At 40.9% G+C, this 130,526-nt stretch overlaps 3 protein-coding genes across 11 annotated transcripts; all 3 read left to right on the plus strand.

Annotated features, from left to right (window-relative positions):
• The first annotated feature begins 884 nt into the window (after positions 1-884).
• On the plus strand, positions 885-74,006 carry LOC146304636 (histone deacetylase 4-like). 9 transcript variants are annotated; one of them, XM_084713345.1, is made up of 28 exons: positions 885-1,401; positions 6,148-6,309; positions 6,437-6,525; positions 23,701-23,769; positions 36,065-36,399; positions 41,558-41,708; positions 44,130-44,253; positions 46,908-47,026; positions 54,974-55,102; positions 55,207-55,316; positions 56,672-56,806; positions 56,901-57,093; positions 59,355-59,578; positions 61,999-62,217; positions 62,853-63,048; positions 64,493-64,626; positions 64,729-64,831; positions 64,928-64,974; positions 65,337-65,444; positions 65,948-66,003; positions 66,302-66,389; positions 66,484-66,603; positions 67,623-67,720; positions 68,265-68,383; positions 68,562-68,695; positions 70,796-70,880; positions 70,975-71,119; positions 72,427-74,006. In XM_084713345.1, exons 3-28 carry the CDS (start codon positions 6,504-6,506, stop codon positions 72,467-72,469), a joined length of 3,306 nt encoding a protein of 1,101 aa, XP_084569471.1. In that variant the 5' UTR covers positions 885-1,401; positions 6,148-6,309; positions 6,437-6,503; the 3' UTR covers positions 72,470-74,006. The 9 variants fall into 9 exon arrangements, with proteins under 9 accessions (XP_084569471.1, XP_084569470.1, XP_084569469.1 ...); XM_084713344.1 differs by having other exon boundaries at positions 885-1,613; positions 6,148-6,525; XM_084713343.1 differs by having other exon boundaries at positions 6,148-6,525.
• Positions 74,007-80,049: 6,043 nt separating this feature from the next.
• On the plus strand, positions 80,050-89,092 carry LOC146304637 (ribose-phosphate pyrophosphokinase 2). Its single transcript, XM_084713445.1, has 7 exons — positions 80,050-80,348; positions 83,875-84,058; positions 85,821-85,919; positions 86,775-86,899; positions 87,041-87,214; positions 87,566-87,725; positions 87,889-89,092. Exons 1-7 carry the CDS (start codon positions 80,227-80,229, stop codon positions 87,979-87,981), a joined length of 957 nt encoding a protein of 318 aa, XP_084569571.1. The 5' UTR covers positions 80,050-80,226; the 3' UTR covers positions 87,982-89,092.
• A 1,355-nt stretch (positions 89,093-90,447) lies between these two features.
• On the plus strand, positions 90,448-93,121 carry LOC146304638 (thymosin beta-12). Its single transcript, XM_084713605.1, has 3 exons — positions 90,448-90,605; positions 91,738-91,847; positions 92,192-93,121. The coding sequence occupies exons 2-3, from the start codon at positions 91,748-91,750 to the stop codon at positions 92,221-92,223; spliced, it is 132 nt and encodes a 43-aa protein (XP_084569731.1). The 5' UTR covers positions 90,448-90,605; positions 91,738-91,747; the 3' UTR covers positions 92,224-93,121.
• The last annotated feature ends 37,405 nt before the right edge of the window (positions 93,122-130,526 follow it).

Below are 130,526 nucleotides of genomic sequence, written 5' to 3' on the forward strand. Positions count from 1 at the left end.
CTGAATAATAGAAGTAAAGTTAGTAATATTGGTATAGATTTCAGGCAATGCATTTATTTCCAGCATTGTTAATTACAACAAAAGTGCTGTAGTAATACAATATAAAATGTGCTTTCAGTTTCTTTTAACACTGACTTGAATTGATCCTCAATTTATAGATCAATATTAGTGTTTTTCAAGCTAAAGCAACCAAAAAATACAGCAGATCTACAACAAAATCAAATACCCCATGATGAAATGGCTCCAAAAATCAATTTAAAGATACATGGATCAGCTTTAAATCTATTGGACCGTGACATAAAGTCTCATAAACTCACCATAGAGTGGCACAGAAACACTATAAGAGACTGTAACAGCATTCTGGGCTGTAACAATGATGCCATGGTCAATAAAAATGCCATAGAGCAGGAAAATGTTATTAAAGACTCATTATTTTGTACCACAGACATACTGACTCCTACACTATATAACAGTTTCAGTAAATATAAAAGATCATGAAGTAGTGTAAAGTTATTAAAAAAAGCAATGACCATATGAGCCACACCCAGGAACTGCATGTTGGCATATTACAGTGGTATTTCTTATTCAGTGGTGGAAAGTACATTTGCTCAAGTGTTGTGCTTGAGTACAATTTTGAGACACATTTACTTGAATATTTTCATTTTCTGCCACTTTATACTTCTATCACCTATATTATTTTCATTATTGATTAATCTGCCAATTGTGGCCGATTATTTGATTTGATTATGGAAAATCAAATCATTGTTAAATCACTAAAATAATTTTAAAATTAATAGTTTGTGTGATTATTGATTTTTCTTGTACCTAACAATGTATCTATTATAGGAGATCACTATTCTGAAATAAAGCCAGAAAATAAAATTAATAATTGTGCTACATAAATGTGTTCCAAATATTTTTCTGAAATGAGCCATTCTGTGTGATAGTAAGAAAACATACTTTTACTTTTGGTACTTTGATTTATTTAGCATGACTTTTACTTGCAACACAGTATTTTTGCTTTGAGTAGTTCTTCCACCTCTGGCAGCCTGTAATACAGGACACGCCCAGAGACTTTTTTCCCTATTAATGACACAGCCGTAATGAAAACCTTTCATGCAAACCGGTAGATACAGTATATACACATCCAGTATCACGCTGCACACTGGTAGATAATCACATTTTCATCAGGCTGAGCCCGCCCCTGGTAAAAGTAGGGGCGCTCCATGTGACGCTGGGGCTGTAACAAAAATCCAGTATGGCGGAATCTGTCAGGAGATGAATTTCTTCGTCCCCCCCGTGCGCTGAGGAAAAAAAAAACCCCAGAGTGTAACATGGGAGAGGAATAAAAGCCCTGTGGGACACATGTTGGGACTGCTGTCTTCCTGGTGGCCCGTGTAGGTGAGCTGTTGGTGTGTTTGCGCGCTGTCGGGATGAATGTGTAGCCGAGCTGCGCCGCTTTGATGTTGATATTCAGGCAGCAGGGATGCGATGCACAGACAGGATTCATCAAAACAATGTCCGGCTGAAGTTTCAGCTCTGCTCCGCGTCGGATAAGGCTTCCCGGTCGGTTTTTCACGGCTGCCCGTGAGCACGACTCGCATCTACTTCTGGTAGGAGTGATTTCACCTCTTGGAAGCGTTTAGGTGAAGATTTCCACACGGTTTGTTTCACTGTAGCGGGCGGGAAGTGTGTAGGCAATAAGGGGGGGAATGGACAGGCGATGTTTATTATGCCGATTGTTGCTGAGCTATTTTTAGTGCACGGCCGAGCCTTAGGCTTTAATGCTCAATACATACTACCAACACGCCTCTATGGCCGTATACCAGTGTTATTGGCGAGAAAAATGCGTAAAATGAAGGCACAGGCCTGCGTAAGTGTGTGTTTGAGTGTGTGTGAATGGTTCGGGATGGGCGGTGGTAATTCTCTGCATGCGTCAATCTTTTTTTTTTGTGAATGGGGGCGTACGGTTTGTTGGAGCTGTTAAAGCAACATCAAAGCAGCGCATCACGGCTGCTTTAAAGTGTCATGAACGCTTCAATTTCCAGCTCCCATAATTCCACGGTAATAACATGGTGGAGAGAGTGCTGTTACATTGCTAAAATATTACTCAGTTACAAGTAAAAGCACTGGTGCTAGAAAAATACTGAAGTAAAAGTACAAGTATTCAGAAGTAGTCAGAGTATTAGTTACTTTTTAACAGCTGATGTTTAATGTGTTAGTACATATTGTGGATTTCTTCAAATCTTTAGTCTGACACAGTCATGTCTCCAAATTTTTTGCATTTTATAGTTGAAAGTGCTCACAACTGATTAATCATTAATAATGCATCATTTATATTTATATGCTTTTTTCTCATTTTCTTTTTTTTTTTTTTGTCATTTTAAGTTTGTTTCTTTTTTCTACAAATGGTTCTAATCTCGAGGTGCAGTTGGAAATCGACCCATAAAAGTACAGGTACCCAAAAGTTACTTAATTACAGTAACTTGAGTATTTGTAATTAGTCAGTTCCACCCCTGGTAATTACCAAGTAATATATATTTAAAATTTCTTAGAAATTACCCCCATATTTTATGGTTAAGTGTGTGATAATTATCAAATACCATTTTGGTGTAGTTGGTGGTAATTACTAAGCAGTACATTTGAAATTTCTCTGAATTTACCTGCAAGGTACCCGAAAATTTCATGGTAAGTGTCATTTTCATGCAAGAAGGTGATAATTGCCATTTGACATATTCGAACGTTTGTTGAAATTAACTGCAAATTTACCCCAAATTACCACCAACTACATGAAGATGGTACTTGTTAATTATCACATGATTAGCCATGACATTTGGGATAATTTAATTTGTGGGTAATTTCTAAGAAATTTCAAATATATTTCTTGGTAATTACCACCTGTTTACAATGAAATAACATGAGCTGGAAACTGAAGCGTTATCGTGGTTTTTAGCAGCAGATATTAGTCAGAAATCATGAATTGTGTCATTATATATGTGAGATGAAGTGGAATGAGTGTACCCAACTTTTTGTGACAGGTGTTTACAGTAGCTAGTGTCTTGATTAATACCAGTTTAAGGGATAAATGATGCTTTTAATAACAGAGAAGGCCGATGTACATATGATGAAGGATCAGATGCTGAGCTTTGCAGGGAAAGACGGCTATGAGCTGAAGATGAGCACAAGTTGCAGAAATGAAGATTATTCTGATCTCATAACTGTGTATTGCATACTAAAAGAGCGTAAATATGCTATTTATTATGTCCCCAGTAGGAGCAGTTTATGTTTATGGTTTATGAATTGTTCCAACATTTCAGTGATTGAATGATGGCAGAAGTTCCAGCTATGTTTAATATTGTATAAACTCTTTCAGTTATTTCCAAAGCATTTGCAACTAAAATGCAGTTGCAGTTATTAAATGCATTAAAATATCTGATTTATCGATCAGTTCTTGCACCAAATTACTTTAGTTAATATGTTAAGTTAAAGGTACAGTGAGTGGGGTCTGTCTGAGGTGTTTGTAATTGCATTTTTGGTTTCCCACACCACATTATTTTTTAGGAAAATGTTGCATATCATGTCTTTAAAAGTTTTAGTGTTTGCTCATTTTATCTGGTAAATAATGTTGGCCCATCATTTTACAAAAGTGTCCCTTGGGCAAAGCAAGTTGAGTATCCCTGCAGTAAACTTTCACTGGTATTTTTAATAATTATAAATGACTGTAAATAAAAGCTGCACAAGTAGAACAACTTGAATTAAGAAAAGTGATCAAATATGCTTAAAATGCTACCTTCAAAACTAAAAAAAAAGATTTATACACCCATACTGATATAGACCAGTATAGCCTATAGGCAAGTGTTGGGCCGATAATATCAGTCATGCTTTTTGGCTTGTTTTTGGTGCAATTTTCCACCATAACTCTGGTTTTAACCCATTTTCCAGGTCTGTGTTTGTATTATTTCTTCACTTTGGGCTTTAGGGCTTGTCTCCCCAGATCTGTCACCCTGCATCAAGCTAGCTCTTTTTAGGGACAATGGCCTAGGACACACACACACACACACACACACACACACACACACACACACACACACACACACACACACACACACACACTCATGAATACCCCTCCCGAGACAGATGAGATGCCCTGGGAGAATGGTGTTGCATGAAGCCCCCCTGGAGTGTCAGCTACTCCCCGTGACACACACGTTTGCCTCCCCGCCCCTCCTCGCTCTGCTTTTCCATCACAAAGCGTAAAGCGTGCGTGCGCTGTGCAGTGACCGACTTTTTTGGGGGCAATTTGTCCTGCGGCTGCACTGTCTGGCCCTCTTGTCTTGAGACCCACCCCCCTTAGTGCGTGTGCACACACACACACACACACACACACACACACACACACACACACGCATCCATCCTGCTTCAGAGGACCTCAGAGACCTCTCTGCCAGCACACACACACAAGGGCGTGAACATGCACTCTACCCCCCATGCCCCTGCTGCCGCTGCCCCCCCACCCACCTTGCCCTGGGGCAGTTTTACCCCTTCTATTTGTGGCAGTAAAGTCGACTTGATGCTTTGGGCTCAAGCCGTGATCACATCTGACACTCCAGCTCTAGGCTTGAGGAATGCAAGCTACTCGCCGAAAACAAAGAAAAGAACAATCATTTATTTCCAGAAATAGCAAAATACACCAATCAGCTGCTTCCAAAACAAAGAAAAGACTATTATCCCCAAAAACAAATAAAAGAATCAAGGATTTCTGCTCTGCAAAAATCACATGTTCATGAGACTAACAGAACTATTCCACCCATTTCTACAGTGAAAGTCATACATCATACTTTTTCCATATTTTTTCTTAATCTTGGAGCGCCCAAGTCAAAAAGAAACTATGTCCGGGACAAGCAATTTATTGCCCGATTGGTTTACAGCTTTTTGCAGTGTAAGCACAAGGTTGAACTCTAGCTTGTGTTGAGTTTTTGATGGTGGTCTTGGATCTGCATGGCAACAGCATTTTACTTAAAATGATAGATGTCAAGGAGCAGGATTTCCTGATTGACTGATTAAAAAACAGGAAACAAATCTCTTAAAGGTATAGGTCATAGTTTTACTAAGGTGCTTTTCGAAAGTCAGTGTATTACCCACAATACCCATCCCCAAATTGGAGAAGCAGAGAGGCACACAGAAGCTCAGCTGACTATCATACTGCTCCATATAAGATAACCAGAACTATCCCTTTAAAATTGTTGATAAAAATAAATACTTATTACATTTTAAATGATGGCATTACTTTTATTTAGACTGATTAAGAGCTGACACAGTTAGTTGATTAATTGATCAGTCTGCTGACAGAATAATTGACATGAATGATTTTTTTTAAAGGACTGTCTGTGTTTAATGAAAGTAACAAAACAAAACCTATGAAGATGTTTTCTAATGTGCTGGTAACTTGTGATGGGTATTCTTCCTTAATTTCTCATATATCATATACCAAATGATTATCCTGGATTTATGATTGTCCTGATAAACCTTAGTCCATGGCCTAGACTATTTAAAATTTAATTAGAATTGCTTTGATGGACATAAAACTGTCAGTTCTTTTAACAATTACAGTAGTGATGACCAAGTCATATCAGTTCTATAATGTAAGTGGAATCCAAGACCTCAGTCAACAGTTGTCACTGAAAGATCAATACTTTAAGTTACTGGAAAAAGAGCTGTGTGTGTGTGTGAGTGTGTGTGTGTGAGAGAGACATCCTGATATCAGTTCTCTTTTTTCACAAATTTTAAAATGAGTGTGAAGTACACGTGAGGCCACATGAGGGATTGTTGTGGCAGTAAAAACTGAGTTGGCAGCCCACCATGACTGAATGAATGTACCTGATCGTGGAAATATTGAGTTTTAGAATGAAAGTGACTAAGAAACTGGGTTTAATGCAGATCAGACGTGACTGATACCAAATCCACTTAATAACATCAGTGTCTGGGCCAATACCGAGACAGAATACATCTTGTTTATATGCTGCTATGACACATTGATGTGTGGATCCCAAACCACTGTGAATAAAAAAATCAAATTAAAACTGGTGTTATTATTTTTTAAAAAAGAAAAATAGTGACACAGCCTTTTTTTTTTATCCTCTCTGATAGGTTGGTACCGGTGCTAGACAACGAACTGCCGCTCTGATTGGAGTAGCCGAATCACAAGCCTCATGGGGATTGGCTGCTGCCGCTGGATGCCTGCTTCCTGTTTCCAGCCTTGAGGGATTCTTGAGGGACCGTTCTGAGTGTCGGATCAGCCTGAACACACACGTACTCACGCTCACACACACACACACACACACTCCCAGACATCCACTGTTTTGGCAGGATAACAGCCTCCTGATTGCGGCCCTGTAAATCACATCTGCACTTGTGCAAACACACGTCTGTTCTGCAGTGCACACGCCAAGTGAGGTGCTCACCTGCCGCACTGTGTGGACACCCACCTGACTGACCTGTCAGCGATGACATCACACAGCCACCAAGGTAAGATCCACATCATTACTACTATATCCTTTGTTTCCTTGTCTGTCAGGATGGAATTTAAGAGGTTTTGCGTACTTTTGTTCTGCTAATAACACATATAGGACAAAATTACAATTAGAGGTGCAGCAGTTAGTTGATTAATCAATAAGTTGTAATTTATTACATTAATCGCCAGCTGCTTTGATCAAATGTGAATATTTTATGACCGCAAACTGAATGACTTGGATATTTTATGGACTGAACAACTAATTGATTATGTAGGAAGGGTCCAGCTGCCTACGATAACCCTTTCTACAAATGCCATGATCTGGATGACTGAAAATCTTCACAGACAACTAATTGATTAATCCAGAAAATGTTTGACAGATTAATCATTAGTTGCAGCCCTATGTACAATATCATAATGTTGATACACAGTTCTTGATACACAGTTTGAAGGGTTTTCTGAAAAGTCTTTAAAGGCACAGTTACTGTTTTTTGTGAATTCATTTTTATATTATTATACACATTATATTATTATTATTATTGGTTCTTGTGACATCCCTATTTCATGCAGCTCTTCATTCATGCTTTTGGAAATTAATTCTGTTTTTAGAAGCCTAATGCATCAGTTGGATAGCTGAAGTCCGATTTAAGGGTAGTTGTAAAATTGTAGTAATTTGTGATTTAAGTGCACAAATACCGGCGTAGGAAACTGAGGTGAGATTAAGTTGTAGAAAAATCATGTTTAACTCACTTGTGAGGGCTTGTGAGGAGTTTTAAAACTGACAGGAACACAGACAGAAGGTGAAATTCTGCAGAAACGCCAGTCCATCACTGCCGCTGAAATGCAACAGAAGTAATGACAATCCAGTCATGTTAAGGGAAGTCTCTGTGCTGCGCCATCTGCCATATTGATATATGTGAACATTTTGAACACAGACAGATCACGGCTCACTAAAATCCAATAAAACATTTTAATCTGGTCTTATGACTGTTAATTGGTATGATTCAATATGAATGAGCTCCAAAGGGCGAGGGAAAAAGTCCATAACCCAGCCTCATTAAGAGAGTCTGCTTTCCTCTTTGACACCTAATCAGCCTCAGCTTAGAAGCTTTGGTTTGTGTTTTAGTGAGATGATGAATTATTCGGTAAGCAGCTGGCAGATGAAAAGGTTAGCGTCCTGCCCCGGCCGGCGTGGTACCTGACAGCGCCGACCATGTTTACTTTGTACACCTGGGAGTGTGTGCACTATAAATACCACAGCTGAGGTAACCACAGGGCCCCAAGAGATGTGAATGAGCTGCAGCCTCAGCCGGTGCCCTCAGCCCTCCAACATCTCGATCACTGACACGTGTGAGCTCACGATAGAGGGCAGAGCGGCGATCTGGTGCTCTGCTGCACATCTGTCTGCTATTTTGGTCGCATACATCCTTTCCAGAGAAGACACTTCTCGCCGCAGCGTCAGTTCACTTTCCCCGCCGTCCCCAAGTAGGGCCAAGCGCATTATATTGTTAGATCAACCTTAGATTAGTGCGGCTCAACGGTTAGCATTACACAGCCGATTCTAATTCCTCCACACGTTCGCTTGTCTCCTCTACAAACAGGACTGACGAGATGAATGTCCTGCTAATCCAAAGAAATGATTTTGAGAGCGATTAAAGTACAAAGTGATGTTTAATGGTAAGAAATGTGTTCACCACCTTGAATTAAATAAGAATATGCACTCAAGTTTAATGAAATATTCAAGGAATCTGCCTCTGAGCATGTTTTAACTATTGTATTTGAATTTCTATGATCAAGTCAAGAAAAGAACAAAATCATTCTTTGTTTTGTATCTTTTGTGTATCATGCATTTTACTATATGATTAGTACATTTCGAATTTGAGACTGTAGATGATCACATTAAATTAGCTGTGGCTTAATGCTTAATTATATATATATATATATATATATATATATATATATATATATATCAGGACTTCTCTTATGGTTTAGAAGTCAGAGGTTTTTAGAAAAAAGTAAAGAATTAAGAATTTAACCAGTTATGTCCAGTCCAGTCTGTCTTAGACACTCATATCCCTTTAAAGATCAGTTTTGCAGCCGCTGTACGTTCTCAGACACATTTGGACAGAGAGAGTGAGGGGAGGTGTATTACATGACTGCTAGATACCACTAAATTTTACACATTGGTCCTTTAAAGGGTTACTTCACTGATTTAATTTTGCACTTCCTCAAAGGGCACTCGCAAGAGATAGATTTGAAAAGAACTGTTAAAATTGATATGCTGACTTTAAGTCCAGAGTATGGATCACTCTCTAAAAACACTGGATCCTACATTTCCCATAATGCAACTCAACGATAGCATCTTTCATTAGAGTCGATGAGTAAACAGACCTTCTCGTGTAAATTGGCAAAAAGCCCCTTTAAAAATGAAAATATAGCAGTCACACAGACCCGTACAGCCTTTTTCTGGATCAATAATTGTTTTTATTCTCTCAATTTCATTCGAAACGATACCTCTATCATTATTTTATGATAATACAATTCTTTTGGAAGAAGACAAACAGTGATATTGAATCAATGCCCAGCTGTGAACGCAGCCAAGGCAGGAAACTTCACTCTTTGCTGGCCACAGGCTCCGGCAGCTGATAGAGCAGACAAACTAACCAGCTCCTGTGAAAATATAATAAGGCTTTGCCGTTTTTAATTTCCCACCATGCCCTCCTCTACGTCTCATCTTCACAGTTCGCTTCCCACGAGAGGGGCCAAACGGGGCCGCCCGAGATCTGCCCGGCGTCACCTGCGTTAACTCACCTCTCACCAAAAAAAAAAAAATAGCTGCGATGTGTTGCGCGAGTCCAGGAGAGACGATTCATACCTGCAGCTGCTGTTTCTCACTGTCTTGTTTTCCTCTGAAAAGCCTTCAGAGGAGACAGTCTCGGTCCTCAGAGTGCTGCCAAGTGTGGGCGTCAATTTGAGGTGTTGCTTCTCTCGTTTGAATGACAGCTTGGAGACACACTTGTTGGATGTCGGTGCACGGAGAGAGACAGAAACAAGCAGCCGGGAGACATTTAAAGACATGAAATATGAAAAATTGGCCTTGTGGCGCTTGTTGGACGACGGCGGTGATGTTTAGAGAAGTGCAGGGGAAGAAGTTAGCTCCGTTTGAAGAGATGCATCGGTTCGATCTGTCTGTTATAATTGTTCTTTTGAGAAATAGATGCAAGGAAATTGATCCTGTGGCTTCTGGTTGCATCAGGGTAGTCTGCTGCTGCTACTGTTAAATTGAATTTGTTTGATATCGAGTGTAATTAAACAACATTGGCTTTGTTCTCGGGGTGAACAATGAGACTTTCAGATCCATGGCTTTGTTGTGCTCTTGTGTTTGCAGTGTGATCCGAAGCTGCCAACTTTTTTCCCGAGCTTGCTTTGCACTTATTTGCAATCATGTACCAGTCCTCTAAGTAAAGCCATGAATGTGTGTGTGTGCGTGTATGCATGTTCACCCTCATGCAGCGAGTGTTTGTGAGTGTGCGTGCCTGTCTGCTTGTGTGCCATTTTTGTAATCTGTAAATGAGCTTACTAGCACGCACGTTTTTGATCCAGGACTTACTCATTTTCTTTATTACAGCAGCAGGGGGATTTTAGATTAAATATCATTTACCATAAACCTCTTCCTAGAAAAGTGAAATGTAAAACGCTTTGTCGGGTTTATGTTTCCCAGAACAAAAGGGGGTCAGGCTGATAAGGCCCTCACATCAGTCTTTTTTTTTTTTTTTTTTTTGCAGGCATATCAGCAAACATGTTGGAGTGTTTGCACAGGAGTGATTACTCTGTGTACTGAGAGCTTTAGCACATTAGCCAGCGACATTTGTTTTGCACTCGTACTTAGCGATGAGCTAACATGTTGACCGTGTTTGGTTGAATGGGGCGGTTTCTGTAAATGTCACGCTCAGGATGAATTGCACGTGTAGCTAAATATGGAACACAGTATGTTCAATAAAAACACGCACGGAGATTCAAAACAGAAGCATGATGAGTAACTAGCGCCACCTGCTTGCCAAAGTTATCAGTCAGAAGCATAAATGACCAACTTACAGCAAAATAATTTACAGTTTTGCCAGCTAATGATTGTCTTTGATTTGTAATTCATTGCGCTTCTAAATGTTTATTTTGCTGTACATTGGCTTTTACTCAGAAATGTCTGAAGTCTTCTTTCCCATGATTCTCTGGGGCCCCTCTGTGGTTGTGGTCACTTGCCAAGCACCCTTATCAGTTCCTGGTGACAATCTGGGCTGCCCTCTCTCCACTTAAAGAGGGCGACGACACGAACCACATGTGTCTGTGTGTTTAGAAAAGAAGGACAATAAGAAACACAAGCGGAAACCAACATTTAAAGCAGAGTATGTCATTTAATTAAAGGGACAGTCTGGATTTTTTGAAGTGGGGCTGTATGAGGTACGTCCGTTCTATCCACTGAATGATTCCAGTGAATCCGAACTAAACTTTTAAAACAAAAAAAGGCGCAAAATAGGAGTCTGTTACCTTTGGAAAGAGCAATTTGTTGGTTTCATGCCAGAAAAGGCTGTTTGACTGCAAGGTAAAGCTGTGAAAATGTTTAAATGTAGCGTACAATTAAACAGATATTGATTTTTTTAGGTGGCTAAATATGTTTTGCAGCTGACCCTGTCCACAGCATGACATTACTGGTGCTTCTCTAAACTGCGAGCGTGCCGATTGCCATCCACTGCAGTTAATACATGGAAAATAAATAAGTACCGCATACAAAAAAAACCTAATTATCCCTTTAACATTAGATGAGACCTTATTTCCTTATTGACAAGCATGTATAGGCTACACTAACCACCACAAACCACACTCTTGCACTGATTGATGGAAGAATAAAGTCAGCGTTAATAGCTCAATATTTCCAGGGAAAGAAAAAGGGTAAATCCAGAAGATAGTGTATAAATCATTTAGTACATAAATCATTTTATTATTAGTGTTGTTATCTCACCATCTTTCTTGGGAGGATTGCTCCATATTCATAATTCATGTCAGCGACAGTACCGCCTTCATAAAGCGGAAACCTGCCCGACCTCAGTTGCTTCATTGTGCGCGTGATGCAGGCAGGATGAGTTGGGAGCGAAAATGAAAACATAAGTTTAAAAAGAGTAGCCGGCCTCCTCAGGTGTTACAGTGTCTTATTAAAGAGGGAAGGTGATGCCAACGATTTGTTTTCGTCTTAGTCAGAAGTGCACCAGCTTTCCAGGAAACTCTGCAGTGCTTACCACTGGAGCAAGAGCTGGGTCTGCACATGAGTCATACACACACACACACATACACACACACACAGAGGCCAGTAAGTGGTTGGTAAGTAACTGCCAGGTACAGTAAGTGATTATTTGTGAATGAGAGGTTTGAATTTTGCATTGTTCTATGCAGAAATTAGAAATTAACACATTCCAGGAATAAAAACGTGTCTACAGCAGGATATAAACTGCATTCAGATTCGATTTTTACTGCTTTATTTCACAGGGTCTGTGTGGGCGTGAGCGCCTTTTATGGCTCTGAACCGGTGAACTTGACACAGTGCTCCTTTCCTCGAAGGCTCAGCGGTATCTAGGTTACAAGCGCAACAGTTTCTAAGTTTATACAGCCTTGAAACACAACAAAAAACGGTCAGGAAAATCAAATAAAGTAAAATAAACACTAATGAGTAGGGTCAGGAGGAGATTGCATCGTTTGGGCTGGTACCCAAGATTAGATAATGTCTTCTCAGGCCTCAGGCACTGGCAGATTTGTTGCTTTGCTTATACAGTGTTATGTCTTGTACAAAATAGTTGTAAGTTGTGTTTACATTAGTCAACAGTATGAGGTGACAGTAAATGTTGCATGGCCACATGTTTTTAAGAGTTTATTTCCTGGCAGCGTTGACCAATATATTATAATATTTCCATTGTGCATTGTCACAAAATAAGGTACGCTGTGCATAATCACGTCGTCCAATAAATAAAATAAATGTAGATAATGTCAAGAAAGGAAACTTTCTCCATTAAACAGAAAAATACAACCGCACGCCCTCTGAATTCAAGTTTCTCTCTTTTACCGCACTAAGATGAGCTTAATTTCCTTGTTAAGTCATCGTAAAACACACTTCATTCAGAGGGTGTGTACTGTGTAGTTGTGTAAGTGTCAGTGTCCCTAAGCAGTGGCTCTTGCTGTTTCTTCTGAGGCAAGCCATTATATTGGCGAAATAAAATGTTTTATGTCTCATATTCGACCAATCGCCTGACAGTATTTCAGGGTTGTACCTTTCCTGGTGGTTAAAGCACAAACAAAGTTTAAAAAAAAGGGAAAAAATGGTTTAAACTGAATTACTGCGCTGTTATAATCAAAATTAATTCTTCAGTTAAACACAGAAAACTGGGTGCAAAGAGGCTAAGCATTAGCTCTAACTTAATATAAGCATCCTGGTGGGTTTTTTTTTTGGGTGTTTTTTTTTTTTGTTCTGAAAGGGATATTTCAGATTGTTTGAAGTGGGATTGTATGTCATACTTATCCATGGTCAGTGTGTTACCAACAGTAGATGATGGTCCAAGTTTGAAGAAGCAGAGAGGAGTTACAGCATGGAAACTTAGCAATGTACTGCTCTTAACAGTGTCAAAAGATCAGTTAAAATGTATGCTATATTTAGAATATTCCCACCACTTTTCCTTGCTATCAGTCATCCTTTCCTGATGAGAAACTGGCATTAAATAAGCCAAATATTGCTCTCTCAGTCACTAGTCTACCTCTGCCTCAATCTGTTAGTCTTTTTGTGATGTTGTGTGACTTTGGTGCATCTGAGCTAACCTGCTAAAACACCAAAGTCACAAAATTACACAAACGAACCACTAGATGCAGCGACAGACCCGTAAGGCCGGAGATATGTGTTTTGCGTTCATGCATGTGTAGCGTAAATTTCTGAGGACCTGTCCACAGCTTCTTCTGGCACCAGTTCTCCGGTTGCTTCTCTAAACTGGGGTGTGTCTTGTCTGTCCATGTCTAACTTGTCTCTTAGCTCTAACTTTAACTGTTTAACATACAGACATGAGAGTGCTGTTGATTTTGTTTCATTTAACTCTCATTAAGAAATCAAATATAAATTAGAATATTATCAAAAGTTTCATACCCCTTTTTTTCCCTAAGTGAAATGGCTACAGATTGTATTTGTGTGTGTAATTGTCAGTGTGCTTTCACTATCGGCTCAGTGGGGAGTTTTGGCAGGAGTGGCGAGGGACTGCTGCTGACGTAAACAGTACTACAGACAAGGTAGTGACACACACATGTTATGTCCCCTGGTGTGGGGTTTTTCCCTCGCTGGTTTGGGACAACTGACACAAGGGACACAGAACCCTGTAACGTACTGTACATTACAAGCACGTCCGTATGCACAGATACAGTTTTTTTTTACTGACGTCACCTTAAAGAAATAGGACCCTTGGGTGTAAAACGCTTGCACCCTGATGATTGTGACCTGTTGTAGTGAAGTCTCTGCTCCTGCTTTGTTGTCCACGTTTGTCCTCACGATCCGATCTGAAGTGATAAAAAAACAAAAAACATCCTGGAGGCCGTGTCGTCTAGCCCTCTCAAGGTAATTGTTGTCGTGGCCAAAAACTAATCTTGTAGGTTTATTAGGGCGGCCTCTAATAAAACTCAGGCTCCTGCACCGTCCCCCTGCTGCTGCTGCTGCTGCTGACAGTCCTGTATTTTGCATCATTGCACATGGCAGGGACAGAAAGATTCAACTCAGAATTTTGGCATTTTACATTCATTTTTCCTCTAACTTTTGGAAATATTAGCCATAGAGATGTCTGTGTTCTTTTGGATATTATGGTACTAAATGGCGCTTGGCTTTGTGGGGCTCTAAACGCCAAGAAAATAAATTTGAAAAACTAGCAACGTCTGTTTTAAAAAATCATGACCCAGTTGATATCATGCACAGACCTTTATGTCTACCAAACTGCACCTGCCAACCGGTTCACTGCTCAGAAGGAAGCGTACATTTATTCACAGATGAGAGGCTCATTCTTGTGACAGGGCAGGATGTTAACTAGAGCCAGACAGATATATTGGTTGATCTGATGTTCGCCGAGAACGGCTATATCGGTCTGTATCAGTATTAGTGTCTTGTCACAGTATCAGTATTAGTCTTGTCAGATGTCGGTTGTCAGAAATGTTTTACTTTTCTAAACCACATTTTATGCATATTGAAAAAGTTTTCTTAATCAACCTCTTTTAATTTGTGTTTCTTTATAATTAAGGGAAGAATCCGTGATATATTTAATGTAGTTTATCACAGAATGCTCACAATATGTCATCAGAATTTAAAGAAACATGCAAAGTTGAAGTATTTCATTTATCTGACAACAGCACTACAGCTGTGGCGTCCCTGTTTGAAATTTCTATTCTGAGATGAATCGACTGTTTTAATTTGTCCTTAAATGGAGTTTAAATTAATACAGAATGTTCGCTGATTGAGTAAGAAATCATTAATAATCTTTTTAGAAGGAGTAGATGTTTGCAGACATCTCTACAACTCACACCAAAACAAGCACTTCGCACAGGCCGGAGGAAAAATATGCGCCTTTGATTTTGGGATGAACTGTGCCTTTAATGTTTTTTCCCCTCGTGATGTTGGATTGTTAGTTTTGACGACGTATATCTCCTCAGAATAATGCTACAGCCCATTTTTGTGTCATCTGAAGCATCTTTGGGTCTCACCCCAGCCTTCGATAAACACTGCAGTACAGTACGCACACAGATGTCTGGATGGCTATAAGTCTATATTATGGATTTGCTTTTTATTACACCTGCCAGATACTATTAACAGGGCAGCGGTGGCACAGAGATTTAAGGAACAGACTCTAGACTGGAAGATCACTGGTTTGTACTGACTGGTAAATGGAAAAAGTGAATGAGAGGCACTTTCCTTTCCCCTGGTAGGAGAAAGTGAGGAAACTTATGTGCCCTTGAGCAAGACACATAAATCCTAACTGCTCCAGTAGAGCTGCCACAGTAAGTCTCGGACATACTGCTGAGGAGAACAGTGAAAAAGGGAAGCTTCCTTATCAATTCATGTTCTGAAAAGTTTGAAAATAAAGTGAAATGAAAGTGAAAGCTTATCTCTGCAGTGGTCGCCTATAGAGATTTGAATATAAGGCCAAAGTGTATAGGTGGTTAATGCATTAAATTTACATGTCTCTCATCCTGTGCTCCAGTCTGGACCCATTCACTGACCCCGTTTCATCCTCTTATCCACATGCACGCAATCACACAACACACTGCTTAAATCCAGGGGTGAAGGGGTTAAAAGTTTTCGCTGCAATAAAGAGGGCCCGGCTTATCCCTGAGTCTATTTTTAGAAGCACACACACAAGATATGCGCACGTGCATGCATGGCGAACAAACAATCATTATTTTTGGTCTCCCGTGTTGATTCTCCTCTTCACGTCTGAGCGGTTTGTTGCCGTGTGTCGGGCGGCTAAAAATGGAGCACGGGACGAGCGCATGCATGACACAACCGCCGCCTCTTTTGTGCGCCGGTCAGTGTGATATGAGCATGAGCCTCATCCAGGGTAATTTCAAGCCTTTCACTGTCACGTTTGTCTGCCGTCCACTTGTGCTGACATGTTGTTTCTACCCTACAAAAACCAAATTACGAAATTGTGGCAGATTGCAAAATGCACTTGAGCGGCGTGTTCCCACAATGCTGCACCCGCCCTCCCTCGCTGAACCCGGTGAACAGAGATGAGGTCCCTGCCAGCCAGACAGTTCGTCAGTTCTGTCCTCCCATGTGCCACCGACTTGGCTGAACATGACTAACAGTTCATCCCAGAAAAAAACCCAAGGGGGTGTCTTGTGCAACGGCTGACCCCCTACATGCACAAGCTCCGCTTTGTCCTTGTGCAAATGGGGCGCAGCGCCCGTCTCGTCCCCCCCCAACCCCCTCCAAAAACAAACACCTAATCATGGCCTTTGCATAGGGTGGATGGTCTGGTGTATTAAAAAAGCTCTGTTTTTAATTGGTATTAGGACAGAAGGAGCAGAGAGGGAACATGAGCTAATGAAAGGAACGGGACACATCTTTTGTCCCCGTGTCTTTTGTCTCGTCCCAGCTGAGAAACGGGATACACTGTGTTCTGCCAACGAGCTGTCAGCGGCAATTACGGTTTACACTGCCGCCTCAGAGCCCTATCCTTGTGCCTTTTGACATTGTGCTCCGCAGTGCTTGACAGCGTGGATATCTGGCCTGGGCATCAAGGAAATGCTCCCGTTACGCAAGCGGATTAGAGTCTGATCGTAGCCCGGGCTCGAAACATACGAACACTCGAAAAAGTCAAACTACACCAAATGTTAAACGGTGCACCTGTTACTCTGTATGCATAGTAGCTGCAGAGCAACTGTCATCACACATATTGTGGGTGTTTGTTGTTGTAAGGCATGAGGCCCAGCCAGCCAGGCTTTACAGTTGCATCACAAATCTCCTAGCAACCATGTGTGGCACCATCATGGACGTCCTTTAAGAATCGAGTCTAGATACATGAAAACCACTTTGCATAAAGAGAAACCGTGTGTATGGAAACTGGCGTGTGCACATCTGTTCAGTAATTCATGCATCTATCCATTTTCTATTTCTAATTATTGCTGCACTGGGTCACTGCAGTCAGTCCCAGAATGCACTGGGCAGAAGTCGGGGAAACACCTGTCATAGCTTGACTCATGTGATGAGAAATGAAACTTTCTACCTTTGATGCTTAAGAGCTTCTATATATTGTGTAGTGTTGTGACATCGTTTAATTACGTTGTATGGCCACTACCAACATGAATTATATTGAGCACCAGAAATATTTTTAAATTCACACAGAAAAATTGTTTTCATTGGAGATTTACTGCAGAAAACAGTCAGAAATCTGATTGTCACAGTTGTATTTCAGTTTAGGTGTTTGGTTTTTGACTTTTGATAATCTATTAATCATTTTGAGTCTTTTTTTTGTAGAAAAAATGTCCAAATTCCCAGATTTCAGCTACTCAAATTTGAATATTTTCTGGCTTCTTTACTCCTCTGTGATGGAGAACTGAATATCTTTGGTTTCAGACAAAGGAGGAGAGGATGGCTGGACTTTGCAAACATTTTTATGGATGAGACAACCAAAGGATTAATCGAGAAAACGATTGACAGATTAATCAGTGATGAAAATAATCTGTAGTTGCAGCCCTTATGTTGCTCTATAAAGTCTGATAAAACAACCCAAAGTTGTTGTCAGCTCCTCAGCAAGTTTCATCCACCTCCACTTTGCTTTGGCCGTTCTCTTTTGTTCAAGCCGCAGCATATACCAATACATTTACGGCTTTTTGAATAGTAGTTCGAAACTAGCACTCTGTAAATTATAAATGAGCTAATAAATCACATACAAATGCTTCACCAACAGTCACGGTCATATTAAATGTATAAATCTGAACTGCAGATTTAACACAGGAATTGCAACACTTTGAGTGTGAGGCTTACTGGCTCGATATTACTTTTTCATGCCCAATACTGCAGCCTTGAGTATCTGCCGATACATCTTTTCCTCTCTTAAACAACTAAGCAGTTAATAATACATTTGTATGGATGCACTTTGCTTAACCCAACCATCTAAACAACATCACGCTCAAACTGTGAAACAAATGTTCAGACATAACTTGACTCAGTTATGAAATGAAATGAAACTGCTACTTCTTTTTATTTAAACTTTCGCACATGGAACTTTTACCAGCATTTTTTATCGGTCAGCACCAACGAAAAACATTCAAAATGAAATTTAAATAATTTTCATAATTTGTGACACATCTCTCTTTATGGTATGTAGCTTGAAGTTTTTTTTTGTACCCCCAAAAAATAAGGACAATGAGACAGAATAATAGTGATGATGAATAGTGAATAATAATAATGTGTTTTCACTTGCCCAGTCAGGCAAGTGGGCCAGAAATCTACTTGTCCAAAGTCAATTTTATTACAAATAATAATGTATGTTGTTATGTAGGTCATATGGAGGCATCAGAAATAAATTACAACTGTTTAATTAACAGTTAAAACTCATTTTAGTAGCTTTAAGCCTTAAATGTAAATATTTGATCTAACAGGAAAAGTTAATCATTTACTAGACATGTACCAATCAACTTTTTTTTTTTTAGTTCTGATCCAATTCCTATATTTGACTTTGGATATCTACCGATACCAATATGATACCAGTACCAGTACTCTTTTTTACTTGATGTTTGTGATTATTATGATAATCATCATCAGTATTAGTGATAATAGATGGCCCTCTTTTGCATAATTTCTCATTAGGCATTGCTGGGAGTTTATATTTGCTATTTTATGATCCAAAATGCAAATGTTACTGTTTTTCATACGTTTTTTTTTAGGTTTTTAGAATGGGTCACAAGTCTGATATCTGATGAATGCCTTATGTCAAAATCAGGCCCTGATAGCAATATTGAATTGATGATAATTTAGGTTAATGGATCATATCAGATTATATATTTTTCTCCTGATGTCTGATCCGGTATCAGATAGGCACATCCCTTCTCCTGGGCATGCTGATTTTTGTAACCTAGTCACTGCATTTCTAGCTCCAGCATCTCTGCAGTTATAGTATTTGGTCTCTATAATGGTCTACTGACCTCATGACTTTCATATGTTCAGGACATGAAATGGACAATTACCAATTTCCAACTAATTTGCGATTTTATGTCAAATGATGGCATTCACCGGGAAGCACAAAGAAGCACTTAGACACCGCGCCAAATTGCATTACCGCTGTGTTTTTCCGACTCTACCGGCATGAAATGAGGGTCAGATGGTTGTTTCCGACTGTTCGCGGGACGCAAACTGGTGGCGGCTCACACAGGGGTCACCCATTCTCTTTTATCAGTCGGCATGACGTCAGCCGGTGCCCTCGGGAAGCAAATTTGCGACCCAGAGGAAAAGGCTCTTCAAGGAGAGGCGTGTTTGATTAATCGTATTGTTCCTGTCTGGTTCACCTTGCTCACTGGAGTCACCCTGGACGAAGCAGCCAGAACGGAAGTGCACTGAATGTAATGAGGCTGGAGCATCCTTCCTCTCTTTCTCCTCTCTGTCACTGTCTGTCTTTGTAAACGCCACAGAGACACAGACAGACATCTCATTTCTCCCACATAACAAAGGCCTCTGTCAACATACAGCACGCAGGCCGGGGTCAAGCTCGCCTGTCTCTCCACGCTGTCACAAAACTGCATTTATGCTGCGCAGCGGACAGAGCTCTCCGCCATTCGGTTAGCTCATTACTCCTGCATCCCCCCTCATTTACAGTACAGATCATAACATGCGTGTTTTCAGCGAGCAGTAGCTGCATTAGCTTGAGTCGACTGACTCTCCGCCTGAGGCTAGCCGAGGCTATTTATAGCTCCCCGTCTCCCGATGCTTGCCCAGTGGGACCAAGAAGAGAGGAGAGAAGGAAAGAAAGAAAGAAAGAAAGAGAAGGAGGGAGGGAGGAAAGAGGGGGCTGCTGGGTAACTAGGCTACATTCAAGATTGATGGACCCTGTTGCCAAGGTATAGGGCACTTCTCCTCAGCAAGTGTGTGCTGGTTGTGTGTATGTGGTTTGTTGCCTCACTACATACACACCTGTGCTCCCTCCACGTGCATCTCAGGTATCAAGTGCGCGGTTTGGACTGAAAGCTTACACGCTTTGTCTAACTAACCGCAGACAAAGACATCCGTCCCCCTAATTCCCCACACTTAAGTTGGAGATGTAAAGCTGCTACCGGCAATTTGTGCAAAAAGCGGCGTAGAATTACTCAGAGCCACAGGTGTCATCACACGCAGATGCGCCTCATTTCCATTGCAAAATCCGCCGACGTGTGTGTGTGTGTGTGTCATTTGAATAGACTCGTCAAGAGATATCAACTACCACTGAGGTGGTTCTGTTTGTTTTGGAGGCGGCGTGACCACCTGTCTGCTCTCACAGTATTTCCTCAGCTTTTACATGAAATCTGACACGTCATGTGTTGTGAGAGCACAGATTTGACCCAGAGTCTCGCAAAAGTTTGAGATTATAGAGCACCTGTTCTGAGACTTTCTCCTCTTCATCGTCAGTTTTAATTTTGACAACTTTTTAATTTCGTTTAGTCACTTAATGCAGTGTTCCCCAACCCTGGTCCTCAGGGCCCACTGCCCTGCATGTTTTAGATGTTTCCCTGCTCCAACACACCTGATTCAAATGATCAGGTTGTTGTCAGGCTTCTGCAGAGGCTTGATGACGAGCTGATCATTTGAATCAGGTGTGTTGGAGCAGGGAAACATCTAAAACATGCAGGGCAGTGGGCCCTGAGGACCAGGGTTGGGGAACACTGACTTAATGAACATTGTGGTTAGTTGTTATGGTCAAAATTTTATCAGTGGAACCGGTCTTTTTTTCAGTTTAGTGGAATTTTAGTCGGTTAGTTTAGTCATAATTTTCTCATGACACTGTGATGGATTTTACTGAATGATATTCCTCCTGGCTGTAAAAAAAATCTGATGAGACACAAGCAGACCTTAACCTGTGTGTTTAGTCATCTAGGTTGAGTGAGTGTGATGACACATGCTTTCATATCATATGAAATGCATGCTGACAGTCATAACTGATGCATCATTATTGGTATTCAGACACTGATCATATTTATTACCTCACAAAACTGACTTTTTATATATTATTATTATTTTCTAGGCCTAATTAATTAATCTGAGAATTTAAGAAAAAGTACTGTGTGTTACGCACAGAAGGAATAGAAGCTGTTTGTTCTCTTCACATGGAACTAAAATTAATACTGAATTAGTTTAAATGTTTGCCAAAGAAATCATAAGTTATCTTTTAGAAGGAGTAAATGTTTACTGTAAGCTTGGCTCTGGTAAATTTAACAATATGTTTACAGAGCAAGGCACGTGGAACCCTTTCAGTTTTAAGGTAAAGATTTTATTTGATATTTCAATAGAAACTTTTATGACTGTGCCATTGTTTGACTATTGAGTCATGAACAGCAGATCACTGGTTTTATGCTTGAATAACTGTCATTTACATTTTCAAATTCTAGCTAGATTTGAGGTAAAACAGAGTGTTTCAGACAGAGGGTGAATAAAGGCTTTGCAAAAATGGGCAGCATAAAAAAATAATGTGTTTTATGGACATTAAAGCCTGTGAATCTATTCTATTAAAGCCCCCAAATAAACATATGAATGCAAAAATGAATATAATATGTCTCTGATCTATATAGAGTGGAGAGAACTGTGAGAATCTCCATTTCTGCCTTTTGATTTCAAGTATTTAAATTTAAACCTCATTTTGATTTAATATTGGAATTGTGACACCCCTAGCAACATTATATTACATTATATTTTCTCCTCTCCTCTCCCTTTTCTCCCTCTTCTGATACCATGGCAAAAAGAAGAAAGTTCTACACACACAAAATATGACTTTTTTGTTTTTGGTAAAAGAAAAAGTCACTGAACAGTCTGGTTTTTGTGCTGCAAGCCATGGTCAGGCAGGACACGAATAACTGAACTGAACTGAACTCAGGCCTTAAATGAGACCATTTTTTTAATAAATTATGTTAGTATTGTATTGTTTTTAAACACTTGGTATTGAAAAAGTATTGATACTTCTGTATTTTGACATCCTCAAAAGGATGTCAACAAATACGTATCGTCAAAATCTTTTTTGATAAAATTAATACCAATCATAATACATTGAGCAGCTGTATCTGGCGGCCGCTGGTGAGAGGATTCAGGTAAATAAACTTGCGTGTGTGTGTTGAGATCCGTTTGAACAGGACCAAACGTGATGTTCGAGGTCCACACCCAAGTCCTCACAGGGATTGGTGCATCAGGGGTGCAGCCATTCATGCAAGGTGGTGCGAGACGAATACACACACATAATCAGCGCGCAATGCATCCTCCATCTTCATGGCTAATTAAGTGTGTGTGTGTATGTGCCAGTCTGGTCCAGAGAGAATTCCAGAAATAGATCATGCACAGTGAGACACTCGCCTGTTTTCCTCTCTTTTATTCCTCCAAAGGGATTTTACATGGCTTTTCATCTCCCATCCAAAGGAATAATTGCATGTTTGCGCGCCTCAGATGTCTTTAAGCCTTGTGCTCAGAATATATACGGATCAGGTGCTTATGATTACTAAAAATACACACACACACATATATATACAGAACGTGTGTGTCAGTAGTCACAGATTTGTGTGCAGTGGTGATGCATGTCAATTCCATCCTCTTCTCTCGCCTCCCTTTTTTGCACCGTTTCGTTGTTTTTCCTCCATCGCCTCATCCTCCTCGCCTCCCTCTCCTCTCCTCCTTACCTCTGTCTTCCCCCCTCTCCCCCCGATGCGTCCTCCTCCTCCTCCTCTCCCTCCTCCACCACCCCCTCTCTGTCGCTCTGCTTTTTATAGCCATGTCTTCCCAGGGCTCGGCAGCTACAAAAGCCTTTTCATGTTGCCACTATAATTACAGCCTACACACTTGCGCGCACACACACACACCCACGGACACGCATGCATACACACACAAACGCAGGAGAGCAGCGGCAGCACTGTGTCTTTGTGTCTGCATGTGTGTGCGTTGTGTGTGCGTGCTCCGCATGTGCTGTTATACACAAAAGGGTGAGCTATTTTTACCTCTCTGCCTCCCTCCCTCCTCCCCTCCATCCCCCCACCCTCCTCCTCCTCCTCCCCCCCTTCATCCCTCTCTGCTGCTGCTGCCAGCCACATTTGCTATGCTGAGCACAGGCAGTATCAGTCGAGCCCCAACATCCCTCCTCTCACACACAAGCACACACACGAGCCGATGAAGGCTGCTCCCTCGGCATCCCTCACATTTTTATTTTAGAGCACCTCTGCAGCCCAGCGTCTCCGCACATTCACAGCTCGCGCGCTTTCGCCAGTCATGGACCAGGCGGTCGCTCAGGTGGCGGCGGCGGTGGCACCGTGGTGTGCGCTCGCAGCTTTGCAGATGACCTGAAAGCCTGTCCGCTCGCTGTGGACCGCGGGTCTTAACTGCTTGATTAGCAGGTTTTGGTGCTAGAAGCTCGTCTCAATGTTGCGGACCATATTTGAAGCGGAGTGTGCTCTCTCTCCCACAGAGGGGATCCTGGGAAAGGAGCAGCCGCTGGAGGTTCTGAAGACATCGGCGCTCAACCACATCCCAACAGGTTGGACACTCTCTGTGTGTGTTTGTTTGTGTGTGTGCTTCTGTGTGTGTGTGCACCTACGTGATTTCACTGTTAACCACATTCTGTGTGACTTTGCATGCAAAGGTGTTGACAGGATGTGTCCGACTGTTGTCCTCACTTTAAACATATCTGTTCCCACGGTGATGACTCTGTGGTTTGTCTCATTGACAGTTTGCTTTTCTGTAAGTGTTAAAGAGAGTCCACGCTTACTCTGCTGTGCATTACACTGATGCAGTTACCTCACAGTGCCATTTTGTTGAATGGAAACACGGCTGATCTCTGTTTGTGAGCTTATGTGAAATTGTTGTCAGATATCTCAAGAGGAACCAAAAATACACAACAAGACAAGCAATTGGTGCAAGTTCCTGACACAGTTTGGTTGTCCCAAAACAAATCAGAGCCACTTTTTTTTTTGACAGAAAATATTATTAAAAATAGGCTGTCCTTTGCGGGGACGCAGTCACAACCCCACTAAGTGTTGTGCTGTATGTAGTGAAAATGAGAAAGGCGGGAGCAGAGATGAAGCAGTATAGAGGCAAGAGCGCAGAAATGAAAGGGGCACAGATGGAGATGAGGTAATCTGAAGGAGAAATGAGTCTGAGGTAATATATGCATAATGCATTATCTAATTCCATAATGAGAATGCTTAAAACTGTTCTGTGCATTTCATTTCTCACCGCAGAGCGCAATTTGGATTTTCCCCTTTAAAAGATAATGGAAATAGTAGCAGTGTGATTCATAATTTACTCCCTTCTGTTTCTGTGATTTCAGCGAGCAGCGGTAGGCAGGCAGGTAGGTCGAGCACAGCCAGCCTGTTGCTTTTTGGAAAGAACAAATAAATAACAACTTCCTCTTTCCTCTGACCCAAAGTATCTTTCTCTCTCTGAAGCCTCACATGTGCTCTCATGTTGTTGTTGGGGTTATTTTCTCCGCGTGCCTACGGCGAGCCTGATGAAATATTGAAATTCACCGGAGTGACTTCATCACATATTCTGGAAATATGTTGTCTTGGATACGGAGCTGCTGGGGCCTCCACGTCGGTAGCGTGTGTGACCCGAACTGTTTGGATCGGCTTCTAAGAGGATGAGGAGAGAGCACCTGTCTAAGAGCATTTATACTGCACTTTAGCAGCGGAGTATTTTCCTCATAGAAAATGCGATTGTTGCATTGTTAAAGTCCTGAATACTCTGTCATCTGATCTTTATGTAGTCAGTTCCTGGTTGATGTATTTAAGCTCACAACATGCAGCACTTTTTTTTTTTTTCTTGGGATGCAAAGCAGTGGCCGCTGCACCTCCAGGAGCTTCATGACTCAAAGTAAACACCTGAGCTGGGCTGGTTGTTTTACTGACTCTGCTGAGTTTTTGTTCAGATTCATTTCTCCTCATCGAGGAGGAAGAAGCTTTAATAGTCAATCAACAGTAAATTAAATATTGTACTCATGTATCTGATCCACCAACCAGCACCTATTTTAGTGAGAAACTGTAATTATTTGAAACTCCCATGGTCTTCTCCCACTAAAATAGTGCAGCTAACAAACAGAGGCTGATAACAAGTTGAGGCAGTTGAGGTTTGTATAGAAATATAGTTTGTCTTTATTGATTGTATTGATGCCGAATTGACAAGAAGACTGTCAACATGTGATGCATTTTATCTTGTGATTCTAGTGTTTTATGTTTTTGTGGACATGTAAGGTATTGTTAGTATGTTATATTTCTTAAAGGGAGTTTGGTGTAATATTTCACTGAAGAAGATGCATTCGGGGAGCTTTAGTTAGAGCTTTAGTTAAATGATATTTTCTAGAGTTTTGCCACTGCTACTGAGACACTACTTAAGTTCTCAAGTATGATGAGATTGTCTGATGTTGACTGCAGTTAGTTATTGGTTTAATTGATGTCTAATAATGTATGTTTTATTGATTACTGAGGATCGCTGATCAGGTTAATTATCAGCTAATTGTACTAGTACTGTTCTTACGCTGTTGGTTTTGGACTTGGTGCTCTACATTTTGCCCGCAATGCCCCAATAGATTTATATTTATCAAAAAAGTCCATTCTGCGAAAAAATGCCTTACGTCAATTCTAGTTTCTCAGAGGCTCCTTTCTCTGTTATAAATGTAATAATTTTGGGTTTGGGCTGCTGGTCAGCCAAAACCTGTTTTGAAGGTGTCACCTTGGGATGGGCATTTGTCACTATTTTCTGACATTTGAAAATAATGAACAGGAAAAAAATCTAGGCTACTGCAAATTAAATGATCAGTTAATCTGCTGATAATGTATTCATGATTTATTAATTAATTGAGGGCTGTCCGCTTATCTGCCAGGCCAATTATCCGATCCGATATTCAGCAAAAAAAGCTTTAGGTCTGATCCGGCCGTCTCTCTGTGTCTGTAGGTATTTCAGTACAAATTTCAGTACTTTACTTTATTTTCTTTTAATTGAACTCATGCTTCAAGGCAGTGCACCAAAGTTTTGGGTTTTGAGTTAGTGAGTCAGTGTTATTCTAAATTTTGGCACCAGAGTGTTAATTTTTACTGCAATTGTAAATCAGTGACAGATATCAGTTATCAGTTTCCTTGACTGCAGATAATCAGTTGGTATTGGCCTTGGAAAACTGTATCAGTCAATTCTTATTGTTTGGTCTATGAAATGTCTTTCTGGAGTGCAAAAGCTTTGCAGTGAGTCTGTAAAATGTTAGACAGTTGTGAAAAAGGTTTTCAATACATTATATTTACAGTCGCATCAGACAAAGAAAATCAAATCCTTAAGAGTGACAAGCTAGAGCACAGGATGTTTGGAATAGCACTCAAACTAATGATTATTTTCATTAGCAACTAATCCGCTGTTCTTTTTCTCAATTGCTCAAATAGTTTTCTGGTCCATAAAATGAAAGAAAATGGTGAAAAAAGTTGATCAGTGTTTGCTCACAAATTAAGATATTCAATTTGCTGTCATAGAAGAGTAAAGAAATAATAAAATATCAGAGAATTAGGACATTTTTCTTAATAAATTAACCAATTATCAGTTGGTGATTAATTTAAAAGATGACAGTAATCGACTGCTGCAAGTCTAGGTTGGAACTTTGATCAAAAAATTAAGCAACACATTGATAAATTATGAAAATGTCCATTAGTTTAAACCTTAAATTGTTTGTGTTACATAGATGGACAAAGCTTTTATCTTTTTTTTCATCTTAGACTCTGGATTTATATACAGAATGTCTTCACTGAGGCGAGCGCGTTCCTGCACGTACTTCACTTCAACCTTCACACGTCGTCCCCCTCTACCTTTCACATATTATGTCTCTGCCTTGCGTTCACCCATCTCCTTCCTCTTCAGCTGCGGCGTCGCAGACCGTTGCATGATGTCACTGAGACCGCGACAAGTCGGAGCTCGCTTTTTGGCAGAACGAGACTCGCTGCACCTCGACACGTCCCTCCCGTCACGCCCTCCCTGTTCTTCTCCCTACCCCGTCAGAGTTCTGTCTTGTTTTGCAAGAGGTCGCGGCGCTGTGCTGGTGTGTCAGCTCCTGCTGCGGTTTTTATAACCAGGAAAAGCTCCCATCATCTCCAGGAGTTTAACCGTGCACAGAGGCTAATTCAGAGCAGAAAGTAATGTAGGCTGATGCTCACCCAACCCACCCTCAGAGACCAATCAGTGAGCGGGCCGCAGCTTTTCTCCCCCTATCAACAGATGTGCTACTTGTTGCCTCTCATCTCACCCTGCTGCTAAATTCACTGTGAAACCCTGTGCAGAATATCTCCTCTTCTTTGTCATCTCTTTGCATGGTTAAAAAAAAAGATCATTTTACTGAGGCTGCTCTCAGCAGCTCTGCTCGGCTCAGTATGACATCTATTAAGCCTAACGAGTGTTGAGCTCAGGCAGTCAGACCGTGGGATATACACTCGGCGAACCGAGTCTCAAATCAGAGACGCCAGCCCTCTGCATTGTCTGGTATAAATAGATCTGCAATTGGAGCCAGAAGAGTTGTGGAGTGCGCCCGAGGGGTTGTAAACAGATTGTGATTTGTTGCGGGGAGAAGGACGGAAGAAAGGTGGGAGGGAGCAGCTGAGCAGAGAAGGACGCAGAGCAGGGCCGGAGGATAGGGCGAGAAGAAGGAGGACGGAGGTCAGCGGGGCGAGGAACCTGCTGAAAGGGAAGGTGGTGGAGGAGAGAAGGGTCAGAGATGAAGCTGAAAGGAGAAAAAAAAAGCCTCCAAAGAGTGAAACTAACCTGTAATAGAGTCATAAATGCACAGTGGCGGAGATGCGTGAATCATGTCATGGAGATTCCCTCTCATGCTTAAAAAGAATCAAACTTAAGAAAACTTTAAAATGCTCAAAGCAAAGAAGAGAATAGGAACAGAAAAGTGAGGTCGTCTGTGTTTTCCCCTTCAGGCTTCAGATTTTCGAGGAAACTTTAGAGAAAACACACTCAGCTTGACAAACTGGAATTGAACTGAAGTCTTTGCTCTTGTCAGACTCGTGTTGTTCCAGGTAAGGCTGTCAGTTGTGTAAGACTCCTGGAAGCTCCTCCGGTGTCCCGCGAGACGGCACGTTTGTCTTTGTTTTGGTGTTCTCTCAGTGCCCCCATATTGTCTTCTATCTGGCACACATCAGTAAACTGAGATACGTGTTTGACGTCACCGCTTGTATACAAAGATATGCTGATATCAGAGTTTATCTTTGACAAGTGGCGGCCAAGTTGGTCTGATCGGCTCCTCGTAGGTCATCAGTGTTTCTCAAAACCTGCGTGTTCACAGGCGTGTGTCTGGGTAGTTATGTTTGTGTTGTGTGTGTAATTTGACTTTGAAAGAGCAGGTCAGCAACAGTTTTTAAAGGACTGTACTGCAACTTTAATGTAGAGCTGCGGTGATTAATCAATTAATCAATTACTTGTCAACCAGAATCTACCACAACACAAGTCTAATCTATAAACATGATGACTGTCAATCATGTTCAGCCACCAGTAAAAAATTACTTTGTTCGTGATCATGATTCCTGCCTGAGTCATGTCAGATAGATTTTCATCTGCTAACAATGAACACAACAACTCCCATGATCCCACGCTAACTCAGATCATCAAACATACTGTGTGTTTCAATCATAATAGTGCTAATTAATATTTCTGTCAATCAACCGCTGAATTAAATGACTAGCCTAACTGTTTTAGCTCTAACCTGATATTTATCTTCTCTTTATACCTAAAGAGAGACTTCGCAGTTAATGTCTTTTAGATGAACTTATAATTGCTAAAAGTTTCCTTGAAATCTTTGCAGCAAAAGATTTGTGATTGTAAACACGTGAAGGACTTTTCTTTCGTTTCCTTTATTTGCACACATAAACAGCATAAAAAACGGCATAAGAAACGACACAGAAATAATAAAATAATAAAAATATATATATAAAATCAAATAGATGACAGTGAAAACGCACATAATGAACTGAAGAATTCATCAGAGCAGCAGATTTAAGATAGATCCAGTAGAATTTGTACAAGCTGTTTATAAATGCACCAGAAATATAGTTGATTGTTGAGTCTCATTCCCAGGACGTCAAGTACCAACGTTTTGGGTCGGTAAAGCAGCCCGAGCACAGCAAAATAATGAGAAAATGAGGAAGTTCATGCAGAGGGCTGAGTGTCTGCAGATACAGACGCCACCACACACTTCTAGTGGATTATAAATGATGATTGAGTGGGATTTTGTTTATATGAGTCTATTTTTTAAGAAAATGTTGCATATTTTGCTTTTGCACAGCAAAAGTAGAAACCTTGAACCTTAACATATCTATAAAAATGTGCACACACAGATACAATTAAACAGAACATTTGTGAATTACAAGCAACAGAATGTCAAAATAAGAGACCCGTACAACACTCGGATAAAGTTCTACAGTAGCAAAGTCTGAGATGGTGAAAAAGAAAAAACAACAAATACTAACCCCTAATTTTATTATGATCCTCGAGTATTTAAATATCAGGGGAGCCTCCCTGCAGGGAAAGTCCTTACTCGGCTTCACCTGAAACCATTTTGTGGTTTTATTTGTTTGGGAAATGCAGGCAAATTCCAGGCCAGGAATTTGAGCACACAGTATTAAAACCGCACGAGAGAGAAAGGGAGAGAAAGAGAGGGAGAGATGGTTGTTATAAGTAGAGGAGGGGAGGAGGGGGGGAAAGCCGAATGGGACGCCTGCAAGTGTGTGGGAGATATTTGATGCACTACAACCGGCGTGCAGGGTTTTCCTTGGCCTTAGAAGCAAGGAAAGCAGGTCGAGCGGGGGGAAAAGAGCAGAGAGGGAAGGAGAGAGTGAGAGTGCTGCATGTGTGTGTGTGTGTGTGTGTGTGTGAGCGTGTGTGACGTTGGTTCCTGGAAAAGCAGAGGGCTGCAGAATAAACAGGCTGCATGCCTGAGACTGCCCTGTGATGTCACCACTGGGCAAACGAGGGACGAGGGGAGGAGAAAGAGGAGAGACAGAGAGGAGAGACGCCCATCAGGTTAAACAGAGGAGGATGAAGCGGAAAGTGACAGAGGTGGAAAGCAGGAGGAGAAGTCAGAGGAGCAGGAGCGTGCTGTCATTCTGTGTCATAGACTGAAGCAGGAAGGGAGGAGGATAAAGAGGAGAGGACGAACAGAGGAGGAGGAGGAGGAGGAGGAGAGCACTGATGGGTACGTTTAACAGCACCACCAATTCCTACCTCTCTGTCTCTCTCTCTTCTTTCTGCATCTCCCTCTTTTGTGTGGTGAGCAATTAGCGCTGCCGGTGTGACAGAGGTGCCGTACGAGGTGTGTTTGTGCATCTGCGTGCGTCACCATCAATAAGTGTACGAGGGTGTTTGTGTCGTGCGAGGGGACTCAATATCCGTAGAGGAACATTGTGTACGGGTGGAGTGTGTGTGTGTGTGTGTGTGTGTGTGTGTGTGTGTGTGTGTGTGTGTGTGTGTGTGTGTGAGAGTTATGGATTTGCATTAGCCAAGATTGGAGCTGCGACGCTTTGACAAGTGCAGTTTTCAGTCATAATCACGTCTCTCCCTCCTGTCTGACTTCAAATAATTGGCTCTTATATTTGTTAAAACTAATGCAGGGTTTCTGCAGGTCCTTAAAAAGTCCAATAATCTGAATTTCAGGCCTTAAAATGTCTTCAAGAACACTTTGCACATCTATTTGATGAGACAGGTGTGTAGGAGTAGGACAAAAAAGTTGGAAAGGTTCACCCATAATTGCTGAAACCTGTTGAATATGTGCTATTTGTGGTTTTTTATCTAAGGGACCAACTTTATTTGATGTGTGCAGCCTTGATAGGTTAGAGGTAAATGTAATTATTGTCATTTAAAAGATCAATATGTGCAGAACTGAGTACAACAGTCCAAACAGTGAGTTGGAGCCACATGACTGCCTGTCAGACACCATTAACATATTGCTCGATTTAACCATTATAAACATCTACTCCTTCGATGATTAATGATTTCTTACGACTCATAAACTGACACTTGCTCATTCGCCAAACATTCGGCAGGACTTTGACCTCTAATTAATGTGAAATAGACGAGCAAAAACAATCGTTCTGGCCCTGAATATTAATTTCAAAGTAGCACAGTGGCTGTAGAGATGTCAGAGAAGTAAGTATTTCAACTTAACATGTTTCCTTGATCCACGATGACATATCATGATCATTTTCTGATATATTACAGTAAATATATTGCAGATTGCTCCTTATGTACCTATAGGTTCATTTACAAATGTAACCTGTAGTATTTGGGATTGCAATATTCATATAGTTTTCGAGAATGCAGCTGAACATTTAAGTATTTATCCATTTAGTGCTTTATTTTCTGAGCTCAGTTTCTGATGTTGTTGTGTGTTTATTAGCTGACTGTTATTTATGTCTTTTTATTGCGTGTATATGAATTTGAATACGACTGGTTGCAGACTAACAACCGCGCCCTATTAAAGATGCTTCTCACTGACGCAAACTGTTTGCTGGATAAAAGGTCTGGTACGGAAACATTGCAAATAAATCGCAGTCTTAAAAATATGATTGAATTACGAAGTTAACATTACTTTTATAAAGTTGCACTAACTGTAGTTTGTAACATTAACCACTAATGCAAACTGTGCGGAAAAGGTCTTAAATTGCATTCATAATACGTCTTGAATTTAACTTGTTGAAACCTGCAGAAATCCTGTCATATCAGATAAGAAAAAATGGCAAAAAAGAATTAAAATTTTTTCCAGCCGGTCGTCAGTGGTCACGCTGCATGTTTACCTTTGACGTCAGCTTGAATCTGACCCTGAAGACTTAATAAGGAGTCTCTGCTCCTTTCAGCTTTCAGTCTCCTTAACAGCCAGGAAGACACTGAGTCAGGATCTCAAACTGCAGAGTGACTCACACACATTCAGGTACAATCGTGACACAACTGCGAGAAGCAACAAAACTATAAGTTATTTATGCTATTCCTAAATGTCTCTGTAAATAGAAAAAAAAAACAGGAGTTGTGAATGTAAAGAGCTGGGTATGTATGGCTGGAAATCTCTTGACTCTTGAATTTAATGTAGTGTTCTCAGAGTTTGAAAGTTGCTGGGATTTTGAATGAAGTGCTTACGGAATAGTTTGCTTTTTAGAAAAATTTAATAAGTTGGATGTTGGCTCAGCCGGGTTTTATGGGATGACAGGTCTAAGTACAGACGGGTGACACTGTTTGAAATGTGAAACTGTTTTGTTTTCATTTAATTTTTCACCCTTCTGGAGAATGCTGTTATGAAGCATAATTTTGGTTGTTTATTATTGTGCATTAACTTCTAATTAAACGCGATAAAGAAGTGCATTAATGTACATAAATATGTAATTTACCTCAGTTGTAAGGTGCAGGAAAAATGCTAGAAAGTTGCCTGAAATTGACTTTGGCAAAGATGTAGGAACCCTGAAATAAGTTTTCCACAATTTTGATTATTTTCTTTCTATTTGTCGTCAAAACTCCCTTCTTGTGTTTTTGTTGCAAACTTTTTCTCCACAGAATGATTCAGGGTTGTAGGAGTTAGTCTTTACTAACAAGCCCCCTCTCTCCTTCCTTTCTGCTCTCATCAACTGCCAAACTGTAACCGCCGTCGCTTCTAAAATGAGCAAGGGCCAAAAGAGAGAGAGAACAGCCAAAATCCGAGGGCGTCGCTGCATTTAATTAAATATCGGGTACCTTGTTAGTCAGATTCACAAATGGCAGAAGGCTTGTAGCTCCTTTTCTTGTGTGGAAATGAAAAGTGGAAGAGTGAAGGAAGGGATCTTATGACGGGAAATGTCAAACCTCATGTCCTGCGGGTTGAAACAAATAGACTAATTTTCACTTTGGACGCATTTGTAAGCGGATTACGAGACTGTGTTGACTGCTGACTCATATGTTGTTGTCATCCCCCACATGACGGCAGTCCTTAAGGACACATTGCATGTTGTTGCTCTGTTCTCCGATGGCATGGCTGACAATAGCCATGGGGGAAAGTTTCACCTGCTCCACGAAAACACAAAATAGGAAGTTCTGAAAGTGGTCATATTGCTTTAAAGAGATACTGTCGATTATTTGACGTGGAGTTGTATAAGGTACTTTGTTGTTTTTGTTGGTTTGTAGTTTGGATTCACCAAAGTCTCTACTACAAAACGTAAATTACATTCACAGTGGTTTTAAAAAGCCCTTCATACAACCCCACTTCAAAACACCTGAACTATCCCTTTAATGGCAAGTGCAGCTTGTTTGGATGCACGATTACAGTTTCCTCTCCCGTGAGGATGATGTTCAGGAGAAGAAGAAGACTCTCTTCCAAAGCCTATGTCTGCGATCCATTTAAAGGATCTTCTAAAAATGCTTTATGGCTTTATTTTCCAAACGTGGCACGTCTCTGAGAGTGATATATGAAGAGAGTGTCTGTTGGGCCCCAGCAGATGCAGGATACTCGGTGTCAAAAAAAAAAGGAGTGAAAATGAAAAGATAATAGCGAATTTTCCAATAGATGCTTCTAGAAAGAGAGAGATGTGTCGGTTTTTGTCAGACATCCCTCAAATCAGTTGAGCCTGAGTGGCTATTTGACAAATAAAGTGTATTTATCATCATTTTTAAAGGTATTTTCACATTTGGATTGAGTGGAAGTGTGACATCCTAAAAATAATCATGAGAAATCTTTCCAGGTTTTAGGCGTATGTGCTTCAAATCAAGTGCAGCCCAAGTGTAAATTTGCCGTTGGATAATGCTCACCGTGTGTTTTCTCATGTTAAGTGTATCTGTGCGTGTGGCTCTGTAACCCTGCTATTAAGCGTGCCCGCGATGGCGTGTTTGCCTCTTTATTAACACAAAGTTCCAGGCAAGTATCTCTGGCTCTCGCCGCGCTCTCTGTAAACATGTAGGTAAATAATCAGCCAATCGACTCCTATTTATTCAGATTTAATGGGGAGGAAGCCGCGTGATTGGAAGGCTTCCTGTGCAGTGATTTGTGGGTGGCTGGCCCGGCTCAAGGTCTGCGCCTCGCCGGGTCAATGCAATCTTTGTCAGATGTCGCCAGGGCTTCATGTGTAACTGCAGCATCAGTCATAGGTTGTGTGTGTGTTTGTGTGCGCAGTGGACAAGACGAGGAGAAAAAAAACTCATCAATGTCACTTTTTCATCGCTGTAGATTTCTTTAATGCAACATGGAGCTTTATTGATACCTATAAGAAGATTCTGTTTATCTTCTCTTTCACAGGGAGGTCAGAGGTCAGGGTGAGCTGCTGAAAAACACTCCTTTAAATGGTGTGCTATTAAAAATGGAAGATGGTCACGAATATGCGGAGTACAGATTGATTACTGACAGATATTAAAGATTTAGACCTTTTGTTTGGGTTCGCTGGTCATATAATAATCAATACTTTTTAATTACAGGCATCTGTCATGTTGCACATATTTTATTATCAGGTGAAACTCTGCTTGTTTGATTTATCTCTGGGATCACTGTTTGCGTGTTTAGGTAGGCTTATTAGCGACATTTTGATAGCAGCTTTAATCTTTCACCCCTTACACTGTGGGTCAATTTAAAGCATGCATTTTTTCATAGTTTTCATTTGAAGAATTTTATAAAAAGGACAACAGGAAGAATGGGAAAAAAAACAAAGAACACAGTGTGGGGGCACAGAGTTTTGGAGATTTGAGTTGGAGAGATGTCTGCCTTCTCTCCAATATAATGGGACGAAATGGCACTCAGCTTGCGGTGCTCAAAGCACCAAAAAAATGTAAATGCAAATCTCAACAGCTCTGTGGCCAAAATCTTCAACTTCAACTCACACCAAAAAAAAAATCTTGTTGGACAAATAGCACAGCAAGCCAGGGGGAAAATATGTAGTATTGATTTTGAGGGTGAACCTCCTTTCGATAATTGTGATTATATCAAGTCAGATGTCCATTTATTGTCCTAAGGAAATCACAGGAAGGTAACGTCCTCCTCCACTGTAGTGTTGGCGGTCCGTTTCTCCCATTTTCTGAAGAAGGTTGCTCCTCTAGATCACAGAGAGGAAGTCTTTCCATTACAAAGATTTGTTTGACTTTGTCCATCCACTGCTTGAGGCTTGGATGTTTGTGCCAATTCTTTGCAATCCCTTTATTTTACTAGCAATAAACAGTATTTTACACAGATACCAGTCTTTTTAAATAATCACATCTTCTCTTAGTACGAGATAGATACAGGATATTAACATCAGTAGCAAATTCATGTCCCAAAGTTGCTCTTATCTAAACTGATTTTTCCCAAAACATAGTAATGTTTGGACATGCCATCCATGTTCCCACACTGTCGCCAGTTTAAAGCATATCTGAACATAAAAGTAATGCTCATAAATATATGCAGCTATGTGTTTTCATCACTAAGATTACAGAAACACTGGTGAAAATGAGAGAAGCCATTAATTAAAATCACAAAGCTCTGAATCTCCTTTGAAACCCTTTGATGCTTCAGAACTGATGCAGATACTGAATCCAGACATCGCTGTGGTTTGGTGCCAACAGGTATCTTTGTATAATGCTCAATTCAGCTTCCTTAAGCAGGCAGACACATTAAATAACATTTTGAAGAGCTTTGATTGAATCCCGTTCAGGCACACAGTGTCTCTCCTTGCATGTGTATTAACTACCTACACAAACATCAAACTATCTTGAGGGATGAGTGTGATAAACAGGAACATGTTGCTGTCATTTTGGGACCAAATCAAAGGCACAGACAACATCCACAAAGTGTTTCAGCATCTCCTTGTCTCCCTTCGTCCCTGCAGTGGACATCAACTCGGCGCTGCCCCTGCGTCTCCCTCCAGCCGCCATCCCCATGGACCTGCGCGTGGACCATCACCAGCAACAGCAGCAGCAGCAGGTGTCCTCGCTCTCCCCGCCCGGTCAGCAGTCGTCCGGCCCGGGGTCGCTGGGAGGGACGGGCCAGCCCGGCGGGGGCGGCGTGGTGGCGGCCTCGGTGCGCGAGCAGCAGCTGCAGCAGGAGCTGCTGACCCTGAAGCAGAAGCAGCAGATCCAGCGGCAGATCCTCATCGCCGAGTTCCAGCGGCAGCATGAGCAGCTGTCCCGCCAGCACGAGGCCCAGCTGCAGGAACACATTAAGGTACATCATTTACATCTCTGAAGGGGAATTTCAGTATTTACATTTTATGTCGCTTTGTTTTTCTGCTTCAACACCATTTGGGAGCAAAAACTGCTTTACTTTTATTTGACAGCTTTAGTTCATTTGCAGATTATTAATACAAAACATCTTCAGCTAATAAATAATGACGCATGACTGGAGATTTAGCTTCTCATGTCAAAATTAGCTACTTTAGCCTTAACCAGCTGCACCATTAGTGATGTTTACACATCATGCATCACCAACTTTAATCCAATAATATAACACCTATTATTCTGAAATGGGCCATTATTTTTTAAGAATATTTTTTGTTGCAGCTTAATGTTGAATGCAGTCCTCCTTGGTACATAAAAGTAATCTTATTTTTCCATTTATTTTCAGTAACAACCCTATAGCACTGTAAAAGAATGCAGAATGATAATTATATAACACACTCTCAGACTGGAGAGCTGGATCAAGTAATTTAACTTTTGGCGCTTCACATTTTGTTTTTGTGATTTTTTCTTAGATCTGAATAAGTCCTCCACCATTGGATGAATTAAGTTTTTATTACTGTGTCATGTATGCAACCACATAGAGCAATAAAATGCAAATAAAAATAAAGAAAACCATTCAGAATTATTTCCAAAATCAGATTTACAGACCTTCATTGTCACTGACAAAAATGACTGATAAATGCATTCATTATAGTATAATTCTAGAGAAGTCATGTACATACTAATAAAATAATCCATTATGCATTCTTTCCAAGGCTTTTGAGACCAAGTAAACCATCCTAAACACATCTGATTTATGCAACCATCCCTGTTTTTGAGTATAAATACACCAGAATACTTGTAATCAGAGGAAGAATACCAGTTCTCAGCTGTGTAGCTGAAGACCTTTTGGCTGGATTTTCTAGATACTGTAAGGGCCCGTGTCTATATAGTGCTTTTTTTCTGACAGAAAAAGTGCTGGCAGGGTGATGGAGAGCGCAGGGATGAAGTCTGACACTATGATTGGCATTAGCTTCAAAGCTAACTTAATGTTACAGCAAACAACAACTGTACGATGTATATGGTGATAAAAGCTCACCTCTCACTGATCTCACTCTGTCAGCTCCCACACACTGGCTTTTCTGTCCCTGTTATGAGAGTTTCTGTTTGACATATAGACAGACAGAACAAGCTTCTCCTCCTTTTTATTGGTTACCAGGGTGACAAGTCCAAATCTAATATGCGATTGCTTAATATGTTCGATCGCCTGAAAAAAAAGCAACAATGGCAACACCAGCACCTTTCTCAAAAGTTCAGAGATTGTCAACTAGAAGCGCTCGGCCTGAGTGCACAAAAAAGTTGGAGCGGCCTGAAAAAAGGGTGCAGCACCTTTCCTATTGTTGTCAGGATGCTGCCTTATGCTCTCTCCTCATCGGGAACAATTGAAAAAAAGATGCTACATGGAGACAGAACCTTGAAGATTGAAAATATGATTCAGGGCCAAATATTTTCAAACCATTTTTTCTTCATAACTGGAGTAAAAGCTTACTCTTTTTTTTATGGCGTTGACTTAAATTACTCCTGTGGATATAGAGCATAAAAGCCTCCTCAAAGATTGAGTTTATTGAGCAAACTTGGCCTTTATTTTCAAGGAAGATAGCGTCATAAATCATTAAAGCTGTCAGCCAACATCAGTCAGCAGATTACATAAACAAATACAATCAAAGCTGCACAAAAGAACCAAACTAAGTTCTTATTTAACTCCTCCAAGAGGCTGCAATCCAGCCCAAACCTATTTAAAACTTTAGGAAACAAAGCAGAGGCAGCTCTTAATTTAGCCTGCCACAGGATTCTTCATTAACAGACTGAACTCGCCAACAGAGAGCAGCTCTGTCAGCCTTAAATCTCCGTGCTCCAAGTAAAGAGGGAGCAGAGAACAAGGAGCCACTTTGGCTTCATTTGCTTCAACTTCAGGGATGGATAGCACTAATATACGGACGCGCTTAGAGTCAGAGAACGTGTGAAAGACGGACTTCTGTAGCGCTGGTGGTGGTGGTGTGTTACATAACGAAACCTTTATGCCTGTTGTAGCCTTACTTTAAATATCAGCGTCCAATAATACATACTGCATGTTCTCAACTCTTTCTGCGGACTTTAACAAAACTTGACGCGTGCACCGGTACATGACATGTAACAGATCAAGCTCGGATCACGCGCCTGCATCGTAGTGACCTGGAAATACACGGCGAATCTAGATCAGCAGCACGCCCACGCTCTGAAGCTTTAATACACCGGGGCCCCTGAGAGCACCGCCGAGCTCCTGTGGGGCTGAAATGTCATATAAAAATATTCTGGTGTTTGTTCTGTTTCAGAATATTACTGCTGTAATATGAATTGTAATACAAGCAGATACAGCTGAACTACTTCTTTTTTCAGCACTTTGAATAAAATGTCTAAAAATGGATTGTGGGGGCAGGAGATTAGATTGCACCGCGCTGGATTACATTAGTTTGAATGTAATGATTTCAGTTCCTCATGTGGAGGTCTTTTCTTTTCTTTTCTTTCCTTTCTTTCTTTCCTCTATCTGATGTTTCCTTTCTTTCCTTCCATCTTCCTTTGTTTTTACCTTTCTTCCATCTTTCTCCAATATCTTTATAGACTGATACAGCTGTGATAGGCCAATACTGACCAACCAATATATATCGTCTACCTCATTTCTCTTTCCTCTTTTCTGTTGTTCCATCCTTTTTTCTTCCTTCTCTCCCTTCTTCTGTCCTTCCTGTCTTCCTCCTATCCTCTGTTTTTCCCTCCTCTCCTCCCTTTTTAACTCCTTTCCTCTCTTCCTGTCTTCTTTCTTCTCTTTCCTCCTCCTTTTTCTTCATTTTTCTCCTGCTTCCTTACTGCCTTTCTGTTTTCATTCTCTCCTCCCTTCCTCTTCCCTTTCCCTGTTTTAATGTCATCTTCTTTTGTGTCATCCTTCCTTCTATTAATTGTAAGGTATGGCTTGACTTTTTTTTCTGATACACATGCCAAAACAATAATTTTAAATCAGTTTTCCCTCACATGTTCTTCTTTCACATATCATAGGATGTGTCATCATTTTGTTTGTTCACACCTCTACGGACCATCTGTAAGGAAAAAAAACCTTGTGCAAATGCTTCAGGTCACATTGTGTTTCTCTGCTGCAGGTCAGTAGTATTCATGGACTGTAGTTTGTGCTGTGAGTGTTGAGTCCCATCTGTTGGGTCGCTTTGTGATGTTGAGGGATGAGTGATGCTGTCTGAAGGGCCGCCTGGCCTGTGGTGGGGCTGCAGGACCACTCAGGTGGAGGCCAGTGACGCACAGCCTGAGCAGGGAGGCCCGGCCTCAATCAGCCCCATTCACGGCCTCTTGTGTACACACATACGCAGACACACACACACAGGCGCACGAGCATTAAAACATACACATCCTCTCAAATATCAGCAAACACGCAGTCAAACGCATGCCCAATTCATCCTCCACATCTCACACACATTTCTCTTGCATGTTGACAACAGGGAACTCTCATAAATTGCAAGCTGTCCTGAAGCTCTTCTCAGTTTTAGTCAAAAAAAAAGGGAAAAGTCTGTGTGCGCATCTCTGGTCTGTTGAGCCACAGGGGTTTTGGGTGTGTGTGTTTGTGTGTGCATGTGGGTGGCGAGGTTACTTTGAGCCTTCCCACCCACTCAATCCCCTATCCCCCAACGTTGATTGAGAGGCAGAAAAGGATCGAGGCTCCAGGCTGGAAGTGGGCCAGAGAGCCGATGCGCTTTTCTCACGAGCCCCGCCTCACCTTCGTCTCACCTTCAGCCACTAATTTATTCTCAGACTTGTCTCAAACATTTGATTTGCCCTCACGGTAAACACAAGAGCATGTCCCGGCTACTGAACGTCTATTTAAATGCCATCAGAAGTTGATTACATGCAGTTACAGTAAATTGATCAAATATTGCCGTTGGGTGTGTGATGATAAGGGGGAAGAGGAGGGCAGAGTGTCGATTCCTTGGCACGTCAGAGAGGGGTCATTATGGACCCGGCTGAGTGCAAGCACAGACAGCTTGCCTATTTATTGTATATTACAGAGACATTAAAGAGTAATTGGGACACTTGATTTGGTGCCTTAGGTCGAAGAAATGTATTAAGGCTCTGAAGGAGGTGAGAGCAGGCAGTGTGCGTTCGTAGCATTTAATTGATGCTTTTATCCACAGTGACTCACTGTGAGTTCTGGGCCTCATTCAAGGACACTTCAGTGGCATGAAGAGGTGTCTGTGAGCACATTTTGGCTTTCATTTTTGACCTTTTGGTTACAGGACAAACTGTCAAGCCACAGTCGGGCTCATTCCTTCCATATAAAGGCCCGAGGAGGACAGATTTCTGAATTTAAAGCATTTAACAGATGCTCTTCTCTTTCTTTTTTGGAGTGACGAGGAAGTGAGCAGATTGGATTATGTGTCTTGCGAAAGCCTCATCCCTAGTTAAATTGTTTATGTTTATTTAAAGGCTTAAGCTTGTGGCCTGAGGTTTTTATAGAATTGCAAAGGTTTTATTTTATTGCCTCAAACAGCTGTCGGACTTAATTACTTCAGATGTCAACTCAAACAGACCAGGAGTGGAATATAAATAGACGCTGGAAGATGAGAAGGAAGAAATTGATTACTTTTAGCACAGAAAATTCGGACGCTACCTTTGTGTACAAAGAAATTATGTTCTCAATGCTGTCAGGAACAGTGTCAGATTTCTGCAGGGACCAGGGACCATTTGAGGAACTTTTTCACTGCAGTTAACGGGGTCAAAATAAAGTTCCAGGGACACTGCATTACCCCCTAAAAATTCCCTGCCCAGGAGGCAGTACCTTCCAAAAGTACAGGAACTTTGGCGGTGGAGCTTTTAGCACAGATTTCTGATTGGTTGGGTACTTGCAGCATTTTAAAAAGCCAGTTTCTGCAGGTAGTCAGCTAGTTAGCTGGACCTGCTAATGTTAGCATCTTGAAAAGACTACAAAAAGCTCATGAGACACAGAATATCACTCACCACCGCTTTAACGGCTTAGCGAAGGGTCAGTTATTTTCCATAAATGCTCTCAAATATGAGACTACAGGCATTGGCTGTTTTTGCTGACATGACTGTGATGTTTCTTCCTGCAGCAGCAACAGGAGCTCCTGGCGCTGAAGCATCAGCAGGAGCTGCTGGAGCACCAGAGGAAGATGGAGAACCACCGTCTGGAGCAGGAGCTGGAGAAACAGCAGAGGGAGCAGAAACTACAGCTGCTGAAGAACAAGGAGAGGGGACAAGAGAGTGAGTAAACAGATACAGAACTGAAACAACATGGGAGACTGAGGAGCTAGTCGGGCCAAGCTAAACTTTTTTTTTTTTTGCACATTTCTGATCATCTAACATATTTAACCAAAGTACAAAAATCACACACGACCGCGTTTCTAGCTGAAATTTGAAAATGCAACTCAGTCTGGCACCTAATTAAGATTGTTTTTTTTTGTTTTCTCTCACCTTCCGTGCAACATGTATTCACACGTTGCCACATAAAGAGCCGAAACAAACATTGGAGGAAGGGAAACAGTGAATAACGGCTGTTTCACACCTCTCGTCAGAAATTCTGTACTAAATATTTCTCACAAGAAAAGATGTCGGGGAAAACAGAACAAGACACAGACACAGCTCTGTGTTAGTAGTCATTCTGTGCGCTCCCTTTGTTTTAATATTTTAAACAGTCACAGCAGATGATGATTTTGTCGAAACAAAGACTTGTAAGGCCACGGACCGCGGACAAAAAGTTTTGACACTCAGCCTGTTTGGTTGCATCTGCCGGCGCCTGAAACTTTTAACAAGAACTCTTCGTTCAGAATGCTCCGAGGTTGAAAGGCCTGTTGAGATCAGTATTCACAGTGTGTGTTTCTGTGCATGCAAGTGTGTGTGTTTGCATGTCTATGTATTTACATTTTACTTGGAGAACCTGTGTATTTACTGTGGTAAACGAGCTGTATTAGCCGGTGGCCTTGGCGGGGGCTAAGCCGAGCTATTACTGCTGCCTGCTGGATGTCTCTCAACAGTTCATTGAAAGCGAGTGGACAGGAGTCCTTGAGAGCAGTTTACACACTATATGGAAAGTGGCTACAGATCGAGGCTGCGTCCGCGCGGGGCGAGCGTGTGAGGGAGAGGGGTCGATCTGTGTGTTTGCACTCACGTGTACCTGCGCAAGTGCGGTTTGTGGTCAGTGTTTTCAGCATTTCGGGTCGTTTTGTTTCTTTTTCCTGCAATCTTGTTTCAGAAATCCACTCCACTCCCTCTGGTTGTGATGATCAGGCTCCAGGGTTATGTCAAGAAACCTGCTGATGATTTTCTCTATTGATTGATTAATTGTTTGGTCTCTAAAATGTGAGAGTGTTTCTACAGAAACAGAAAAACTCTTTAAAAAAAACAGTAATCTGAATTTAAGGCCTTTTGAAAAAAATGTTTTGATGAAGCTGTAACAAATACAAAACAAAACCCAAAGACCTCCTCATTTTTTTCACACGATGGACATGAAATACGTCTTGAGCTGCATTCATAATAGTCTTAAATTCGGCTTGTTTAAACCTGCAGAAACCCTGGTGAGGACAAAGTGAAAAATGTCAATCTCAGTTTTATAAAGCCTGAAGCGATGTCCTCACATTACTTTTTAATGTCCAACCTACAGTTCAGAATCCAAAGATTTTATTAAATATTATATTAAAACAGAAAAAAACACAAATTTCTGACACTGGAGAAGCTTAACTCCAGAGAAGGTTTGTTGTGTTTGACTGAGAAATGACAGCAGATTGACAACGACAAACTCTAGATAGGGATATTTATTAAGGTTGACAGACACAAGAAGACATTTAATTTAACAAATAACCTTCTTACATTCCAGTCTTCTCTGTTTAGTTTTCCATAATTTGCTTAAACTCTATTGTCTTGAGATTACAGTAAATTAGTGCAGGCTTAAGATGCTCAGCATGTAATTGTAAACTTTCCCAGATCGATTTCGGACAGAGACCTTTGTCGCCTGTTATCTCCGCATCTCTTCTCTTTGCCATTTGGTGTATATCTCATTTTTAAAAATAATTTATTTAGCCTTTATTTAACCAGGAAAGGTGCCACTGAGATTATGTATTTTTCAATGAAGTCCTGGCTAAGACAAGCAGCAGCATAAAATAAGAACAAATAATTAAAAGAGATACAAAACAACCAGACAGTGTTACAGTGCATAACATGCCAAAGAATAAAAGTGCAGTACAAACCATGCATCCAACAATATCAATTTAAGCGTTGACAATCTGTGTCCAGATCTTCCAAAATGGATTTAAAAGCATGTAATGAAATCAGATTTTTTTAAAACAGCCTTTTCCCAATCTCTGCATGAACATTTTGCCTGGTCTGTTGACCGAAACGAGTACTGCGACTCTTCTGCAAGGGTACATGGATGTATTAAATTCTGTTAAAGTTTCAGCCCAATATAGTGATACTTCCATATTAAATTCCTTCAAAGTCTATTTAGGAGTCTGGACAGACATGGATGTAAACTGTAACTTGACTGGTTGGTGGAGGGATACAGGTGTGAAGCGGTAATTCTAGGAGTTAACCTTCCCAATGATCTTTTCCACAAGAATAACCACTGAAGGGATATTCTGGCGCTTGGCATTCAAAAATAACACCCAAATCTTCTGCATCTTCACTCTTTAGGCGCCGTGGCCAGTACCGAGGTGAAGATGCGGCTCCAGGAGTTTGTCCTGAACAAGAAGAAGGCGCTGGCCCAGCGGAGCCTCAACCAAGGAGGCCTCCCCAACGACGCTCCCTACTGGTACCGGTGAGGAGCGAACACTCGGACAGAACAGAAAAGCTGATATATACGTAGATGCATTTAGACTGAGCTCGGCTAGCGCTAAAAGACTTGATGGCGTGTTTTGATAAATCACTGTCACTCCTGTCAGTTTGCGAGCTGGAAAACAATTTGAATATATTTATATTCCAACTCTTTGTAATGTTTGTAAGCAGTGGAATACAGTCGAAGCAAAGTGCAGATCCTTCTAAGTTTGGATGGTAATTCTCTCTCTGACAGCAGATGAATAATGTATTGGATTGTGTCTTAATCTGTCACCGAACTTCCCCTCTTCCTCACCTGCCACACTATATGAGCCTGACTGAGAGATGGATGGAGCAGGGTTATAAAACAAAGATGGGAATACACATGCACATTTGCACACGTCCACGTGAGAGCAGGATATTGGAACCTGATGATAGGGGCTCTTAGAGTGAAGGCTCGGCCTTGAATGTTTATTGTAGCATCTCTAGAGCCCTTTGCAGGTGTGTACATTTGCTGTTTCCTCTTTGTCAGTCCTGGTAGTCGCCTGTCACATGTTTTATTTGTGTCTGAGAGTAACCATGGACACTTTGCATGACTGATGTGGTGGATATGTGTAATAAACCTCTCATAATCATTAGTGTTATTTACTACTTTTACAGTTAAGTGAAAGATGGAAGGTGGACATTAGTTGGTCTTTTTGGTTTGTAATGGTGGAGGTGTGCATTCAAAATGTTGCTTAAGTAAATGTACTAACAGTAAGATGTATCTAAATACCAGAAGTAGAAGTAATCATACTGAACGGCCACTTTCATGGGATTATTATCACTGATTTATTAATATGTGTGCAGCCTTTTTGTAGTAGGTGGATGTGATGGAGGTGATTTTAACAACTTTATAAAGTGTTAGGAAGTTTAACCTGCAAAACCTAAGTATTATAAATCCACTGTTGTTCGTAATTGAGTCTTAAGACCTTATTTGCAGTGCAGTCTTTTAATATAATGTGGCAATGTCAAGTAATCTTGCAACACTCGCTTTTTATGAGAGATTAAAATTTCGAGGATGCAAATTCTGGCTAAGTAACTTAATGAAGTAATGAAAATAATCATTGAGATGAGGACCTGGTATGTTTTGAATCATATATTATTTGTAAAGAATTCTAAGGCTATAACTATAGCTTTCATATGAGTATAATGGAGTGAAAATGCAATAAATCATTCTGAAATGTAGTTGAGTACATGCAGTTAAGTATAAAGCAGCATAAAATACATCAGAAGTACATCAAAGCTGTACAGAACAGAGTAAAGAGCAGTTTGGAGTAAATGCACTTCCCACTACTGCTGGATCCATCACCCGACACAACCCTGAAATATTTTAATATTGTAGTTGAGTGCTGGATATGATTTCCAAATGACGTTCTCCATGATTATGTATTTCATGTTGGCACCAAAACCATAAAATGCAAATACATAACCAAATAAATAACGTTACATAATCTTGGTGTGTGTGACCCAGTGAAACACCCACAAGCGTTGACTTTCCACAGCTCAAAGCGAAACTTTCTCTTTCTATATCAGTCTCTACTTTTCCATTCCTTTCTCTCCATAATGTAAATTTGTTCTCCACTCGCTGGGCTCATCGGCCCCCATCAGTTTTGGAAGAGATGAGTCTGTACATCCGCTTGTCAGGAACACGCGTTTGGTCTGAAGCCAGCTCGGCTTAACTTTGCCTACAAACGCCACCTTATTCTGTAGGCAGTGAGCAGATGGCAGCACATGTCTGCAAGCCTCGCCAAGGGATTTGCATGATGCGTTAATCGTACAGATCTTTGACAGCCGTGAAGTTAGTGACTTTGTTTGGATTGATTCAGACCCTTTACGTCCACAGAGTGAAGAGTGTTTGGCCTTGTTTCACATGACTGTGAGATCTTGGTCGCACCTTTAACCTATTGTTAACCGAAACCAAGCTAAAAACTAAAACTACATGTAAAAAAATATAGATAACTGAAATAAAAATAAAAACTAGACTTTTGAAAAAAAGGAATTAAAATAAAATAGAAATATACACGAGAAGTCTTTAATTTTAGTCAGTACAACAGGCATGAGGAGGCATTGGTGCACATGTGCCTTCACAAAGTGTTGTGTTTGTATTTTAACGCCTATACGTTTGGAAGTAAACAAAAAAATATTTGCCAGCCTTGTTCAGATAATTTATTTTTCTTCTTTAGATTCTGTAAAGTTGAATTTTTTCATTTTTGAAACCCTCAAGAACTCTGTGTTTGTGTAATTCTGTAAACATTGTTCCCAGTGTTTGAGTCCTAGAAATGAAAAAATAGTATTTAAAAAACTGTTGTGTGAATACTTAAATAATAACTTTAATAATTTCAATTGCAACGATTTAATTGTCTGAGTTTCATCAGCCTTTTTAAACATTTTTTTCTGTGTATTTCAATTTTAAAAAATGAAAACTAACTAAAACTAAACCCTTTTAAACAATAAAATCTTAACAAAAATGAGCAAAACCTCTCTGAAAAGTAAGTGATCCTGAACTGAATTGAAAACAAGAATATAAAAGGAAATAAAAATAAGAAGCAATGGAAAATAGGAAACTATAATAACTGTTCCTTTAACACTGTGTGTGTTTGTGTTTTTGTTCTATAGCAAAACGCAGCACAGCTCTCTGGACCAGAGCTCGCCTCCACAGACTGGTGTATCCACCTACAACCACCCTGTGCTGGGCGTCTACAACCCGCGGGACGACTTCCCACTGCGAAAGACTGGTACATCTCACACACGTGCTTACACACATGCACACACACTTAATTTTGGCAGTGCAGAAATGTGTGTTTCCTCCTATGCAGGCTCATGTTTAGCGAGGATTACACACATGCTCGCAACTGTAACGTCCAGTAGCTGCTGTGCAGACTCACGTCTAGCATAATTTAGATGGCATCAGAGCTCTGCGCCATTAATCACATCCACATTAGGCTGTCAGGGTCTCCCAGCATCCCCCACATGAGAGTGTTAGAGAGAGTATAAGCGTAGGTGGTTCAAGAGTTCAATAGAGTGAAAGTTCAGTAGAGTGAAAGAGGTTTTTTACCATTTTAGCACCTGGAATTTTATTAGTTTTCATTATATTTCCATATTCTCAGGGGTTGTTTTAAATCAGCTGTTGTTTAGCAATATCTTAAGAAACTTGATCTTGACATTGACAGCATTAATACCTATGAATCTATATCAAAAATGCTCTTTCTCACCTACAGGTTAGACAGGGTAATGTATATGCAGTGTGAGTCAGATTTGAGGTTGTTTGAGATCGTCAGCGAACACTAATGCTTCGTGTTGGGCTGTGATGTGTTACTGGACCTTTCTGCTGCCTTTAATTTGTTTGATAATTGCATATTAAAACTAATTGGCTCTGACAGATCCTATTTGCGGGCTGTGTCAGTTGGGAACACCTCCTCGAGTAGTACAACAATTACTTTTGGGGTTCCCCAAGGCTCTACCCTCGGCCCTTTATTGTTTTCAATTTGCATGGTACCTTTGGGTCAAGTAATTCACAGCTGCAATATTTATTTCCACTGTTATACTGATAATACACACACGCACAGTAAACCCATCAGACCTCTCCACTGTTTGTTCACTCATAACCTGTCTTAGAGATGTCAAATCTTGGATGTCCAATCATTTTTTGATGTTAATTGCTGATGAAACCTTTGGACCTAAAACAAATTGATCTGCTTCCTTTGGGTTTACACTACAAAAAAAATCTTTGAGTGTTTTTCCATGACACACAACCCTTACTTATGTCTTTGTATCATTTTACTAATTTGTTGTTTTGCTTTGTAAGAAATGAGCTTGTAGCTAGCTATCTTGTACAGTGCACAGCAATACTTGATTTGTGGTTCAGTATGAGGTCATAAATCTGTGGGTGGTTTTTGAGTTTCGGAAGAGGGTTTTTCAGCTCGCAAAAAACACAGCAGGCAGGATAATTACATCACATTTCAACCTGTAGCCTTAAGAATTTATTTGTAACTGGCATTTAATTACTTTTACTGTTATCTTATTGTATTTATCTGTTAATCTGTAATCTTGTTTTTAGGAAAGTGCTAAAGGTTTTCAACAGAGTGCACTTAAACCTAGAAACACTGCTGCTTCAAATAGTAACTGCACCACTGCATAGAGCAGCATGTTTTCTTTTAAATCGGGTGACAAGTCTTGTCAAAAGTCATTAGAGCTGCTAAAACGCTGCAGAATGCACCACTGGAAAAAAACTTTTTTTTTTTGCGGTCCACAAACTAACGTCTTCAGACTTCAGTGCTCAAAGTAAAAAAGCCTTCACAGAGTGAAACCAGCTGTTTGCAGTGTGTTTTTGTCAGGTGTGTGTATGTGTACAGCTTTGTGTGTGTGTGTGTAAAGTGCAAGTGGTGTGTGCGGTGGTGTAGCCGTGAAGCAGCGGTCGTCTTACAGTGCAATTATTCACTTAGTGCAGCGGCAGGCGGCTACAGCCCAGCCCTGTTGACTCTGAGCCTCCGGGCTGCTGGCTACGACAGCAGATAGACCACAGTTGACACTGGCCCACAGAGCCACATTCCACCCTGGGAGAGGAGAAGAAGAAGAAGAAGAGAGGAGGAGAAACAGAAGAGAAGATAGAGGGATGAAGATGAGAGCAGAGAACCTTTTGGTGGCTTCACTGACTGTTATAAGACCTCAAGACCCCTTTTCTCGCCAAGAAAAACATTTGAGGTGGAGGATGTGTGTTAGCTTCTTGTTAAAAGCAGAGCAATAGAAGATGAGAGGACATAACATGTGAGCAGGCATGCAGGATTTACTCTAAATCCAGCGAGTGGCACAGTGATGCCACACTCCTGAAAACTTGTTTCATAAAGAGAACGTGAAAAAAAAAAACTGCAGGAAGATGACGGGGAGTGAAAAGATCGTCCCTGGCGTGTCAGCTCGTCCCTTGATTACTATAAGGCTGAGGATTGTGCTCGGCTGCAGAGAGAGGAGAGAACCTGTGCCACCCTGATATTTGCCCACAGCAATGACGTGCTTTGCGGGGTTTACTTATGGTAATGCCAGCTTGGGAGAGGTTAGAGGCTCTTTTATATCACCGCCTGGCCATAAAGTAGAGGACTGGCACCCAGGGCTCCCAGCAACGGTCAAAGGAAGCAACAGCACTCTTTTGTGCATCTCCCATCTCCCTGTTTACATTTTAGAAATTTAGTACAGATCATATACTAATCCACAGCACAATTAAGGTAGGACAACAGATAAGGCTGTCCCATAGCAGAAAAATCCTCACTAGCTCACCACTATAGTCACTGATGCTTCTCAGCGTTGCTCTGTCGGCAGCCTCCCTCGGTTGATAAAACTCCAATCTCCATGTCGGGTTTAAATCATCTCCATGCCACTTACTTGTGTTTAGCCTATTAAGCCTTAAGCAGAGTTAGCCAGCTAGCTATACTGAAGAAGCTAAGGTAAGAAAACAGTAGTGCAAATAATAACAGCATAATTAAATGCCTCAAATGTACCCAAGCATGTTGGATTTGCCTAAAGGTTCATTTATGCTAAACGTTAGATAGCCACATGGAAAAGGTCGCAGCCTTTTGTCCTTACTCTGCAATAATTTGTCTGTATTTCTGTACATTTTCTGAAAACCTTCGGACTTAATGAAGCAGCACAGTAGTCGTGGAGGCAGTGTAGCCAGTAGTTCAAGCAAGACATGAACACAGGACACAACAAAGAAGTTTTAAAAATCATATTGTTTTATGGTTGCAATATGGTTTATGGTTGCAATGACCAGCAAAAATGTAACTTCAGTAACAACTTCTACCTTATGGCAATTCTGAGGGGACACATAACCTCAAATACAGAAGGCTTTTAAATCACAATATTACAACAGTTGAGAGATCAGTGATCGATGATGACCGTCATTGTAATCCTCAGTTTTAGTCCTGCTTGATTTGGCTGTTTGGGGTTTAATACTGCAGCAAACACTCTTTGAGCAGCTCCTTTCTCAGAAATTCAACCAAAGAGCAACTGCTGTGTCTGATTACAGTGCAGCCAAACAAGCAAATTGTTTCGATCTGATTTTTGATGGTGTGAGTGGTTTTCCATGTAACAGCAGGATACCATGGAAGTTGTTGGTTATGAGGTTTTTAGCCCGTTGCCTGTAACTCTTTGTCTAACAGCTCACTGTGACAACCATAAACAGTATCAAAAAATGGGATTTGATCTCATGGTTTTAACTTTAATACCCTCATGATACCAGCGATCGTCTGAATGTGTAGTGGAGAGGGTGTTGCGTGACAAGAGATGTTACCTGAAAACAAATGGAAGCCTTTAAAATCATAAACTCCTCATATACAGGGCACATTTAAGGGTGAGAGAGCATCAAATGAACATACAATATGCCTTGTCCGGAGCATGTTCTCACTTACACATGAATGCCTCACAAAGATGTGGATGGAGTGGGAAAGTTTGAGGCCTTCTGACCTGCCGTGTCTTTGACAGAGGCAGAGCAAGGCACACTGTTCCCCGTCTTTTCACTCTCGCCACAAACGTGTTTTTTGTAGCCTAACTGGGGCAGCCAGTGCTTCACATGGATACAATAGCACATAGGCAGACTGGTACTGTACAGTGCATGGCGTCGGAAAACCAGACTGAACAGCTCGCTCATGAATACAAAGCAACATGTGCCCTGTCTGAATACAGGAGGTCACTCATTGAATACACAACCTTTCACCTCGGCTCTGAGGCCCATTTTAACTGAGTGACAATGCACCATCTGTGCATTGATATCATGTGTGGCTGTATGTGCTCATGCTTCCCCAAGGCCTATAGCACAAAGCATTTTTATATGAAGCATTCATGTTACGGCCATATAGCACTAGGTATGATAGTCATGCAGGACATAAAGTCTTTCTTTGTCAATTAATCTAAATTGTAAATGATTCTACACAACGATTTTGAACACATGACCTACTTACAAGTGACTGATACTTGATTTTCTTACCTAAAAACCTCCTTGTATCAGACACCAGCAGAGAAAACCTTTTTTCACAGGTATTGGCATTTCCCGTCAATTCCACTTGTTTTCAGCTACACCTTTGTTGCGATTATTTGGGCTGCTGTCATATTGGATCACTCGCCTTTTAAAATTTGTTTTCACTCCACTGAAGTAGGAACCATAAACCTAATTACTCTGCTTCAACAGGCTAATTACTGTCCGTCTTTACAGCGCGGCCCCTTCGGTTAGTTTCTCTTACCAGCAGACACTGTCCTCAGATTAAATCCTGAGAAAATAAGTCTTGTCATTAATCACTGCTGTTGTGATAGCAAGGTTACAACATTATGAAAATCAGCCTTGATCATGAGCAGAGATATATAACAAAGTTTCTTCTTGAAAACATTAATCTGGCTGAGGAATCATTTTGAGAATTTTCTTTATGATAATTCAGATTAACAAAGTAGACTCATCTTCATGAACGTAACTCCAGCTTTTATTCTTTGGACAGAATGAATTAAGGATGATGCTCAAATAGTGAACAGCAGTAACTTAAATTTCATGCTTTTTAGAATGAATATTCCCCAAAAAGAAAAAAGTATTCATCAGATAACAGCAGATACTGAACAGCATCTAAACTATGCTAGTTAGCTTTTAGCAAGGCTAAACTGTATTTTTTATTATCAGTAAAAGCACAAAATCCATTACAGCTTTGTTTAATGACATAATAACGTAGGAATAAGTAAAACATTATTAATTAAATAAATTAAGCAAAAAGATATGATCAAATATAAAATGAATAAAACAAAAAAGACTATAACACAAGGATACTAAACCACTGGATCCACGACAAATAAAATAACTATACATCCATATAAGTATCTTCCGGCGTTTAGAGGGATAGGTCAACTTCATTTTGACAAAATACTTAGTTACCGTGCTTTGTATTTTGGCGAGAACTGTCAATTATAAACTGCTGACCTAGATCTGTAACGCCTCTGTAATTTTATTTTACAAAATGCTTTAATCTTCATTGTTTTTAAAAACCCCCGAAGATCAAATTCACTGACAGGGATTCTCTGAAATCCTGATTTGTAGTACCAACATTAATTGGTTTGACTCCATCTGGACTGAGCTTTCCCACCCACTTTGTGCTACTGTACCTTCACACTTCACAGTTCACACTTCACTCTTAATCGCACATTTATTTTTACTTGACACTGCGAATGGGCACGAGTTGATTTTTGATTTCATTTCCTAAAAGGATTTTTCAGGGAAGTTTGTTCCAGGTAAAGTAGCCTGTCAGTATGTTTGTCTGCGCCCTCAGTTTAAAGTAAGAAATATAGGAGCAGATTAATCTGGTTATGTCATAATCAGGGTTAGCAGTGTACCACGTTGGATTTAGCCCTCCTTTGATGATTAAAAATTGGATAATGAATAGTGAAATTATCCAAGGCTGCTGATTGGCAGGGCAGAGTAAACAGAGCTTTAGCCCCCATGGCAAGAGCCAAGGTGACATGCCGTTCCCTTCTCCCTGTCTCCATTCACAAGTCTGTGACAGTGTACACAAAAGACCAAAAGGCCTTTAGGCAATCAGACATGGCTCCCAAATTGGAGCTAATTGCTTTTCAGCCACAGTGGCGTTGGGAAAATGGATCAAAATTTGGCATGATCATAAAGCATTTAAATTAGGAGGGAGGAATCCTACAAATAATGAATAGCAGCTTGTAACAGTTTGTCTACCAAACAGGTTTCATAACAGAGCGGCTCGGCGGAAGGCGCTCCGTGACAGATCAATGTGCAGAGCTTCCAGTTTAAGCTGAAAGCCTGTGAGACTGTAGCTCAGGTAACTCTCCCACCCTTTTGATTGATTTGTCCAAAGCTGCGCTGCCGCCAGTTATCTGTTTGACATCAAGGAGGCTCAACGAGGGGTGTTGGCATCTGAGCTGGAGCTGGCAAGAAACAAAAAAGTATCCGGAAGGAGTTGACAGCGTTGTTGTAGTTTAATAGTTTAAATGTCACAATACAGTTCAAGCTGCTGTACATTATTCATGCAAATAACACAGCAGCTTTCTGACTTTTATCAGGCTGCAACAAGAACCAGTGACACGCCCAATTATTAATACCACAGATTATAAGACGCTGGTGTGATCCCTAATTTACACACATTAAGTGAGACTACGTTTTGCTTTGTTGGAGATCTTAACTCAAATCTAAAAAAATCTATAACATATTTACTATGATGAATCTTAAAATGACCATGATGTGTCATCAGAGATTGTTGAAAAGTGAAGCTGAAGTATCCTCCTTTTAAGTATCTATTCAGAGCTGGAATAACTGTTTTAGTTTGCTTGTTTCATGTTAATTAAAGATCACATTTATGCCGAATGTTTGCCGAATGAGTAAGTGTCTGTTTATGAGTTTAAATAAGTCATTAATCATTTTTTTTTATCATGAGTAGATGTTAATAACAGTTAAATAGAGCAAAATGTTAATGGAGTCTGGCAGGCGGTGAGGCAGGCAGTCAGAGTCCGGAGTGTGTATTTTGTTTTCAGGATGATAGACTTAACTTTACATTGACAGACAATTAAAAGTTATGAACAGCTGATCAGCTTGCAGTGTAGGACTCATTGCTTGTCATTGTCAAAAGCATAATGTTGCGCTCGTCTTGCGCTCATGTAGGTTCAGAGTCCGTGCTGCCTGCAGACAACCAGCCTGCGCTTCAACTCTGGGGAGGAGGGTCCAGCTTGCTATTTGGACCACAGCACTCATTTTGAGCACTTGGATCTTACATATTTCAGCTTGAAGGAGCAATATGAAGCGGTTATGTGCGCAGAAATGTGCACAACACACAGGTGTTACCTATGAAACTAATTAAATGGGCCAACATGCACAACATCAGCAGCCTGACTGTGTTTGACCTGAGTGGAACTGAACAATAATTAGTATCATTGCTAACACCTGTGTTTACTCTACTGTTTTATGTCAAAGTTGCTGCTGTGAAAAAGGCCTGTTGTGAAAGAGTAACAAAGTTATTAGAATATTCATTTTTATTTTTAATTATAACAAATTATGACATTTAAAATGATGGGATAATTATGGATTGACCACTATCCCATAACAATTATCAACCACAAACAGTTTTATTAATTTCTCCGGCCTGTGAATGATATTATCCATGATGTTGTTGATATGATCAAGAACAGGCGGGAGATGAAACCGCCTTAAAGGGACAGTTCACCCAAAATCAAAAATACATATTTTTCCCCTGGCCTGTCTTGCTATTTATCCATCTTGATTTTTTTGGACAGAGGGCAAACATCTCTGCAACTGATAGCTCCAAAACTAAAATGGTCTAAAATTCACTCCAAGTATAGTTGAACATTTTTCCTGTACAGTCTGTAGGGTTTTTGCTAATTAACATATTTGGACAAATGCTGTTAAACTCAACCACTTATTGTAATTTTTCCTTACTTATAGCGTTTAACTGGCAGTATGTATTTACGCAGAAGACTATGTCTATATTGTCACATTTGATGTTAATTTTTATTGCAAAATAGACCTTAAATTTAATTAAAGTCTTGCATTTAACTTACTGATACTTGAAGACACACTGTGAAACTGCAGAGTCAGTTTCTATCTCCACCACACAGTATACTACAGAACTTCACCGAGACCGTGAATGAATGAATCATCTCTCCATCCGTCCTCCTTTCAGCCTCGGAGCCCAACCTGAAGCTACGCTCCAGGCTGAAGCAGAAGGTGAGCGAGCGGAGGAGCAGTCCGCTGCTGCGCCGTCGAGACAGCCCCATCACCACCGCCAAGAAACGCTCACTCGACATGGCAGGTGAGGGACGCGCGGACACACGGCTGTCTGCTGTTCAAAAAAAAAAACTTCTGTGTTTGCGCGTTTCCTTGTATGTATTTGATTTGTGTGCGTCTGTGATTCAGACTCTGCGTGTAGCAGCGCCCCCGGCTCAGGCCCAAGCTCCCCGAATAACAGCTCCAACAACATCCCCAATGAGAACGGCATCACTGTGTCAGTCTCCAACAACACCGAGGTAACACACACACACACACACACACACACACACACACACACACACTGTACAGCATGTAACTTCTCACTTCAGTGCAGCTGAGGTTTTCATATATATTTATTTACTTATTACTTAGTTATATTGAGCTGTCATTAATTTGCAGACATACATTTTTTACCCAATTTTTCCAGTTTATTCTTTACTTCTTAGTTTAATTCTACATTTAAAGGCAGTTTGTTAACTAGAGCAATCGATTAGCTCATCAGCTGTTAAAGTCATCAACAGTATTTTGATCACTGATTAATTGTTTTTAGTCATTTAAAAAAAATATTCACATTATGTGATTACAGCTTCTTAAAAGTGAACATTTTCTGGTTTCTTCACTTCATCTTTGGTTTGTGGACAAGATATCTGAGGATGTCACTTTGAGCTTTGGGAAACATTTTATGAAGCAAACAACTAATCGATTAATTGAAAAAATGATCAACAATGACGCAGCCGTTATTAACTAACATGCATACATTTTTGTACAATTTATACAGTTTACTCTTTAATTATTTGTTTAAAGCTATTTTAATAATTGATTAATCGTTCTGAGTAATATATCATTCTCAAATGTGAATATTTTCTGTTTTCTTTACTGAATATGTTTGAATTATGGACCAAGTACTGATCGACTGATTGAAAAAATGATCAACAGATTCATCGACAATGAAAGTAATCATTAGTTGCAGCTCTATCTATAACCCTTTAACCTGAAAACTGGGAGTTTCTCCTTATAAATAGTTTCAGGTTTTTTTTGTCTTTGCCTGGTGATAAAAATTTTTTAGCTGATACATTTCTCCACTGGAGAAAATAAAGCATTTGGAAACATTAAATATTGTCATTTTTAGCAGAAAACATCCACTACATTTAAGGCTGATGGCACAAAACCAGCTGAGTTATTGACAGCCTGAAAAAATATACTTTGCAGCATTTGCACATAATCTAAATGAACCTAAATTTTAAAGAAACTAAGCAGCCTTTTTCTGTCAGACTAGTGCTGCTGTTTTGTGTGGGTGTTGTGCTACAGGTGCTTGTTATTAGCCTTTAAACTGAGCAGCCTATAGCGTGTAGAAAGACTGTGAGTGAGGGATGCTCAGATGAAGGGTCTGCAGAGGAGGAAGACAGCCGAGGAGCTGGCAAGATGCTATTTGTGGCAGCCATTAGGGCCACTCAGGCGGTGTGGAGGAGGCTTGTGTCCGTGACGATTCCATATCACCAGTAGGGTGCAAACGTAGCTCTTTCCCCATGTGTGGACATCGACTGTACTGCTGCAGCGTTTCTATTTTTTTCATGATGCAAACACAGATAAATCATTTAAATGTGCTTCCCAGGCGTCTCTGGCCCAGAGGCTGTGCAGCGGTGCTGAGCGGGGCTCCGTTAACCAGCTGTCCCTCTACACTTCGCCATCCTTACCCAACATCACCCTGGGGCTGCCCGCCACTGCCACGGCCACTGCTGCTTCCAACGTGAGGAGGAAGACTGTTTATCTGTGAATTAGCTCATCAGGAGTTTACCGTCTGCCTGCCCTCACCTCATCCCCCGCTCTCATCTCTTCTCCAGGTGACGTCGGCGCAACAGGACGGAGGTCTGCAGCCGGCCCTCTCTCTCAGCCCGCCCTTCCTCTCCGGTGGCCACTTGACCCCCTACCTAGCCGAGGCGGGAGCGGGAACAGGTGGACATGGCGCGCACAGTCCACTGCTTCAACACATGGTGCTCATGGAGCAGAGCCCGGCGCAGAGCCCCCTGGTGACAGGTAGGAGAACTGATGAACTGGCATTAGTGGTGATTAAAGGTGATAAAAGAAGCAATGGTGGCTCCGTTAGTGGTGAAACTGATGCTAATGATCATAAGAAAATTAACAAATACAACTCTGAAGTTGAAGTATTACTCAGCTTTGAGCCTGTGGCGACACAAAAGGCAGAGATGTGTGTCCGTGGTACACTGTGTGCCCCCTCACACTGACAGACGTCCATTCATTTGCTCAAACTAATGAGCTCCTTTCATATGTCAGCATGTGCTATGAGAGTGTGACATGGTCGCATTGTGCACCCTTTCCCATCAGCTCATTCATTGACTACCATTTTGCTGCTATTTTGAGCGGGTGCACTAGCAGTGAATGGGCGATGACGCACGCACAGACGCATGTGTGTGTGTATCCACGCACAAGAAGACGTACAGACGAGGACGTGTTCACGCCCACACACAGCCCGGCAGCGCACAGAGAAGCGCAGCCCCCAGATCAGACAAGAGACAGACATGTTTTTAACCATATCTGACCACCGTGTGACGGCTGAGCACCCTGACAAATAACAGTTAGAACTAGAACCATGAAGGGTTCTTCAGCTTGTCCCCATAAGAGAACACTTTCAGGGGGTTCTAACTAGTATCCATCTGTGAAAAGTTCCATCCAGAACCCCCATGGTTGTACAGAGAACCCTTCTATGGCATAAAGTAAAGAACACACCCAGGCTGTTCTACCTATAGATCCTTTTATATTCTCAAGGTTTCATCTAAGCACACCAAGAACCCATTTATATTTCAAGATATTCATCTAGAACCCACACAGGGGGATCCTCATATACATTTAGAAAGGGTTTCACTTATAATCCGAGGGTTATAGGATAAAAAACAGACCTTGAATTCTTCCGAAGCAAATGGTTCTGGGTAGAACTGTTCAAGAAGAACCCTTTTGGAACCCTCATTTCTAAGAATGTGCCTCAGAAGCAATTTGAAACGCTCCGCGAGTCATTTTCCGTGATATCTTCGCAGTAATCGGGCCCCTCAGATCATTTCCCGGCTCGTTCCCGTCTGTTTTTCTTACTTCCCTCGCCCTGCTGATGATACACTGTAAATGGACGAAGCTGTTCACTTTGCTCGGCTCGTATCGTCACAATAGAGGGATGGCAGTATGGCAGCACAGATGGTCGTTTTTATTTGGTTCACAAATACATCTGCTGACTAATCTTAGGTCCAACACCAGTAATAGTGAAATCAGGAATCATATTCGTCTTGTGTTGTGAATTTAGCTTGAATGCAGCTCACAATAAAAGGTCGGGGTTGTTTTCAGTGACCACTCCTTGTGGTCTGATGAGGTTTAAGTCATTGTAATCAGCTGCCTCACGGTTTTTCCACATGAACAATACAAACCTCTCCTCGACTGGGTGACCACATAATAATTCACTAAATGATCACTTAGTTTGCTTCCAGTTTTCAATCTGGAAAAACATGGTGGCTGTTCTGGTAGCCACCGAAATATTCCCTGCAGACACAGACCCATGCATCATTATGACACTCAGTCTAAATACTTCATGAGGGTCTGGTTTTTTGGAGTGGCAGACAGTCAAGTCATCATCAAAATGCTTTCCGTCAAACACTGTAGCTTTCAGTAGATGACTGAAAGTGTTGTGCATCACCGAGATACTCTGCCAGATTTAAACCAAGAACCTTAACCAAAGTTAATTAATGTTAATTAATGTTTTGACAGGAAATTTTGATCATCGTCTTACTAAAATGACATTTAGTTGTAGTCATATTTTAGTCAGCTGAATTGTTTTAGCTTAATTGACTGAACATTAGTATTATTTAATTTTTTCTTGAGAAACTCATTATATACAATACAACAATATATAAAATGTCTTATTAACATTAAGTGTAGTACATTCCTGCTCATTTCTCCCATTATAACAATAAGTTTGCAATATTTTTTTTAAACATGCTCTTCTTTTAGTTCAGTTTCATATCTTTGCCGCATAATTTCTGATCAAAAATGATCAGCTCTGGGTCATTCACTTCTCCAGTCTTGCAGCTTGTATTTCAAGTTAAGTGAAAACACAGCAGCTCAGGTTAGCTGATAAAATTAGCTTGAAAAGTAGAAACATTTAAGTCTATTTACTTGGCGTGAATTTGGGGATGATTACAAATGTGGTTCCAGTTTGGTGCGTTTTTACCGGTGACTCACAAACTGTTTACAAATCTGTGCTGTCGAAGTTTCACCTCCTCCTGTTTGTGTCCAAGGCGTCAGCGGCCTGTCCATGTCGCCGGCAGCGTCCATGGCCAAGCTGCAGCGGCAGCACCGGCCCCTGGGACGGACCCAGTCGGCCCCTCTGCCCCAGGGGAGCGCGGCGCAGGCTCACGCCCAGGCCCTGGCCCTGCAGCAGCTGGTGGTCCAGCAGCAGCACCAGCAGTTCCTGGAGAAGCACAAGCAGCAGTTCCAGCAGCAGCAGCTCCACCTCAACAAGGTGAGGGGGAAGATAGATAGATAGATAGATAGAGTTTTGTTTTTTACTTCTTTCAGTCAGGATTGCACCAACAAGGATTTTTACCCCTGATTAATTCTTGACTTAACTTTAAATTGTGTTGCACCAAACTTTAAAAATATATTAGAGTACGCTAACTAGGCTTATTAAACTTTTATCTTGCTAACAAATTTAATAAAATTGTGGAACAGAGCTCTGCAGTCTTAAATCTTGATTTACTCATTTTACACCTACTTTTGCTAAACTCTAACATTAAATTAAAGATTAAATGAATCTTAGTTGGTACCATGTTATACGCAGTTTCCTCGCTGTACTGATGGAGGCAGGTGATGGCAGTTGTCGCAGATCTGACATCACATTTAAATAAACTGATAATTAATTAGGGCTATAACACAGCGTGGGCCAGAAGCAGCACAGGAGCTGTAGTGTAGTTGTTTGTGTAGGTGGCAGCAGTAACACAGCCAATAATGTGTGAGCTGTGGATGTGTGTGAAGTCCTTGATTTTGTTCTCTTTCTCTCTCTGTAGTATTTTTGTTTGTGAGTAGGTGGAGTCAGGTATGGGTTAACATGTATAGCAGAGTGTGAGAGTGTGTGTGTGCACGCGTGTGTGTGTGCGTGTGTGTGTTCATGTTTGCATCCACGTCTCTGTGACTGTGGCCGAGACAGTTGCCACGGACTGCGAGGTAACTGTGCACTGCCATGGCAACAGAGCGGAAGCCTCGGCCTTATATGGTCAGGGAGGAAGCGAGCAGCCTTTACCTATTCAAGCAGAATACTAGCTGGAGGAGAGGTGGGTGGATGAAACAAGGGATTTCCTCTCCTCCTCCTCCTCCTCCTCCTCCTCCTCCTCCTCCTACACCTCCTCCTCCTCTGCCTCCCCCTGCTCTGCTCTGCTCTCTCTCGCTCCCTCCATATGTTTCACAGCTCTCCAGTGGCAGCTTTTCACACAAACATCTCTATAACAGCCTCTGGCTCGCCAAGGAGTTTTGTCAGGACAGAAATGAAAATCTCCACTTCAAACATGTTTTATTCTAATAAATTAATCAGAATGCAGGAGGGCGAAGCGCTGATTTTTATTCTTAATTCTATAGTGCGGAGTGGTGCCAGTTGGGTCAATTAATTGTTTTCTTGATTGACAGAAAATAATTTAAAATGATTTGCTGTTCTTTTATGTTTATGTCATAAACAACATCTGCATCTAACTTGCAAAATTACTGAAACTGTTAATCAATTATCAAAATAGTTTTTTATTTCGATCAACTTATCCATTTATCAACTAATCGTTTTAGAAGAATTTAGAAGAAGTCAGAATTGTGAGAGTTGTAATGCGTTTTTTATAGTTTTCTTGCATTATATAGACAAAAAAATGAATTTAATGGAGACTTTGTCAGACTTATTACTTAGTTACTAGGTAATACTCAGATTAATGAATGAATGTATTATTTAAAGCAACTATTTTGAATATTGGTTAATCATTCAGTCATTTTTCAAGCAACAATACCAAAAACGTACTGGTTCCAGCTGCTTTTCTTTGCTATGTTTGATAATTGCAAAAGAGTTTGAGTGTTTGATCCATATCTCTAATTTAAGTGTGACAAAAGAGGTTTCTGGGAAAGTGGAGCACAGAGGAGGGGCTGGCCGTGGGGTCGAGGGAGGAGTGGGTGAAAAATGGGGGTAAAGAGAAGTGTGTTTGGACTCAAAGAGGACGAGAACAGTAGAGGAGGAGGGGGTGGGGGGAGGTGGGTGTTGAACAAGAGCTGTTGAATGCTCTGACGTCAATGCTGTGTCAGCTCTGTGCCAGGGGACCCAGAGGCTTACAGCTCTGGGACACACACTCATAACACACACACATGCACACACATACCTGTAGCTGCAGCCCTGAGACCTCCAGCTATCACCTCATCTTTCTCCCCGTTCTCTTAAACACTCACACAGTGGAGGTGAGTCCTCCGCGCCCTTGAACGGCACTTTTGAATGGTTCATGTCAGTGAGAGTGAATGAACAGACGACTGAATCACTACCCGGTGAACAGCAGGCCCCAGAATGAGTCGATGAAAAGCTGCACGACGGGGAGCGTGGAATGTCTCTGTTCGACGAGGCACGTTTTGCCCCGGAGTACAGTCGGCAGAGCGGCCACTCACATTCAATTAGAACGGATCGGTTTGAAATGAGCAAGACACCAATCTGACTGAGTAATCCAAATTAAGCTTGTTAAAAGAAGAATGCTACAGAGAAAGGAGTGATTTGCCAGGAATTTGATTCAGAGGCGAGCGTGCCCGTTTGTCTGAATTGCAGCCTCACACGTTGGAGGGGGATTTGTAACATCCTGCTGTTTTATTGTGAAATAAAGTTCACATCGCAGCATCAACAACCCCCCCCCTCCTTTATTTGTTTCCCCACAGATGATGGCCAAGCCCAGCGAGTCCCCCGTTGGCCGTCAGCACCAGAGCCACCCGGAGGAGACGGAGGAGGAGCTGCGGGAGCACCAGGACGGAGGGGCCCTGCCGCCGGGGGTCACCATCAAGCAGGAGCCGCCTGACCCGCAGGAGCTGCAGGAGGAAGCGCTGCAGCAGCACCGTGAGCGGGAGAGGCAGGCGGAGCAGGAGCTGCTCTTCAGACAGGTAGAGGACGAGAAAACAAAAGTGAGACGTGTGCCCGAGAACACAGCTGTGTAGGCTGAGAGAATCAATAGGAAGATTCAGAGAACTGATCTAACTCGACTTGGCACTAACGTGTTGTAGGTGTTCCTGGGGAAGTCCTGGAGAGGTGAAAACTCAAAAAAAAACAACAACTCAGAATTGTATTTTGGGCTGTGAAAATGTTGCTCTTTGTCATATGGCATCTCTGTAATTAAACGCTGAGGAAAAATCGAGGCAGCATCATTTGTTTTGGCTGCCATCTTTTGGCCGTAAGTTGCACTTGCAGTGTAGAAAATGTTGGAGTAGTTTTTCTACCCTTCAGTCACATGATACAGTGGTTCTCAAACTGTATCCTTTTCTATCATTAAGTTTGTGCAAAATGAGCAATTTGGAGGAATTTGGAGCAAGTTAATTCATGTGATACTGCATCAAAGATTTTGTTTTCCTGTTTTTATTAACATTTTTTATACATATCTCTGTCTGTATCATGTTTTTTTTTATTTTTAACAGTCGTACATACTTCTATGCTGTCACAAATCTCAAAATCCCTAATATGTTTCCGTTCCGACTGTGGGATTCATCTTCTGCGTTTGTGTTTCCTCTGTGCGTGTGAGCAGCAGGCCCTGTTGTTGGAGCAGCAGCGGATCCATCAGCTCAGAAACTATCAGGCCTCCATGGAGGCCGCCGGCTTGTCAATCTCCTTCCCGGGACACCGCCCCCTGTCCAGGGCCCAGTCGTCTCCAGCCTCAGCGTCCTCCTTCCCGATCAGCGTCCCGGCGTCTGATCCTCCCGCCAAACCTCGCTTCACCACAGGTCAGCATCATGAACCTCGTCGGCTGTAGCGACTTTTTGTGCGTTGCAGTTTATCTATTTTATTTATTATTTCCACTACTGTAGCCTGTGTCTGATCTGCCCCGAGCATTCATTGGAGAAGTTTTTGGCTTTGAATTCACTTTCTTCTTAAAGCACTGGGGAGTGAAAATAGAAATTTCCATCCAGAAACCGGGTGAATTCACCAAAGGATGGTGGTAATCTGGTAGCAGGAATAATAATAATCGAGCTAGTCGAGCTAATCTTGCCAAAACCTTTTCTCACCCACTTTGTCTTCCTCTCAGACATCTGACTCTTTACACAAAGATAAAAATGACAAAGGGAGCTGAGCAGAAGTGAAGAAAGAATGAAGCTCCTACCAGCAGTAGACTTTTGTATCTGTATCGAAGCGTTATCACCGTGACGGTGCCACCTACTGTGGCAGTTTTTCTCTTCCTGCACCATAGTTGAAGATATTTTTATAACAGTTTGGCCTACTTTACTCCCACTCAGCTCCAAACTGCATAGAAAATTTAGGAAAAGGAGCATCAGGCTGTAAAGTTTCACATCTTCAAAGAGGTTTCAGTCACTGTTTCATACTGATGTGGATTCAGAAACAAGATCAAGCAATGGGCACCTCCCAGTATTTATACTTAAATGCTACTAATACATATAATTATCTCAAAAGAGAATCCAAATAACAATCGGCATTGATGTTAATCATTAAAAGAATGCAGGACATAAACCACCTTAACCATTATTTTCAGTTTTCAGTTAGTTAATCTGTTGGTTGTTTTCCTTGTAAATTTGTTCATTTTCTGGTCTAAAAATAGTGAAAAATGTCTATCATGAGCCCAAAACCCATAGAGCTACAATTTACAGGAACATAAAACAAAGAAAAGTGGAATATTCCCAAAATTTGAGAAGCTGGAATTGGCATTTTTGCAAGAGAAAATAATAATAATTAATAATAGTAGTTTTATTTATATGGCAAGCTTAAGCAAGAAGAGCTTTCCAGATTAAAAGATTTAAAGAACAAAATATTAAAAATCAGAAACCCACGCAAGCCCCCCTGTAAAAATAGAAAAATTGGAACATTAGAGCACATAATCAAGCAGCACTGAGCCCAAACACAGTGAAAGAAATAAGTACATATATCAAGCTCAGGAAAAGCATGTAAAACTAAAGCAAAGGAGAACCACATAACGTTTAAAACATATTTAAAACAGATAAAAGTGCAAAATGTATGGAAGTGCAATTCAGAATACTAAGATAATGATAGAAAAACAAGCACTACTGAAATAGAGAGAGACATTAATGGTAAAATAAAGTACAATAAAGTAGTAATATAAAGAAAAACCTGATGGAAATGACAAATAATCATTATAAAAACGTTTGAACCGTCATTAAATAGTTAATACGTGTGTGTGTTTGTGTGTCTCCTCAGGCCTAGTGTACGACTCTCTCATGCAGAAGCATCAGTGTATGTGTGGAAACACCAACAGTCACCCCGAACACGCCGGCCGGATTCAGAGCATCTGGTCTCGGCTGCAGGAAACCGGACTCAGAGCGCAGTGTGAGGTGTGTTGCAGGAGTAAAAACACTCCACTGTGAACATTACGCAAAAGTTGTAAAACTGCATATGAGAGTTGTATCCCTCTGTGTGTGTGTGTGTGTGTGTAGTGTATCCGTGGGAGGAAGGCCACGTTGGAAGAGCTGCAGACGGTTCACTCTGAAGCCCACGTCCTGCTGTATGGAACCAACCCTCTCCGACAGAAACTTGATTGTAAGCTCACACACACACACACACACACACACAGCATTAGGATTACTCAACTGCTAATATCCAGCCATATTTTAATGTTTATTTCCTGATCACCAGGTTCAATCACACCCATGTTTGTACGGCTACCGTGTGGAGGAGTGGGGGTGAGTCACATTCACATTCTTACAGGGAATTAAAACATTTCACATGCAATTGCATCTCTGAAATGATGGAATCTATCTAATACTGATAAAATATTTAAAAAGATCATGCACAAAAATATTATGATGTATAACACAGTGCATCGGCACGTCCCACACTGGTGTCTCAGTGTTTGGGACAAACGCTTTACGTGCAACTGGTTTTACATTTACAACTGCAAATAAAATCAAATAATTTGATAAGTTAATGGTGGGCCAAAAAAAAAACTGTAACCTTTGAATCTGTGACTTAATTCTTTCACTATCCTTCCGCGTCGTGGCTTTGATTCAGGTGTGAGAACCGTTTTGGTGTTTTGTGTTTCCAGGTGGACAGCGACACCATCTGGAACGAGGTCCACTCCTCCAGCGCGGCTCGTCTCGCTGTCGGTTCGGTGGTGGAGCTCGTTTTCAAAGTGGCGACTCGAGAGCTCAAGGTAACCACGAACACAAAAAAAAAATATGACCCTGATCAATCTGAGAAGGACATGTGAAATCATTTCCCCAAGATTTATTGTGTACTTTTTATTATCCATTAATCTGTCGAGCACAGTATCAGCTTATTTGAATGAATGAATTAATCATTTGCTGCAGAAAATATCATATCATAAGGCATTTTCTAATTGTCTTACTCACTTATAACCACATACTGCTGCTCACTGCAGCTGACTTTTTATTGCTTTGTCAGATTTAATGCCCCAGTGATGCTGTAGCTGTAACAGTTAGCACTAAAAGGTCTTTATGTCAGATTGTTTCCCATTCAGAAGCTCCATTTCTAATCATTACAGGCTTCCCTCTTAATTTTCTGAGTGTGTATGGGGGTGAATTACAGTTTTTTAGCAGTGGTTCACCGCTACTTACTAAACAGAGAGGAAACGCTGAGTGGGGATCAGCGCCGCAGTGGCTAACAGACTCCTGTCGCTCTTGTCTGTCTCTCCAGAATGGTTTCGCTGTGGTCCGCCCTCCTGGACACCACGCAGAAGAAAGCACTCCCATGTAAGGCCACAGCCGTCACCGCACTCAGATGGAGACACTTAATCTATGCATATACAAATACCAGCGTCGGAACAGGCTCGTCTAGGACACAAATTACATAAACCGTCGAGTTTATTTGCACATAAAGTTCTGAGTGCCTTTATTCTGCCAGCTGTTTAAAGACTGCTTTATTTATGTTTCATATCCTCCTCACGACGCGCTTGAAGACATAAAAATAAACTATAAAAACATGAAAATGGCGCTGAATTTCATAAGCAGCGGGACGACTCAGCCCTCCGTCTCTCTGCTGCTCTTTCAGGGGTTTCTGTTACTTCAACTCTGTGGCCATCGCAGCCAAACTGCTGCAGCAGCGACTCAACGTCAACAAGATCCTCATCGTCGACTGGGTCAGTGACTCTCCGCTTGCATATATAGTGCTGTATATGTTTTCAAAGGCACACAGCGTGGTGATTACATCATGTCTCTACCGTCCAACCACAGGACGTTCACCATGGCAACGGCACCCAGCAAGCATTCTACGATGACCCCAATGTCCTCTACCTGTCTATTCATCGCTATGACGACGGCAACTTCTTCCCCGGCAGCGGAGCACCTGACGAGGTGAGCGTGTGTTTGCGTGTGTTTGCTGTCCCCAGACATGACCACAGCATTCCCAGTGCATTGTGGGAAATATTTTGCAACACAATTCAGTTTTCATAGATGACAGAATTTCACAATTTCAGTCTGTAAAATGTCAGAATACAGTTAAAAAAGGCCAACAGTCCAAAGAGCCATACGGAATAGCTGGAAGTTTCAAAGCTTCGTTCATAACCATGAAATTGAAATTCAAAAATGTTTCGCATGTATATTCATTCTCTTAAACTCGATATTTCCTGTGGTGGCTGCGCAGGATTGATTCTGACTCGTGTGATCCAAACATTTCCAATAACTAAAAGCCATAATTTATTGAAAAAAGATCGATGTAGTTCACAGCATGTTTTTATGCAGTTAAATATTCTGCTTCAATCCATAACCTTTCAAAACATTTTCAGTGCCGCCTCAAAACTGCACTCCCACACAAAAAATAAGAGAAGTCTAGCAGCAACGTAATAACATCATAAATGACAATTTTTCTTTTTTTATTAATACAATATGTTTTATTGTCATGAGTGTATGATTATATTGCTGCAGGGAGTAATAATAATGACTGATGAGTTGTATTCGTCAAAGAATTTAATTTAATAAACAAGATTAACTCTTAATTTGATGAATCGTTTTATTCAAATTGAGGATTTTGTTTGAGGATTTTTAGTGCGATGGCATCTGATGCTTTCTTTTGAAAACTTAAATAGGAGCTTTGAATTAAAAAAGAAAGATTCAATACTGCCTGATTTAAATGCATTAAATGCTAATCCTTCCAGTGATATAAACCATCTGCATATCTCTAGCAGATTTCACAAGTGTTTGAAACTTACAAAAAACTAATAAAACTAACAAATGAAAAATAAAGTTGGAGGTGGAGCGATAGAGTGATAATAAAAAACAAACTAAACAGCTAACAGCCAGAGGACTTTATATCAATTTGTTGTTCTTTGTCGTGTTTGTATGAATATGAGTCACACATGTGTTTGTCTCTGCAGGTGGGCAGTGGGCCCGGAGTCGGGTTCAACGTCAACGTTGCCTTCACCGGAGGCCTCGATCCACCCATGGGAGACGCAGAGTACCTCGCTGCCTTCAGGTACCACAGAGCAGATCACATGAAGACGAAGCAGCTTCGCTGCAGATGACAAAATAGAGCCTGAGAGTGAAGCTCTAGTCCTCATTGTAATTCCAGTACTTTGAGACTCAATATGGATTTTTAACATTATGCAGGTGTGGAGGAACTGAAAAAAAACCAGCTAAATAAATTAAATGTCCAAGTGTTGAAAGGTCTTACATGAAGGTGAAGAATATTTACCTCCTTTTTACCAGATAATACACTGCGTTTTTAATTGTTTATTTAATTAAAGAAGTCTTTTTTTATTGTTTTAATTGGTCAGATGTTTTCACTCAAAAAGATTTTTAATTTATGAGCTCATGAGGCAGATAATAGCAGCAAATGTTTGGTCATGTTTGGCGTTTTTGCTTGAAAAGTGAAAGAAAAGACTGAGGATTGAATGTTTGCGGGTTGATAAAATGAATAATTTCATTTCATTTGTGCTGTTTGATTATCTTCTCCATTCACATTGAAATCTTGGCTGTGTGATCTGTATAATCTTTACACTCCACCCTCCGTCCCTCAGGTCAGTGGTGATGCCCATTGCCAATGAGTTTGCTCCAGACATTGTGCTCGTGTCCTCCGGCTTTGACGCCGTGGAGGGACACCCTCCACCGCTGGGCGGCTACACTCTGACATCCAAGTGTGAGTATGAGATTGTGTGAAGCGTGTTTCTTATCTCGCGCTGCAGCAGTCGACACACAAAACTCAAAGTTGGGTCCTGAGAAAAGTTGAAAATTGTTTCTGTAGGTGACAGGCTGCTAAAATGTTAATTAAATTCATACTGCGGATTCATTTACATTAATTCACGTCCTCTGCTCAGGTTTTGGCTATCTGACCAGGCAGCTGATGACCCTCGCTGGAGGGCGGGTGGTCCTGGCTCTGGAGGGGGGTCACGACCTCACTGCCATCTGTGACGCCTCTGAGGCCTGCGTGGCCGCCCTGCTCGGCCAGGAGGTAAGGAGGTCGCTCTGACAACACGCTGGATCTGAATCCTAATTAATGTCCCCTCTGAGGAAAGATGAGCGGGACAAAGTGTGACGTGTCTGTCTGACTGTCAGCCAGGTGTTTCACAACTATTATCTAACTATTTTCCCGTGCTTTTGTGTCTTTTGTGCAGCTCAAAATGTACAGGAAGAGAAAGATAAAAATAGAAAAGAAGGAGTTGTGTTCAGGAAATGGTTTAGCTGTGTCATGATAAAAGAGCTAGGTAATGTTTGTTCGCCGTTTTACAGCTGCTCGACTTGACCGAAGGTTAAAGTTAAAAGGCACACCTTCAAGTGGGTAGCCCTGTTATAATGTGCCAAGTCAAACCGAGTGAGGCCAAGCCAGCAAACATGTATGAAAACGGGATACAAGTGTCTAAAGGAGACACCCGTTTTTGAAATTGGTCCAATACTGAGGGAGAACGCTTCAGCCAGCAGAAACCAAACTGATCCCCCCAGGCAACTTCACGCCGTCGAAAAACGCCACTAAAAGTGCTTGTTTTTGTCACTGACAGGCTCAGATTTAGACCTTTTTAAAGAGTAAAATATGTTTTGTTCAACAAGAAACAGCTGTTTTATTGCTCTCCCTCTCCAGAAGCAATAATTTTATTATCAGGATATTCAAAAACTAAATAACAAAACACCTTGGCTCTTCTTTCCAACAATCGGCAGCTCTGTTTTGGTTGAAGTAAACCTTTAATTCACAGAAGTGGATGTAGAAATATCACTGAGAAAGCAGCGACAGGGAGGTCAGATTCTCAAGAAACAAAATAAAACTTGGCTCGTCTTTCCTCTGCTCCCAAAATCACCAACAAAAGAAGAAAAGAAGACTTGTACTTTGTTTTGTGATCAATAAGTCATAACCAGAAAATACCACAGCACACTGCTTTGTAAAAATTAAAAAGCCAACTCAGTCTTTTTTTTTTTAGGGCGTGTCAGGACACATGTAGACGTAAAGCCTATTTAGTAAAGGATTTAAATTTTTTACAAAGTAGTTTAACTTTCCCTTGTTCTTTTTTGGTCTCATGATATGTCCTTGGATCCAAAGAGCACCTGTTTTGATGCCCGCTGGCTTCTGCTTTTTCTGTAGAATAATAAACTCCGCTTGTTTGGTCGAAATAAACACTTAATTCACCGCGTCAGAAGTGTAAATATTCTGGCTGTACGTGCCGTTTCTCCTTGCTGCCTCTCTGATGTCTGACCTTCCTCTCGCTCCTCTCCAGACGTTTTCACCCAACGCTGTGAGCTAAAGGTTTATTTCAACCAAACAACCGGACTTTGTGATTGTTGGAACAGCGGAAAGGTCTGGTTAGTTTAGCGAAAGCAAATAAACAGCTGTTTCTGGTTAAACAAAACGCTCTTTAAAAAAGGTCTGCCTCTGTAGTGATTCCTAAAATAACAGTCTGAGCCTGTCGGTGGCACAAACACTTTAAGTGGACGTACTTTGACGGTGCATGTAAGGATTACATTGCAGCTTAGTTTCAATACACAAAAACATATGAAAAAAAGGGTCGAGGTTGAAAAATACAAAAGCAACCCTTAAAAAAACATTTTTTTTGCTTCTGCTGCTCCATTATTTTAATATCTAGAGATTTCATTCATTTTAATCCTGTTTTTAATCTGCTATGTTCGCAATGAAATGGAAAAACACACAGATAAAACTAAATAATGTATTATTTTTAGGACAAAGCTGCACTAATCTCGTGCAAAGCAGTCGTGGAATCTTTAATTTTAAGTGTTTTTGGCACAAACATGAAGTTTTGCATTTATAAATCAGACTATACTGTCTAAACTTGATTGTTTCTTCTTTGCACACCCTTGTTTTGATCAGTCCCAGTGTTCTGTCTTGATGTGTTTATGGAAAACAGAAGGCAGAAGTAGATTTCTTAGTCGTTAATAGGGTTTTATGTCACTGTGTCACCCAGCCGGGATCCAGGAAGTAAATCCAGCTGGAGTTTGGACCGGGAGTGGAATGAACTCATGTGACCTCTTGTGGAAAGTATAGTGATTGCAGCCCGTTTCCATACTTGTGTTTACATTTTTTTTGCGTCTGTGTTTTTGTCCCGTGCAGCTGGACCCGCTGCCCAAGGCCGTCCTCGAGCAGAGGCCCAACCCCAACGCTGTCCGCTCTCTGGAGAAAGTTTTAGAGACTCACAGTGAGTTCAGCCTCTGTTACACAAACACACAACCAATTTTAACTGGTCACTTCATCAAAAAACAAAACTGAAAAATCTTCTGTTTTCTCTCCAGGTAAGTATTGGCGCTCGGTGCACCGCTACTCGCCGCGGCTGGGACTCTCCCTGCTGGAGGCCAAACGAGGAGACTCAGAGGAGGCCGAGGCCGTCAGCGCCATGGCCTCTCTGTCCGTGGCTAACACCAACGCCATGGATCAAAGGTAAAGGAGCTAAAATCACCGCTAAAGTCGCTCCGCAGTATATATTTACAGGATTTTACCTTCCAGCTCTCTGAGCTCTGTGCTCATCAATAAAATCACTTCTGCTTCGACTGAAGTCTGTGTCCTCTAGGAGCGGTTAAAGTCAAGCCTGCAAAACATCCTGCAGTGATATTAAGTATTGAGGAAGTGAGATAACTGAAAAGTCACATTGCAATACATAAAGTCCATAAAAAGTGCATCAAACCTCACTGTTTTGGATTTATAAGTTGACAAGGTGACATTAAAATGTTAAAATATAAAATATTACATCGTCAAGTCAATCTGATTTATATAGCACATTTCATATGACAGACAGACTCAGTATGCTTCAAAATAAAAAGCAAAAATACATCATACAGAGCTAAAACATGTAAAATAATATATAAGAACATAAATATTAGTAAAAATGTATAAGACAAGAAGGTATTATTAACTAAAAGCTTGTGAAATGTCTTTATTCTGCTTTTAAAAGAAGACACTGAAGCAGACCTGAGTTCATGTGGGAGAGAAGTCTAGAAAATAGGACCATGATGACTGAAGGCACCATAATCTGATTTAATTTATTCTAGGTTTCATGAGGAGACCTTTACCTGATGATCTCAGGGATCTAAAGAATATTAATTTTAGCTTAAAAAAAGAATCATACAGGACATGATTATACTACACTGGCAAGTAGAAATTAAAGCAATACAAGACATGCAATGAAACAGGGAATAATATGGAATTAAATTAACAATTGTACAAAAATTGCTCGTGATATGAAGTTTGTACCGACAGCAACATATAGACAGGTTCCTCTCGTGACCTAAAAATAAATGTGATGTAAATGTGTGAAAGGTCAAGAGGAGAGGAGCATTGATGAGTAACTGTGCTGCTCTACAAACAGCGGCAGAGTGAGTCTCAAGTCCATGACGGTCAGGAGGTTATCTGCTGGTAAAGCAGCGCTGCGGTGCGGGATGCGGGTGGTTTGGAGCAGCTGACGCGCTGATTAAACTGGCTGATTATCTGGCATTGTCAGATAATCGGCATTTGATGATGCCTGCGCTCAACGAAGCCGATTAAACAGGGTTCCTGCAGGTCCTTGTAAGACTTAAATCAGAACTTTAAAATTTCCTAATAATGTCTGAAATACAAGTTTGACAGGACTTGAAGTTTGATTGAATTATGAAGTTAACTTTATTATATTAACTTCAGTCTCACATGAAACAGAGTTGTTATAGTAAAATGGTACAGTAATAGTAAAAGTTTGTGTGTGTGTTTTTGTCCAGCAGGCCGGAGGAGGAGCCGATGGAGGAAGAGGAACCACTGTAACGGAGGGAACCACGAGGGTGTCACACTGTTACCATTGACCTCTCCGGAGAACGCCTCTTTGAGCTGCGAAGAGTCTCGACTGATCCCTTCATTTAGTCCCCCTAACCCCACTCACCACGTCAGTCACCTTGATTGGCGGCCCCTCGGCCAAACACGAGGGAGAGGGGGTGGGCTCAGCCTCAGAGTAGGGAGCCAATCAGGAGACGGAGGACTGAATTGGAAAAAAAAATTAAACATACCAGCGCTGCTTGGGCGGCGCTCGCTCAGAGACACACATTTTTTTCTGTCAGTCTTCGCACCCCCACGTTAGCCCACAGCGGCTAACTGCGTGACCAAGGCAGCGGCGGCAGGGCGGGCGAGTGTGTTTGGGGCGAGATCAGGTCTCGTCATAGTGAGGTGCAGAAACATAACGGTGCTTTACACAGCTGCCTTCTGACCACATGGACACCAGGGACAGCAGAGTTTCTTTTCTCTTTTTCTCGACTATTTTTCCCGATGAAAACAAGGGCATCACGTACTGGCATACTGAGAAACTATTTTACAAGTTCACTGTGGACTTTGGTCGGCCGAAGTTTGAGTAGGCTTTTGCAAAGATTTGATGACGAGACTTGTCGCCTCGCTGGAGCAGCCTGTCATTGAAAAGGTTGACGAGTGAGAGGAGTGCCTTGGTGAGGGGTGGGGGGGGGTCCGCTGGATTTCAGGATTGTTCAGGAAAAGATTGCCTTAAGTCAAAAGATTTTTCTCGCTGAGGAGTCGACCGGCGAGGGCGGGAAGGAGACGGAAAGTTTCCCGTCCTTTTTCCGGGGTTGGGGGGAGGAGGGGGGCGGGGGCAAGAAAGAACGACGAAAATAAAGCAAACAATCTTTCAGCATGTTTACTTGGAACGTGACGAAGACAACATTTAATGTCTCTCACAGCCTCTCTTGAAGAGTTACTTTACTTTTGGATGGATCTATTTTTCTGTAAAAAAAAAAGAAAAAAAAAGAAACCGCTTTGTAAAGGTAGTTGCCAGCTTCAGTAGAGAAATGGTGCAAACATGGAGACCTTCAGACAAGGAAATTAGATTGAAAACTCTCTTAAAAAAAAAAAAAAAAGGTTCAGCCTTCGATGTAGCTTCCCTTTAACTGAAGTCATTGCTTTGTAAACACATAAAGCATGCGTTTGAGCAGAGAGATTTTTGAATGTGATCCAAAAGAGAAAGCCAAGCAAGAAAAGCCAAAGCATGAGTTTGCATTTACAGTAGTACTTTCACTCCACTTAGCTGGCAAGTCGACAAACATTTCTCGTATTGGCCCTTTCAGATGAGGCCCCCAGTATACCCAGTTAAATGTTTACTAATTTAATCCTTCACAGATCGAGTGAGCATTTCCGTACGCGTGCCGATCGGCCTCCCATGCTTCGCCGGTTGGCAGCTACCTTGGTTTGCTAGTGTGAGCTAAACATTAGTCATGTATATTGAATTGAATATATTTTGAGAGGCAGTAATCGAGTATTGCCTGTTTGTATCTACATGTATGATTTCCACATCGAGTTGTCAATTTACAATATCGATAAAAAAAAAAAAACGTGTTTGGTAAGCGTGTCCACTTTTTATTTTTTATTGTATAAGATTATTTTTCTAACTTTTTTCATCCATAGATTTTGTTCTGTGTTTTTATCCGTTTTCTGGATAGTTATAGGGCTGCCATTCACACACTTAGTACTATTGTCACCTCTTGTTCAAAAAACTTTCTTTCTTTCTTGTATTTATCAAAAATAAGGAGCAACTTTCTTTCTTCCTTTCTTTCTTTCTACGGCTCTCTCGGCCTTTCTGCATTTTCATCAATTGTGTATTTATAACATGTACTGTTTATAGGAGATTTGTATATGGAAAATTTATAAATGTACTCTAACTAATGACAGCTATGATATTGTGAGCGACAAACAGTATGGTGTACGATATTACTCCATGAACTTTGAAAAAAAAGCAGCATATTTAAACTCGTCATCGACTGCACTGTTTCGCCCTCAAGTGAATCATTACACGGCACTGCAATTGACTTTTTTGAACACCTTCAGAGTAAAACGTTTGATCACTTTGTTGCCTAATTGATGCTCTCGTGCATGGGTGATATGCACTTAACCTTTCGACTGTGACAACACATCCAAAAAGAGGTTTCGAGGCCGTTTTATGTAGCTAGCTGGACGGGAAAAGACACGGAGGGGACGCGCGCGTGGAAAAAGTGGAATTTTTCGATGAGTTTTGGATGGAAAATATCAGCCGACAATTTTAAAAATCTCTTTCTGAGCATGTGTTGCACTATCATGTTTGACTCTCCACGACATCAGTGCCTCCTCCTTCCCTCCTCCTGCTTGACTTCAACTGATCTGATACCACACTGGAAAAAAAAAAAAAAACAAGTTGAGAAAACTCAGAATTTCAAGCAACTGTCTTCACTTAATTTTTGAGTTTTAAGTCTCATTCAAGCTCTTAAACGTGCAATATGTAAGCTCTGCCACTAGAGGTGTCTGTCATATTAAAACGATATCAAAAGACGTAGTTTGGTGACTTTGAGAAGTAGCGTGGGATCATGGGAGTTGTTATCTTCACTTTTATGCATGTATGCAAAAGATCCCATCTTTTCAGGGAGATATAGCAACTAGCTAGCAATGGCTAGCTAGCAGTTAGCTTCAATAAATAAACTGAGTTTGAACATTGTTGGAAACATTTGGTACAACTTCAAATATATAACTCTCACATATTAAAACAACAAAAGACAGTTTGATGACATCATCAAGTAGCGTGCGATCATGGGGGTTGTTGTCTTCACTGTTGAACGATCACCACCGCAGATGAAAATCAATCTGACACGACTCAGGCAGAAATCACGTTCACGGACGTGATCATATTAATAGATTGTTACATTTAGTTACATTTGTTGACTTCCTTCCTCACTCTCTGATGTATCTGACATATCCTGCGTTTTCACAGAAGTTAAAGCATATAGCAACGAGCTAGCAACGCATGTTACCTTGAATTATCTACGTACACTGCTCATAAAATATATATAACATATGTTGGGTGTTTTTAGACATTTTAATGAGGAAATGTTACATATTATAGCTTTAAGTTTGAAAAACTTTAGTCTTTTGTTGAGAGAATTAACTTTTTTCCTATAGATAAACTTGAATCTTTGAGTTTTAGATACCACCAAAAGTCTGTATTTAAAAATTATTAGTATTATTAAAGTATTTGGGTGCTTGAAGACTGGTTTAAGTCAAACTCTTAAGTTTTGAAATAATCTTAAAAAGTTATCCCTGCTTATTATCTTTTGTTGAGATAATTTGCTCGTCTTCTTTAGATAAATTTGAATCTCTGAGTTTTAGAAACCAAAGATTGTTCGGTTGTTCAATTTTCTGTATTACAGTGAGCTGTGAACCTGATTCGTCATTATTTGGGTGCTTGAAAATTAAATAGTTGCAGTTAAAAAATATTGGAATATTAACCATTATTCACTTTCACTTTAATGAGTTGACTCCAAACTTTTTGTTTATAAAAAATCAAGTTTATCTAAAGAAGAAATTATCTCAACAAAAGATTATAGGTCAGAAAAAAAAACTTTTTTTTGTTTTGTTTATTTTAAAACTCAAAAATTTTAGTGAAGACAGTTGCCTTGAAATTATTCAAAATGAAAATATTGAATAAACCATCATTTACTTTCATTTTTTTAAGAAGAAAAGAAAAATTATCTCAACAAAAGATTACAGATCGGTGAAACTTTTTTAATACTTTAATTTCAAAAGTGTTTGAGCTTGACTCAGAAGTCAAAAAAGTACTCTTGCCTTGAAATTCTGAGTTTTCTCAACTTGTTTTTTTTTTTACAGTGCAGTAGTGGATCACTCAAATTAACCCCCATCTGTCAACTGCTTTGTTAAACACCTGATTAAAGACGACTATCATGTTTATTTTAAGTTAATATCATTTTATAAACTTGTAAAATTTGAGCTTTAGTTGTTATTTTTTCATGTCTAACAAAACATTCCACTTGTTACTCGTTTAATTTGGCTTATTTTTTATTTTGTAAGTGAATTTGAGTTTTTATTTTGTAGAAACTTTTAATACTACTCTTTCGTTTTTTGCCGTCTGCTCGCGCCAACTTTAACTCTTTGCATGGTTTGTGAGTCAGCATGCCTGCTTGTCTATGTAACAAAAATGTATTTGCACAATAGAAGAAGAACACTGGAGGACTTAAAAAAATTAAAACACCTCCCACGGCAACTCCCGAGAGCACCAGGCAGGATGGGGTTTCTTCCTCTCTGGTGTGCAAACAATTCAGAAGACTTTGTCCAAATGACTCCGCTGAGAAACATTTGATATTGTTCTTATTGAATATCGTTTCCAATAAGTGATTTTAACATGATTCAGCACTTATGACATGTATGGACTGTGCTAAAGAGAAACACGCTCTGCCAAACCTCTGCTACATTCACACCTTAAACAAGACTCCCAAAGAATGTTCCTCTGTCAAAGATCTTTGAACGGTAGAGAAATGATGACGGATATCGGTTTGGAAAAAAAGGGCATCGTCGTTTTGATTGTCACACCCACCTCGGCCAGTTCTATATATATAACCACTGTGGCTCAAGAGCAATTCTCGGTTTACATGTAAATGGATTAAAAAAGTTATTTTTTGTTTGTTGTTTGTCTCTATTGATGAAAAATGTTATCTTTCTTTGGGACCTACGCTTTGGACATTTCATCTCTGACATCATCTATAAAATATATTTCTGAAAAATACAACAATCTGTTGCTGTGTTTCTTTTTCTTTTTGCAGGTTGAATAAAAGGGTTAAATAAGGTCAGGATTGCAGAACTTTTGGTGCTGTTTCAGGAATTTTCCACATCAATAACAAGCAGTCTGGGTAAAATCAATTCACAGATACACACAGTATTAACAGAGATTCTGCTATCACTTGTGAAGATGTGTGTTATCTCTTCTTCAAGGGATAGTTTGGATTTTTTGAAGTGGGGTTATTTGAGGTACTTATCTATAGTGTATCAGTCAGCTTTTTCTGATGGGAAACCACCGTTATATAAACCAAATATTGCTCCGTGTAAATAAACCAAACTCCTTTGGCAAAAGGACAGAACACAAGGGTTGCTGGTCTGCCTTAATTAGTAAGTTTGTCGTTAATTTCTGACTTCTGTGTTAGTTAGGATTCACCAAAGTCACAAAATAACACAAACTAGAGAAGTAATTTTTGAAGAAACTGCGGGTGTGAATGCCACATGCTTGAAGCCAAACTGCAATGCTGCCTTGAATACAATAAAGTTTGAATGATTTGAATGTATGTAGAAAGGCTGGCGCCACACTGAATAGCTGCCTTTATGATATGATGTTTGAATCATGTGGAACATTTGAATGTTTGTTAAAAAAAAAAGCTGAAGCCACTCTGAATACCTGCCTTTTTAAAGTAACGATAGAAAGCTGAAAGAAAATAAACCTGAAGAAAGAAAGAAGAAAAGAATTTTACATGAAGCAGATCAGAGTTTGAATTTATTAACAGTCAAAAAAGACTGCAGTCTAAAATGTCCAAGTTGGACACAGAAAGACACAGACAGACAGACACAGACAAGCATGCAGAGCAACAGACAGAGACAGACAGACAGACAGAATTTGACCTGCTTCAGATGTAAATCTCTCTGTATGAGGTTTTGACTGCCAAGAAACAGCTTTAGGTCATTCTACCAGAGGACAGGACCAAGCTCAAGTTGGTGTAATTGGCCAATCGCCTGTGTGTAACAGCACAGTGAAATATGTAAAGGACTAAAAGGAAAGAATTTAATATGAAGTAGCTCAAGGTTTGAATTTATTAACAGTTGAAAAAAAAACTGCAGTCTAAAATGTCCAAGTTGGACACAGAAGGACACAGACAGACAAGACAGAGCAACAGAGACAGACAGACAGTCTTTTTAAACTGTTTATTTCAAACCTTGAGCTGCTTCAGGTGTAACTGTCTCTGCATGAGGTTTTAAGAACGCAGGTCCTCTCAGCCATCAACTTAATACCATGTCCTATGTAATACTGTGACTATGAGTACCCCATACACCCCACTTCAAATAATCCAAACTATCCCTTTGAGAAGAGATGGTACACATCACAAGTGATAAGAAAGTCTTTGTTAATACTTTGTCTGTCTGTGAATTGATTTTTGTCCAGACAGCTTGTTATTCAAGTGAAAAATTCCTAAAATAGCCCCAAAAGTTCCTGACCTTTTTTTAAAAAATAAATAAATAATCAAAACTGTCCCTGTAATCCAATCCTACAATCTATGAGTACTCAAAGTCCATGTTAGTGCAATACAAGTGTAAATAATCAATAGTGGAGGTTGTGCAGTAGTTAAATTCCTGAAATGTGTTTGGAAAGACAGGGCAGCTGCGTCACCCTCCTTCTTTATTGTAACAGGATATCTCCAATGAACGTTTTGCAGTGTCTGGATCTGAAGACGGGTGAATTAGCTGCCAGCACATGACAGTAATGATGGTCTGATGTTCGTCTGCCACCACTCAAAACGAACACGACACACGAGAGGCATCGAGTCTCAGCTGACTTCTTACTGAGTGGAAAATCTAATAACAAGAACCAATATCACAAGTGTGCATGTTGGATTCAGTCAAGAGTCTAAAGCAGCAGCAGCAGCTGTCAGGTGACTCCTTTCTCCTCCTCAAATGAAAAAGTCTCTAAAATGTCACAAAATGGTCTAAAAATCCTATTATTAGTTTAGTAGTATTAGTTTTTGACTGATATTTTGTCTATTATCATAAAAGATGAAGAAAACCAGCAAAAGGCTGGAAACTGAATTTGTTGGCTTTTTTTTTATTAAAAAATGACTAAACTTTAAATTGTATTACATATATACATATTTAGCTTTATTTATTTACACTGATATTATATATTGAATTATACATATACATAGAAATATGTTTTTTCTTTCTGTTTATATTGTTGTCATATTATATTCCAATGCATTCTCTATGCATATAAATATATTCTTGGTTGGAGGATCAGTGAAGTATTTCTGATTCAAAATAAACAGAAGAAAATATGGGCAAGGTCACAAAAAGACAATATAAAAATTCTTTAATGAATAAATTTCATAAATATACTTTTTTTTTTTTTTTTAAAGCAAATATATGTATATTACACTCATAATTATTAGTTTTATAATGAGTAACTAAGGATAATATTTATTAAATAATTAGTTTGGTGGGTTTTAACAAGCCAGTTGAGACAGTTTTCAATTAAGATGCTCATGTACTAGAAAAACAATTATTTATATAGCATATTGCAACAAAAATAAAACATTATACAAAAAAAATACAAAATAAAAGGATAAAACGGTGCATAATCAAGTAAAACAAGATAAGATTTGTAGAGGTGGGCTTTTCAAATAGTTTTAAACAGTTCATATTGCTTGTAAATATCGGAAATAGATCATTGTGTGTTTAGTAAACAATACAGCAGCGTAAGTGTCCATGTGTCAGAGGACTACTACACTGTCCAATAAGGGGAGGGCACTTCCCTTTTACCATGCAAACACTGACCTGATATTTCCTCTCTGCACACTGTCCCCACCGCTGCACCAGTGCAATGCTCAGGCTGCAACACTAGCAATCCAATTTTCCCATTTTCATAACCCTTCAGTGGGGATTACTTTCGGTACTTTTTTGCTTTCTTTTCTTTTCTTTCTTGGTCAAACTGCAGCGGGGTTTCGGACATGCCTAACATCGTGCTTTTTAGCGGGAGCTCTCATCACGACCTGTCCCAGAAAGTGGCTGATCGGCTGGGACTGGAGCTGGGGAAAGTGATAACGAAGAAATTCAGCAACCAGGAGACATGGCGAGTACATTTTTACTGTTTATACGATGGGTGTTGTTCGCATGGCTTTTGATACTAAGACGTTTAAAGCTTAAGGTGCATATTTTAGGGAGCGTATAGCTGCTCATGTTGCCTCAGCCTCGGTATCACATGTGGGCAGGTTAGCTTGAAGCTAACAATAGTTTACTATTCAGCGGGCAGCCCTGACGTCTACACGTGACTAGCTAGCATATGTAAACACACCAGGCTAGCAAGCTAACTCCACTGTGTCCTTTATCGGACAGCTTTGCTAGCCCTGGGATCTTTACGTTGAGCTTTTATAAGTATATCTGCTTTGGTTGTGTGGCCGTTAGAATGAACCACAGTAGTTGTGATATTACGTAACACTACAATTTGTTCTCTACGTATCATGCTAACTACGTATGTTTCCCCCTGAGATGGGAGGCACAAATTGGGTCGAGCCTACAAGGGAACCCGTGATTTGCGAAAGTCTCGCGAGATTTGCACAAGTTGTTCATTGTGCAGTTTGCACACATTATGCATTATAATGTGACACCGCTGTGTTTAAGAGCTAGAGTTGGTTGGAGCACAGTAAACGGTATTTAAGGATTAGGGGAAAATGATTGTTTGTGTTACAATGATTACTCTCGCGAGATCTTTCGCGGATCTCGGGTTCCTTCAACACACGACCTGATGAGAGGCAAAAAGAGTTCCGCAAGCCCATTCTGTTAGTATAAATGTGGTGTAACCATATCTCTGAGAAGGATTCCTGCTTATTTTATTAGTCCGTTAAAGCATAAATGCAGACAGAAAGTTTTGAATCGTGTCTAGTTGGGAACCTGAGATTTCTCGAATCTCTCACGAGATTTGGACGCACTGTCTCCTGATTATTCCCCTTTTGTACATGCTTATTATATTTTATAACATGACAGCATTGTATTAAAGATATGCTTAGTTTTCTAGGGACAAAAAGACTGGGTAAGGGTTAGAGAAAGATCACGGTTTGGTTTAAATTATTACTCTCGCGAGATCTTTCGCTCGTCTCGGATTCACCTTCGTTTTGAAGTGGGAACAAATTGTTACGGGTGTACAAAATTTGACATGACACCTCAGCACCCTCACCTAACCATTAGCTCGCTGGATGCTATTGCAATACCACTTGTGTCCAAAATTCTCCTGATATTTTTTTCTTTATTTATATATTCCAAAAAACAACTAGGCACTTTCAAACCATCATACTGAGTGGTACAATGGATGCTTGTAAATTTAGAGTCACTTCCCTTGGATTCACATTAGCTGGTTAATTACAGACGATAACTGCAGCTACAAGCATCTCACAGGGTTAGAAGCAGCCAAATAAACAACTTCAGCCATAGCAGCAACTTAGACAGAGGTATTAAATGTTAAATATTGTTTCTAGTCCTTTTTTCAGTTAAATGAGAGTTATTTATCATAGGTAGGTCTCAGTACTGCCTGCTTTGCAAGAGAAGATAGTTAACATAACTCACCAGTGCTAAAATCACATGCACTTCATTTGTGCTCATTTCTAAAGCCAAGCTGACCATTAGTTGAATCAGTGACTGCACGCTAGCAGCTAACCTTGTTTAAAATTAGCATCACAAAGGACTTTTATTACTGTTTACTGCCCACTTGGCTGCCTGGACATGAGCAGAGTCTGCTAAGGTCTTGCAGCTTGTTTGAACTCTTCTGCAGGATGACCTTTTGGCTTTCATGTTGGCCCATTTGCTCAGCTTTGTTGGCCTGAACGCATCGCAACACTTGTTTTTCCAATGCAGCTTTAAGTTCAGCATATATCTGTGGCAGACCGTTTCATCTAAGTGCATTTTGTTCTCTGTGCTGCACTAATGTGTTTTGTGATCCTGCAGCTCAGGGAGCTCAGAGTTGGATTTCCTCCCCGGTGGGGTCACTCACTGATGCACTCACTTTATTGTAAATGCACTCTGGATTAAAGCGTCCAGCATCGACCGCATGGCATATGTTGTTTTGTAATCTTTCCTTTGCACGAGAACTAAAAAGTGAGCCCCAACACTACAGTTTCCTCCATTAAACACGGTCAGAGCTTGTAAAGGTGTCCTGACCCTTTTATCCCATGTAAGACTGTCTCTGCTGGGGATGTTCCCACCCACCGGAGCTCTAAAAATCCAGGGAAAACTCTCGATTATCCATGCTGAGGTTTCTCTCTAGGGAACGCAGCTGTTTGGGCGACACAAAGTGCAAAACAAAGATTTTCTCATCCTCGCAGACTAACAGCGAGGTGAGAAAGGGACGCTAATAACAGCTCTTCTCACAGCTCCAATGCAGGTGACTTGCAGAGGTCAAGGACCAGAGCAGGGGGAGTGGGTTTCTGGGAATTAAACAGCGGGAAGACTTGTTTGTTTGCACAGGCAGAAATGTCTAAATAAAGATTTTATTGACACTACCTAGTTTTGTTTTTCAGCGTAATTTGCCCTTGAGAAGAAAATATATACTTTCACTTTTATTCAAAGATGGCAGGCCTGTGATGAAACAGGGTTGTTAAAAAGCTTTTATATAAACCAATAAAACACAGTGCAGGAAGACAATAAGCCCCAGATGTGGCTCTTCTGCTCGGTCTTTCTTTAGTGGAAGTTGTCACTTTTTGTGTCCTGTTTTTCCCGTGTTTTGTGCCACCTTGACTGCACAACTTACCTGTCTGGAAATGTTTTTGCTCAAGGTGGTGCCTGTCCATCCTGAATGGATCTGTTCATTGTTTTTTTATCAAACGCAAATTTTTTCTGGCTCATGTGAAGACGAATAAAGATCAAGAACTGCCCAAATGTGTCCGCAGCACAGAGAACATTAGCATTGACCACTGATTGGATGAGTTATTTCCTGGGGTTCCCTGATTTATATGCTAATTTTGCCAGTTTAAGACCTTTATTTTGAGCCCAAAATACTCTCTTTAAAAACAGTTTAAACAAATGTGAGTTGCAGCCTTTTATTCTCAGTGATTCGCCACATGCTCAGACACACTGGGTTGCTCGTGCTGGCCTCTTTTTGAAAAAAAAAAAAATCAGCCATGTGACTGAACAGACAGGCCCCAGCTCTCACCCTTTACAACTGTACGTGTCCACTGGTCACATGACGGAGCCCGGGGGGGACCTGGTCACGTCCCATGCAGGAATTTTTGACACACACATGTTGCTGGCTGCAGTGTTTGAAGCAGGTTCGCTCCGTGTGTGTGTGTGCGCTTGTCAAAGTTTCTTTTCCAAACATCCTCAGATGAGTGAAGGGGCTCGGCCCAAACTTGTTTGTTGTATTCAAGGCAGCTGCGTCACACATAACTTTACACAGGTTTTATCTGAGTCAAACCTGAGTGGATCAACACTCACTGCTCATAAATGTGCCATAGGAGCTTCATAATGAACTAAGTGCCATTTTGATTTGGAAAGATTGTTAAAATGTTAATTGCTGCTGTCTATAGGTGGTTCAGGTTTGAAATACAAGTCTGAAAGTGTCAAATCTGCCCTCAAATCTGACATGTTTCCCTTCTTTTTGGTCCCAACAGTGTGGAAATCGGAGAGAGCGTGCGCGGCGAGGACGTGTACATCGTGCAGAGCGGCTGTGGCGAAATTAACGACAATCTCATGGAGCTGCTAATTATGATCAACGCCTGTAAGATCGCCTCCTCGTCCCGCGTCACCGCCGTCATCCCCTGCTTCCCCTACGCCCGGCAGGACAAGAAGGACAAGGTACACGCACGCACACTCGTCAGCTTGTACTGTGTGTTGCTGGACATTTATTAGTTCCAACAGAATGCTGTAACTGACCAATCAGAATCGAGTATTTAACAAAGGCGTGGAATAAATGTTGGTATTTTGGTGGTGGCTTTACTTTAGCCCTCATCCCACCATGTTTAACATACAAGGACTACAAGTCATCTGAAAAAAATGCAAATTTACAGTAATTTCAAGTTATACAGTATATGACTCCCTGTCAAAATAAAGGTTCAATAAATGTAATTCAAATTTAGACGTTTCGATTTATATATAATGGACACTGCACACTAGATGTAGTTATAGCACATAGTATATGATGCTTTGAATCGGAGCCCATGGCAAACATAAACTCAATAAATGGTTCCATCTGTTAAAACTTGTTAGGCGTAATTGACCGATGCTTCATAGGCGCTCATATGCTGTCAGAGAAAATGCAGACGTGTTTGTGCTGCTGTGCAGCCAGTTGAAATACAGTGGAAACCATATATAATATGTTGTCATAGGACAAAGTTCAGTCTTTGTCCTGAACTGAACTACTGTCTGCCTGAAATTTGATTTGAACCAGACATTGTTAAGTGACTTTTCTGAAGTCTGTTGAGGTTATTATGAGGTTTTCTATACTAATATTGTATCAGAGATGTAAATTCTGGTATCCTGGCAGCTCTATAATGTTAATAAATGTTTATACACTGTGTATAAATGCTAGATACTGGAGGTATTTCTTCTGTAGCCCTGCAGGTTGACATGTTAGCGAACTTTAAAGTGAGGTATAACTGAGAACACTCAGCGCTCTGATTTGCAGTCTGAGCTGTTTGGTTTACTGCTCTTGGAAAAATCAGAAATTGACACATGAGACATTCTTGCAGTCTGAGAAACTGGTTCACGCGACCTGCTTATCTTGTAAATCATTATCTGGTGTTGCTTCAGTGGTTGATGTCGCTACAACAGCAAATCAGCTCCACATGAAGCAACAAGAGAGCAGCAGCTGGAGAGTTTTACACCGACTTATTCTCCTCTCATGTTACTCCTCTTTTCTTTCACTCTGGCTGCTCTTAAAGAACAGTTATTCAATATGTTTGTAGAGCATTTTACTTACATAAGGGTGTAATATGTGAGGGTCAGAGCTCTGCAAACACTTCCTCATCCACGTCGGATAAAGATTTCTCTTTGTAAAAATGTGCTGCTTGCAGGCCTCCTGCAGGACTGCAGATTTAAACACAAGCACAGTGTTTTTTGATGATGTGGGTGTTCTGAAGCTGTTGAGTGAAACTTGATAGTAAAATACATTTTTAAAAATATTTTAAACCAAAAAAAATGTGGACTGAGCTGTTTTAAGTGGACAGTTTATCAATCCAACCTCCGTGTTTCCTCAGAGCGCTCACACAGCTCAGTCGCCGTCTCCAGGTAATTAAGTGTTTTGTCAACAAGCCCTGCCACCTGCTGCCTGACGTGTACGTCTACACAGTGTTTGACTTCTCTTCAGTGAACTCGCCTGTGGCGGCTGCGAGGTCGAGATTTTTAGACCGACTGACTGTAACGTAAAGGTCACATGTAAAGTCCTGAGAAAATGTCCCCTTGGCAAAAGGAGGCCGTCTTAAAAACCACTCAAGGTCAAAAGCAGAAGATCAAATGATTTAAAAAGGCAAACTTTCCAGTGTGTTTAAAAAAAAAAAAGTTTCAACATTTTTCTCTTACTTACTCACCTCAAGCGACTGTGTCTTGATGCTTGTCCCAGAGTCGAGCACCCATCTCAGCCAAGCTGGTGGCAAACATGTTGTCTGTGGCCGGCGCCGACCACATCATCACCATGGACCTCCACGCCTCACAGATCCAGGTCAGTACGCACATTTACAGTGAAACTTTAATTCAGCTGTCATCTCGAACAGAACAGTTTTGGTGTGAGCGAGGAAATATCAGATAACCTTCACTGGTAGCCAAAATGTAGGCCATTTCAACTGCTAGCTTAGCTTTGTTTAGCAAGTTCAGGAGGTTCAACACACTGATCAACAATGTCAATCACTAGCTTAGTAGTTGGGGTTGTTTTTTTTAATAGAATCAACATTTCTACTACAGTTACTCTCATCTGCTCGCTCCAAACAGTCCACACTTGAGGTTTGGAGCGAGCAGTGTGCGGTCGAGTGTGATGTTGCATCATAGTTCATCGGCAGAGTATCCCAGAACCATAGATCTCATCTCACAATGAGTGTATTTACATGTGCATGAGTGTCCTTGTTTTGGATTGTGTTTGGGATGTGTGTCACTGTGTGCATGACCATAACAGTATCCAGGTTTCTGATCATCCTGATTTCTCAGAGATGATTCAGACACCTGGATTAAGTGTTAACATGCCACAGAATCCTGGACTCTATCAGGTAGCATCTCCAGTTTTCTAAAAAATCAGGGTAAGCTGAGTAAATGCACAAAACAAAAGCAGGATACTAGGAAAAGACGTCTCTACAGACTGGGACCAGGATCACTTTATAATACAAAAACGATGCCGAATTTTACTTGTGATTTATTTTAAATTATTATTATTAACTTAATATCTTCTTTTTTATTAAATGTGTGTGGATTGAGTTACATTTGTTTTACATGCTTGATTTTTCCTGGGCTGACTTTGCTGCACTTTGTTGTTACTTCATGAGAAGAAAAAATAAACATTTTTGGCTGTTTGTCTTTTTCTTTTCAGGGTTTTTTTGACATCGCTGTAGACAACCTTTACGCAGAACCTGCCGTTCTGCAGTGGATCAGAGAAAATATCCCAGAGTGGAAAAACTGTATCATCGTGTCTCCAGACGCCGGAGGAGCGAAGCGGTAAGATAGTGATGATGTCTTCGAGAAGCTTCTTTCGATGATGATTTGTTGGCAGGTTTCAGTGCGGCCAGATCAAGAGGATTACAGCATTGAAGGGTTTAGTCTGTGTTTAATGTGTCTCTCTTCATGTCCTCTGTCCAGCGTGACGTCCATCGCAGACCGTCTGAACGTGGAGTTCGCCCTCATCCACAAAGAGAGGAAGAAGGCCAATGAGGTCGACCGCATGGTGCTGGTGGGAGACGTCAAGGACCGCGTGGCCATCCTGGTGGACGACATGGCTGACACCTGCGGGACGATCTGCCATGCCGCCGACAAGTCAGTGTCATTTAAATATTTTCTTTTGCTGTTGTTCTGCTGGTGTGTGACGGACAAACTGAAACAGGGTTGTGGAAACAAAGAGCAAAGAGCTTTTATCTGAGTTTAAACTGGCTTCACAGTGTGTTCAGAGTTGGACTCTGTTTGCTTTGTGTTTGCAGACGTTTGCATATTAATCTTAACCTGATAAGCAGCTTTTATCAGCTTTGATTTGCACCTTTGATCCATTTCATGCCTCGGTATGAAAACTGCAAGCAACAGCAAGTGAAGAGAGGAAATAAATTGCTGTATGTATTATAAAACAAGAAGAATAAACTCTGCATTTACAGTTTTTACCTCTCCTTTCTCCAGGTTGATCGACGCAGGTGCGATAAAGGTCTACGCCATCCTCACGCACGGCATTTTCTCCGGTCCGGCCATCTCTCGCATCAACAGCGCCCCGTTTGAGGCCGTAGTGGTGACCAACACCATCCCACAGGAGGAGAAGATGAAGGCGTGCCCGAAAATACAGGTACACACACAGACAGAATAGATGCTACATGTTTTAATTGGATTGGAGTTGCTTTTCCAGGACAGATACACAGTTCAATAGAATAAACAGAACAAATGATAGAAGTATTACAGGATGTAGATTTAAGGATTTATTTTGCTCATGTCTGACTCGTTTCCTCCAGGTCATCGACATCTCCATGATCCTGGCGGAGGCGATCAGGAGAACCCACAACGGCGAGTCCGTGTCCTACCTCTTCAGCCACGTACCTTTGTAAAGACGGAGCGAGGGCGACCCCCGGCCCTCCCTCCTTCTCTTGCTCCTCCTCCTCGCTCCCCTTCAGGCCCGCTCGACTGGCACTTTCTGCCGCATATCCTCCAGAACGCCTTGGAAAAAGAAAAAAAAAACGGGCCTGATGGTTTCTGGCCAACCCCATGTGACTGTTTGCAGGTCACGCCCACACATCGTCTTTGACATTTTCACGCAGGAGACAGAGCGACTGACCACTTCCACCTCTGAAGACCAAGTTTGTATTTATGAGTATCTCTTGTTTATTTTTCTTCCTCTTGTTTCATTTCAGTTCTGCCAACCTTGATCACCTGAGGCCTATCCTTCACTTTATCCAAAGGGTCCATTTTGTATTATTTGTACCTCACAGTAAATGAAGCGTTCCACTCTGTCATGTGATTAGAGATATTTTGGCCCTTTTTGCTTCACAAAGTAATAAAAAAAAATAGTTAAAAATGTGAAAAATGTGCACCTTTTCCCCTTCAACTTTGCTTTAACAGCTGCTGAAAGTATTAAAATAATAGAGCCTAACCCCTAACTAGCTAATGATGCTATATTGATTGTAAGAATTTCTGCTTGGCGCCATCATCTGGCCACAGACGGTAATGGAAAATGTGTGGATGTGACCACAGACACAAACAGGAGTCAAATTACTTAATTTCCTCTGTTGTTCAGGGTTTTTATAGTGATCCTCATGATTTTGCCGATGCATCTTAATCTCCACAGTGTCATTCCTCCCACTATAAGCTGCTTCAGTGCTCTAAAACATAGCGACAGCTCTCCAAACGCTCTGACGGGTCTGTTGTGTCTGATTACGAGGTGTAGCGGGCGCTGCTGTGCCCGTGTTTCCAAAAGGTCACGAAAAACCAGTTGAGCCCAAAGCTTGATTATAGTGTTAACTAGTGTTGATTGTCATCACAGCTGTAATGGGTCACTTTAGTTCCAATGAGGCAGATTTCACTGTTTGCCTGTAGGTGGAAATTAAAAAAAAAAAAAAAAAAAAAAAGAGTTGGTGGAGAAGCGTGATTTAATTTTTTTTTTTTATATGTAACACTTCAAGCTGTTTCTTTGACAATAAAGCTTTGACATGGCTTACAGACGCTCTGTGTCCTGCTCGTCTTCATTTTTTATCAGAAAATCACTGTATGTTGGTCAGCATCTGTTCACGAGACTCTCTCTTTCCCCCACTGTGCCACATGACCTGTTCAGATTTATCATCTCCAAGCCCAAGATGAGATAACCCAGATGACATCACTGTGACATCATGAGGCTGCTCAGGTTTATTAGCACGAAGCATGACTAGTAAATTTACATTTGTGTGTAACATCAGTGGAGAAAACTTTGATTTGAAATATGATGAACTAGAAGAGGTCACTCAGAGTACAGGTCTTTGGCCAGGCGACCTGAAAAGAATATTTGGTTGTAACCCTTTTTGTGATCACCAGCATTTTGATTAGTAACTAATTACATTATTCTCAATGATGAATGGATTATAATTACATTTATCTAGTAATTTATTTGTAACTGGTGACATGATAGGAGTTGGTCTCCAGCACAATCAAAGTTTTTCAAAAAAATAATATTTATCCCCTAAAATAGTGTTTTTAACTCCTTTTTATGGCTCTCAAAGGGACAAGTCACCTCAAAATTAAAAAATACATATTTTTCCTACTACCTGTCGTGCTGTTTATCCATCTAGATTCTGTTGGTGTCAGCCTTGTCAGAACTTCTGGTTGAAGTTTTGTTTTTAATCTTACTTTGTTAATTTAAGGAAACTCATTTCTACAAGGTAGAGAAAAAAAAATCCCCATGGTAAATTATAATTATGAGATGAAAAGAAATAATGAGAGAAAATTGTTAATTATAATAAATCTAGATTATGAGATAAAGTCATAAATAAATAAAAAAAATATGAGTTAAAAAGCTGAAATAATGAACAAGTTAAAATTGCTTGTTCAAAAGTCTAAATTGTGACATAAAAACTCAGAAATTTATTTGTTTTTTCTTTCAAAGGCTTAAATGATCTTCCACAGTTAACACATGACAATAAAAACACTGAATTACTTCATCTGCTGAGACTTTTAGGGACTGAACGTGAAAGAGCCACCAGGTGGCGCCATTTCTACATGAATGCGCAGCAGAGCAGCTGCAGACAGATAAAAGTAATGTGGACAAATAATAATGTGCCAGAGAAGTCACATTTTTCCTATCAAATACAGCTGAACTGATGGTGTATTTAACTAAAACAACTATAGAGTATAAACAGAGATGTAGAGACACCATGCTGTCAAAAAAAAACATTGTTAATTTAAAAGGTGGAGCAAACCATTCAGCAGGATGTGGTTACTAGGAAACATAAAAGCACATTAAATGCATTTATTGACATTTCTGTGATAATCCGAGGCTCTTTCAGGCTTTTTTAGTGTTTGCTCTCAGTATGTGGAGGATGGAGGTTTGTGTCTGTCCAGCAGGGGGATAACAGGAGGATGGGAACTGGTGATGTCAGATGTCATTAGCATATTTCTGAGTATATCTGATGCTTGCGCAAAGACGCGCCACTACTGCTGCACCGCACTGAGACTCAGAGACCTTCAGCCGTCAGACGACACTTTGGTAAGTCAGAGCCACTCAAGACATTATTTATTAAACAGTTTGAGCTTTATTCTCTGCAGCTTTAAGAGAGTTAAACGGGGATTAATGTGGGGGATGTGATCCAGGCGCAGGGAGAAGATGCGCCAAATAGATCTCAAAAAATATAAAAGATCATTTATGAGTGATTGCAGACTGTGTTTTTGTGTTTTGATCGCTTATATTAGTGCTGATGTGACAGCAGGGCAGACATATTTGCTGTGTCTTTGTCTGGAGCGCTCACATTCATGCATATCAGCCTGTTTCCTTTGTTGCGTTTGTGGGCGAGCTGCATGCGCCTGGTCCCGTTATAAAAAATGATGCGATTGCGCGTTGATGAGGCTGCGAACACGCCTGGTTTATATGTGTTTTTTAAAGCATATTTTGAAATTGTGGAGTTGAACTTGGATTTTTAAGACCAAGACGAATGTGCAAAAATGCCAATCTGGGCGGTGGTTCCTTCACATTTGCACCCCAAGGGGAAAAGAAGTACGTGACAAGTGAATTTGCGGATGTTGCACAGACTCCATGTGGAAAGCCCCTGCGTGGACACTCATAAATCAACATTTTACCTCTTAGACTACCATCCTTTTTTCATCTGATGTTATTTTTTATGATTTTTTTCACACAATCGTGCGTTTTTTCTCCCTTTTTTCATATTTTTCCTGCGGCTCTGCCCAGCATGGGAACTCCTATTGTTATGTAAATGTCGGGTGTTGGACGCCTTGGACTGGCTTCATTGTCTGGAGTGTGTGTGCACCATCCCGGGCTGTGTGTGTGTGTTGGATAACGGGGATGGCTGCCAGTCAAATCACGCTGGGCAGAGCCGCAGGCGAACAAAAGGAGGCGGACGCACATTAGAGGGAAAAGTAGTCCGATTTTTTAGCCTGCTGAGATTTAGGCAACGCCCTTCAACTGATAAAAAGCCAGGGGGAAGCACATGCTCTGCTGGTTTATACCCCCTCACAAACATCATTAATAAGGAAACAGTCTGATAAATATGCATTAGATATTAATATTTTTATGTAATCATTCCTGCAGAGGCTTATAATTGATAAATACCTGCAGTTGCCTCCTGGGTGTTAAGTTATTTGCTTATTTTCTTTTATCTTTTCAGATCTGCAACCATGAGCGACAAGCCCGACGTTTCAGAGGTGACCAGCTTCGACAAGTCCAAGCTAAAGAAGACAGAGACGCAGGAGAAGAATCCCCTGCCAACAAAAGAAAGTAAGACTCAAAGTAGAGCTGCATTGATTAATTGGCATTTATTAAATTTTGATGATCAACAGTCATTATTTTTTAAGAAAAAAAAATCCAAATTCTCTCATTTTGGCTCCTGAAATGTGAATATTATCTAGTTTCTTCATCCCTTGTGACAGTAAAGTGAATGAAAGTCAACGTTTTTCACCATTTCTTGATATTTTATGACCCAAACAACTATTTGATTAGTCAAGAAAATGATTAACAGAGTAACTGATGATGAAAACAATCATTAGCTCAAATGCAGGTGTGAAAAATGGACCAGTTTTCCACTTTTTCTCACTTCTTCTACCCTCTCTTCTCCTCCACAGCCATCGAACAGGAGAAGGCGGACACGTCGTGAAGCCCCTCCCTCCCGTCATGCACTGTACACCCCCCCTCCCTCCTCGCATTGCCTTGTTTTCAGTCACTTCTTTTAGCTGTATAACCTTGTAACCGAAATTATGAAACGACAACAATAACCAAGCTGCACAGCCTGCGGACGGATGATGCCTTCGTCAGGGCGGGCGCTCGGCCCCGTCCCCTCGAATCAACGCCCCGAACCACCTTCCCTTCACGCTCGTCTCGTCGTCACGGGGGAGACGAGGAGGATTTGTCTGAGGTGGAGAAGTAGGGGGAAGGCTCTCCTCTTCTTCACCACCACCTGAATATCGATCGACGTGCGGTGGAGAGGCCTGAGGGACGAGGGCGTGGCCTGTGTCCCAGGAAGCTCATCATCGTCTCTCAACACCGACACCCAACTTCCTGTGTGGCTGCTTTTGCGCCAAAGCTGAGGCGTCAAGCTTTTTTTTAATTTTTATTGTTTTTTCGTCTTCTAATTTTCGGAAAATGCACAACTTTGTTTGTACGCTGGCCAAAATGTAAATGCCCCAAAAATTGATACTGTTGTCTGTCACGATGTTTTTTCTTTTGTAAGTACACGAGGATAAAAAAAAAAGTGTAACGGATTCCACCTAGATTTGGGAGATGTGCTCAAATGGACCTTATTTACGGTTAAAATTGTAACGCCCTTTTTGTCAGAGTGATTCAGGATAGCTTCTGTGTTGCAATCTGTCTTTGAATTGTCTCAAAAATGAGGAAAAAGGAATGAAAAATTCCGGTAATTGATTCCATGTGTTTGCTTTCAACCGTAGATCGAAATTCGTCGGAGTTCCAGCAGTCATGTTACTCTGCCACAAACCATTACCAGAAATGGAAAAACCGTGAAATGTTGTAATAAAAAAGAATTTGTTACTAAAGAATTGTGCTGCAGAGTGATTTTTCTCCTCAATCAGACATTTATCAATACTTGCTGCACGTTTTCTTACAGTTCAATTTCTCTCAGCTTCATTTTACATAATCAAACGTTTATGTAATATTGCTGTAGCTTACATTAACCCACTTTTCACACTATCTTACACCCTTCAGATGCCAAACAATCCTTTAGTGTTACTTAAGGGATGAGGCTGTGCACTGTTGAAAGGCTTAAACTTCACTGCAGCGAGGCTCTGCAGGGATTTAGCAGCACAGGAGATGAAGTTTGTATCCCTGTGGGTGTAGAAAGAGAGAGAGAGAGAGAGGCAGGGAAATGAGAAAATGAGAGCAACTTGTTAGACCACCTGGTGTTTCCTTGTAAAAGTTATGATCACTACTGTCAGCACAAAGCTCACTACAAGCCAGGGGATTATTGCAGAGAAGCTCAAGTACTGCAGTCCAGGAAGTAGACCGTGCACAGTATCATAGCTTTTGTGTATCGTGATGTGGCGTAAGTGTTGTCTTTTCCTGGTTTTTAAAGGCTGCATTGCAGTAAAGTGTTGTAATTTTCTGAACTTATCAAACTCTTCTATTATTTGCCTTTACCCACTGTTTCATTGTATCCACATTACTGATGGTTATTTATCAGAAATCCTTTGTATTTCCATTCATGTTTTCTCCCTCTAATGCAAAATATTAAGCTTGGACCAACCAATTTCAAACAGTAATATCAAGACATCCACCTGTCATCAACTTTTAGAGCTATGATAGAGTTAGTTAGCTTGTTAGCAACAGTATGATACCTCGATGTGTCTTCCAGGATGTTTCTGTTTCCCATAAATACAGTGGCTTTGTGCGCTTGTTCCCTGTGGGTAAAGTGGTATCTGTGACAAGAGATTATTCGTAAGGCATTTTACAGTGGACTGCTTTAGCAGGTAGCTAATGTTAGCTACATGGAGCATACAATGGCCTGTTGTAAAATGACATAACTTAATGACTTTATTCACTTAATTTGGTGAAACTGGGTAATATTTTAAGGAGAAAATGCTTTCTGGTTTTCCCTCTGTCCATCAGCTTCAACTCTGGTTCAGAGCTTCTACTAACTTAGCTGCTGTTAGCGGGCAACAGAGGAGGGTTCAGCAGCCTCCTAGTGAAGACAACCAGACCAGGACTGGACACAGCCTCCGAGACAGACAGGGAGAACAGCACTGAGGTCAGCCACCGGGTTTCATGATGGAAAGAAAGCTTTACTGGTTTCTAAAGTAGCTATTTTTTTTAATTAAATTTTAGGCCCTAAAATGTCATAAAATGTCTTATGATTTTGACAGGTCTCAGAAATATTTTTGAATTATGGAGTTAGAAATACTTTTATAAAGTTTCCAAAATGTGTTTTGGGGAAAAAAGTTGTTTGATTATGGTATAACAAAATGGCACCAATGGCACTGATAAGCACAACAGTTTCATCTCTTCGAGTAAAATATTTAATAATGAAATAATTTTTGCAGTGGAAGTCCACAGACCGGACAGAGACTGGAGGAGGCCTCAGTCCTGACAAAATGTCATCACTCAGATGTGAGTTATTTTGTTTAAATGTTTATTATTGTGTTTTTAGCTAATTGTTATGCTAATTATCATACTTAAAAAGTTGGTAAATTAAGACTGACATATAGAAAATCTAACCTGACACAGGTCCATAAATACATCAGAAAACATATTTTGAATGGTTTGGTTCCACACTTTAATTCGGTGTATCTAAAATAAAAACACTGTTTAATGATCAGATTATTAGCTTTATTAGCTGCGAGCATAATCAGCTCATACAACAACTTAACATTTTACTTGTTGCAGCTCATACTTGGTTCACATCACTTGACTTGTTGATTCTGTACTGTATGTATGAACATTTAACATAAAAAGTGCATAAAAAGCATGTTGAAACCTGCGGAAACCCTGTCCATATCACCCAGGCCTACTACTTTATATATTGTTGGGTAGGTCAGTCTGCAGCAGTGCATCATAGTCTATAAGATCATATGTTTGCACTATTTAACAATTTACACTGTTATTTTAGAGAAAATGGCATACTGAGATATATGTCATATGTAGGGGAATATACTATGTATTGGACGTGTGTGTGTGTGTATACATTTCTTAGCTCCACCCTGTTCTGCAAAAAGCAAGAGCAGAAGTGTATCAGTAGCATTGCTCATGTGTCTATTATCTGGTTTGATGCATTGGTGAGCGGTGGCTTATGTGACAGCGTGCGCGCTGACCCAGAGTACATGGTGTAGCCTCAGCGGGAGATTTACTCAGCCCTACGTCCTAAACTGCCTGAGTCCCAAATTAGCCACCGCCTACAAAGCCTTAATGTCATTACCATGACATCGCTGACATTTCCTGTAAACGCCGTGCATTGCAGCACTTATATGTAATGGTAGTAATGGTATGTGATGGGCTTTTATGTAATTGAAAGGTGACTGGACTTCGAGGGAGGACATTCTTCTTCGGAGTGTGATCACGTGGGGTGTAAATCAAGATTTCTAAGTGAGACAGATGCATCTTTGTTGCGGTATTTCCCAGCAGTATCTTTCATGTGGCAAATAAACACATTTATATGATTATATTGCAGAAATAAAGTATTATTAAAGTTACTGAGCAGGCTGATGGTGAGATTGATCTCAGGCCACGCAATTGTCCACAAATCTAACATGTTAGTGTAAGTGGATTGGTGTTAAGTCAGTTGCTCTTAATAAGGTATTAATCTGCGTGGAGGAGGAAAGGAGGGGTGGATGTGGAGGTTAGTGGGCTAGCTAGTACAGATAGACTGGGCCAAAGCCTCGCAGGTTGTCCCTCCCTCCCTCAGATGGGATTAACACCTCCCTCCGCCTCCCCCCCTCTGCATGCTGCATGGCTCTACGCAGGCCTGCTGCATCAGAGCCGCCCGCCCGGGAAAGAAAGTGACGGAGGATTTAAGGTGGAGCAGCAGATGGGGTGGAGCCCCTGTCCAAAAGGAGGGGGGTGGGGGGGGGTCAGATGTGTCAGCACTGAGCCTGTTGAGATCCAACGGGTGTCCTGCCTGGTAACCCATGGCAACAGCTGCTGCTGAGTCACTTCCCGGTGTTGGGCGGTTGGATAGTTGTTATCCTCCTCATGGAGACTGTTTCTCCCTGGCGAGCACTCATCATTAAACCTGTCCTGTTGGCGTGCTTCGAGTACTCAGGAGATTATGATGAACGCTGCTCTGCTGTCTGTGTTTGGACATATTTGACCATCTGTCTCCTGCAGCCTCTTGTCTCCAATAAAGCCATGTCTTTGAAGCTGGCGTAATTAACTGAGGGATTGATTGATTATTACTAAATGTATATTTGCCATTGTTGGAGCTCCATTAGCCGGCTGTTGTGGTGTCCCTGTATTTAGTAATAACTGATGAGCTAAAGGTGACTTGTTGTGGTTCGCCTGTGGCCACAAACACTGTTTATAGCCATGCTGGTGCAATATTTTAATAATCATTGGATGTATTTCCATAAAATTAGTGCAGATGTCCATGATGCCATGTGGATGAATCCTATGGTGACTTTGGTGATCTCTTGACTTTCCCTGCAGGTCAAAATTTTCACTTATTGGCTCAATTTCAGGCATTTTTTCAAACAAAAATAACAGACATTTGCTAGTCCCAGCGTCTTATATAAATATAAGGATTTGCTGATTTTCTTTGATGTTTGGAAAAGTAAGTGAAGCGTTTTTTGACTGTTGATTGGACAAAACAAGCAATTTAAAGATGCCACGTAGGGTTCTGGGAAACTGTGACGAGCATTCACAATTTTTTGATATTTTATTGGTTAAGCAATCATTTTATCTGGAAATTATTCAGTTGGATAATCTCTAATGGAAATAATTATTAGTTAGTGTAAGTGGTTTGGTGTTATTGGCTGTTTGGAGCCAATAAACACATGACAAGAGAAAAGAAGAAGAAAGAGAGAGACTGGAGGGTAAGAATACAAAGAACTAGAGACTTTGGTGAGTTCAGAGTTCATTCAGAGTCTGAGCTGAACACGAGCAGTCCCACAAACACAGTCAAGCCATTGTCCATTGCTAGTTATCTTACAGTGTACAGTACAGTAACAGTTGGTACATTGGCTGTTTGGGGCAAAAACACACACAAGGTAAAAGGGAGGGTAAAAACAGAAAGAGGCAGTCTCTGTTGAGTTCTGAGCTAAACACACGTGCATCTTTTGCTAAGTAGCTACAGCTAACTTTGGCTGCACGTGGTTATTTGTGGTTTTTAGTTAAGTATCTCAACAGTTGTTGAAAGGGTTTCCATAAATTATTCGAACAGATATTTAATCCGATTCAAAATTTAATTTAGCCAAAGCAAATACTGTTTTTAACTTCAGTTGCACTTTGTGTGCTAATTTGCAAATGTGAGCATGCTTGATGAACATTATATTATTATTATTATTAGCATTGTCATTGTGAACATAGCAGCATACAGTGTCACAGTTTCAGTAGCATGGCTGCTGACTCACTCTGATCAGTGGCTCTATTGTTGCAGAGGACAGGAATTAACAGCCACATATCAGTATAGCTCATTCACTGAGTGTTCTCTTGTTATCTGTGTTATATATTATCTGCAGGTACCGGTTGGTTTTCCACAGAGTCAATTATCTTTCTATCACTCGCTGGCAGAAACAAACACAGGGTCTGCTGTGCATTTCCATGGCAACTACCCACCCAGGAGCCACATTTGGCGTTGTTAGTGAAGCGGGATGTGCCTGCCATCGAGCACACGTTAACACCTGACCATTAGCTTTAATAAATATCCAGAGATACAAACGGGCGGCATGTTTGTGTCATTATTATGGCTTCCTGTCTACACCATATCTCTCTAGATTGTGGTGTTAGTGTCAGCAGAGTGGTGTTAAAAAAAAAACATGAAGGGACGCCTCAAGTTAGCAGCATGCTGCAAATATGCAACATTTGTTCTTTCTCTGCTGTGCTAGAGGTCATCAGATACGAATGCTCACCACTGGTCGACATATGGCAATGACAAGCATATGAGGTATGAGCAGCCACGTTTCTAGTGTGGAGGGCCATGTGTATGTTAGCTCATGGGATATGACTTCAGAGTGTAATTTAATACAGCTATCAAAGCGCCCAGGGACTCCCACATCGTCATACGGACAAAATGAAACCTTAAACCAAGAAAAGGAGTGATTTTTTAGGGGGATTTTCTGATCATAGAATAGCATACCATCATGTATTCATATGTGGATTAGACTTTTATTTTCTATTTTAGCACATCAGTGAGGGTAGTAAAGAGACACGTGATGTTTTTTTACATGCTGTCATTGTCCTTTGAAAACTATGTATCTCCATGATGTAAGCTTTTCACAAACTGAGAAAAAGAGGCCTGTTTTTGGTCGCGACGTAAGTCGTTTTTCAGATAATCCAGTGTGTTTTTAAATGTTTTTTTATCTTAAGACGTAGAAGTGACATGTAATCCTTCATGTTTTTCACTGGAAGCAGCTTTGCCCTCAAGGATGTTGTCCTTTTTGTGATCCTCTCTGAGGTTTCTTCCTTTTTTTTAATAGAGGGGGATTTCCTTAAATCTTCTTCTTAAATCTTAGGCCTATCACCTGACATTAAGGATGCAACTGGACACCTGTCGAATTCATATTCCAAATAACAGCAGCTGCTAACTGTATCTGATATTAGCTAGTTAGCTCATTTAGCCATGCAGTTAGTGGTCTTATTAGCTGACTTTGCATGAACTGGAGCGTGCTACAAAGAAAAATCATACTGTGTTGGTTTTGAAGGTCTCTGTGGACAAAAGCGGTAATGTTTCCACTGTCACAACCACAACATACAAAAATAAAATTATCTAAAGAAAAATCTCCTTCTGCTTTTTTTAGTTGGGCAATGCACTACTCACTGTAAGTTTGCCTGGGAAAGTGTAGCCTCTTCTAGTCTGCATGCTGACCCGGAGGCAGGCATCAAGAATAGCTTTATAGAAGTAGCCAATGTTCTCACTGATGGTCTTGCTCGCTTATATAGGTCATATAGAGACACCAGTATTAAATGGACACTCTCATAACCAGTTAAAAAGTTCTTGTCATACATTTAAGTGAAGTCCTGAACTAAGTTGTTCAGATGGACTGTTCTATCAATGCTGATCCTAGAATAACTGACATATGAAGTACATATATCAAAATGTTTCTTTGCAACTAAACAGACCTCAAAATGTTTGATCAGTCATGTCCTCTTTGTGCAGTGTGTTTACAGATAAGTGCAGTTCTGCGTCCGGAGTTAGCAGGGAAGCAGGAACTAACTTTTTATAGCACTTTTCTGAACAAAGACACAAAGCTCACACACATCATGAGCCAACACTTAGCTGTAAGAAAGAGCAGACATGCCCTGTTGGCTACACGAAGCACAGAAACAGCTCATAACCTCCACCTGTAATGTCAGTGCTCGCTCTCTTGTTGCATAAATGACAATTACAAAAGATCCTGTAAATTGGTGAAAGACCGTTAAACAGTTGTATGACCTTTAATTACACCATCTAAGTGATGCATTAACAGCACAGGCAGCTTGTTCAGAATGAGTGAGACAGAGAGCGGGCGTGGCCCTACATTACAGACACACTGGGCTTTTTCTGCAGCAGGCTGAGCTGCCTGTCTATAGCTTGGGTTGATTATCCCAGACATGCTCTATTAGTCTGGCCCCAGGTGGGGCCCCGATCAATGGCGTCTAAATGGTGTTGACGTTCACCATTGCTTGTAAATGCATTAGCCAAAGCATTGCACAGAATCGATGCAGCTGCATAGACAGCAGAGCAGAGCGCGGCACATCACAGTGTGTCAGCTCCACTCACTGTGACTTGATGAGGTGGTCCTGAAAAAATCCACTCTGAGGTAATGACCAATAGTGAGTGTGAACTAAAGACTGAGTGTGACTCGCACGTCTGCAGCTGTGCATGCATGCACATGATCCTGTGTGCGGCTCGCCTTCATGCATGCATGAGTCTCCTCGGCGCATCCGTGAGGTGTAAACATAGAGGAGCTCTCGGTGGCTGCCCTCCTCAGGGTTTATCTGGTGCGACAGCCCTGACATTTTGCCCGAGCGGAGAGGCTGTGACTGCCACGCTGCAGACGAGACGCCTCCTCCCTCGCTGCGGGCAAAGATCTGGGCCACGCTCTGCATCTCCTCTTCCTCCACACAGAGGATGATATTCTGCTGCAGACACCTGACACTTTTGGTTTCTCTTTTACAAAACACCAGAGAAAATGTCTGCTTATGGAATTAATCCTTTTTTGTAGCAGAATCCCCTTGATAGCAACAAATGTGGAGTTGCAGATTAATTTTTCATAAACCTGAAGAGGATTTCCAGTCCATTTAAGAAGTGCATGTTGGATGTTGCATTTTAAAAATGCAAGGAAGGCAAAAGCAGCAAAAATGCATATCTCAAAAATTTCATCAACCCCTTCCAGAAGATCCATTTCTTGTCCTTAAAAATGACTTTTGGCGATACAGCATCACTACAAATGCTAACTTCTCCTCTTCACATCTATCAGAACAAAAGAATGAGGCACATGCTGCTTTGAATGAACAAAAAGGACTTCATATTCAGATATTCAGATCTAGAGCAACCTGTACATTAGCAAGACATTTTAAAAGCATGACCAAGAACATTTTATTCGTACCTTTTTTTGGAATATATTTAATTTAAAATCTGGCTGTTGCATCAGTCCCAGAGTTTAACCACCTTGATGTAAAGGCTCTCAGGCACACAGATTAAAACTAATCAGAAACCAGAAAAATCTTGATAATAAGAAACCTCGAAGTCAAAAAAAAGAAACAAAGAGGTAAAAATATTTCTGCTTTATTAAATTTAGTGTGTGCTGCCCAGAGAGTCTCCAAGGCTGACTATCTCACTGGAAGAATGCTGATCATGAGTGTTAATTACCCCGACAGTCCCACCAGAGAGCTGCTTAATTACTGCCCCCTTGTTAATAACAAGCTTAGTCATGTCATGTCCTTAATTTGAGTTTTATTAATCAGCATGAGACCAACATGCAGCAGCAAGGAGCAGAAGGTTGGGGAAATCTGACAGAAATCTGAGCTTTTGTGTCGGCAAGGTGACACTTCCTACCAGCTTGTGGTGTTTGTGGAATGTATGACCTGCTGCGACTTCTCTAGAGGGTTTGGGGAAAACGTGAGATGATTTCCTTATAGGTAATCAATAACCCGTAATATTAGCATTATAAATGTTCTGGTGGTTGGCACAATCTTTCTTTTGATTAATCTGTCGACCCACTTTTAAACTCTAATCTATAGTCCTTAAGCTTCCTGTTAAGATAAAAACACACTTCCTGCATTCATAAGTATGCTTGGTTCCACATGACATAAAATTCATCATTAGAAAGTGCACACAAAGGCTCTATGCAGACAACACAGCTGTATCTGCCACATTTGAAGATGAAAAATCCTTTTTGTCTTGAGTTAGTTGAGTGGTACTCCTCCTGTGGACAGACGGATGTTTTCTGAGCTCCTGTCTACTTTTGCCTCTCAGCTCATTTGTGATGTTTAAGATAGTAGCCACACAACTGGGCTTGGTAAGGTTGGTGTGCAGCTGAAGTGACACACACAGATCCAAAGTTTTAGAACATCACAGTCATGTTCACCGTTCACCAAAAACATGACTCAGTATACACATACAGCACTTGACTCTAGTCTGTACAAAAGCAGATGTGCATAAGTGTCATTCTGAGACATTTGTGGCTGTTTTTTGTGATTGTACAGCAGTTGGATCAACCAGTCAACTTTTCAGACGCTTCAAGCCACAGGACACATTGCTTAGAGATGTGCGCGCTGGAGCCTTTTTTTCAGCTTCTGCAAATGAACATAGACATGCACCTTTGTAGAGCTGCAGGGGTGAGAAGCCTGGCCGTCCAGATGCAACTTGAACTGCTGCTCCTTCATGTTGAAAGGACCCAGTTAAGGTAGCTCACCTGATCAGAACGCCTGCTACATGCCTCTTCGTGGAGGTATTCTGATGTTTTGCAACTTTGTTTTGCCTGTCGCCTGACCTAGATATGTCTTGAAATACTAAAAGATATGAATAGATGGATAGATACATTGAGCTATATGTGCCTCTGCTTGCAGCACCTCTAAATCAAATGTTCTTCTTCTCAACAACGTTCTTGACGTTTCACTTCTGCATTAGCAGGTGAAAAGCCCAAGGACACCTTTTTCAACTCGCAGTGCAAACAGTGATTGATGACTCTGTTTCGGAAGGACGGCTGAGCCTTTCACACCACCCCGACTTGAGCTGTGAGCGACTGCACGCGCCTGATAAAGTTGCACTTCTGCTGCCGTAATTAAGAGAAGTCGCTGGCCTTCTGCCTCACGCTGCTGCTCGCAAATTAAAAAGGATGAGTGTTGTCTCTCAGCCGAGGTGCAAACATTCGTCAGTTTGTGTCTGTATTATTAGGGTGGAGTTGCACTGATAATTTCTTCTGTCTATGCCTGTGTGTGACACTTGTAATTACCCTACACTACCTCTCTGTTTTGCTCATCACATGGCCTGAAGGAAGCGTTATTATTAAAAACATGAATAACAGAGAAAGCACATAAAATGTTTTTCTTGTTTTCCATCTATGAGTTCATTATCATTGTTTTGAGACCCCTGAGGTTAATGGCATGCTTATGCTGCTCAAGATCACTGCACTTCATCGTATTTTCTCCTCGGGGCTTCAATAAATTCTCCTCATGGTGTTGCATCATATGCTGTGTGCGACATGAGTTGCTCAAACAATGTTGCTCAAAGGCTTCATTGTGCAACACCTCTCTGGGGTCTGAGATGCACACAGGATACCATCACCATCAGCCTCAATGAGTCATGTGTTAAATGGTGTCAGTTGCACATAACTCACTCATAAAGTCGCATTAAATATATTTTAACACAAGAATCTCACACAGAGACAGACGCTCACGGCCCTGATTCAATCTCAGGAGTTCAAGTCATCACCACACCCATAATGCACTTAACCTCTCACGGCTGCACTTAATATCTCACGGCTGTTTGACATGGTGTTTATTTTTTATTTCCCATTGGCGAGGTCAGTGCGGCGGCGATAACGCCCGCTGGCATGGCACTGAGTCACACTGAGCCAAGGTCAGCTCGAAGCTGTGTCAACAACAGCGAAGTGGCACACTTACAGTGCAAGGTAGGACAACAAGGAAGCTGGAGTCCTGCCAGCGTCCCACAGGTTGGGAGCATGCGTGAATCATATTATAACCCCCCATAATTGTGGCTATTTATGATTGCAGTTTTTGACAGCTTCCCCAATCAGAAAAAAGAAGTTATTTCATATGTTTACACATATGAGGAATTTGTCTTGGTGTTTTGGTGCATAACAATCAAAATAGTGAGTGGAAAAACATCATGAAAGATAAGGAAAAGTTCTGTAAGTCATGAAGTGAATAGAAAGAGCTGTACAGTTTTGTGCAGGACGATGCAAAGTATTAATAAATATCTTCTTTTTGGTTTGGCGTCCCGTGTGGAGTGATATGTTTCAACCCACAAACCACCATTGGTTGTGCTAATCTGTGCTACACAAGATAACATCTGTCACGTAAAACTTTGTTTAGATTCAGTTTAAAATGAGAACTGTTATTTTAACTATATAGTCTTATTCTCCACTAAGCTAACTGTCTCTTAGCTGTAGCTTCATATTCGGCAGATCGCTATATCTTTATGTGAATTCAGTGAAAAATAAAACAACATGGTTGTGTTTACACTTCATTTTCTATATAGGTTAAATAAGTGAGAGATAATATGTTAATACGTCAGCTTTAAAAGTGCTGGTAGACGGATTATTAACCTTTGGACGGAGCCAGGCGAGCTGTTTCCCCTCACTCCTGGATTTTATGCTCGGCTCGGTGACCCACCTCCTCGCTGTAGCTTCATATTTGGTGTACAGACTTGAGAGTGGCATCAATCTTCTCATCTAACTCTCAGCAAGGAAGCTAATAAGCGTTATTCCCTGAGAGGGTTAGCGGTTAACTTCTATTTGATGGCTCTTTATTTAGTGAAGGCAGTCATGATTAAAGATATTTAAGTTCAGAGATGGACTGAAATGGGACATGTCTGAGCTGAATGCATTATGCATGTGTGGTCCACTGTGTTCAGAGTGAAATGGAGGATTATACTGCATACAGCATCACACACACACACACACACACACACACACACACACCTGCATTAATGCTCCTCTCATGAATGCCAAGAGATTTTAAAAGCGAGTTTTGGCTGATTTTCCCCTCGTTAGTGGAAAGTTCTGCCTCATCCTGAATTTATTGAAGCTTTAACATCTGAGAGCGGGACGCTGGGGGTGTGTGCATAGAAATATAATGATGTCATTGATCTCAAGGCTCGGCTATGTCTGAAAGTTGGATGATCATGAAGGAATTTGCTTGTTTTTTAGAAGTTCTTGACTTACAATAGACTCCGATTTTGCATAATATCATTATTATACATGATATTTTAAGTCCAGTCACAGCTGGTGCCATTGTTCTGACATTTATTTCCTCATAATCGCATTTTAAACCACGCTGAAAGGCTTAAAAGAGTGCAACGAGGAAAGAAGATGAGAAAAACTATATAGCTTGATGTCAGTTTTATTTTCACTCTTGTCAAACAAAAGCAGAGTTGACGTTCTTAATTCCCAGTTGTGTTGAGCTGTCAAACTTTCAGCACAGTCAAGGACGTCGACACAGATGTGCACAACAAAACCTGAACTCTGCAGGCATCCGAGGAATTCTGGACCACATGTTGTTTTGTCTAAAGGAAGTGAATGCACTCATTGAGAGGGCTCATTTTGGCAAAACACAAATATTATCACAATGAAAAGGGATGTTGAATATTACCCATTGTCACCTTCCCCCCAGGTGAATGAAGATATTAAAATGTTTTTTTGAAACATCAAAGTCGTCTCCATGCCCCAAGACATTTGAACAATGAAAGTAACTTTTTCTTCTGTGAAAGCATGGTGGAAGATTGTTTGTGTTCAGGCCCTGTTTGCCTCTGAGAAAGTTGTTGAATCTCTTCAGGTCTCCTGGATCTCTGAGCCTGACCTTTGACCCTGCTGTGGTTGGCAGCGAGTGAATCCAATTTCCCCACGGGGGCTCAACTGACTATGAGATTTGTTATCATCGCGGTAGCAAAATTGACTTGGAGTCGATTTCTTCTGTCTCAGCAACCAAACCCACACTTAATGTGGCTAGTGATCTGTCAGATGTAGTCTTTGTCCAGTTTCATGCTGCCAAGGGTCACGAGTTGAACCCAAAACCGCAACAAAAATTGCAAATAAATTCTTGTCTTCGTTCATGTAAGGATCTTCGGGGTTTTTTCACCCCACGTAGAGGAATGAGGCCCTGATCGGCGCCAAGATCTGCTCAGCTTCCTTTGCCTCTTGAATGTCCCAGCATGCCTTTTCATCGCTGTGTTTTTTTTTTCTATGAATGAGACCTTTTGTGTGTCCAAAAAGGGAAGTTTGGCTGCACTTAACTTCCTCTCACACTGTATCAGTAATTGATGTTGGTAGCAAAGTTTCAGAATTAGTGTGTGACATTTTAAAGAGAAAAAAGGAGTTTCGCCTCCATTTTAAAATGTCACAGCATGTGAAATCCTCTCGTAAAAGCATCTAGTTAGAGGATGATTCTTGAAGCTTATAAGAATGAGGAAGCTGCACATCAAAGTGATTCATGATAATGATTTTTGAAGTGTGGTTGTATGAGGCGCTTATTGAGTTATACCAATTTGGAGACGTTTCTTAGCCACCTAAAAAATCAGCATCAGTGACAATCTTTTTGGACCAGAAACCGGCGTTATATAACAAACAAATATCGCTCTCCCCAATCCAACAAAACTCCACTGGCAAAATCAGTCATTTTAACTTAAATTGCTTGTCTACTGCTGCGTCAATTGGTTAGTTTGTTTGTGCCACCGTGCAACTTCTTTGTTTGAAAGGGTTAAATCGGATTCACTGAAGTTGCACTTTAATACAAATAAACTTTCAGATTAAGGCAGCAGTAGAACAGCAACACACACATTCTGGATGTTAAAATGACTGATTTTGCCATTGGAGTCTGGTTGGATTGGAGAGAGAGTTATTTGTCTTATATATGGCGGATTCCTGTTGGAAAATAATGGCAAGGTAAAGCAGGTAAATTACTCTAAATATAGCGAGCATTTAAACTTATATTGTTTTTTTTTAGGTGGCTAAATTATGTTTAACTGTTAACCCTGTCCACAGCAGTACATTGTTTAGCTTCATACACCAGTGCTCCTGCTGCTTCTCCAAACTGGGGGCGTGCCGACCACCATCTACAGTAGCTAATCAAAAAACCTGAACTACCCCTTTAAGTCATAGAACATTACTATAAGATTTATTTCATCAGGTGCCATGTTAATGCATTCTGACCAACATTTATACCACATAGTTGTCGGTTGATAGAAGCAGTTACTGTTGGTCTGTCCCCATCATGCGTGGCTGAAGTCACAGTGATCTATATGGTGTCTCCATAGCAACAGACATGCAAGCTCGCCATGGATACGCAGCTGAAATGATGTGCAGCCTGTTACTGTTTGATATTTGCTGCTAAACAATAAATACACCTCACCTAATGCGTTCATCCAGAGAGCATTAATGCTTCCTTATTAGGAGGCCTGTGGTGAAACTAATGTGGAAACTCGCTCTGCAGCAGCAACAAGATGCTTTCTGCTCACTTTGTATGCAAAACGCGCCGCCTGTTGTTTGTTAAATCCACACTGCAGTCGCCAATTATCACCAGGAAAGTGCTGGTCATGTTGTTCGTGCCCCCATGCAGGTTTTCGGTAACCTATTTATTGATTTATCAAATCACAAACAGGATGACTTAACCGTCACAGGATACAATCATCAATTATTGCTCTGTTTACAAAGCGAAAAATACGTCCCAGACTATGACTCACTGATAGTGTGTGAGTAATTAAGGTCAACACCCAATCAATAAAGATAACACGACCTGATTTACTTACGGTGTACAGTACGTAGTAATCTCAATTATAAAAGTACAGCCAGTGTTTATTGTTGAGGCTGCTTATCTCGGGAGATTAAATTAGCCTTTGTGTGTATGTGGGGCAACAGATTCATGTTGTGGATATGTTTTAATATCTGCAATATAAGATGAAATCATAACAGCCGTCTGGTTCTAATTTGGGTAAATTCTGAGTCAAGAAACTGCAGCTCAAGGCCTCTGCAGGTGCTGTCCTCCAAAACAAAACCCGCTGCACAAGGAAGTCGGGGAGCTGATTGCTCTTCCTGTTTTTGGGTGCGAATGTTCGGCTCAAGCTGCGTTCTTTTCTGCCAAGTTTCCTTCTTCTGAGTATCAAAGGTGAAACCGTGTTGTTCTGAGGTCTGGATTAATGAATTATGGAGGTTTGTGAGCTGAACCTTTGTTTATAGCGGTGGCAGATAGTTCCCATGAAAACAGGTCTCAGAGACAAAATGTGAAAAGGTTACACACAACTGAGAAGGAAGAGTCAGCGAGAGAGGAGAGAGAGCTAATGAGGATCTGTGTGATATTTGTAGCACACATGCTAATGTTGTTCTGCGTGTACCGTAAATCAGCAGAAAAGGACTTCCCGCAAGCTGCCGGCATTCCCCAAAACACTCGCTTTAAAGATTTGAGCCGTTGCTGGGTGAATAGAATCCCAGATGCCTGAGTGCCCCTGCGTCTTTGCAGGGGGAAACAGCCGGTCCCTGTGTCTTTTTGTCCGTTGAGGCCCCCTCCTAACATAAAGGCTTTAGTCAGACGTGTGCCTACATTCCCTCGCCCCCCACCTCCACCGTCCCAATCCAAGTTCAGCTGGACTCCTGCCCAGATGAGCACCAACTCACCCTCTTTGTCCGCAGATCTGGCACATGACCTGCTCTGGCAACTGGCACGGTCGGCTAAGCTCCAAACGCCACCCACGCCCCTATTGTTCCCCGTGCCCCATTTTGTCCCCTAAAAAACTCCCTATGCCCAGCGTAGGCGCGCCGCCAAGACGGGCACAACAACAACGATGGCGTCAGTGCTCGTGTGTAATGAGTGAGCAGTAACTGCTTCACTGGAGAGCCGCGGTGGGCACGCTTTGGCACAGCGATGTTGTTGTTGTTGTCAGGATTGTCTCAGCGTGGCAGAATTAAGACACATTTTCTTTTGAAATGATTATAATGTCTTGACAGTGGCACATTTAAACAGTCAAAATGTCTTTATTGTCTTTGTTTTGGCACTAAAACATGGCACCCCTGCTGTATATCATCTGTATAAAGACATTTAAGGTTAGAGTAGTAGACATCTACAGATATGCAATTAGGTGAATAAGAAGGTGAACAGGATTTTGTTCAAACTAGCCCTTAAAAGGATCAATATCAGTTATTTAGAATATTTTCACAGCTTTACCTTGCCAAAACTGCCATTATATATGCCAAATTTCACTCCAAATCTAACCAAACCAAACTGCATAGGCAAAATTAGTAATTTTACCTTGCATAACACAGGAGTTGCTGGTTTACTGCTGCCTCGATCTGTGAGTTTGTTTGAATAATTGTGTAACTTCTGTGTTTTAAAAGGATAGTTTGGATTCACAGAAGTCACAGAGTAACAGAAACAAAATTACAGATCGAGGCACTGCTACACCAGCAATTAATGGAGTTTGGTTGGTTTGGACACTAATATTTAGCTCATATAACAGTGTTTTCCATCAGAAAAAGCTGCTGATGCTAAAGTCAATGCTAAATATAGTGCACAAATAAACTGATATTGACTTTTTTGGGTGGCTAAAATGCTTTTTGTTGCTGACTCTGTCCACAGCAATTCATTTCTTAGCTTCTGTGCTGGTGCTCCTCTCTGCATCTCTACAAAGGAATGATTGATCAATTGAATTCATGAAATGATAGTGATTTGTCAGAATCTCTACGGTTATACGACTTACAACCTGAAACACAGTAGCAGGACATTTGAGCTTCCTACACAGAGTGAGATGTCAGGGGAAAATGGTGAATGTCAAAAATAGGACACACTATAACCAACACCTCAACCGCTTACAAGTAAAATAAGCACAGAAAAATCCCAGAGATAACCCCCTTTAACACAAGCACCACCTGTTGAAGCCTCAAGGTGAAATGTCAAACAATTTTTGACACCGCTCACCCCCCGTCAATAGAAGCACCTGCTTTGTTTCACTTTCTGAGATCATTTTTTGGTGCGGCATGGTTGGATATGAGCCGTGTATGTTCAATAAAAAGAAGTAAGAAACATCAGAGAAGAAGGGAAAAACCCAGCAGGCCTCATCTTCTGAAATTGCTCTTTTCAGAATGTAAATGTTTGGATTGGCACGGGGAAAAGTGAGGTTTCGTCCCATCTGTTACACAATAGATTAGCATTCCGATGTAGTTCGGACCTCGCTGGATGTAGGCGGGAATAACTGATGTGGGAGAAGAGGGAATGTCAGCTGTGAGCTAGAGCGCCCCCGCCATGATGACAAAACAAATCCATGTACAAGAGAGGTGATGCTTGCCCTAAAGGCTGGTTTAAGGTCATAGGTAAGCAGAGAAAAACAGATTTTCTCCAGTTTTTCCTCACTCCTTTGATAATTATTTCACTCTAACACAACCAGCTGAATGAAGCCTAAAATCCTGCGAGTACGAGGATGTGTAAAATGAAACTCCTGCAGCCAAAATATTCACCAGCGAGAGCCAACTGAGAGAATCCCGACTCAATATCTCTTTGTTTTTGTTTGATTAAGAGGGAGTATTTCTCCACACTGCGGCTTGTTATGAACATTATCTGGCCCTCAGCTCCGATGAGAAATCTGAGACAAAATAGCAGAGGATTAACATGAGAAACAGAGAGAAAGTCATGCAGGGGGGGGGGGCGAGGAGGATGAGGGCTGCCACAATCCCAAAGAATCCTCCTCTCCTCCTTCATCCACCCTCCCCCAGCTCCTTCTCGTCCTCAGGGGTCAGAGCAGGGTTACTTCCCAGAAACAGGCCCACCCTCGATCTCCGTCTTTCCATAACAAATCTCCCAAAACACAAGAGCACTCGTAGCCTGAGGAGCTACAAAACATTGTGCCTAATGGAGTTGGATGGGTTTCATACAGCCACACACTGTTGAAAGTGTATGTGAGGAGTGATATGTGTCGTCTTTTCCCTATAGCATTTCATGGTCTGTGTGAGGTCCCCTTGTCATCTTTTTTTTTTTCAAGTCAGCTTTGAGTTTGACTCAAGCAACTGTATTTTTCCATTATTTTGCATTATAGTTATGAATTGTGACTAAAGTCTTATAAATTCGTTTGTTTAAAGACACGTTTGCTTGCTTAGGTGTGTTGCACTTCAAAATAATCCTCTTGGGTAAACACTGAAAAAAAAGCAATGTTTGTGGTGCTACAGGCTTGGTAGCGTTGTGAACTGAAGCTAGGGAGGTAACCGCTAACTTACAAGCTGCAAACATGCTAGTAAGTCACAACAGTTATTTTCTCTGTCTTGTTGTTCACTCTCCCTGGCTTTTCATTCTCAGTTTTGTTCATATTTTTACTCAATATATAGAGAAAAACCTGGCTAGCGAGCTTTCCAACTGACAGTGAAATAATATTTTTTTCCCATAAGCTTACATTGTGAAAGAAGCTGCTGTAAAACAGTGAATTAATTCTTTTGAGAATCACAACCCCATGAAATTATTCATTCCAATATCATGATTTGATCCATTTGGTCCAATTTAGAAAGTCTAGAAGAACTGTATGATTAAATCTTTTTATCCCATTCAAGTTCAGAAATCAGAATTTTAGCCGCTTGGCCGGGGGAAGTCTTTTGGCGGAAGCGTATGCAGAAGATCTGGCACAGAAGTCGGCTTCATTCACCACTGAGCAGCTTACATAGGAATAAAGGCCTACCTCAAACGCTGTATGCAGTTCTCCCTTAATACATCCCTAACATCAAACACTGACAAGAAAGTTTCACATCAAAGTTTCCAAAAGTTGAACTTGACACAAAATATTTCTGCTGAATTCACTGAAATTAATAGGAAAAGAACACTGTGATGTCCGAAAAAAAATGTTTAACCTGGATAATTTTTTGCAAAGCAGCACCTTGTCATCCAGAAAACTTTGTAACATCAACCTGTTGTAATAGTCTCATATTATTACAAACCCCTGTCCAGTGTTTTTTTTGTCTGACAAGTGTTCAAACTCAAGGATTTACTGTTACTCAAACTGGACTTATTGGATTGGATTTCACTGCGTCACCGGTTCTCTAAACAACCTGCCCCTACTGTTTTTCAATCTGAAGGCTAATTTCAGTCGTATTCTGGCACTGAGGGACCGAACATGAGCCAGTTCTAGCCCAGATATGGTTTCTGGATTTGGATATGACTTGTGTGTGTAGAAGTAGCTCCGATTGTTTTGTTGTGACTAATGCAAAGGAACTGGACATGTGAGCAATGTGCCTGTCTGTGGCTTGCATGTTTCAGATACTGTATACGTGTGCAGATGCACATGGGAAGATAGAGTCCTACTGAAGTTTTGTCATAGCCAGGAGGCAAGACTAGGGTTCTTAAATAATGCTGCTTGAGGTAATAACCTGCCATGTTCAGTTAAATAGTTAAACTTAAACCAGACAAAGTGTTTTTATCAGTGTAACATGGAAAGAATTGACTAAGTGCTTCCTGAGTGTACTGGCTTTGAAGTCATGTGCGTCTTACTGGAGGAACAATGATAAACAGCCCAGCAAGTGTGTTGACATTGTGGCAGTAATTGGAGAGCGGCTTTAAACAGCCTCGAGCTTCAGTGGGAAACGTCAAACTCAAAAGGTTAGACACAGGTTTTAAACAGTAGGCTGGATATACGACCATTTTAACGTCTTTGCATCACATTTACATTCCACCGAGCTAACAGGGTGATGAGATTAGATTGTGGTCATGTCAAACCTCAAGTTTCCCCACAATGTGATCTCTATCAGCTTGTCAGCATCTGATATGGAAACAATAGGCTAATGTTAGCGACTGGCAGCCTCTCGCATTCCTGCGTCCACCAGACTTCTCGCCCCATAGGCAACCCGCAGCCATTAGAAGCTAATCAATTTGCACAGTGACGGGAACAGTGCTGCTAAATGGATTCTCTCTTTTGCACATCTATGTCATATCGGGGCTCGGCCGGGCTCGGCTGCTTGCTCGCTCGCTCGCCAGAGGGGTGAAATGGTTTAGTTGGATTGCAAGGCCGGGCTCGGTGCCGATAAATAGGACAACTGGTGCTTCTAGCTACAGTAAGGCTGCATGTCGGGAAGCTCTCTGTGCAGCGACGGCTTACTTTTTTTCTCAATAGAAGGGACATACTGATGCATGTTTCTGACAGAAGAGCTTAGGATGCTTTTATGGTTAAGGAGATTTTAAGAGCTAGCTTAAGAGCATAATGTTTGAAGTTTTCATGCAAATTAACTGATTTAAAGCTAAACCTCGCCTTGAAGCTCGAGATTTAGGTCTCATTGCAGTGCAGAATTTGTTGCACAGTTCTGTTTTAATAATGAACCGACTGTGCTGAGTTTCATCAAGTGATACCTGGCGCATGATAACTGCTAACTGAGCCTAATCAAGAATAGGCATGTGTCTAAATTGGCGCCGATTCCCCAGCACCCACCAGACTGTCACAGAAAACACACACAAACACTCACACACGCGCTAATCCTCCCTGACAAGATGCTGATCAGATCGAGCCGAGTGTTGCCAGATACTTCAGATAGATGTGCAGGTCCTGTCAGAGTCATGCAGCGTGTGTGCGTGTGCGCGAGTCCTCAGGCTGTGTCTTATATAACACATGACAGACAGACAGAGACAGACAGTCACAAAGATGGGGTTTGAGGTAGCTCGGGGCCATACAATCCATCCTTTCTGCTTCCTGCTTGTCAGAGCTGAAGTTGACATCTCACCTACATTTTAAGCATTTGTCTGACAGTCGCCCACTGAAATATCGCAGGCAGGGGTCCCAGCAAGGACACAAAGAAATGAAAGGAAAAATATGTCTAAAAGCATCTGCAAGTTTGCAGCAACTTCACTAAAGCAGAAGTAAAATTACTGGAGTTAAGGCCCTTCTCGTTTGTTTGGTCCAGACATTCAGACTTCTTAGTTGATGCAAACCAGACTCCCTCTGACCTTGGTCCAGACCAAAAAGCAGAACCTTGGTCTGACCAGCTTAATGTTTGTGTCAAATTGAACCCCGGTTTGGTTTGTTTCCAGTTTGCAAACATTTTTTGGATGGTTCGGATTTTCAGACCAATTACAGGGAAGTTATAACAAACTATCTTCAGACCCAGAAAAGGGAAAAACAACGCAACAGAACGGCTGCGGTTAAACAAGGGTAGAGGAGGAGACCTAATGTTTAATTGACATCTGGTCTGACAACTTTTTAAAGAGTCAATAGGAAAACAACTAATAAATATTCAGACAGTTTTCAGTTACTTTCCAAGAGGATGAGAGAGAGCAAACAACAGGCTGTCAGATGCACATCCGTCTACAAGCTAACAGGGAGACATAGCTCACGTAATAAACAGGACATGCCTATGTTATATATAGTTCTTTAGCATGTTTGCAAGTGTAAAGTGAAACCAAAAGTAACTTAATCAAAATTATACAGTATAACAAAAATGTGAACCTTGGTTTGGCGTAAAAAGGCCCTTAATATCGACCTAACGTTTAAGGAGCATTCATTTTAGGAAATTTAGGGGTTAGACGCATAGATTGATACCACTCATGTTTTAATGCTAAACACCACCACCATAATAATACACAGACAAACCAAGTCAAGTCAGGCTAGCTTATTCCTGTTGTTTTCTGTTTTCATGCTAAACTAAGCAAACCATCTCCTGCCTGATTCCTAATTATGGGGCCGCTATCTTGTGAAAAAAGAGAATTAAACTCTGTAAGGGCTGCAAATTGAGATATGATGGGAAAAAAACACTACAAGTAGACAAACTTATAAAATGCATTACCTTTTAACTGCCACTTGTACTTTTTTTTTAAAAAGTACAGTTCAGCTGCAAGTCTTTGTGAGTCTCAATAATCAATCAAGAAGTTTATAGGTGTTAATCTGAGGAGCCAGAGTATTTATATCTCCTCTTCCCTGTTTTAAATATACAGTCTGTAATTAACTGCAAATGAAAGTGCTGAAACCCCGCTATTAGATCTGCTTATTGACTTGAAACTGGCAGTAAGCTTCACCCTGCAATCTGCGTCTGTGGTTTTGAGTATCAGCCAAACATGAGTTTTACAGCATTAAAACAACTGCCACAAAGCTTATTTTCCATCTGAACACAAAATAAAACTGGTCAGATATGTTCCAAGTCATGGTACAATATGTGCTGCATTGTGATGGCGATTTAACAGCTTACAGATACTTTCTTTCCTTGTTCAGCAAGTTGCAGCACTATTGAATTTGACTGAAGGTTGTAATCTGTAAATAAAGCGGCTATAACTGAGTGGGAGTGGACGAAGCTCTGAGGAATTGAAAACTCGTGGTTAAAATGAGGGAGAAAAGGTCACAGGAAAGAGGATCTCCTCGCAAACAAAAGGAAAGCAACCTGTGTTCATGGGAACTGGAGCAGCGGCGGGGATGTTGTGTTTTGTTTGCTGGGACTCGGGTAGATTTTCAAAACCACTTTGTAAACTTCCTCTAAATCTGAAATGACACTGTGATCTGGTTTACATTGAAACAGAATCACAACTGGGAAAAAGGGAAGCAAAAAGTTCATATTTTGGTGATTATGATGCCTTCAACTCTGACAAAACTTGATAAAAAACCTTCAGTATGACATCTTAAAATCCATGGGTACCAAAAATAAGTTGTTTTTCTTTCCTGAATGAAATATGTTTACGTTCCCAACAACAGCGAGTTCCCCTCTGTTGATGAAAATGTTGATCCCAGATTACGGCTCATCCTTGTCAGGCCACATCAGCGGCCACCGGCAGTCATTTTAATAAACATACAAAGGAAGCAGCGGAGAATTAACCTCACCACATGAGCAGAATGCAGACTTAAAATAAGACTCTCCTCCATTTATCAACACTGCGTTGTCATGGAAATGCTTTGCCGGGGCCAAAAGTGAGCAGATGGCCCGAGAAATCGATGGCTGCGACTCAAACTAGCTGATCCGCTGATTTGCTTCAGACCCAGGGGGACAGTGTTTGGACTCGCTCTCAGCTTGTGTTTGTGTGGGTCTGTGTGTGTGTGTGTGTGTGTGTGTGATTTGCATTGTAAGATAAGGGACAAGCATGCACAGACCTGACAGTATCACCAACTATAAGGGTTTGGCTATGACAAGTTGGACATTCCAAGTAATGAAAAGAGACTTCAGGTGAAACTGTAAAATCTGAAGGGAAATAAAAATTCATAGTTGCTAAGAAATAACTGTTCTGCATGTATCTTGTAAACCTAACTTTGAGAAACTTAACTTGTTTGATCTGAGCAACATCCCTGAGGAAAGGAACCGTCCAAACCAAGATTTTGTTTTTGTCTCCTCGAAATAAATGAGCTCAAATTAAAACCAATGTGAGACTTTGCCCATTTTCTCATTTCTCTCAAATAGGCTTTGTCTCATCTCAGCCTAATCTGAGCCCAGTTGAAGATCTTAATGTTGCCTTCAGTTGTCAGCTCTTGAGATAACAGTGAGATCTAAAAAAAAAACTCAGATCAAATCACAGTGCAGTGGTCAAATAAAAGTCTTGTTGCTCCATATGGTTGTCAAGGAGAAACCTCTATGAACTCAGCAAAAGATCTCCTGCTTTTCTTTTCTTTTCCTCCTCTTTTCCTCCTGGGGGCGGGGCGGGGTTAATCTAATTTAATCTATTGTAAATACCATGTGGATTTCTGTGCCCCGTTTCCCCAATGTGTTTTCCTGGAGTTTCAGTTCCTCTAGTTTCCCCCCCACATGATGAAATATCAAAACCTTCCCATTTTTTATATTTATTATAAATAGCATCACTGCGGTTTGTGGTGTGTCTTCTTTTTTTTTTATTATGTAATTATTCCACAGATTTGCCACAGATACACACTCCCTCTCTCTCTCACACACACAGGCAGGAAGTAGGACCATTACTGGTTATTTTTTCTGTCCTGTTTATTATTTTACCCCAAAACACCGTGGGCTTTTATTTTGAAAGCTGCTGCACAAATAAAGATAAAAGTCATTGTTTTCCTCTCACAGCCCTGCCACTGTTTTAATATCAGTATTAATATCAGTAGAGCCCAGAGACACAGAGACATACATACATATAGACAAACAATCTGCCCTTAATACAACTTTCCAATATAACCCATAATCCATTAGGATGCGTCTGTGCAGACCGGTCCAGTTGTCATGCTTAAAAGCAGCCAATCAGACCTCGTCTTATGTAATCCCTGCATCCATCTAGCGGCACAGTGGAGGCAGACAAATTGTGGAGGAGTGGTTTGCATGTGGGAGCACACATACTCAAACACACACACACACACACACACACACACACACACACACACACACACACACACACACACAGATATACTCCCATTATGTTATCTTTGAAGCGATCTTGAACTAGCTGTTGCTATTGTCCCTCAAGACACATTTTTTCTTTCTTTTGTCTGTGAGTCTTTCAGCCTTTTTACACACATATACTCTCAAAGACGCACACACACACACACACACACACACACACACACACACAGACACACACACACACGCACAAGCACAGACAAACCCAGTCCACCCAGACCAGCCATAATTGCGAACATTCCTCCTCCCCGAGCCAAACGTCTCCTGTTGTGCATTCCTCAGACATTAGACCGAGCCGCTGCAGCAGATGGGAATTACTGTAACCGCTTCTGCTCCACTTATGTCATCACACACATTGTATGTGAATTAAGAGTGACGTATAAATCTCTGGATGTTTGGGATGCTATGAATGACGACTGTATTTCGTTGACTCTGGGAGGCACTGAGCATGTGCAGGATGACTATATGTGGAAAGTAACACTTGTATTTATTATACAGCAGGGAGATTATGGCGGTAAAATCGTTTAATAGATCCTTCTGGCCAAAATGAATGTGAACCCTTTCTTTCCAGCACGCCCTCACTCCCTACTCTAAGTCTTTGAATATGTTTACATGCCAGTCGCTGTGAGACAGTTATCGTATGGCTTATTTTCCTAACCATTTGCCTACGTTTTCATTGTTGTATTACACTTACATTGAGTTCCATTATGTCATGTCTGTGGCTGCACTGTGGATTCTTGTTGGTGTGTAATATTAAACCAACGTTATGCAAGATTTGGTACTTTTTGCAACAGTTTCTCTGAGCAATTCACTTACACATCACTGTTGTCTGTTGTGGCCCCCGAGGTGCTGCTTTAGTCTGCAACCTCCACTCCACTCATGAAAACACACTTATAAATATTATATTAAATTTCTGTCATATTTCTGCCTGTGAACCCTTGTACATACGGTAACGGTCTTTATGGCTCCATGGAAGGAAGTAGCCTTTAAAACTGCAATGTGCAACATTTTATCTTGAGATAGGAAGTGTACTGTCATTCCCACCCACGACTGATAATGCTCCCCAACAGTCTCTCCATATTTTAGCCATATTTTAGCTTGTAACAGCAAAGTTGTTCCTCTGGATTGCTGGTTTAAGGAGAAACAAAGTTTTTCATCTCGCAGCATCACCCACTTCTTCACCCTTTCTCCTCCTCCTCCTCCTTTGTGCCCGCTGTTCTTTTTTTCTGTCTTTCACTGTACAGTATTAACACACCCGTGGCGGGAAAAGCCAGGCGTGCCATTGTCTGATTGGGGGGCACCGTTGGCTGCGGACAACAGCCGACCAATAAGAGGACCCCCCTGCTGCGACAGCTGTCGTGCTGTTTCACTGATCTGTGGGCATTCCTGCTCATTAGCAGCCTTTGTTGTTCACTCTGTGTGTGTGTGTGTGTGTGTGCGCACATAGATGGGTGATGAATTGACTGTGGCAGGTAAAGTAAGAGGAGGAAAATGAATATGCATGAGACAGCCAGAGAAAATGTGTGAGGGCATCTTTGTGGCTGAAAACAAGTCGCCTGTTTGTGCACAGCAGGTGCACCGAGCACAGACTCCATCAGCGCCTTTTCACTGCTCCAAGTGTCACCGCTTTGAGGCTCCACCTGGGGTCAGAGGGGCGGCTCGCTTGTTTTCATAGCGTGGGCGTCAAAAAATGAGCCCTTTCCTTGCGGGACGTCCAAGTTGAACACACACATAGCTCAAATCTGACGGCCTTACCTCATTTGCTCGCTCTTTGCCAAGTGCCAGCATGCACCCATATTTGGACACAAATGAACACACTCCCATTTTCTGTGCAGGAATTTCCCAATCTGGCCCTTATCTCTAGAAATTGAAGCTCTGATAACAGTGAATCTTTCAGGGAAGAGAAGGAGGAAGAAAGTGTGACATTTCTTCTTCACCTCCAAGAAACCCACCACTGCAGAAAAGAGAAACTCTCACTAAGAGCTTAAGAAGTCCATTCATCTTTTAATGTAAAATTATGGCTGAAATTTCCTGTAATCAGGTGCTAATAATGCACCAAAAGTAAAAGGGAAACAAGCAAAGAACAGTAATTAGAGAAATGTGCTGTAACACATAATCCATCTCAAACTCAGCTGGGTTTTGGAGCAGGTATAATAGTTTTTGAGCATGAGGTCAGCTCTAAAGAATGTGGGCCGGCCCTTCCTCTGTTACACTGAAACCAGTCAGATAACCTTCCTTTTGCAAGGACAATATGTTACCACATCAAGAGAGATTTTTTTTCCCCCCGTCCACCACACGTCCCTGAGCTGAAGAACCACTGTTTTTGGTACAGAGAGCAGTCATTGTTTCAGGAATGTGGGAGGGATGGTGTGTTTATTAAGGCCAGGGCAGGAGCTATGGCATGAAAAGTCACCCAGCAGCATCTAACTTTCCCTTTTTTGAAACTGAATACCATGCGCAGGAATTTATCTATCATGTTCATTAGATATATTTATTTTATCACTATATATATTACTGCTTTGTTATATATCATAAAAAAAGACAGAGAAGAGAAACAACACACCTCCAGATGTGTGCAGTTTTCACAGTAATGTGTCACCCTCTTTGTTTTCGATGTGTAGGCGCATTAACAATCCAGGTAGTTTCAAAGCTCAGTGGTGCTGTGTTTTACAGCACGGCCAATCAGAGACCTGCTTGACACCAAGCTGTGGTTGTTTTGTTTTAATTGGCTCGTGGTCAGAGAGCATGCTGAATGACCCGAGGGACAAAGAGGAAGACCAAACGAAGTGTCGCTACTGTCTGACTTTATATGTTAATGCATAACAGCAGGGTTAACAGCAAAGTGTAGCAGAAGACTATTTTAACCACAGAGAGCTATTGTTTTAGGCGTTTGATAGCTGGTGGTTTCCAAATTTATCAGGCCATATTATACATCATGTCAGGCATGAAGAATAAAGGTTGAGTTATGCTAAAAAAGAACTGGTTTGAATTCTATTCTATTCTGGTTTGTATTGTATTGTCTGGTGGATTTCTTCCTGGCACTTTTGTTTTCACCCACAAACCAGAAACATGCAGGTCAGATTAACTATCAGTATAGGCTGAATGTCTGACCTGGCAAAAGGTGGACACCGCCTCACACCTAACGTGAGCTAGGATAGGCTCTGGACTTCATTACAAAAAGTCTTAAATCCTGTCTTCGGATGACAGTTAAGGCTTTTAGTATGACAGAAACATGTTTCCCAACTTCATATCAATTTTCAAGACGATTAATTTTGAATTTACTGTGTCTGTAGTTCTCAGAGTTGTGCACATTGATGTGAGAGAGTCCACCACCTCTTGCCACTTAAAATCTTTGCCCTGGGCCAATAATTGGAAAAGAAAAAACTTCCCAGAAAGGTGGGGTTTCTTCTCTTCCATGACACGATTAATGTCTCTGACTAGCTAATGACATGTGATGTGAGAAAGCTGATGTCTAGTATACAAAGCAGTCTTGTGTGTATTATAAACACAGATGAAGTCAAATTTACAGTTCTAGTTTCTTAAGTTAAGATTTCACTTGTGTGAAAAAAAATAGATGCTAATGGTAGTGTTAGCTAACAGTAGTGTTCTTTAGTGTGCCTCATCTTTCTTTTTCTTTACTTCCTCCTACTTCACAGCACTTTGCTCAAAAAAGATACTGTCTGTGCTGCAGTCTGGACTCTTGAATAGGTGCATAATTTGGTGTCTTAGCCTCCTTAAATTAAATTAATGACCAGTTTCCCACATTTGCTTAAATTGGAGGGTTTCGTTGTAGCAGTCGTTCAGCGTCTCGGCATGTCAAAAAATGACAGGAAGGAAAAAGTGTGATTTTGTGGTGTGATGATCTGTGATCATCATCTTATGTGAGCTGCAGGTGCAGAAATTGGTATTTTGGCCTCCTTTTTGACGGGAATCATGGTTGAAAATATTGACAATAGAAAGAAGTGTTTTTTACTGGCACCAAAACCCAAATGCTTCTGCAGATCTTTTATGTTTTATACATGTTTTGATATGAAACTCCAGCATTGCAAAGGTTGCTGTGTTGTCATAATTGATGTCCAGGTCTGTGTGGGAATGCGCCAGACAAGAAAATGGGCTCAGAAATGATAACAAGGAGGAGGAGGATGAAGAAGAGGTCCAGATAGAGAACTGAGAGCGACCTTTCTTCAACCTAACCATGACACTTCTGCATTCGTTCTTACAGAGGAGGAAGTGTGAACGCTGACTTCCTGCTGCCTGCAGAGGTGGGCGGGGGAGCGGGGGCGGTTCCTATTGTACCATACCTCCAAATCTTTACCCAGAATCCCTCGCGCGAATTCAAACAGCAGAAAGACAGGAAGTGTGACCCAGGCTTGATAACAGCGGGGGCGGCTATTTCTGAAAACGGCGAGCACAGAGCAGACAAGGGGGTGTCTGTTCTGTTTCCTGTTGGTTGTTTTGTCAGATGTGAGTGGCTGAATGTGTCTTTATGTGTCAAAATGAACTGTTTGTGCTTTGAGGTCGCCACATCGAATCAGTGACAGACAAAGAAACCTCCACATCAGCTCCAAGATGACTTTGGATGTGTCTTTTTGCAACTTAAAACCTTTATTCCTCCTGTTCAAATCTATCAGGAGTGCGTCAAATCATTATTTCGTCACAACATGTACAATCAAAAAAAGAACACAGCCCAGTATCAGAGGTCAGGGATGGTATTACAGAAACTTACTAACTTGCAGATCTTATCTTAACTGTTAAGGGTTAGGACATGATTCGTAGAAAAACGTAAAGTAAATAATTTTAAGTTAGGATTTGGTTCTGTGATACCAAACTGGGAAACATCCTTATCCTCCTTATCCTAAACCTTATCTTCAGACTTAAGATTTGAAGTTCCTGTGAAAATAATATTTTTTTAGTCAAAGGAAAGACTTCATGCCTCAAAATGGCAGACCTGATAGCCTCCAGATATTACTCTTCAGGCTTTGTAACAGGCAAGCTGAGGTTTAAAGGCTGCCGCCGCTGCTGACTCCACATCAGTCTTGGTTTGATAAAAACCCGATGTGGAGTTCTGGCTCTCGCCGCCTCCTTCCTTCCTTTTTTGTTTCCTGGGATGCCAAATAAGGCCAGTTTGCCACATCTGCTGAAATTTGAGGTTTGCATTGTTGCAGTCGCTCAGCGGATCGGCATCTCAAAGAATGAGAGGCAGAAAAAAAAATGTGATGTTTGTGTGTTTGCCCTGCTGACTTGATCCCCTTCTTTTACTATGAAATGCATGACATCATCTGGTTTCTTTTCCTCCTCCCCCCTTTTTTTTCTCTCTCATTTATCTTTCCCCTCTTTTTTTCTGTCTCCTGCATTTTTTTCTTCACATGTTCGCTGTTATGTAACTACGCCGAGGCAGCCAGGGTGAGATTGTGAACCTTTGCACCGCACGGAGGAAACATTTCCCCTTTTCCACCCCTGGCCACAGCTGCTGTGTTTCACTGACTGTCAGTATCAGAGTTCACACAGTTAACCCAAGAGTCTCCAAAAGAAACAAAATGGCCTAAAATGGTCATTTACTAATTCTCAACAGCTGATGTAATTGCTGGCTTTTAAAGAGATTATACGATGCATTTATTTTAGCTTTGATGCTTACAAGGAAGCTGGATACATGAGAAGCAATTGATGTTCATTGCTTGTAAAATTTACTGCATTTTGATGCTTTTATAGATTATTCTGAAAAGATACATCTACTAAAAGTCAAATCTGAGCATCATATTAATATTTTCTGCACTTTTTATCAATGCAAAACAATTTTACTAAGTTTTATTTCAAGGTAAAGTGAAAACAGTTAAGTAAAACAAGCTATCAACGCTTGATGCTAGACTACTACAAGTCACCATTTTCCTGTTTTGTTCTACTTCCTCAAAGCTGTAAACCAGCACATTGTGTGTTTTTTTTTACTTTAAAGTTCCCCTCTTAGCATGAGACAAGTGTTACATGTTGGTTGAAAGCGAGGAAGTGAGAAGCAACCCTGTGGTGTACCTCAGTTCAGACGAGTAACAAAGGGCTTAAGTTCAAAGCTAAGGGGAATGAAAAGAGCATGAACTGCGCTGTGTCTTCAGATGTCCCCACTTAGAGTGTGTTTAAATGTGTTTCATCATGCAAACCTCATTGTAATGGCAGCCTTCATCCTCTGAATTGAGTAGTAGCTGCAGAGATGTGTGTGACACACTATGTTCAGCAGTTCAGAGGTTAAATATTTGCAGAAGTAACATGACTGGAGGAGAGCACCAGTTCTCAGACAGCCAGTCATCAGATGTGTGTGATGTCCTGAGCTGGACGAGTCTTGATTTTAGGGTGTGTGTTCATACCGAGCATGTTTGGAGAGGTTGCTTGACCTCTCCTCTGCGGCCTTTTACTCCTCTAATTAAAGTAAATGGTGCACTTTTTCACTTTAACTATTTCTTAATATATTCTGTACTGGTACGAAGATAAAATTACAGCAACTGAAGCTGAAATTTGAGTTAAATTACCGAAAAATTACCAAGGACACTTAAATCCAACTTGACAGCTTGACTAACAGCCATGCTTGCAACTCTGTAACGCTGTACTCAGGCTTGTACTTGGACTGAATGGTAAAATCAACATGCTAACATGCTTTAATGATAGTTATGAAAGATAGAATTACACCAACAGAACCTGAAATTTGAGTTTAATTACAGAAAAATGAGCAAGGGTTAGGGTTAGGTAGGTAGGTAAATTTAGCTTGAAGGATTCACAGTTTAACTAGCAGCCATGCTAGCAGCTCTGTGAAGCTGTACATAGGTTTGCACTAAATGTTTATGTCCACATAGTCTTGATGATAGTAATGAAATTAAAAATTAAATTAAAAAATTTAAAAATAGCAATGATCCTTCAAGCTAAAGTTAAGGACTGAAAATCCTGCTGTATTTGTGCTTCTGCTTGGGCTAAATGCTAAAATCAACATACTAACATACTCTATGACCAATAAAATTATTCCATCTGAAGCTGAAATTGAAGTTAAATTGACAGAAAAATGAGCGAGGCATGGACTAAAACTGGACATGCTAGCAGCTCTGTGGGCATTCGAAGAATAGTTAAGGGATCAGTAAAGTGATTACATTTCATAAAATATTTCACTTTAAACCACAAATCTGAACCTTATGGCAGCTCTAAAGGAAAAATAAGGGGAAGTGAGCAGAACACAGTTTCATAGGCGTCCCTCAGGTAGTTGTTGAGATGTTTCAGTCTGGAGCTACATGGCTAGTTTCGCAAAAAATATTTTAAGTTCCTAAAGGTGTAGCTTGTAAGAATATTAGTTTAAAACTTAATTCAGCTGTTTTGAACACCTAATTATGTTTATCAGCAAACATACTCATTAATGTCAGTTTGACAGCACCTAAATTTTGCTAATATTAGTCGTACAGACCAAGTTAGGCTGTAGCAGCAAATGTGCTGCATGTAATAAAATGAGGAAGGGTGTGTTTGTGTTGCTTATGAGTTCAATGTTTCAAGGAAGATAGAGATATTATCTTCTTTTAGAAGTTATGTAGTCTCCCATGAAATTCTACCCTAATATGTTGGCTAATGCAAAGATTTTTTTGTTTTATTTTTGGTCAGACCAAGTAACTGTAGGTGTGATGGCACCAATTTTCACACATAATCTCTTCACAGCTTTTTCTCATCTCATGGTTTAAACTGCGTGTGTTTGTGTATATATATATGTGTGTGTGTGTGTGTGTGTGTGTGTGTGTGTGTGTCTTTATTGATTATTTAAAGGGTAAAAAAGAGGGATGTGGAGACTCCCGCTCTCAGTTGGCTGTTAATATCTTTGCCACATGACCAAGCAGGAATTTGTGGGAGTGGGTGTGCGTGCGTGCACATGCGAACCGTAGACGCGTGTGTATACATTCTTCTTCTCGTGGCTTCTGCTCAGCCACACGTCTGAGCGCACACACACCTCATCCCACACCTTTTCTCACTTTTTTCTACCTTCCTCTCTCCCTTTCATACAGTATATGCCATAACTGATTCTGATTCTCCAAGCTCCTAATCGTGCATCAATCAGGCGCCTGAAGCAGAGGACAGGCGCCACGAGGAGAAATGGAGGATGTAGGGGAGAAGAGAGGAATGTGTAGGGTGGTAGAAAGGAGCAGTGACAAGGAGGGGGAGAAAGAGAGGAGAGGAAGGTAAAGGAGGAAGAGAAGATGGAAGAAATAAAAGGTGGAAAGGGTTAAGAAGTGTCCTGTCTGCACACACCGCAGGCCCATGAATCTTAACTGTGGGATATCTGGAATTCAGACTCAATCACATAACGGAAATTACCAGAGAAGTAGGGGGGAGTGAAGGGGGAGATTGCAGGCTAAAAATGTAAAAAGGACAGTACATGCTGCCTCTGTCCTTTCCGTTTTGGAAAAAATACTTTGTGCGCAAGTTTGATCATTACACTGTACAGAGATGAATCCTCTTCCTTGAGTTAAATCTGGCTTCAAACATAAAAATCCAAAAGAGATTAATCATTACCTCACGCAGGGAGACTTTCTCAGAGGATTTTATACCAAAGTTGATCCAAAAAACCTCAAAAATATCTTTCTGCTGCTTCATATCTGACTCAGAGAAGATATGGTACAAAAGCCTTCTGTTACAATGGCCATTTACACAGGGCGCCGCCCGTCCAGACAAAAGCTCTATGAGCTCTTATCTTCAACATACTGGATCACACCTGTTTAAACTTCACCATACAGGTATATATTTAACAAACTGTCTGAGCTCTTTATGAGGTAGGAGGGAAGTAATGCCTGAATTTATGAGCTGCACATGTGAAATCTTTGTGAAACTGTGGATCCCACCAGGGCCAAGAGTAGAAATCCACTGATTCATGGCTAGTTTTAGGCATAAAGTGCTGGTTTTCTTCAGGTTATAATTAAAGATGACGGCTAATTTATTTTTTTCTTCCTTTGAGGTGACTTCTAGCGCAAGTATGTATCATGGACTAATGCCACATACCACATCCTTTATACTTAAGGCTAGTTTGCACTGCCTGTCATTAGAGGGGCCCTATTACAAATACATGCACTCAACTGAAAACACATACAGAACAATACAAACCACAATGCTAAAATAGTAATAATACCATCAACACTAAATTAAAAGCAATCGTCATTCATAATTATGTGTTATTTGTAGGGAACATTTAAAAAATCAGCTATAAAAAGTGCCTCACAAAAGGCAACTAATCTTGAACCAGTAAAAGATGTAAAATAAAAGTATCAAAAGACAACTAAAGTAAATTTAAATCTTGCTTCTCCTTGCATTATGAGTGTAATCTTGAACTACTTTTTCAGTGATGCTTGTCGGAGTTATTTGGTGCCACTTAATCTCTCTCACAGACAGCTGAACTAAACTCACACCTGTGCACAGTTTGCACTAAAGCCTCACCCCTTCACTGTGATCGCATTACAAGCGTTGGTCCAGTAGACGTGGTGCACAACTGTGAGCAACGTAGGCGGATGTGGTTATTTGTAACTCAGGGCTCGCTGGTGGTGGATTTCCCATACGGCTGTGCATTTGTCCGGTTGGTCTGTGTGTGTGTGTGTGTGTGTGTGTGTGTGTGTGTGTGTGTGTGTGAGAAAGAGAGAGAGAGAGAGAGAAAGACTATGTGTGTGGGAGAGGGGGTTTCATGGGAAAACAAATGTGGTGAATCAATGTGGATAATTGTTTTTGCACCAGAGGGAACATATGGTTGTAACCACAGAGGATCACATCCCCCAGAACAAAGTCATGTGTGTTTTAAAATTAATATCATACTTTTTTTTATGTTTCAGGGTCGTATTAATTAGTCTTAAGTTAAAACAGGAAGAGTATAAGATAGAATTTTTTTCCAAACTTTGCCAAATCCCAACTACCAGTAGGAATCCTATTTTAATTTACCTATCTTATCTCAGGTTAGGAAATTGTAAATACTCAATCTAACTTTGCTTATCAACTTTTATGTGTCTGTTACTTAGCAACCAACGCAACTTTTCACTTTTTTCATCTCACCCAGCTAACCATTGTTTTAGTATCCAGCACCCAACATTTCATCCGTTTCGTGAATAACATCCCGGTGAACAACACTACTGTTAACTAACATGACTATTAGCTACTGTTACCTAGTTACCTAGGTCATAGCAAGATTGACCTCGGAACTGTTCATCTTTACTGACTTTTCTCTGAAATCATTTCCGGACCCTTTTACAATAGTTACAAAACAGTTTTCTGTGATGTGCAAGTTACGAAGTTTATGTAATAGCACTGCCTTTGTGGGCTAACAGGGCTTGTTAGTTGACAATATACTCAATGAAAATGATTTCAGAGCTTACAGTTGGACGATGTAACTTTCCCTTGAAGTATTGCCAAAAGAAATGTTTCGTCACACCACCAGAGGCATTGTGAAATTCTGTTTCTTACATCGCCAGAAGCAACATAAACCGCACAGTTTCCCCACAAACAATTGAAAGTTGCTTTTTATCATGATTCTGCATTTTGGCCTATTCCGCCACTGCAGAGCGTATCACAAACACGCTGATATCAGTTGTATTTCCTTTTTCTTTCTGGCTTAGACAAGAGTTTTATCAGAAAAGGACAATATTATGATCAACCAGAGCAGACAAAGCAGTCGCGAGCTTTTGTGGTTGCATGTTTGGGGAGTCTCACTTCCTGCCTGAAGCACTGCAAGAGAGTTAACAAGTACAAGCTAAAGACTGTGACGCTTTGTCTAATTTATAACCCTTAAAATAGAAACTGAAGATACACTGAAACCTTTCAGTGTCAGTCAAAACAGAATGAACCCTGCAGCACAAATAGAAAGAAAAGAAACACAAAGAGAGAGAGAGAGAGAGAGAGAGAGAGAGAAAAAAACAAAAAACCGTCCACTCCAGTCATCTGTGATCACCCTCAAGGTCATGATGGGTGGGTGCGTGAGTGGGTGTGATGGGTAGGGAGCAGCCAGGCAACCCCCCGCCCCTGTCAAGAGCATTAAGCACAGATACAAAATAGAGGTTGATTTTGCTCTCACAGCATGAAAACCACAGTCTCTCATGTGAGTATTTCTGCAGCAGCTGCGCCAACCTGAACCTCTAAACCTCTAAACCTCTACTGTGTTGAAAGAGATGACGTTAACAAAAATCCCCATCAGCATCATAACATGCATTGAATAGAAACACAGTAAAAATAAAAGAGGGTTTAAGGTTCATTTAAGGTTCATTCAGATCATATCCTTGACTTTGATTGACCTGCAACCCTTCCTCTCAGTAACTTGAAAAAATATAACAATACTCTTTCACTGGTACAACTTGTTTTGTCATAAATAACTGTAAAAAGTAAAATAAAACAAGTGAAAATGGTGTACCTAATTTAAAATTTTGGAAAATAGTTCTGTGTTCTCTTTCTCACTGAGAGTGAGACAAGAAGATTGACACCAAACTCATGTCTGTATAGTAATTATAATTCTACAGCCAGTGGCTGTTTAGCTCAGCTAAACGTTAATGCTAAAAGACTGAGGCTAAAGCTACATCCTAGCAAATAGTGGTCGAACAGTGAAAAATGACATGCATATGACAGACAACAGAAATACACTTATTAACATCAGTAAAGAAAGCACAGGGATTAAATTAAGTGAGACGGTGACCCAACTGACCGCAATTGCTCCAGGAGGAGAGCTGGGATAAGAGCGAAGCTAATCTGGCTAAGAGTTTGGCAAATGTAGTGGTATTTAACACGTTTAGCTAAAGGTAATGTTACTGCAGGTAGTAAGCTAGTTAGACCTGCTAACATTTGTGTTTTACATTAGAGCAGATAAAGACAAAGTTTTGTCCGTTCCTCACGCATTTACTTGTATTTTAGGTTTTTAATTAAAAAGTATCAGTCTTCTTAGACTCCTATACACACTGCTTCAACATGTAGAGAAATGCAAAACTCCACAGGCCTACAGTGCCTAGTTATTGTTGCTAAGCTATCATTGGACAGATGCTGTTTGGATGGCGGGGTCTAGCAAAGGGTCAATTGCTGCAGTATATCTTGTTTACTTAACAATACAATCCAATTTCATTGGTACAACTCGTTCTGCACTTTTACGACCTGCTGTGCACACTTGAACCATCAATTCTGACTACTTTAGTCCTTTTGTTTACTTGCCCTGCAGTTGAATGGTGACATGTAAATATGTGGTGTTAAAAATGTAAAAAAAAGTAACGCCTTCTATTCTCCCAAAAATGTCCCTCCAGATAATTTGTGTACAGTCCCTATGTTAGGTTGAATATTGCAGTGACAGAGCAAAAATTAGACAAAAAACCCTTCATAATGTGAATATTTTACAGCAATGACTCATGATTCATTGTTTCAGTGAATACCTTTTATTCTTTTGTGTTGTCTGGTGTGCGTGCACACACACACACACACACATTCACACAGCAGAAACACACACTTGTGCTGGATGATTGTGTGTGTTGGGGGGGTTTTCAGGTTGTGGGGGGGCCTTGCAGGGACTTACCATGTTGTCATGAATGTCTGCCCATGAAGAAACTGATCACTTTAACAAGAAAGCCTACCTCCTCCTCCTCCTCAGGATTTCTCAAGCTCAGGGCGGGGTAGTGTGTGTGTGTGTGTGTGCGTGTGTGTGTGTGTGCTCATGCGTACACGCCATCAAGTGTGGCGTGGTCTGCACAAGAGGCGGGGACAACAAAAGCAGGATGTGATACAGCAGGACTCCACTTCCTCATACAGCTACAGTGGATTCAGCGCAGTGCAGGGAGCGCCACCTCTTGGCGGCTGGGCGTCACGGCGGCAACGTGCTGGTAAAATTCCATTCCCACAGATAAGGAGCGTGCAAGTGCAGACAGGCCGCAGTGACATTATTTGATAAGATCCCAAGGAGCCTTGTGCGACTTTTTCGGGAATTCCAGTCATGTGTGGTTCGAGAAACAAAAGGCAGGGGGTCTGCTGCGGTGTGGCCACTGCCACAAGAGGATTTTTCTTTTTTTTTTTTGTGCCTTACATATGATCACTGAAGGCCCAGCTGGACCCCACCCATTTCAGTACACACACACACACACACATAGACGCAGCACACACTATGGACCCCCAGTCCAAAATATCAACCAAACAGACAAGAACCCAAACAAAAAATTTTATGTACCATCTTAAATATCCAATGTTGAGTGTTGCCGGATACACTGACAAAGCACTCCTTAAGCAAGCACACTTTTTCTTTCTGTGTCCTGAAAAGAAAAGTTAAACATTAACGCTGCTAAAAGCCTCCTGGACGCCTCCATTTGGTGTTTTAAAAGCTGCGGTTTGAAGACTTGAGAGCCAGAAGCTATTATACGAAGAGACACCAATATCAATTTCCCCTCAGGACCTGCGCTGCTATTGGCCCCGGCTGCATGAATCTTGAAAGCTAATTTTTAATATAAGAGGGTGATGTCATTCCTCAGGTTACACAATGGCACACTGCTCATCTTTTAATGTGTCATGGAGGCATTTGTGTGTGAATAATAACATATATAATTTGGTTTGCTTTGAATTATAGTGCTGTTATTAAATGTACTTAAAAGGTCATTTTGATACAAAAGCTCTAATTTTAGTGTAGTTTATTCCTAATTTATGTGCATAAAGGCAGCCAGCATCATGGAGTCTTGCCAAAGGGACATTTCACACAGATTACAAACTGGACTCCAACTCCTAACGCAAATACATCAAAAACTTCATGACACTTGTGAAGATGATATGTCTTCCATAGCCATAATGATTTAATTCAAGTGTCTTT

The sequence above is a fragment of the Lutjanus erythropterus genome, chromosome 24, assembly GCF_056507025.1.
Source record: "Lutjanus erythropterus isolate fLutEry1 chromosome 24, fLutEry1.hap2, whole genome shotgun sequence".
In the NCBI taxonomy this organism is placed as follows: domain Eukaryota; kingdom Metazoa; phylum Chordata; class Actinopteri; order Lutjaniformes; family Lutjanidae; genus Lutjanus; species Lutjanus erythropterus.

Coding starts and splice junctions, on each gene's coding strand:
- LOC146304636 (XM_084713341.1), top strand. CDS start 23,655: ATGTTGCGGACCATATTTGAAGCGGAGTGTGCTCTCTCTCCCACAGAG. Junction 55,317..56,671: donor CAGTCTCCAACAACACCGAG/GTAACACACACA, acceptor TGTGCTTCCCAG/GCGTCTCTGGCCCAGAGGCT. Junction 62,218..62,852: donor AGGAGCTGCTCTTCAGACAG/GTAGAGGACGAG, acceptor GCGTGTGAGCAG/CAGGCCCTGTTGTTGGAGCA.
- LOC146304637 (XM_084713445.1), top strand. CDS start 80,227: ATGCCTAACATCGTGCTTTTTAGCGGGAGCTCTCATCACGACCTGTCC. Junction 84,059..85,820: donor GGCAGGACAAGAAGGACAAG/GTACACGCACGC, acceptor TGCTTGTCCCAG/AGTCGAGCACCCATCTCAGC. Junction 85,920..86,774: donor TCCACGCCTCACAGATCCAG/GTCAGTACGCAC, acceptor TTTTCTTTTCAG/GGTTTTTTTGACATCGCTGT.
- LOC146304638 (XM_084713605.1), top strand. CDS start 91,748: ATGAGCGACAAGCCCGACGTTTCAGAGGTGACCAGCTTCGACAAGTCC. Junction 91,848..92,191: donor TCCCCTGCCAACAAAAGAAA/GTAAGACTCAAA, acceptor TCTCCTCCACAG/CCATCGAACAGGAGAAGGCG.